The following is a 144179-nucleotide window of genomic DNA, read 5'->3' as shown; positions in this document are numbered from 1 at the left end:
AACAATCTTGTGCACATTTACACTTTTGAACATAAAAATAGCCCGCAGCTTGAAAATGCAATTAATGGTCAAAATTTAAATCACGTGTAAGCAAAGACATAATATTATTTTATTGTCTCACTAATATTTTTTTTACAAGTTCGACTAGTTACAATTTTTAAGAGACTATTGTATGGTAAAGCCAAGTGTGTCTCTAAATAATGTAGGTTTTTATTTATAATATTGTAAAATATATTTAATAATATATTTTTGTTTTTGGCAAGCTCATTTTTACGTGTAAACAATATTGCGATTAGACGTACGTTGCTAAATCTGTCAACTTAAAAAAGTTTTAAACAAGTGCAGTATTTATTTGTGCAATCAACGGACTGTATACTCTCTATACTTATTTAATGATAAAAGCTTTGATGAAAAAAAACTTAATAGGCCAAAATCGCCAAATTTTGATATTAATCTTTGTACACTACGTATCAGTTTTGATCGACTGGTCACTTTGTTTTTCGTACACAAACACCAATAAGAAATGTAAACATTTAATACACATCAAACGGAGCTTCTGTAAATAAATAAGTTGCGTACACGGGTACATAATTTCTCTTTCTCGAAGATTTGCAAACGGAAAACAATTCATAAACCAGCAGTAACTTTACCTTTCATGATTAATCTAATGCATTAAATGTATTAAAATGATGCTTAACTTCTTTTGAACTTGATTAATAAACGCCGGAATTGTATTTGCAGAACATGCGTGCATGAAGCTTAGACATTAACGAAAGCCTATACATAAATGGAAACAATGATCAGCTTCTCACAGTGAAACTTGTTTGCAGAGTCATTTCCCTTCTTGTTCCATACTCGTGCATTCAACCAGTAACATAGTAATTTGTAACTTTCATTCAGTTCTGTTGAAAATAATAATAATATAAGTGTATGCCGATAACATCACCCCGTGTTAAACACGTGTCCCACTAAATTCAAGTATAAAAGTAATACAATACTGTGCAATTTAAGTGTATGCCGAAAACATCACCCTGTGTCAAACACGTGTCCGACTTAATTCAAGTTAAAAAATAATACAATACTGTATATCTATGCAGCCGCTAACATATCAGTTTATAATTTATTCGAATTATTAACGGTTATTTAAATCTCGAATACATCCAGGGCCGGATTAAGCTGTTTTTGGGCCGAGGTCTGCACATGTTACGGGGACCCCCTTCCATCGGGTCCCCTTCTGTATATTGAAAATCATACTTGATACTTTAACTACAAAGATCAGAGAACGTGCATTTGTACACAGTTGACAGTTATATTATATATATAGCAAAACAAGTTAAACAATGTATAACTATTTTATTAACTGAACTTAATACATATGTATAATGTTACATGTGACAGATTCCAGTCTATAAGTCTCTTCTACGACACTTCAGCTGGCCAAAGTCATCATTCAGCTGTGTGACGTTCAGTTTTCGGAGGACTTGACATTCAATAGACAGTAGCCCCAATGCTGCCAAACTTACCTGACTCATGGTGCTCCATAGACAGTTTTTCACACATTGAAATGTTGACAAAGGCATCCTACCTTGACAGTTATTAACTGGAATATATTCGTACAGCGATGACAACGTTTGTAAAAGTTGTCTGTAGTTGACCTCCATCTAACTCCAGCAGTTCACTCATGTGGGTGATGGTTCAGTCTTGGTCCGCTTCTAAGATGGGTTTAAACTGAACAAACTCTTCAACAAAAGACGCCTCAATGTCATCTGGATAAGACTCAACTAGATGCGTTTCACATTTCCGTAGATCATCCAAGGTGAGAGACTAAATTCTGTCATGAAACCAAACAGTTTGTGAAGACCAAAATATGCGCTCAACCGCTTGAGAAGTTCAACAGTGAGACAATCAACTGTGCTGTAGATTGTGTGAATTCGAAAATTGTCGCGTGCACTGAGCTCCGAATTTGCATCTGATGTCGTACTCTCGTCACGAAATAGTTTCCGCCGTTTCTTACGCTTATTCGCATCCTTATAATCGTTGCTTTCAACAAACGCTTTGGCCTTCTCTTCAATGTCGTCAAACTTGTCCAGATGTCAGATGTTGAGAAACTAATGGTTCTGAATGGATATACAACACAGACAGAACATTGAATGCAAAGTAAATCAAAGCGAACTAAACGGTTACAAAAAGGAAAAAGAGTGGTCTCCCTTAATGTCGGAAGCACGAGAAAAGTGATGAGTGTTAAAATCAATTAAACAATAAAAATAAACTTCGGATAATATTGGAAAATGGATTTTTTATATCAGTAAGAAAACGGTAACAGTTTGTTAGCTATAAGAACACATAATAAAACTTAATACTAAGTAAATAAACATGATAAACTTTTCATAAACGTGTAATGGGTGCCGCCATTTTTTCCCGTGCATAATTGATGCCGCACGTAACAAACAATACCTAAGCTGTCCATGTGATGAAAATGTAAAAGTATACTGCGCAAAAAAGAAAAGACAGCAATAAGTAAATTATATAGAAGTTAAGAGAAAATACTTGCAGACATGAATCACAAAGCAAATTCAAAAAAGGGAGAACAATGTGATGTTGAACTTAACCCTAAGCCGTATCCAAAAGCAGGTGATAAACGCAGCCGACATGTAGGAAGTTTGAGTAGCGTTAGTGAAACAGATACAAGTTTGAACGATGAAACACAAGTGAAACAATCAAAGAAAAAGCAAAAATCAAAAGACCAGGAATTTAATCAAACGGAAAACATTGTGATGAAAGAACTAAAAGAAATAAACATTAAACTAAATAATGTTCTTACGAAAGATAGCACAGAACTAAAAACCATGATAAAAGATATCATTAGTCAATTGAAAGACGAGCTCTTAGGCTCAATAACCTTAAGAGTGGAAATTCTCGAAAGCGAAATTTTTGAGAAGGCGGAAACGAACAGCAAACTGTCGAAGCAGATAGAAGAAATGAGCCAAAGACTGAAAGATAAAGAGGATGAAAATGAAATGCTAAAACGGACCATCAAAGCTAAGGAAACTGCAAACGATTTCAGGTTCAACGATATTGAACAGTATAGCAAACGCAGCAATATTAAGATAGATGGAGTACAGGACAAGGAAAACGAAACTAGCCTGGAAACTGCAGACAAAGTAATAGAACTTCTCAATCGACACATCACAGACCTTAAACTAAATCGCGACGACATTGACATTGCTCATAGAGTTGGGCCGTTCAACTCTCGAAAAAGCCGACCAATAATCATGAAAATGATCTCGAGAATGACAAAAACCAAAATAATGAGAAACGCGAAAGCCTTGCGAACACTAAAAGACCCGGTGTATGTGAATGATCACCTTACAAAGCTCAAAACCACAATACTTGCTTGCGTTAGGAAAAAGCAGAGAGACATAGTCGTGTCGACCTGGTCACGCGAGGGAAATGTGTACTACCGCGACGTCAACGAGATAGTACACAAAGTCGTCCAAGACCAATACCAATACTAGCTGGATCTACCATGGCCTAGCACTTAAGCCAGTATTGAAAATGTGATCTCTTTTCTTTTATAAACACTGTGTCCATAAACCAGAAACGCTCCACGAGATTTTCACAGTTGAACATTGTATATGACGTGCAGACCGCGCAACGAGAGGGCGAGAAAAACGATTCTATTCGCAGGAACACTTATTTAATTGTCTCTTATCGATAAAATTATACTTTGCTTGATGTCGTGTTGAATAACCAGTACACATTTAGGTTTACAATTTATAAGTACGCAAACAACTAATACAATCAATACATACACTTTTTATATTAACAGAGTTATTAATAATTATTAACTATCATTGAAATTATATAGCCATGAGGCTTATCTAGTTTTTCATTTTCGCGCTAGACTTGCCAACTTGTGGGATTAAAAAAAAACTAATTGTTCATATAAAGGGGGCGTGAAAACCGCAAAACGTAAACGAACTTTAACGATGTTTTTATAACCGCACTTACTGTTGGGTTTTTCATTCGAAACAATCGCTGTTATTGATTGATTTTTTTAGTAGCTTTTTACACACCATTCTTTTCTGCATATTGTAACTTAAATCCCCGTTAATTATCTACTATAAAAATTACATCTAAAAGGAAGCATACACAATAGTCTAAGCTGTATTGTTTTTGAACCCAAAATACTGTTAACAAAATTAAATTGAACGATAATGGAGAGTAAGTTGGTTCCTTTTTCCTAGTTCGAATAAGGAATAAGGAACAGTTCCTTATTCCTTATTCACGATTCCTTATTCGAATAAGGAATAAATAACGGTTCCTTATTCCTTATTCACGCTTAACATATTTGACTAAGCTTTTTAAGAAAAATAATGCAAACAATTCTCAATTAAATCAAAGCTAAATAACAAGAATACATTTAATTTGTGTATAACGATACATATTCATGTTTCTTCTCAGCGTTTTAATAGGATTTTTTGAATAACCCGAGCCGGCATTATCTACTTCGAATTCTAACTTCAAATCAACCAAACCTTAAGCCTGTATACTTATTTAACATTTATGTGATATAAAAATGCAATCTAGTACATTTCCTAATTTTTGTTTTCATTTAAACTCAATTTCCTTTTTCGCGGCCGAATAAGGAAACGGGAACCAGTTCCTTATTCCGTATTCAAGCCGAATAAGGAACCTTCCTTTTTTTTACTTAAACATCAATGAAAATGATCAAAATTGTTCAACATATAAATGAACATCATTATATACATGTGTATACATAGGTTGGATATTTAAAATACGCATTGCAATACATTTCTACTAAGTTTTAAGTAATGATAAACCAGTTCCTTATTCAGTTTGAATAAGGAACTGGTTCCTTATTCCTTATTGAAATCGAATAAGGAACTGAAATGTACTTACTATAAATAATAAATCAAAATCGAATAAGGAACGGCATTTTCTTACTTAAACATCAATGAAAATGATCAAAATTGTTCAACATATAAATGAATATCATTATATACATGTGTATACATAGGTTGGATATTTAAAATACGCATTGCAATACATTTCTACTAAGTTTTAAGTAATGATAAACCAGTTCCTTATTCAGTTTGAATAAGGAATAAGGAACTGGTTCCTTATTCCTTATTGAAATCGAATAAGGAACTGGAATGTTCTTACTATAAATAATAAATCAAAATCGAATAAGGAACGGCATTTTCTTACTTAAACATCAATGAAAATGATCAAAATTGTTCAACATATAAATGAATATCATTATATACATGTGTATACATAGGTTGGATATTTAAAATACGCATTGCAATACATTTCTACTAAGTTTTAAGTAATGATAAACTAGTTCCTTATTCAGTTTGAATAAGGAATAAGGAACTGGTTCCTTATTCCTTATTGAAATCGAATAAGGAACTGGAATGTACTTACTATAAATAATAAATCAAAAACGAATAAGGAACGGCATTTTCTTACTTAAACATCAATGAAAATGATCAAAATTGTTCAACATATAAATGAATATCATTATATACATGTGTATACATAGGTTGGATATTTAAAATACGCATTGCAATACATTTCTACTAAGTTTTAAGTAATGATAAACCAGTTCCTTATTCAGTTTGAATAAGGAATAAGGAACTGGTTCCTTATTCCTTATTGAAATCGAATAAGGAACTGGAATGTACTTACTATAAATAATAATTCAAAATCGAATAAGGAACGGCATTTTCTTACTTAAACATCTATGAAAATGATCAAAATTGTTCAACATAAAAATGAATATCATTATATACATGTGTATACATAGGTTGGATATTTAAAGTACGCATTGCAATACATTTCTACTAAGTTTTAAGTAATGATAAACCAGTTCCTTATTCAGTATTGTTTAGTTTACTTTTTCGCGGCATTATAATTAATCACATGCATATTCAAACCGATCGGGGTATGCTTACTTTAACAGTAAACATATACCAAATCTGTTTTGGAATCATTTTATTTGCTTTCACCTTTTTAGTATGATTCTCTTTTTTTCACGTTAGTTCTTCCGTTAACTTCAGAGATTAAATAAACAACTCTTAATCAGTCATTTCTTAACATGAATAAGGGACAAAGTCCATGTCAATGACCGTAACCAGTTCGACTCTTTATTTATAGCTGGCTTAGGTATCGACCATCCGAATGTGTGTTTCTGGAATACAGAAGTGGTATCAAATACGCAAGTAGTTAATGAAGTTTAGTTCTCAGGTGTAAAAGCAAAGCAGAGACGAGCCAAATTCTAGGTTGTTCGAGGTGGTTAATAAGTTATTACCTAGTATCTGCCAATTACAGTTAGAATAGAAAACGAAACATATTTTAATAACGTCTATTGATTTGCTTATATAACCAACTAACAAAATGTCAATTTACTTTCACAACGATGTACTGTGTGATTGACACTGTGACGTACCCATTTTAAATTATATTTTCCAATAAACAACAGTAAAATATAAAGGAAAATGATTGGTCACAAACAAAAATGTTTAATTGTTTCGGATGAAGTGTGGATAGCAAAATAATGATTTTTTTTTCTTTAACTAATCAAAATTGTGTCGCATTTTATTACGTACTAAATATTCCCCAGATCAAGTGTTTAATTAAGTTTGTACGAACCTAGGCACACGATTATTAACCGAAGGATCTACAAAACGGAAATGGCCTCGATGGTGAACAGTTTTTCGCCGTTCTTAGCGTAACAGTTGCACTCTGTATTCGAACCGAGTAAGCAGATGGGTTATCATTAAATTAAACTTAGTAGAAATGTACTGCAATTAATGATTTTGATACCTAACCTACATTTTAAATGCTTTTCATTGATTTATTGGCTTCTTTGGTTCATTTATTTGTATTTTTTATTTAAAAAATGCCACTTCCTTTATTATTCGATTTGAATAAGGAAAAAGGAGCCATTTCCTTATTCATTATTCAAACTGAATAATAAACTAGGCTATCATTAAATAAAACTCAGTAGCAATGAATTGCAATAAATATATATTTTTTTATTTCCAACCTTCATCTTTATACATTGATTTTCTTTGACAAGTAGTATTCTTTGGTTTATTTTGATTTATGTTTGAGTAAGACGATGCCATTTCCTTATTATCGTCTTCATAATACTTGTTTTCAGTATCGTCAAATAGAATATAAAATAGAAATGTGACAGAATACATCCATATTACATAAGCAAGCTTAAATTTTACACACAGCATCTAAAAAAATAAATATCCGAAAGTGACCGTTCGGAATATAGGCTTCCGAATAAGGAACTAACTTATTACTCAATTCCTTATTCAGATGCTTTAACTTCGGATAATTACATTCGGATCATTCTTGCAGAGCGCAGCTTTATGTTCGTTATTATTGGCTATGTTTATTGTAAGATTTTTTCTTCTGTCTCTGATACAGTTCTTGAAGTTTTATGTGACCCCTTCCTTTTGCCAAGACTATACGGTATCTCATTACAAAGCATGTTTTAGACATCCCATTCCGTTCTCATACGTAAACGAATACGAAGGGATATTATTAAGGATGCAAAGAGATTTCAACACGTCACCATACAAGCAAGACTGCACCGGAAGCAGCGGTCCAGGTGTCTCTAGTAGACTGGAAAGTTCAATCGAGATGCCTCAACATTTTATTTTATTTAACATTCAAACACCTGCGCGCAAACTTGCTGTTATAGTGTTTTTTCTTCATAGATTTGTTTAAATGCGAATACGCGTTTTCTCGCTCGTGCAAACCAACGGTAAATACGGCGACCTTCAACCTCGGCACACGATTATTGACCGTGGTATCTAAAGAACGGCGATAGTCTCAATGGTTGAGAGTCCTTCGCCGTTTTTAGCTTAACAGTTGCGCTCTGTATTCGAACAGAATGCCAAAATTGCGAACAGCGTTGTCGTCAGTGCGACATCACTGACGTCACCATAAAAAATGTCTGCACCGGAAGGAGCGGCCCAGATGCCTCTTGTAGTCTGAAAAGTTTCGTAGGAATGCCTCCGTTTTTTTATTCAATTTAAAGACAAATGCGTTCTCAAGCTCTTATTGAGTGTTTTTCTAATTAAATAGATTTTCTATCACTGAAAAACGCGTTATCTCTATCTTGAAGCCAACGGTATATCCGGTGACCTTAAACATTGGCGCGGAAAATAAAGGTTGCGAGAACCAAAAAAAATGGCGCTCGTCTATTTGATAACCAGTCCTATTTTTCCGATGTTAGTCCAACTGGTTACTTTTCCTTACTCGGAAGCAAAAAAAGGAACTGGCTTATCATTTAACAAAAACCGAAGAAGAAATGTTCTGCAATACATATTTTGATACGCGACCTATATTTACAATGATTTTCATTGATTAATTGGTCTCTTTGGTTCATTTTAATTGGTTTGTTTAGAAAGGAAATGCCAGTTCCTTATTCGATTTGAATAAGGAATAAGGAACCAGTTCCTTATTCCCTATTCAAACCGAATAAGGAACTGGGATATCATTATATAAAACTAAGTACAGATGTTCTGCAATTCAAGTTTTTCATACCCAACCTAAATGTAAAATGCTTTTCATTGATTTATTGGTTTCTTTGGTTCATTTAAATTAAGTTGTTTAATAAGAAAATGCCAGTTCCTTATTCGATTTGAAAAAGAAACAAGGAACCAGTTTCTTATTCCTTATTCAAACCGAATAAGGAACTGGGTTTTCATTACATAAAACTCAGTAACGATGTATTGCAATAAATATGTTTAATTTCGAACCTACATATACCATGATTTTCATTGACATTTAGTATTCTTTGGTTAATTTTAATTTATCTTTGAGTAAGACAATTCTATTTCCTAATTATCGTGTTCATAATACATGTTTTCAGCGTGTATCGTCAAAAATAATAAACAATAGAAATGTGACAGATTACATCCATATAACATAATCAAGTTTAAATAACACACACAGCATCTATAAAATAAAATACCCGAAAGTGATTATCCGAATTCGCTCTTCTGAATAAGGAACTAACTTATTACTCAATTCCTTATTCAGACGCTATACTTTCGGATACTTACATTCGGATCATTCTCGCATAGCGCAGCTTTATTTTCGTTATTATTGGCTATGTTTAATGTAAGATTTTTTATTTATATCTCTGATACAGTTCTTTAAGTTTTGTCTGACCCTTACCTTTGGCCAAGACTACACGAAATCTCTTTTCTAAGCATGTTTTAGATATCTCATTTCGTTCTCATACGTTAACGGTTACGAAGGGATATGATTAAGGATGTTAAGAGATTTCAACACGTCACCATAAAAGCAAGACTGCACCAGAAGCATCGGTCTCTTGTAGACTGGAAAGTTCCATCGAGATGCCTCAACATTTTATTTATTATTCAATAACCTGCGCGCAAACTAGCTGTACAAGTTTTTTTCTTCAGAGATTTGTTTGAGTGCGAACACACGTTTTCTCGCTCATGCAGACCAACGGTACATACGAGGACCTCCAAACTCGGCACACGATTATTGACCAGGGTTCCTAAAAAAACGGCGATGGTCTCGATGGTTAATAGTCCTTCGCCGTTTTAAGCGTCATAATTGCGCTCTGTATTTGAACCGAATGCCAATAGGTTGTACAGCGTTGTCGTCAGTGCGACGTCACTGACGTCACCATAAAAGCGGGACTGCACCGGAAGCAGCGGCCCAGGTGACTCTAGATGTCTGTTTAGTTTCGTCGAGATGCCTCTGTATTTTGTTTTTCAAAAAAAAAAAGCGTACTCAAGCTGTTATTGAGTGTTTCTTTTTAAATAGACTAACTATCACTGAAAACGCGTTATCTCAATCTTGGATGCCAGCGGTATATCCGGTGACATTAAACATAAGCGCACGATTAAAGGTCGCGAGAACCAAAAGAATGGCGCTGGTCTTTTTGATAACCAGTCCTATTTTTGCGATGTAAGTCCAACTGGTTACTTTTTCCTTATTCGGTAGCAAAAAAAGATCTGGGTTATCATTTAACAAAAACCGAAGAAGAAATGTAATGCCTTACATATTTTGATACCCAACCTATATAAACAATGATTTTCATTGATAAATTGGTCTCTTTGGTTCGTTTTAATTGATTCAATAAGCAAGGAAATGCTAGTTCCTTATTCGATTTGAATAAGGAATAAGGGACCAGTTTCTTATTCCCTATTCAAACCGAATAAGGAACTGGGATATCATTATAAAAACGAAGAACAGATGTACTGCAATTACAGTTTTTGATACCCAACCTACATTTAAATACTTTTCATTGATTTATTAGTTTCTTTGGGTCATTTGAATTAAGTTGTTTAATAAGAAAATGCCAGTTCCTTATTCGATTTGAATAAGGAACAAGGAACCAGTTCTTTATTCCTTATTCAAACCGAATAAGGAACTGGGTTTTTATTAAATAAAACTTAGTGGCAATATATTGCAATAAATATTTTTATTTTCGAACCTACATATACCATGTTTTTTTATCACATTTAGTATTCTTGGTTAATTTCAATTTATGTTTGAGTAAGACAATTCCATTTCTTTATTACAGTCTTCATAATAATTGTTTTCAGCGTGTATCGTCAAATATAATATACAATAGAAATGTGACAGAATCCATCCATATAACATAATCAAGCTTATATAACACACACAACATCTAAAAAATAAAAAATCCGAAAGTGATCGTCTGAAATACAGGCTTCCGAATAAGGAACTAACTTATTACTCAATTCCTTATTCGGAGGCTATACTTTCGGATACTTACATTCGGATCATTCTCGCATACCGCATCCTTTATATTCGTTATTATTGTCTATGTTTAATGTAAGATTTTTATTTATATCTCTGATACAGTTCTTTAAGTTCTATCTGACCCTTACCTTGGGCCAAGACTATACGATATCTCATTACTATGCATGTTTTAGATAGCTCATTCCGTTCTCATACGTTAACGGTTACGAAGGGATATGATTAAGGATTTAAAGAGATTTCAACACGTCACCATTGAAGCAAGACTGCACCGAAAGCACTAGTCGACTGTAAAGTTTAATTGAGAGGCCTGAATATTTTATTTTATTTAATATTCAAACACCTGCGCGAATACTAGCTGTACTAGTGTTTTCTTCGTAGATTTGTTTTAGTGCGAATACGCGTTTTCTCGCTCATGCAGACCAACGATACATCCGGCGACTTTCAACCTCGTCACACGATTAATGGCCGTGGGATCTACAAAACGGCCGTGGGATCTACAAACGGCGATGGCCTCGATGGTAAACAGTCCCTCGCAGATCTTAGCGTCACAGTTGCGCTCTGTATTCGTACCGAATGCCAATATTTCGTACATCGTTGTCGTCTTTGCGACGTCTCTGACGTCAACATACAGGCGATAATGCACCGGAAGCAGCGGCCAGGTGCCTCTAGTAGTATGGAAAGTTTCATCGAGATGCCTACGTATTTTGTTTTTCCATAATAAAACAAATGCGTATACAAGGTTTTATTGAGTGTTTATATATTAAAATGCATTTTATATCTCCGAAAACGCGTCTTCCCGATCTTGGATGCATCCGTACATCCGGCGACCTTCAATAATGGCACACAATAAAAGATCGTGGGACGCGACAAAATGGCGCTGGTATCGGTGGTTACCAGTCCTATTTTTCCGAGTTAGTGCAGCTGGTTACTTTGTCATTTTTCACCCGCGAAAAAGGAACTGGTCATCATTACACATAAAAACTAGGTAGAAATGTACAAGAATACATATGTGCGATACTCAACCTACATTTACAATGATTTTTATTGATTTATTGTTGTTGTTTTTTGTAAGAAAATGGCAGTTCCTTATTCGATTTGAATAAGGAATAAGGAACCAGTTCCTTATTCCTTATTGAAATCGAATAAGGAACTGGGTTATAATTAAATAAATAAAAAGTAGAAATGTACTGCAGTTAATGTTTTGGATACACAACGTAAAAAACAATGATTGCCATTGATTTATTGGTCTCTTTGGTTCATTTTCATTTATTTTTTTATTAAGAAATCGCCAGTTCCTTATTTGATTTGAATAAGGAATAAGGAGCCAGTTCCTTATTCCTATTTCAAACCGAATAAGGAACTGGATTCTCATTAAATAAAACTAAGCAGCAATGTATTTCAATAAATATTTTTTTACATGTACCATCATTTCATTGACATTTAGTATTCTTTGGTAAATTTTAATTTATGTTTGAGTAGAACAATGCCATTTCCTTAATATCGTCTTAATAATATTTGTTTTCAGCGTATTTCGTCAAATAGAATATACAATAGAAATGTGACAGAATACATCCATATAACATAATCAAGCTTAAATAACACACACACACATCTAAAAAATAAAATATCTGAAAGTGATTGTCCGAAATACGGGCTTCCGAATAAGGAACTAACTTATTACTAATTCCTTATTCAGAGGCCATAATTTCGGATACTTTAATTCGGATCATTCTATCATAGCGCAGCTTTATATTCGTAATTATTGGCTATGTTAAATGTGAGTTTTTTTTAATTTATATCTCTGATACATTTTTTGAAGTTTTATCTGGACCTTACCTTTGGCCAAGACTATCCGATAGCTGAGTATCGAATAAGGAACTGGGTTATAATTAAATGAAACTAAGTAGAAATGTACTTCAATAGCTATTTTGTTATACCCAACCTACATAAACAGTGGTTTTCATGATTTATTGATCTCAGTGATTTATTTTCACTTATTTTTAATGAAGAAATCGCCAGTTCCTTATTCGATTTGAATAAGGAATAAGGAATCAGTTCCTTATTCCTTATTCAAACCGAATAAGGAACTAGGCTATAATTAAATAAAAAAAAAGAAGACATGTACTATAATACATATTTGTGATGCCCAATCTACATTAATAATGATTTTCATTGATGTATTGAGCTCTTTGGTTTACTTTAATTTATCTTTTTTGGCAAGAAAATGGCAGTTCCTTATTCGATTTGAATAAGGAATAAGGAATCAGTTCCTTATTCCTCATTGAAATCGAATAAGGAACTGGGTTATAAGTAAACTAAAATAAGTAGAAATGTACCTCAGTAAATATGTGTTATACCCAACCTATATTTACAGTGATTTTCATTGATTTATTGATCTCTTTGATTCCTATTTATGTTTTTGTTTAGTAAGAAAATGCCGTTCCTTATTCGATTTTGATTTATCATTTATAGTAAGAACATTCCAGTTCCTTATTCGATTTCAATAAGGAATAGGGAAGCAGTTCCTTATTCCTTATTCAAACTGAAAAAGAAACTGGTTTATCATTACTTAAAACTTAGTAGAAATGTATTGATATATGTATTTTAAATATCCAACCTATGTATATACATGTATATAATGATGTTCATGTATATGTTAAACAATTTTTATCAATGTCATTGATGTTTAAGTAAGAAAATGCAGGCTCCTTATAAGGAATGAATAAGGAATAAGGAACTGGTTCCCTTTTCCGTATTCGGCCGCGAAAAAGGAAATGGAGTTTAAATGAAAACAAATATTAGGAAATGTACTAGATTGCATTTTTATATCACATAAACGTTAAATAAGTATACAGGCTTAAGGTTTGGTTGATTTGAAGCTAGAATTCGAAGTAGATAATGCCGGCTCGGGTTATACAAGAAATCCTATTAAAACGCTAAGAAGAAACATGAATATGTATCGTTATACACAAATTAAATGTATTCTTGTTATTTAGTTTTGATTTAATTAAGAATTGATTGCATTAATTTTCTTAAAAAGCTTAGTCAAATATGTTAAGCGTGAATAAGGAATAAGGAACTGTTACTTATTCCTTATTCAAATAAGAAATCGTGAATAAGGAATAAGGAACTGTTCCTTATTCCTTATTCGAATAAGGAATAAGGAACTAGGAAAAAGGAACCAACTTACTCTCCATTGAACGATACACTATACAGTAGATTTTTCTAACAAAGATCGTCTTATATAATAAAAGTCCCCACGATATCTATGACATTACAAAACCAAATAGATGAATCTATTCTTTACATAAATAGATTCAATAATTGTTGGTTGTAAATAAGTTATATCTTTTATGTTAAAACAACAAAAACGGATTGTGCGTTTCTAATGCACGCCTGTACCGTGATTGTGTCTCTTGTTTATTCTTGCTATAGCTGGTAGAGGCAACTACGGCTTTTACATTATTAATCAGTTGTATAGTGATGGATGCATTACGCACGTACACACACAAAAGACAGACGAATGAACTCTTTTTGAAAAATTTATATAAGTCGTTTGATTGTATTACCCTCTGAAATGATTTGCGTTAATAATGAGTCTATGGCTGGTAGATAAAATAACTTTTGTCCAACAATTAGTGATAGTTGATAGTAAAACCAAATGGTTCTTTTACTTATTTATTGCTCAAACTTATTCTGTGTTACAATTGTGAAAATGCCAACAACGAACTTAACACGTTAATTTCACTTAAACTTAAAATTTTCCACTTGATCGGAAAAACTTATTCTTAAAAAAATGTGTTGTATATCATTCAAAACTATATGTCACGCTCGGTTTTGTTTTCTTGTACATTGCTGTTTTGTTGCTGTATTTCCTTTTTGTCCAACAATTAGTGATAGTTGATAGTAAAACCAAATGGTTCTTTTAATTATTTATTGCTCAAACTTATTCTGTGTTACAATTGTGAAAATGCCAACAACGAACGTAACACGTTAATTTCACTTAAACTTAAAATTTTCACTTGATCGGAATAACTTATTCTTAAAAAATATGTTGTATATCATTCAAAACAATATGTCACGCTCGGTTTTGTTTTCTTGTACATTGCTGTTTTGTTGCTGTATTTCCTTTTTGGTGTAAAATGAATCACTTTTACACACACAGTAAAACACACAAATGCATGCATACATGCAAGCAATCACGCTATCTCGAACACAAACGAATTACCTTTTTTTTTAAATAGCTTTCAACATGTTTGGTTGTTGTACCTTATGTTTTTTTCTACTATGTTTAATGTTGTTCTGTTTGTTAATATTTTATTTCTTTGTTTCTTTTTGTGTATTATATATTTCACAAGATACCGGGACATACACGCACGCTTACACGCGCACACAAAAAACACACGCGCACACACACACGCATACACACACACACACACACACACACGCACGCACGCACGCACGCACGCACGCACACACACTCATGCGCGAAAGTGAGCATATACTTGTTAACAATCTCATTTCATCAACAAGAAGGCGTACAAACTACACTTTTTTATTTTTTTGGTGAAAAATCAGTGTTACACACACACACACACAGTAAAACACACCAATTCATGGCTACATGCAAGCAACCACGCTCTCTCGAATACAAACGAATTACCAATTTTATTCTTTTTGTTCAAAAGAATTTTCAACATGTTTGGTTGTTGTATCTAATGTATGTTAATGTAGTTCTGTTGTTTTTTCTCTGTCCCTTTAGATGTTTTATATATTTTCACAAAACACCGGGACATATACGCGCACACTCACGCACACTCACGCACACACATACGCCCGCGCACACAAACACCCACACGCACACACACACGCACACACGCACACCCGCACACACACATACACACACGCATGAACGTACACACACACACACACGCGCGCATGAATGTACATACACACACACACACACACACATGCACGAACCTGCGCATATACTTATTAACAATCACATTATATCAACGAGCAGGCGTACAAACTTAACATATTTATTACTTGAGATTACGGCATAGGAAACAAAAACACGTACTGTTTAAATACGCAAACGCCACGCAAACATTGTTGTTGTTTTTGCATGCCAGTGTTTTTTGTGTTTGCGTTGTTCTGTGTGCTGTTTTTCTTTCTCTTAAGCATTTTTTTACTTGTGTAATGATAGTGTTTGTTACACAATATATATATATATTTTTTTTTGGCGGAACCCTTTCTTCCTATTTGTCATTGTAAACAGTTTTTTTTTTATCATGTGTACCCGTTGCTTTTCGGGGTGTAAACATAACTTTTTTTCTGCTCATTTTTGTTTCCATATTTTGTTTGTATGTAGAGACATATCTTATCTAACAATAGAAACTAACTGGAGATGTTTTAAATTTGAAACTAACTGGACAAGCACACACAAATCATCATTTACATCACCCTCCATTAAATGATTAAATTATGTACATTGAATGTAAAAGGGCTAAACAATAAAGACAAACGCATAAAAATCTTCAAATGGTTAGACAAAAAAAAATATAGTATATGCCTTTTACAAGAATGTCATTTGACACCTACTTTAGCACAAACCTTAAAAGATGAATGGGACGGAGAAATCTATCTCAATGGAAAACATACTAATAAACAAGGCATTGCCTTTCTTATAAAAAATAATATAGGGATCACAGTCAATAACTTTAACGAAATAATAATTGGCAGACAAGCAAGTATAGATATCAAAATACACGAAACAGAATTAACATTAATTAATGTTTACGGCCCTAACATAGATGATTCCACATTCTACGAAACATTACAATCCTTTATAATTAATAACCCAGATAAAAACATCATAGTCGGTGGTGATTTTAATACTGTTCTTAACCCATTATTAGACAAAAAGAGTGGAAACCTTTATACTCATCCTAAAAATAGAAACATTTTAAATAACATAATTGAAAACTACAATATGATAGACATCTGGCGTACTATAAATCCAAACGAAAGCAAATTCACCTGGCACTCAAACACAAAACCAACAATATTTTGTAGATTAGACTATTTTTTAATATCTGAATCTATTTGCAACATTATTGACACATGTAACATAAAACCAGGATTTATGACTGACCACTCTCTAGTTGAACTTAAACTGCACAATATACTTCCTGAAAGAGGCCCAGGATACTTTAAAATTAACAATAGCATCTTATTAGATACACAATATCAAACACAAATAAAACAGGAAATATTAAATACAGTTCAAAATAATAAAGATGCAAACCCAAACACCTTATGGGAAGTAATTAAAGGAAATATACGTAACACAACAATTAGATACACATCATTTAAACAAAAAGAAACACACAAACTTGAAACTGAAACCATCAAAACCATTGAAACACTTGAAAAACAATTGCATCAAACAAACACAAATGATACCACCGACATTGAAAATGAAATAACATTAAAAAAACAAATATTAGATGGAATCTATCATACACATCTCAATGGAATAATACTAAGAGCGCGTGCACAGCATGTTGAACACAATGAAAAAAAATACAAAATATTTCGCAAACATTGAAAAACGTAGAAGTGAACAAAAAACTGTACACAAATTAGTAGTCAATGGCAAAGATATAACAAACAGAACTGAAATACTAGAAGAACAACGTTTATTTTTCGAAACCCTCTATAAACGAAAAAATGTTGAAAATAACACCCTTTTTAAAAATACACATCACGCTTTAAACCAAGAGGAAAAACAACTGTGCGACGGATTGCTTAATGAATATGAATGTGGATTAGCCCTAAAAGAAATGCAAAATAACAAAAGCCCAGGATCTGATGGCATCACAATCGAGTTTTATAAAATATTCTGGAATGAGATAAAAACACATCTAATTAATTCACTTAACTATTCATTTAACAACGAAAACTTAACTACGCTACAAAAACAAGGTATTATATCGCTTATTCCAAAACCTGGAAAAAACTTAGAATCCTTATCAAACTGGCGCCCGATTAGTTTACTAAACAATGATTATAAAATTGCAACTAAAAGTATAGCAAACAGAATTAAAAAAATATTACCATCAATCATTTCAAAATCTCAATCTGGTTTTATAAAAGGACGTTACATTGGTGAAAACGTTCGTCTTATCCAAGAATGCATAAACTATTTCAACAATTCAAATAATCCTGGTCTAATATTCTTTGCAGACTTTGAAAAGGCATTCGATTCGCTTGATCATTCATTTATGTTCTCTTGCTTAGAAAATATGAACTTTGGTGAAAGTCTCATTCAATGGGTCAAACTATTCTATACCGATATTAACAGTATAATCATTAACAATGGCTTCTTTTCAAACAGTTTTAACATCGAACGAGGGGTTCGACAAGGATGTCCACTCTCATCATCGCTATTTATTATTTGCATCGAGTATCTATCACATCAAATCCAATCAAATAAACACATAAAAGGCATATCACTAGAACCTGACGAAGAAATCAAACAATCCCTATTTGCTGACGATGCAACTTATTTTTTAAACGACAATTACGATTCTTTCCATAACCTAATAGAGTCGCTAACCCTTTACGGAATGACATCGGGTCTTAAACTAAACAAAAGTAAATGTACTGTGCTACGAGTAGGTAAATTAAAACAAAGTACTGTTCAATATAAAAAAGAAATGAAATTTTATTGGACATCCGATGAAGCCACAACGTTAGGCATTACTTTCACAAATAATGAAAAGGATACAGTTCTTAAAAACATACTACCTAAATTACAGAATTTTAAAAACTGCTTAAAATCATGGCATCATCGTAAACTTACACTAATCGGAAAAAACACAGTATTGAAAACGTTTGCACTTCCTAAATTAATATATGTATTAACAGTTCTCCCAAATCCACCAAACGATGTAATTAACGATATAAAATCAGCAATATTTAATTTCATATGGGACGGTAAGCCTGATAAAATAAAAAGAACTCGGTTAATTCAATCTGTAGAAAATGGAGGTATCCAATTAACGAACATTGACTCATTCTTGAATGCAATCAAATGCAGCTGGGTTAAAAGATACCTAGATAATACCAATACGAGTAAATGGAAATTATTCTACCAAAAAATCCTTAAAAAATATGGTGACTCCTTACTCTTTGAATGTAACATCAGCAATACTATCTTACATGAAATTGCAAACGAAAACATATTTCTGTCTGATGTTCTATCAGCGTGGAGTGATGTCACTCATAACTTAGAAACCCAAACCAGCAGTAAAACAATTTTATGGAACAATAAAGACATAACTTCAAACAATAAGACGTTTTTCTATAAAGATTGGTTTGAACGAAGCATTAAATATGTCGACCAATTATATGACTACAGAATTAAGGATTTCTACTCTTTTGATAATATATGCTACATATACGGAATACCTTCAAATAATTTTCTGAAGTACTACACACTAATCAAAAGCATACCCATACATATTAAATCTGAAATCAATACAAATAATACACCATGTACTCAAACAACATTTGTAGAAAACATACTTGGAAGAAAAAACAAAACAAATAAAATATTTTACACACTACAAATTAAAAACCCTACAGAAAACTCCAAAATCCAAAATAAATGGCAAGACCTTTTTGTAGAAAATGAACTTAATTGGAAACACATATTTACCATGCCATATAAAGCAACCATTGAAAGCACACTGAGAAATTTTCAATATAAATACATCCATAGAATTATAGCTACAAATAAATATCTCTTTAAATGCAAATTAGCTAACTCAAATCTGTGTGACTTCTGCAGTGAAAACATTGAAACTATAGAACATCTTTTTTGGGAGTGCAAACACATCCAGCCTATTTGGAATCAATTAATATCATTTCTTGAACAACAGCAACTAAACGTTAAACTATCTTTCTTAAATGTAAGTTTCGGAATTAACTCATTGAAATCACTAGACGGTAATAATATTGTGAATTTTATGGTTATATTGATGAAATATTTTATCTTAAACATGAAGTACAAAAAACAAGTACCAAATTTTAATTGTTTTGTCCATAGTCTTAAACTAAAAATCCAGATTGAGAAAGAAATAGCCCTCAGTAATGACACATTACAAATCTTTGAACAAAAATGGAATCGGATTAAATTCTCATAATGTTTTGTCCACTTTTATACATTTCACTCTAATGTTAGTTTATCTTTCTAAAATAGTTTTGTTTATTTTTTTAAAACATGAAGCACAAAAAACAAGTACAAAATTTTTATTGTTTTGTCCATAGTCTTAAACTTAAAATCCAGATTGAAAAAGAAATAGCCCTCAGTAATGACACATTAAAAATCTTTGAACAAAAATGGAATCGGATTAAATTCTCATAATGTTTTGTCCACTTTTATACATTTCACTCTAATGTTAGTTTATCTTTCTAAAATAGTTTTGTTTATTTTTTTTCAATCTGACAAGATCATTGTGAATATAAAACAAAACACACAAGTCCAGTATGCTTTCTTCCGACTTTATACAACTCATCATTTTTCATAACTATTCCTCTGTTGTTCTTTTCTATTCTCTTTAAAAAAAATATATATATATTAGCATATCTTGTATTACATGTCTTAACTTTATTGCTTTGTACAATCACTATGTTGTATGATCATATACATGTTTACATTGTATGTATGATATTGAATAAAAAAAAAACGGTTACAATTCAATATACATCGGGAAACTGGTAAAATCAAACAAAAAATTCTACTGAAATCCCGATAGAGTCGTTAAACGGAGTAATAAAGAAAGTGATATATTTGGAAACTTACCTAGCCGTTTGGGGGCCCCTTAAAAATCGGGGTTCAAAGGCTGCAGCCTTGTTAGCCTAGTGCTTAATCCGGCACTGAATACATCAACACATAATCATACAAAGGGGACTTAAGAATCGCTCGAGATGATGTAAAGGTCGCTTGCGCTCTTAACAGCGTAACACACATTGTTTTTTTTTCGGCGTAAATTACTAAGGTAACGTAATAACTAAAGGTTACTTTTGATCTCGAATTATTGAGATAATTATGCAGTGGAATAATTCAATGCCAAATACAATTTTCAGCATTTCTTCTTTGATAGAATATAAACGTTCAACAATTGTCTGCCTGTCACTGTTGCATACATTTGGGGAATGCAAATAAAGTACATAACCGTAAGTTATTTTAACAAAGTTATGAACACAATGTCATTTACAAGTTGTTTCCGTTAATAAGTAATATATATTGAGTGGGGGTAGAACTGTTTTCTTAGGGTGTTCGACAAATCTAGAACCCGGGCGGTTTCAGCTATCGTTGCGACCCAACAATCTGGGGTCCAAGAGTTATATAAGATATAATTTGGCCACCATGAAGTATTGAATGGCAAAACCCTCAATATTTATTTCGACAACGTTTGTCTATTTTAAGACATTTGGGCTCAGATAAGTGTTTGAGTTCTCTTCTGTTCTGTTTTGTTATGTTCTGTTTTGTTGCGCTCGGTTCCGTTTTCGTGCCGCTCCGCACTGTCCCGTTCCATTATTTTCAATTCTATTCTACAATATCACACAATAAACTCGCGCGTTCAATCCACTACAGTCATTGTACATTTCCTATATGTTCTTATACAATCATAGTTTGTTTGGAATGTTATTTTTTGAAGCAGTGCTCTGTTGGCTCACTTCAATAAGTAACGTGCACCGTGCAAACAAAGACCTATAAATATACAGTGTATATTGATAGGTCTTTGGTGCAAATACATAAATAAGTAGTCGGTTAATAGGTGTCTGAAAAGATCAATATAACATTGTACATAAACAGGCCCGTAGCCAGGGTTTTGAAAAGGGGGTGCGAATTTGTGCCATCGACGATTGTTATTGAGCAACGAAGTGGCGAAGGGGGTATGTGCGAGAGGGGATGTCACCCTCCTGCAATCGGGAGCTTTGGAGGTCCACCCCCCCCCCCTAGAAAATTTTGAAAATGAAACGTAAACTACTGCATTCCGGTCACTTTTTAATTGTATTTAGAGACTGAAGTTATAGAGCATTTTTATATGAAATTTCACTTTCATTGACCATACTCAGTGACTGATCGACATGAATATGATATAACATACATGTATTCCTCACCACGTTTTTCAATAACCACCTTTTTGATCAGTCACGGGTATACATCATTTTATACGATGTTTAACCGGACACTAGTATGCGCGCACACACTTTGTTTACATATGCAACAACAAACTGATAGAATGTTAAATAAAACAGTAAGAACGGTATAAAATATCATTATATATTGGAATATTGGAATCTTGGAAATATTTAACTTTTTTCAAAACAATTGTTTGTTTGCTACTATGGATAGTACCAGAGGGTTAGCATTGCTCTAAACGTGCTAATAGTGAATTGTACAACAAACACTGATCAACAAAACTGGGTCTTCTCTAACCTGCATCAATACTAAAAAGAAATCACAATGTATGACTGGTAACTTTAATTGTTTTTAAACTATTTTTAACAAATAAGTTATCTCTTTCTAAACGAATTTCAGAAAAATATAACACTTAAGGCTTCATTAAGACCCTATAACCACAAACCATTGGCCCTATGGTCTCAAAGTCTTTAACAATATATACCAGGACTTCGAAGAAAAAAGATGTACTTATTTGCTCATTATATGCTCAAGATCCGTCACAGTTGATGAACATTAAACGTTAACGTCCACCTGATCATATGTTATAACGCTTTAAATTCATTATAACAACTGTTTGAGAGTAGGAAATTCCTAGTGTCAAGTTTGACATAATTAAAACATTGTAGAAAGTTATGTATGTGCAGCAGAACAGATGCAATTAAGTGTTGGTAAACAACAAAAAAGCCACATTGCTGTGTAGAAGTGATTTGTTTTCGTGTCATTCAACAACAAAATTAGCCTGTCTTGAGCATAGCTGACATTTTTGTTGCTGGAAAACCAATTAGGGGATCCGAAAACAAAAAGACAACGCAGTCTGTCGAAAATGCTGTGCACAATGTGTTTTTGTTATAAGTCGTAGCTTCATCATTTTGTTATGATATATATTAAAGTTAGGGCTTTAACAGACATTCATATCGATGACAAAAGTTACAAAACAATCATTTAGTATCAATTATCTATAAATAAACTTCGATTTTGTACGGATTAGAGTGCCAGGTTAATAATTATGCATTATACAGAAAACGAATATCCATTTAAAACAAAGAGTCCAATTCCATTTTGCAGGCACCGGCTGCCTAGATCTTCTCAAATTTTGCAGTCAAAACTTTTGTTGATTTCAACAATTCTACGGTTAAAAATTGTAAATAAAAATCACGCGCTATCTTGGAATGGTTACCTGTCGGTTGCAAATTGAATAAAACATTATTTTAACGCTTAAATACGAAGACTCACTGGGTTCCTGGAAAAAATAAATAACCGTTTTTGCGTCAAATAAAGTTGATTGCAACTTAAAGTACAATTTTTTTACTCGTCAAAAAAGATTGGATGCGAACGCATCCAACTCACCCCCCCCCCCCCCCCTGGTTACGGGTATGATAAAAAATACTAGTTTTAACAAAAACAGTTTTTCGCATAAAAAAGTATGTTAAACATTATTCGACATTTAAACAAAAAGTCCAAACATTGTCAATTAATTTGAAAAAAAAACAAAAACGAAAAGTGTATCCGAATATAGTGTCATGTAGCCTATATTTTCTCAGGGCAGTTTTAGAACTTTCGCTTTTTCAGTTGACATTCGCTCTTCACTAAGTATCATCCGGAAAAACCCACCGGCTGCAGAAATATTCTAATTGAGAATTATAATAAAAGGCAGTAAAGTTTATAAGCAATGGAATTGAACAAATTAGCAATCGATGATCTGGACTTGAAGGGAAAACGTGTGCTGATCAGGTAACTGCTATTGTCATGAAATATTTGGAAATGTCTAAAATAAAAAGTGACCTTCGCGCTACAATGGCCTTCACCTTCATTTCGGCCAAGGTAAAATGATTAATAAGCCAATACATGTAAATATATTTACATTTTGTGTAAAAATGGCAAAAAATGAGACCCACTCGTGCAATTATAGCTTCAGATCTGTAAATACCATGTCTTTAAATATGGCAAACCAGTGTCTATCAGAACTCAGTCATGTAGGTAAGTTGCAAAAAATAGTTTCAATGCACCGTCTTTTGTCCAAAGGCGCAAAATATGATCACTACTGAAAATTCTAAGGAACCCTGATACTGCAAAAACTTTTCAACGTTTACCCAGTGTTTTTTTCATTCAAACTTTGGTCCAGTAACTGGACCCATTTTCAACGGAAAAAAAGTACCGTAATTACTCTATATTTGCTGACACTTAAAAATAATTATTTTTGTTCGTGTCTGAAAACTAAGATACGAAAAATATTCACAAAATACAGGTGTCCGAAAACTTAGTCGAAAATTGAAGTGTCCAAAAATAGCGTCAATTGTATTAACGACTACCAATAATAGCACGCGCCTGTAAAATACCATGCTGTATAGTATAAATTACAGTTATATATGTTTGCGTCTGCATTTTAAATAATTTGAGATGCTTAATTTATTTGACAGAAAGTTACTACAAGGTTATACTTTGACCAGCGATTTCAAAGATGAGCATGTGTTGTACCGATACTCCCTAGTATGAACCTGTAATTAACGCAATTAAAAAAAGAAAACTATGAATTCTTTGTTTGTTAATTTCCGATAGTTGTTGCCTAACACCTTCCATTGTTCGTAAAACTGGCAATCTGGTGCATCACACTTTGAAACGTTTAGTATTTGCAGTTTTCGAAATTAGCTTTGAAAAGTTACATGCCAGTCGGGCCAGTTACTTAAGAATTTTTACATGCCCAACATATTTTTCACATGCCCAAACTTTTTTAACCAAAATTATAACAAATCACAACATTTTAACACTTACATGCTTCACATAGTAAAGCAGAACATTTGTTTCAATAGTAGTGAATACAACTACATCTAATCAGTCACTAGAATTAAGACGGTCGATCGTTACACCAGTGCTCTTGAAAAGAGCCTTATCTGGTGTCCTCATACCATTTCTTGGCTTCCTTTTTCTCTAAATCATTGTCAATTTTCTATACTGCATAGCCTCTATGTCGACAATGACATTTATTTACATTGACAAAAACGGAAGCGTATTACTTGATTGAAATGATCGATTCAAAAAGCATCTTCTCGATTAATGTCTAGAGAAACCGTCGATAAGAACCGAATGTGACCGAACTGCATCGGTCAAAAACAATAACGATGAAGTGTGCAAGCAGGTGTGTGTTGTTAAACCAATAGAATTTCATTGTTTTACAACTTGCGGCAAGGTGTTTGTTCGCAAAATTGAAAAATAGATCTGCAAATATCAAGAATCGCTTACAATTTTTTTTTATAAACTGTCAATTGGCTTCAATAATTTACATGCCCGGCGGGCCACAAACGTGAATTTTTGTATGTGCCTGGCAGTAATTTTACTCGCCGCGGGCGATCGGGCGTGTGCTAATTTCGAAGACTGTATTTGTCACAGTTATTTTACTGAAAAGGGGTAGTGCCATTGCGGAATATAATTGAACTTTTAATTGGCTCTACCCCTGGTAATTGTCATAACGTTTATGCTATCGGGTGAAATCATTGTTAAATACCGGTTTACAAGGTTATTTACCCAATAACGCAAATGTAATGGTCCGTATCTTTCAGGCATGCACCTGCCATGTTTTATGATGATAATCCGGTTGTTAAACCCCATAATCGAAGTTTCATTAGATATCGAAAACAGGACCGAAATTTGGTAAAATAGAGCTGTAAAATATACTGTCCGAAAACTAAGTACATTTATTATGGAAGAAAACTCGTGTGTCCGAAAATTAAGAGTCACAAAAAATAATTATTTTTGCTAAAAAAGGGGTGTCCGAAAACTTAGAGTGTCCGATAACATAGAGTAATTACGGTATATATTTTTCCCTAATGGGAGCTAACAATTCCCAATAATAGGTTTCCCAATAAAAATTTTTAGATCTCAATATTTTGGTCATCTTCCATCCATATAAGATCAACGTTAGTAAATATAATCCTGGACACTTGTATTCTCAATTTTGAAGCATTTGTTAGCAAAACAACAACAACATTAATTTCCCAATTTTAGTCAAATCACCGCGATTTTTCCCAATCGAAAGGGACCCGGCCCCATTCCCAAAATTGTGAAAAAAAACACTGTTACCTGTCTAAAGCACAAACTCATGCAAATGGTACCATTAATACGGTGGCATAGAGGTGACATTCACTCCTTTTTTTAAATTGCACTCTTTTTTTTGTATCTGGTGGCCTGGACTTAGCAACTCAAGGCCACGACCTACTAACTCGTGTTAGCTCTGTCTTGGCCACGAGCTAGAAAAAGAGAAGTACAAAACTAAATAAAAGAGGAGTGCAATTAAAAAAAGAGCTGTGCAGTAAATAAAGGAAGGGTGCATTAAACAAAAGATGAGAGAATTTCAGCTATCTCGCGATCCTGACTTAGCTAACTCGTGGCCACCAGTTAGTCAGACAATCAAATTGTTCCATAATGATATGGTCGGCATGGTGATCTTTATACAAAGGGAAGTAATCATCACAGTAAAAGCCCACTTGGACTGTATATATGCGTACATAATATTTGCACATATTACGCAAAATTTGATTGGCTGACTAACTCGTGGCCAGGAGATAGCTAATATTCTCTCCTCTTTTGTTTAATGCACCCTTGTTTTATTACTGCACCGCTCGTTTTTTAATTGCACTCCTTTTTTATTTAGTTTTGCACTCCTCTTTTTTGTATCTTGTGGCCTCGACTTAGTAACTCGAGCCAGGACATAGCTTACTGGTGGCCATGAGATAGAAAGTTGTGGCCACAATTAGAAAAAAGAGGAGTGCAGTTTAAAAAAAATAAAGTGAATGGCAAGAAATAATTGCTTTTTATTTACTTGGTTATTCTTTCGTAACAAAATTTTCTGTTTATGACATTGAAAGATATGGTATTGTTATTTTGTCTTCAATAAAATTACGTTCATTTGTGTTAAATTCTTTAAACACTTCAATCTTTATGTTGGTAGACAATATCAATAGGGATATTGACTTTCATTTTGTAGTTGTTTGTCAGAAGGGGCAACCATCTTTATATCTTTGGCAGCCCAGCCAAATGGTTAGTAACCCAGAACCAAGTACTGCATATGTCATGTGTATCTAGACTTATACTTACAATAAATAAAATAAAATCAGTTCAACATTGCTGACATGAACACTTTTAATGCCTTATAAACACTTTATGCTTTTTTTTAATCTAATAAGTGTCAACAATTTGTTTCAACCCTCTTAAAAATAACCTAGGTGCCTAGCAAGACTACCAAATTGTGAAATATATTTTCATGTGGTTAAATCGCTTGCCCCATGTAAACCCAAAACCACTTATTTCTAGTCCTTGTCAATTGTTTCATTTTTTTCAGAGTTGACTTCAATGTTCCATTAAAAGGTGACAAGATTACCAACACTCAGAGGTACATTCATATTATTATTTTGAAAACATAGATGTCACTATTTATAGGGCATTAATTATGATTAAAACATTTTGAAAGTATACTGGAGTCACCATGTTGATTGGTTAAAATGGATGGTAGGCTGGTCTGATTACATAAAAATGTTTTGCTTCATATTTTGTACTTCATAACAAGTTGAACATGTACTGTGCAGAATTGATTATTCAGATAAAAAATTGTAATTGCTGTATGGCAGAAGTTTTGGTACATTGTTAATCAATTTTTATTTGATTTACATGAAACTTCTGATGTTTTGTATTCAAAAGGAGAAGTAGTTTGTGACATGGATTTTTTGTAGATCATATATTAAATGGCCAATTAACAGTTTATTATTTTAGATTTGGTAAATTAAAAAAAAAATATATTGCAAACCATTTTCATTCTATATCGTTTTCCAGTTAGTTTCTTTATATTAGAATTGTGTGCACATCTTCCATATGACAATGATTATGAATACTTATAACCTTACAAATATTCAAATTGTACTACTGGTGGCCATCGTTGATGAAAGTATATAATAAATTAATTAAATGCCACAGGTCAACTAATGTTTGTCCTAAAAGCAAATTTATTAGGTCTGTAGGGATTAGAATTCTTCCTATTTTTTTCAATATCTAATGACACAACGGTTGTGTTTTTACAACTTGGTTACGGTCATAAAACCTGGAAGATTAATGAAAGTGGACTCTGCATTTGATTTATTCCTGGACATTGACATGTTACAGGTGATGGTTTCAATCCCTAGCTACACATGGTTTGGGGAATATTTAGTGTATCAACCTTTTTGGAAAAAAATGGCTTATTTACGGTTGATGTTTAAAATAATGTCAAGCTACTCTAGGGAAAAACTTATTTGAGAACAGGATCCTTGATGATGATGCTGTGCCCCTTGTAATTTCTAATTTCAATTAAAAATATTCCATCATTAACATTTGATTTTCTTTGTTTAAATAGAATTGATGCTGCTTTACCCACTGTAAAGTATGCCTTGGATAATGGAGCAAAGTCTGTGGTTTTGATGAGCCACTTGGGCAGACCAGATGGCAGAAAACAGGACAAATACTCCATGAAACCAGTGGTTGCAGTTCTGGAGGAGAGACTGGGAATAAAGTGAGTATAATTGTAATGCCTCCACTGAGTAGGAGGCATTAAGCATGGCACTTATCTGTCCATAGGTTCAGCCTTACGCTTGTGTTTTCAGCACCTCCATAGGTACAGCCTTATGCTTGTGTTTTCAGCACCTCCATAGGTACAGCCTTACTCTTGTGTTTTCAACACCTCCATATGTACAGCCTTATACTTGTGTTGTCAACACCTCCAGAGGTACAACCATGTATTTTTGTTTTTAACATCTCCATAGGTAGGACCATAAGCTTGTCTTTTCAACGCCTTTATAGGTACGACCCTATCAGGGCCAAAACACCAACATTGGGTAAAGGGCCACAGCTTTTATTTCGGGGAAAAAAAGACACAATTTTCTCGCTTTGGGGAAAGAAAAAACCTGAGATTAGAGATTGGAAATTTAGAGAAAAATGCATGATTTTACAGAAATTTCTGTAGTGGAAAGGGCCTTTTTGGTTAAAGGGAAGAAAAAGAGGCCCCTTGCGAAGAAGGATTTTTTGGCCCTGCTCAAGCTTGTGTTTTCAACACTTCCATATGTACAACCTTATGCTTGTGTTTTTAACACCTCCATAGGTATGACCTCATGCTTGTGTTTTCAACACCTCAATAGGTATGACCTTATGCTTGTGTTTTCAACACCTCCATGGGTACAACTTTATACTTGTGTTTTCAATACCTCCATAGGTACGACCTTATGCTTGTGTTTTCAACACAGGCCTTTTCCACTCCATTTTGGGAAAACGCCACACTGATATTTTGGGAATTTCATGTCGTAAAAAACCCCATTTTGGGAAAAATATTAATCGCAAAACTGGTTCAATTGGGAAAAATAATCGCATGTAAATAGTGTTTCTTACATTTCAAAGAAGCCGTTAACTGGTAAATAACGACTATTTTGATAACATTTTATTGAAATTTCACAAAATATTATGAACATGTATGATAAGTGCAGGCTTTTTATATCTGATTTTGGGGAAAGGGCCTGGCCATTTTGGAGGTGAAAAAAAAAATCAGGAAAATAAGGAAAGTCTCAAATAATCAATTTAACATATTTTACTGTTTTTGAAACATATTCAAAGCAACAGATAATTTAATTATGCAATATTTTTTCCATTTTCTGCACTGGATCAGGTTAACTTATATATTTAAAGGTTTAAAAAAAAAAAAAAAAAAAATTGTATTTGTAATAGGGATTTTTTTTCCATTTGGGAAAAAAACAAACCAGATTTGCATTGGGAATGGGGACGAATTTCGGACCAGTGGCATAGGGCGGAAAAGGCATGCAACACCTATATATGTACAACCTTATCCTTATACATTTAAATAATAATTGCATCTTTCTTCAGATAATAACACGCCTTACCTTTTAATAATATAACATGTTTCGAAAGACATGAACATGCCTGATTTCAGAATCAAATTCCTGGATGACTGTGTGGGGGATGCTGTGGAGGCAGCCTGCGCAGACCCTGCCCCTGGCACGGTGTTCCTGCTGGAGAACCTGCGCTTCCACCTCGAGGAGGAGGGCTCGGGGCTTGATGAAGCGGGGAAAAAGGTGCGCTTAATATCAGAGGATGTTTTTGTACACAGGGATTTAAATCCATTTTAAAACCAGAAGTTAATTGACTGCTTGTTATCCCCTGCCATGGTTGGTGGTTTGGTTTTAGTGTTGTCTGTCCGTCTGACCTTCTGTTCATTATGAACACTCTTTGTCTGGAGTTATTAGCGAGGCTGTTTTCGGAGAAAACCCGAGGTATTGTCATAGCCTGCATGTGGTCCGTCGTCAAATGTCCGCCGGCGTCGTGATAAAACCTTTACATTGGCTCTAAAATCAAAGTGTTTCCACCTACAACTTTGAAACTTCATATGAAGATGCACCTTGATGAGTTCTACACGCCACACCCATTTTTGGTCACTAGGTCAAAGGTCTAGGTCATTGTGACCTCTAAAAAAATAAAATAATAATAATTTCTAGCAAGCTTTAGCAGCCGAGTGTGGCACCCGTTATGCGGTGCTCTTGTTTTGGTTGTCAGCTTCCAAGCTAGGTTTATGTTTTTCTACCAGCTAGTTTGGCAGAAAATTCTTGAGGGAGTTTATTCAAACTTATAAAATGTATTCTTTGTTTATAATGACACTTTGGGCTGAGTTTGGTAACATTGGTTTCAGATAAAGGCATCTGCTGCAGATGTTGATAAATTCCGAGCATCCCTTTCTAAACTGGGCGATGTGTACGTCAATGATGCTTTTGGAACTGCTCACAGAGCCCATAGGTACATGTACCATGTTTGTTTCTTGTGTTTTTAATGAAACCATCATGCATACAAGTAGTTTCATTGTGATAATTGTATTATGAATAGATTCAATTATTGAATATTGTTTACAGATGTGGTTTGTTTCCTCAAGAATGGAAATAAATTAAGATTAAATATAGTGTTTTGTTTATGAAATAAATGATTGTTATTATAGATGAATACAAATTTTTATCAAAGTGTGTTTAACCATAAATCATCAATGAATATTTCAATCCATGCAACAAGTGAATAAACCTGTATCATGATTACACTAGCATTCACACTTATATTAGTTGACCAGTCTATTGAAAATGGGACACTGCAATGCCGATATATCACAGACTAGTATATCGCGCTGTCCAATATATCGCGCTTTGGCTATGGCTCCCAAAAATCCAACGAGCATGATCACTAAATGACATGTTTTAATCTGAGCATTCGCTAACTTAAGCAAAAAACCGGTTCTTGCTAGTATTAGCACCATATGTTTCGCGGCTTACTATGGCACGCAGTGAAGCGTGAAAAACAGTCGATTAGCAACAGCGTTGTTAACACACGGCTGGCGTTGTTTTTAACACTTAAGAAGTGTCATTGCAAAGGTCATAATGGCAATTTACTGGTATATAATTCGTTAAATTTCGGTAACGGTCATGAATTTCTTTGTCCTGATAAAAGCGCGCGAAAATTGGCGTGGGTGTATTTATTTGTAAATAAAAATTATGTAGCGGTACAACATTGAGATAATTTAATTTCCATTAAAAGTTTCGTTGTAAATTTCAACTAAAGTACCGCGGTATCTCCCGAATTATGTGGCATTGACATTTCCTCTTAATAAAATATAATTCAAACACGTTGTATCGTTACCTTTACGCTTTTTCAGTTCCTTCATTAGGACTATTTATAAGGGTGAATTCGAATCTAAGCACAATTATATTTTATACGTTTTTTACGGCAAGAAATCAATGGGGAAATTTGACAAATTAACTGCAATGCAATTAATTTAGACATTTCTCGCGCTGGATATATCGCTGCCATCTTTGGACCCCACCAACCGCGATATATCGGCGTTGCAGTGTATATAGGGTTGAAATCAATATCAACAGCTATGGAATCACTTAGCATTAGGTACCTTCAGGTTTTAAGCAGCAACTACAATCAAAACCAATAGCAATTAGTTCCTTCGGATTTTCAGCAGCAACTGCCATCAAAATCAATAGCAATTTGTACCTTCAAATGTCCAATAGCAACATCAATCAAAATCAATAGAAACTGGTATCTTCAGATTTTCAGCATCAGCTGCCATCAAAATCAATAACAATTTGTACCTTCAGATTTTCAACAACAACACTGTCAAAATCAATAGAAATTGGTACATTCAGACTTCATACAGCAACAGCCAAAGGGATCATTTTCAGAATTAAACGTCCCTATTCCTGTTTCAGCTCGATGGTAGGCTGCCAGCTGCCTCAGAAGGCCTCCGGGTTCCTTCTCAAGAAGGAGCTGGCCTACTTCTCCAAGGCCCTTGACAACCCTGTCAGGCCATTCCTTGCTATTCTTGGAGGGTAGGTGTTGCCAATTTTAAAACAAGGAAATACTTAAAACCCAATTTTCTAGCTTCACTATACAGTCTAGTTTGTTATGCCCCCGGATCAAAAGATCGGGGATATATTGTTTTTGGCCTGTCTGTCATTCATTGTGTGTGTCCTAAAACTTTAACGATGGTTAAAGTTTTGCGATAACTTTTGCAATATTGAAGATAGCAACTTGATATTTGGCATGCATGTGTATCTCATGGAGCTGCACATTTTGAGTGGTGAAAGGTCAAGGTCATCCTTCAAGGTCAAAGGTCTAAAAAACAAATCCAAGGGAAGTAATAAGCTTTAAAATGGAGATAATTTCTAAATTGAAATTTTATTTCAAAGCGGCACAATAGGGGGCATTGTATTTCTGAAAAACACATCTCTTGGTTTCTGGCTGCAATTTGCCAAATGAGACATTGGCGATCATTTATAAACATTTGGCTGATGCAAGCTTTTTATACATGGTGCATGTTAGAACCAAGTTTTGACTACATGTATCTTTATTTATATTATTGAAACAATACTTTCAAATGTGTAACAGAAAAAAATACCAAAAATTTGTTATGCATGTATTTTTGTTATATCTATCACATTTTTTTTTATACCAACTTTTAATTTTTATAGTAAAACATATTATTGTGTATTTACCAAACCAGTTATACCAACTGAAGTTAAAAAAAAATGAATGTATAAACTCCACCCTACTTTTGCACTTTTTTTCATTGTTTTTTTTGCTGTATATGCTAGTCAATAGCTTTATTTGTGTCTGTTCTAGTGCTTTGCTGTTTTGAATGCTATTCTATACTGTGCTAGGAGCTGTGTTCTGAGAAAACTGGGCAGTCAGCACAGGCTTATCAGGGATGACACTTTCCAGCTTAACTGGATTTTGTCTAAGAAAAGACATCCCTGGCTTTTAACAAAAAATTCCATAAAAGTGGAAAGCGTTGTCCCTGATTTGCCTGTGCTGACAGGGAAGACACTTCACCCACAAGCATTATGACCAGTTTTCAAGCATTGTCCCTGATTTGCCTGTGCCGACTGGGAAGACACTTTACCCACAAGCATTATGCCCAGTTTTCAAGCGTCGTCCCTGATTTGCCTGTGCTGACAGGGATGACACTTTACCCACAAGCATTATGCCCAGTTTTCAAGCGTCGTCCCTGATTTGCCTGTGCTGACAGGGATGACACTTTACCCACAAGCATTATGCCCAGTTTTCAAGCGTCGTCCCTGATTTGCCTGTGCTGACAGGGATGACACTTTACCCTCAAGCATTATGCCCAATTTTCACAGAACAAGGCTCTTTTATTTTAGTGCCAAGGTGGCTGACAAGATCCAGTTGATAGAGAACATGCTTGACAAGGTGAACGAGATGATAATTGGTGGTGGGATGGCCTTCACCTTCCTCAAAGTGCTGAATGGAATGGAGGTAGGCCTGGGTTTGTTGTCCCTAGTCCTTCTACTACTAAGGTTGCCTTTGGAATATTATTGTAACGGTTTCGTGCCGTCAGTAAATACTGTGTCCTGTCTATCAACCAGGTAGTTATTAGTTTATTAAAATGTTATTAGTCTGTGAATAGATGTCTTCAAGAATAAAGAAATGAAAACAGTGAGACTTAATTTATTTATACTTCTCAAAATATACCAACATGAAACAACAAATGTATAAGAATATAATATAGTTACATTTTGTCCGACATCCCAGTTCTTTCTTGTTATTATTATTATTAAAGGTTTTAAAAGTTTAAATAATTTTAGATCTTGTGTGGCCAAAAAGTTGAATGTCCTAAGTCGTCTGCGGCGCGTCTTTTATATGGATGCCCCTTGATACCATACCTCAGACTCCGTAAACGGTTATGCGACAGCTCCGACCAATCAGAATGCTTGAATCGCCGATTTGAACCACTGTCATCCAATCAAATATGCGCGCCAAATGAACTCTTCAAAACGCTTCCGCACATCAGGAAATAGTTCCAAATGTTATATCTATGCTTATCAATCAAATGACAATAACTTGATATAAAACAGTAGCAAATCGTTAACATTTATACAATAAGACATACTTTACTGTAACCATTAACTATATGGCGCAGTCTTTTGCTAAAATCACAAATATCTTTTTATGACGTCACAAGCATGGTCGACACTGTTTATGAATGACAAGGAAGTGTTATTCTTTATGGAATTACAATCATAGGAACGAGGATTAATAACTAAAGTTGTGAGTAACATTTAAGGATTATAAGGATTAAGATGTAGATAAAATGATATATGCATGAAACCTCAGTAAACTGTTCAACATGCATATGTCATGTAATTCAACGAACTGTCAGAATCTGTCAACATTCGGTGAGTAGGTCTTTGCCCATATCCTAGATAATGAAACATGTTATGAAACCTTATTATTAGTTTTGCTTAGGATTACTTGTAGTCCATTATATTACATTATTTTATTCCTTTACCATTCAGCTACACACTTTGATGTGTTCGTGATTTCTTAGAAAATCAAATTAAATTTAAGACCTATCTTATTAAACGTATTTATGTTTTAAAGGCTTTATTTCCAACCCTTAGACATTGAAAAGCAGATAATGATTGTTTTCTCTTTGCTTTTTAGTGGGAAAGGGTTGAATTTTAAAGTGTGTGTGTCAATCAGGGACCAAAACCTGTTCATTGTTGGGAGAATTTTGCTTCATCATATGCAGAATGACATACTGTAGGAGACATTTCACAAACTATTACAGAAAACAGATTTAATGTAAATAAGTTATTTTGATTCATACACATATAAGTCACTTGTTTGTTTTCTTAAAAAATATAGCTTTATTCTTTAAAATGCTGTAAACAAATCATTATAAAAAAAGGACAATATAAAATATTGAAGACAAAAATCATTAGACTGGAATTGTCTTCCCAGAGATGACTGGAAAAGACATAACACTAATGACAAAGTAAAGCCCCAGATTAGAGTGTCAATACTTTCAATAGCCATGCGCTTAGAAAACAGTCTGCACTGGCTAATCAGGGTCGACATTTTTCAATGTTATTGTATTTGTTTGTTCAAACAAAGTCTCATCTGGGACAACACTATACGCACAATCATTAAGCTCGGGTTTTCTCAGGGGGAGGATACTTTTTTCAGATTGGGAACTCTCTGTACGACGAAGAAGGCTCCAAGATCGTGACCCGTCTGATGGAAAAGGCAGCCAAGAACAATGTACAGATCCACCTGCCCACGGACTTTGTCACCGGGGACAAGTTTGCTGAGGACGCCACTGTCGGCCATGCTGATGTGTCCTCGGGCATTCCTAGCGGATGGATGGTGGGTCAGCAGTGACTGTTGTATGGCCCTTTCCCTCTCAGAAGCGCATTTTGACCTATTTGAAGTCTCTTTAAATATCCAATTAAAATTGAGACCATTCTTAATAGATTTAAATTTTAAAGGCTTGATTTCCAACCTTTAGATACTGATGAGCAGCAAACAGGATATAACCTGAACAGCCTGCAAGTTACTCACAGACTGTTCTGGTTTTATGCTGGTTGCATATAGCCCTTTTCACTTTGCTTCTGAGTGGGAAAGGTTTAACACTTTCAAGAAGAAGGAATGCAAGATATGAACTAAGAGTTTTTGTGTTTGTGATTGTTTTTCAATAATGACGTTTTTTCGCTTTTAAGTAAGCCTCCATAAGAAAGCTATTTGTCTTTATCTCCACAGAAAAAAATAGTTTATATCTCGCAGTTTTTCCTAAAACTGATATTTTCCAGTTTGTTTATGTCCCCCACCACTATTGCCCTGTCTGTTGGCCTGTCTGTTGGTCTGTTTGTGCCAACTTTAACATTTTGCAATAACCTTTGCTATATTGAAGATAGCTACTTCATATTTGGCATGCATGTGTATCTCATGGAGCTGCACAATTTGAGTGGTAAAAGGTCAAGGTCACCCTTCAAGGTCTAAGGTCAAAAGATACTGATGAGCAGCAAACAGGATATAACCTGAACAGCCTGCGAGTTACTCACAGACTGTTCTGGTTTTATGCTGGTTGCATATAGCCCTTTTCACTTTGCTTCTGAGTGGGAAAGGTTTAACACTTTCAAGAAGAAGGAATGCAAGATATGAACTAAGAGTTTTTGTGTTTGTGATTGTTTTTCAATAATGACGTTTTTTCGCTTTTAAGTAAGCCTCCATAAGAAAGCTATTTGTCTTTATCTCCACAGAAAAAAATAGTTTAAGTCTCGCAGTTTTTCCTAAAACTGATATTTTCCAGTTTGTTTATGTCCCCCACCACTATTGCCCTGTCTGTTGGCCTGTCTGTTGGTCTGTTTGTGCCAACTTTAACATTTTGCAATAACCTTTGCTATATTAAAGATAGCTACTTCATATTTGGCATGTATGTGTATCTCATGGAGCTGCACAATTTGAGTGGTAAAAGGTCAAGGTCACCCTTCAAGGTCTAAGGTCAAAATTACTAAGTCAAAGTGGCACAGAAGGGGACATAGTGTTTCTGACAAACACATTTCTTGTTTTTAAGTCAAATTTATACTTAAATGTCATTTATTATATGTTTTCTGTAAAAGAGGACAAAAAGGCCCCATGTTCAAGTGATGAAAATAAAACTTGAAAGCCATTTTTCTTTGAAAAGGTTTTGTGAAAAGTTTCATTCAAAAGCCTCAAAGAAAGAAAAAAAGAGCAAATGTTTGATAAGTTTATTGAATAAGACATTATGTGAACATTTTAATAATTTTACAGGGACTTGATGTCGGACCAGAATCAATCAAACTGTTTGCTGCGGCAGTGTCTAGAGCAAAAACTATTGTTTGGAACGGGTAAGAGAATTTTTTATTAACCTTTATGTGAAGTAAATTGTCAACATTTAGTTGCCATTTTCAATACTACATGTCTAAAGTATTTACAAAAATGTATTGATATTGTTGATTGTGCGTACCATGTTGTTTAGCATATTTTGTTATTGAACATAAAAGAAAACAAATATAAGTAAATATCTGCATAATATATACTTTTTAAAATGCCAAGTGATGCAATATTAAATTTATTAGGGAAATATTTTCCTTTATTTTTCTCAATATCTTTACTTGCAATTACTTTTTTAACATGTCAACTTCATTGGAAATATAGTTTTAATGGATGTTATGTCATTGTAAGTCATAATAAACCATAAAAAATAACTAGCAGTAAATGTTAAAAATACAGTTATAAGCCACACTTACTAAAAAAATCTTAATAGAGTAACTCGCACAAGCCAAATTTGCCCTTGAGTAGGACATTTTTGTCCCCTACCGGTGAAACCGGAGGGGACTTATGGTTTGCACTCCGTCTGTCTGTCAAACGCGCTATCAATTTCTGTAATTACCAATCAAACTTCTATTTTAAAAAATATCTGCATAAACATGTTTTTTGAGTATGAGTTTCGATAATAAAGAGGCAATTTAACAGACAATTGACATAAATATGAGCATAATTAATTTTAAGAATATAGTCCACAACAACCGATTTAGCGTTAAAATTCCCAGGTATGTCTTAGTATATTTACCGTAACCGGGGTACCTGTAAGTATACTTAAATGTACCCGGGAGACATGTTAGTAGTACCTGAGCCGACAATGACCAATCGAGCCTCAATCAGCCCTTGAGACAAACATGAGTTTACGTACTGGACTTGATGTGTAAAGAATTCCTTAGCTCACAAACAAAAGAAACCCATAATGTTTTCTCTTAGTATATTTACCGTAACCGGGGTACCTGTAAGTATACTTAAATGTACCCGGGAGACATGTTAGTAGTACCTGAGCCGACAATGACCAATCGAGCCTCAATCAGCCCTTGAGACAAACATGAGTTTACCTACTGGACTTGATGTGTAAAGAATTCCTTAGCTCACAAACAAAAGAAACACATAATGTTTTCTCTTTGTATATGCACACTTTTCTGTGTCACCCCCACTGTGCTGCAAATGGTTGTAGAGTTTAAATATACACAAGAAGTGACTATGTATTTAGTTTTTCTTTAAAAAAAATATTTATCAACATGTTGACAAACTAATAAACTTATAAATTCTATACAGGACTGTAACTGCCTATACTGGTATTTGAATTATAAATCTAGGGAATGGATAATCTAATGTGTTCAACTCATAGGCCAATTCAGTGGGTATTGAAAATCCAATATTTTTCTATCAAAAAACATATCTGAAAACCAAATAGATATTTTAAAAATAGATTAATTAGGTATGATTCTTAAAGCCTGCATCAGCTGAGTCCCTGCCTGTTATTATGTTAACAAATCTGACTCAAGGACAAGTTACATTATTGAATTAGAAAATAATGATATCATAAAACTACTTAAATGTTTGTGATTGCTGCTGTGGGTTTCCTCTGTTGTTGGAAGGTATGTTGGAGCTGGTCATCTTGGCACGACAGTAAGTGTACGGTATTTTGAATCCAACTCCGTGCTCACCATACAATTATCAGCCATTATGTTTTAAAGTACACCTTTCCAGATCAATTAAGTTGATTATTGTTATGAAAGGGATAACTCATAGGTAGTATTTGTGTATGAAAGGGATAACTCATAGGTAGTATTTGTTGTCTTCTCTTTTTGCTTCCACTCATTCATCATATATCTTCAATTATTTTTGAGAGCATAAATCTATTTGTTAATTGTAATCACATCAGCGTTCCCACTGTATGTGACTGTGACTGTTTGTGTTGTATAGCTTAATTTATACCTTGTATCTGCTTGGGCAAAGCTGACTGAAACCAAGACAGTCAAAGTGAATTAGCCTGTTAGTAGGGCTAGTAGCAGCTCCAACGAATTGCATTTTAAATCGAAGAAAAATATTCATTGAAAACCATCAGTGCGCTAGAATGTTGATTTCTACGCATCAAAGAGAAATGTCATTATCATAGAAAACCTTAAAGGTTACTAATATGAAAAAAATAAAGGTATTAAAGAAAAAAATGTGTTTGCTTTTGGGATAATACAGTTAAATAATTTCTCAGTAAAGTGAATAAATTTACCTATTTTCACATGTGGAAATTGCTTTTAAAAACATTTATTTTCTTACTTTACTGAGATAAATATAATATCTTGAAAAGAAACAAATATCCTCTATATGTTTATAAAGTATACTAAATAAAAAAGAATTAAGGTAAACATGATTGAATAAATGTGTTTCTTCTGTTCAGACCCCCAGGAGTATTTGAATTTGCCAACTTTGCGGCGGGCACCAAGGCTGTCATGGATGCCGTGGTCATGGCGACAGAAAATGGCTCAACCACCATCATTGGTAGGGACCAGTGGTCAGGATTGATAACATGAGCCTTACTCACTGAAAAGTGGGTTTAATGCATGTGCGTTACCTGTCTTGCAAGATAAGCCTGTGCAGTCCACACAGGCTTATTAGGGTCGAAACTTTCCGCTTGTATTGTCTTTTTGTCTAAAAGAAGACTGTTCTTGAAGAAAATCAGATTTAGACGCAAATATACACACATGCATTAAACCCCTTTAACACAGAGAGAGGTTAAGAGTTTCAAACTTGTCACAGAACAAACTTAATTGGTTGTGAGTGTTTTGAGGGAAACAAAGTGAAAACTATTAGAAATTCATCAATGTTAAATGTATTCACAGATATCTTAGTTTCATTACTTATTGAAATATCTTTCTATTTAAATACTTTTCCGCCCTAATGATAGGTGTCCAAGTATAAATATGAAACATACACACTTATTTGCCATTTCCCAAATTGTTTCAATTTTTTAACGAACATATTAGACATTGAAATATTATTGTGCAACATAAAGCAATGAACAAATTCATCTTCGATACTTAACTAAATATTTAAGTTCAGACAATGTATAAACACTTCTTTGTTGACTCTTGACCAGGTATCAGGTACTGTTGCTAAACTTAACTAAAGAATTCAAGTGTTTACGATATAAGCCGGGTTCTGGTAAAACATGGCTTATTGCAAGTGCTTGAAGCGTCATCCACGATCCCAGATTACCCTGTGCAGTCCTCACAGGCACATCAGGATCGACACTTTCCGCCTTTATGGAATTTTTCGTTTAAAGAAATTTATTCTTTAAAAAATCCAGTGCAGGTGGAATGTGCCTTCCCTGATTAGCCTGTGCGGCTGACACTTTAAGCACATGCATTAAGCCCAGTTTTCCCAGAGCTAGGCTGCTGAGTGTTCTAAATGCATGTATGTAAAGTGTCATCCAAAATAAGCCCATGCAGTCCTCACAGGATAATCAGGGTGGACACTTTCCACAAAAACTGGATTTTTGCTAAGAGACTTTTTAAAAATGAAAAACCATTAAAGCAGAAGGTGTCGTCCCTGATTAGCCTGTGGGGATTGCACAAGTTAATCTGGGACAACCCTTTAAGCACATACATAAAGCCCAGATTTCTGAATACTTTCCAGGTGGAGGAGACACGGCCACATGTGCAGCCAAGTATGGCACGGAGGATAAAGTGAGCATGGTCAGCACAGGAGGAGGGGCCAGTCTGGAGCTGCTTGAAGGTGGGAACTCATAGCATTTCTGTCAATGACCTAAACACATTAGTTTAACCACTTAGATACGTATGTTTACGCATTTTTAGTGCCTTAGAAAGTTATATATATATATCTAATTAAAGACCTTTCTTACTAGATTCAAGTTTTCAAGGCTTCATTTCCTACCCGTAGATACTTATGAGCAGTAAACAGCATAAAACCTGAACAGACTGTGAGTTACTCTGCTTATGCTGTTTGCACATAGCCATTTTCACTTTGCCTTTGAGTGTTAAAGGTTTAAACCTATTTATTTTATATTGCTTGTATCAAAAGCCTTAGGCTAATTGAAATGCTCTCAAGTCTGTGTTCTCGTTAGAACCAGTTATTAGTGCCTTTGGTGGAGATCACAAGAACACCCCCTCAGTAGGGATGGAAGCCATGACTCCCAGGTCGCAAGCACAAAATTTCGTCATTTTTATAAAAATGATGTTTTCGTCAGCACTTAAATTCGCCAATTCCTGACTTTGAAAAATAAAAATAAAAATGCTTCAGTTAATATCCCATTTGTTTGATGTTTGTAAAACATGTACGAAATATATCGCGGTTGCGATAAATCATAGTGGAAAAAGAGGGAGGACACTTGAGTCACTGGCAGGAGGTGGGGCCTGTTTGTCACATGTCAATTTACTAGTCTTTTGTTACAGGTGATCAGTAATGGGCCCCCATTAGTGTATCATTATTATGATTAGCGGATTAGTGGGACCAAATAACCGTTAACGAGTGTTTGAAACAGTGAAGCCAATAGCCAATTGGTCTTATTCAATTACTATTATGGCCAAACTGATAACAATCTTACCTTTATCGGCGCAAATAAGAGAAGGTTCGGACATTATTGGTTACAAATAGTGTTAGCAAAATATTTGGTCAGTTTTCAATAAAGTTTCAAGAGTTTTGCATCGTTAATATTTGAAATACTTTTAGTACAGTAATTTGTCTGAAACGTCACTTTTAATTATATCAATGAATTTAGCAAAGTTAAATTAATACACTAACTCCAATATAACTCGTATGACGGGGTCCAAGTCTCGATAAATGTTGAAAAAAAATTCATAAACACAAACAATCGTGATTTTTCGGACGTGTAAAAATAACAGTGCATTATACGATAGCGGTTTCATAGGGCAAAGTTCAGTTTCAATTGTAACAATCAATGGACGAGTGAGTTTAAATTAGATTGAATGCAATAGGATACAAAACAATGTTTTATTGCGTCATACTCAGTCATTCGAAAATGTGATTCCCGGGGATTTTCTGAATATCTCGCGAAAATAAAAGTGAATTTCGGTAATCAATTAGCCTACGTTTGGATGGAACCAATTGTCATGATTGCTAATTTTTCTTAACCTGTTACGTTTTAAATTGCTACAAAAAAACAATGATTTAAAACATGTGTTGTAAAACTTGTCAAAGCTGTCAATGATTAAAAAGATCAATAGCCCATAAACGAACCACAAGCTATTTTCACACCTGTATTGTAATCAATATGTTCAGTATTAATTTGTAATCAATGCGGAGAATGTATATAAGTCAGGGGTTGATCACACATCATCATATTTTAATTTCGTGTCTTTGATCCGGATCTGCTGAATGGAGGCTGTATAATCTGCAACACCACTGAAAAACACAAGACACAACGGGTATTAAATTGATCTTGAATTCGTCAATCGGTCGACTGACGATATACATGAAAATTAATGCCTGACCATTAATGGTATCACAGTTTATAAGAATTGGCTGTTAAAATGGAGACCTTATTTTCTCTCAATGTATGCATCTTTTACCTGCTAAGAAGCCAATTAAAAATGGCTAAATGCTATATACCTCGCACCCTGTTCAGTTGTTATGCTGTTTGCTGCTCATCAGTGTCTTAGGTAAATTTCAGATGCATCAAAGTGCATATCCGAGTGGTAAAGCATCAATGTCGCCCACATTAGGAATGGTCTTATATTCCCTAGTTTAACCTTTCCCGGGGTTTTATACCTGCCCAACTTTGGCATTGATACGAGTACACAAATATCGTATTTATTTTGTGTGTTGGTGAAATGGAAAAAACTAGCTATTTACTTTTAAATTACTTAATTATGTTTAAGTATCAAAAGCAAAATTACGGTAAAACATTTAGCTTGAAACTGTTGGGCATTATAAAGAATGGAGAGGATATACAGTTTAGATTGCCCACTGTACAAACCAGGCTTCTTGACCCAGGCTGTGATTCATATCATGTACATACCCCGGCAATATCTCTCAATATGCAACATTCCAAGGAAAAAGTCTCTTGATATTTAACATTTAAATACTAGTAAAAGGTTTATCTCTTAATATGCTATAGTGCTATTAAAATCTTTCTATATGCAACATTACAAGAAAAAGTTAATCTCTCAATACACAACATTTCAAGAAAAAGGTTTATCTCAATATGCAACATTTGGGAAAAAACATCTCTTGATATGTTAATTCCTAGAAAACAGATGTTGCTGAATTAAAAAAAAAGTCTGCAAGTAAAATAATAATCTCCATTCAAGCATGTTTCCTCATATAAATACTGACTATAGATATTTTGACAGAATGGATTTTTTATTCATGGTATGTTCATTATAAACACTTATTCTATTTCCCGTATATATCAGGTGGATGTTCTGTTTGCAGGCAAAGTGCTGCCTGGTGTAGCCGCGCTGTCACCGGCCTGATCCACCCAGCCTTTGTGGCTCATCAGCATGTAGGAACAGCCTACCTGGACACACAATATGTCTACTTCTGGAAAAACTGGGCCTTATGCATGTGCATTAAGTGTCATCCCTGATTAGCCTGTTCAGACTAAACACTTTCTTCATGTAAAGTATTTTGCTTTTAAAGAATCTCTTCTTAGCGAAAATACAGTAAAGATAGAGTGCACAGGCTAATCTGGGATGACTCTTAAACCCTGCTTTTCCAAAACAAGGCTACGATGCAGAACTGTCAACTTTGAGGCATTCTTGTGGTGTTTAGTTATACAACAACAGTGTTGTCTGTAAACAATTGTGTGCATTAACCCTTTGCATGCTGGGAAATTTGTCGTCTGCTAAAATGTAGTCTGCTGAATTTCTAAAATTAGTATTTTCTTCGATTTTTTTTTCAAAGAATACTATCAGAATAGCAAACAGTTTGGATCCTGATGAGACGCCACGTTCTGTGGCGTCTCATCTGGATCCAAACTGTTTGCAAAGGCCTTTAAAATTCGGTTCCCGCACTGAAAGGGTTAAGAATCTCGCAATACTTTATTTGGTGAAGTGTGCTATTCTAGGAGGTCAATCAGTATTTTGTTTTCTTAAGTTTATGTTTTTGAAAACCTGTACTATTTATGTAAGTACTTTTTTTGTAATTCTTATAATAAACTGTGGTACATTGTGTTTCAAAGTAGAATATTTATTAACATAATGTGCTTTGAAATCATTATTGTTATTGCTGTTGAAAAAGAACAAGTTACAGAATTATGTTTTTAAAATTTAAACATATGCATAATCAACATAATACAAGGAGCAATAATTTTATCTTAATGTGCCCTTGCAGACAATAGATCCTATAAATGGAAACTCGCAATGTCTTTACTACATAATTAATAAAGACTTTTAACATATCAATCATGTGTCTTTTATACTTCTTTTTTTTTTGTCATTAGTTTGAGAATAACGTCTTGTTGTCTTTGGTCCATTGAATTACATAAATTCAGTGTCACCTAATAGTATTTTAGGGACAGTAATGCATTTGAGAGATAATTTTCTATAAAAGAGTTGGTGATCATTAAATCAATGAATATTTAAAAGTACTGAAGCTATAAATATAAACAAGTGGTCAGCATGGTTTATCACCCAGCATCGGAAAAACTAATTGTTCAATTTGTTGTTTATAAGCTAATAAAGAACAAGGGACAAAATTGTCACAAAACCAGGTTTTCAACTCCAATTGCGACCTTGACCTTGGAGATATTGACGTCATTCTTTCGCGCGACACATCGTCCAATGATGGTGAACAAAACGTGCCAAATGATTATAAAATCTCACAATGATTGACATAGTTATGGCCCAGACAAGCTCATTTATGGCCATTTTTGACCTTTGAAATCAAAGTGTGACCTTGACCTTAGAGATATAGACGTAATTCTTTTGCGCAACACACCGTCCAATGATGATGAAAAAATGTGCCAAATGATTTTAAAATCTTACAATGAACGACAAAGTTATGGCCCAGACAAGCTTGTTCCGCCCGCCAGCCGACATTCGCCAATCTATTAACCAGTTTTTTCCTTAGGAAAACCTGTTTAAAAATAGACAAGAATATCTTTAAAGTTAGATAACAATCTACCAGATAACTACACAATACTATATTCTGCTGAAAAATACAGGTAAAATACACCATATGATTGTATCCTTTATTTCTTCAAACCATTCTATGTACAATTATTTTACCATGTATAACAATTCAATAAATATGTCACTGGTCACATGATTGCAGTGACATGACTGTTGTCAAAACACAAAAACAACATCAATACAATATAAACTGGTAATATCGAGTATTTGAAGCAAAGAAATACTTTTTGAAGACATTTAGGTTAAACAAGAGATGTGTTTGTCAAAAACACCATGCCCTCTACTGCGCCGCTTTGAATTAAAAAAAAAATAATTATTATATCCCTTTAAAAAATATTACTTTCCTTGTGAAATGATCTGTACCTGCCAAATGATATAAAATATAAATAAAATGTACATGTATCTCTTTTTGTTTTTTTACCTTTGACCTTGAAGGATGACCTTGACCTTTCACCACTTAAAATGTGCAGCTCCATTAGATACACATGCCGAATATCAAGTTGCTATCTTCAATATTGCAAAAGTTATGGCCATTGTTAAAGTTTTCAGACGGACACACAGACTGACAGACAGACAGACAGATGGACTGACAGTTCAACTGCTATATGCCACCCTACCGGGGGCATAAAAAGAAAGTTTTATACACATCTACTTTTTTATTTAAAGTAAATTCTCTATATGACATGTACCAGTATTAATAATCATTTTAAGATGAGAAATATATTCCAAACATTCAAACAGGATAAAAATCTACATCAACAGTTAAACAAGTGGTCATACTTATCAAATTAAGTAGGTGAATACAAACAAGAGTCATCGTTTCCGGCACTTTCTAGATCAATTATCTTAAATAATTTAATTTCTTTATATTTCTTGTTGTTATACTAAAATCAAAGAAAACAAACACATTCCATCAATGGAAAACATAAAACATCCGACACATAAAAGATTGGAATAATTTAAATCCCACCAAAACGTTCTAAATAGTGAGACAGCTTAGTCAGATGTATTAATGTTGTAAATATACAGTGAACAAAAAGTAAATTTATTTTATGCTTTATGGTGGTTTATAGAGAAATATCAGTGAATTAAAATTGATAATTTCACTGTTTCAAGCAGTGAAAGTTAACAGTGAAAATTATCGATAATTTTCACTGTTTACTGTGAAATGACGTCATTTTTTTGACGAAATGACGTCATTATCCCAGCGAAATTCTTTAGTTAATTTCTTTAACAATGTTTACGAACTGTGAAAAAAAGCATAAAATAAAAGAAAATTGTTGGATTCGGTGGAATATCGATTTATATTAACTCGTGATCATAGAAAATATATATTTAAATAAATAAATATTATTTTCTATGATCACTCGTGAATTAAAATCGATAATTCACCAAATCCAACAAATATCCTCTATTTATTTGTACAATTACATTCTGCAGAATCACAGTATTTAAGTAATTCACCAATAATGACTTACTTCCTTTACATGAATAGAATGAACAAAAGACATGCATAAAATGAACAATAATAGCAGAAAAATATATCTGTTGAAAAACTGTTATACAAAGGAAAGAAAACCTCTTCACCACATGGCTATTCTTCTCCATAACTCCTCCATTAAGCAATTTAGTTGATCAGTAAACCCTTTCCCACTTAGAAGCAAAAGGAAAATGGCTATGTGTAAACAGCATAAAACCAGAACAGCCTGCGAGTAACTCGCAGTCTGTTCAGGTTTAATGCTGTAAATCTTAAAAACCAAAATACACATTATTTTATCAAACACTCCACTGTGAAACCATATGAGAGACATCATACAAAAACAAACATACACTTAAGTACAGCTGTTATTTGCAAAATAGTTGTTTTTACAAAATAACAACCCTGTTTAGTTTCCAGCACCATGCGTAGTCACAGTCACTGTAAAATGATGTTCTAAAGAGATCACATGAAAATGATGTAAAAGCAAACATGGTACACCAATTTTCTCGAATTACCTATAATGAAACATGGTACACCAATTACCTTGAATCACCAAAAGTATAGAAGTTTTCAAACAATTTTACAGGGAAACGTTTATAACATATCGTCGCTGTCGTTCTCAAACCTCGTAGCTCCAAAATTTTCAAAATATTTTTTTCGTCTTTTCCGAATATATTAAGTCTGGCGCGTGTTTTGTGCTATATCTCGTAGCTCTACGCTAATCAGAGCCCTTGAAAAAGCTACGTGACGAAATGTTGTAGAATGATTGTTGGCTTTTTTCCCGGCGAAAAGTTGTAGCGACGCCATTTCACCTATGAGGTACGTCGTTTCGTTTGGACAAATTTGACAAAAACGTTTTTATAAAAAAAAATAATTTGCAACTACGAGGTTTCCTATTAGGACGAATTGTCGTACCTCATAAAAATGACAAAACTGTGGTGACAAAATATCGTAGCTACCATGTCTGACTGTCAGTATGACTTATCATTATGACTTACCCGTCTACGGCTTATACTGTATTTTGCAGCTTCATTTGTTTGGTATTTTTACAGAATTTCAATTTCTAAAACATCGTTACAAAAAAATGAGACGGTTTTTCTCTCTCCTGAAAAGTTGGCGTTTTGTAGCTACGAGGTTTGAGAACGGCAGCGACGATATATGCATATGCACTGTTTTTTAGGTTTGTATAAAATATTCCTAATAACATCCCTGTACCCCTCATCACCCCTTACCCAGTAACAGTACATTGATTCAACTTTATTAAAATAGCTGTCATTTAGATACAAAAATAGGTACCTACAGTAACACTATACCTCGGCCAAAAGCATCAATATCTGTGACAGAGACATAACGAATTGTAAGCAGTGTGGAATGCTTGGGACCATTATCTAGCAATATTATACAAACACCAACCTAATACATGTAACAATTGTTTAAACAGTAGATATGTATGTTGCAAAAGCATCTAATGGATATTCACTTATAAAAGTTTTACTAGCAGTTTAAAACAAGGCAAAAGAAAATCTATGTTCATAATGTTGTTTTTTTTCGTACTTAAAATCTAATTGTCCTGTCTAAAAGTGATCAATAAAAACGATAAAGAAATTTTGATAAATTATCCCCACGCTTTTTGAAAAAAAGGTGGGGATATTGTGGTTATCTCCGCCGTCCGTCCGTCTGTCTGTCCGTCCGTCCTGGCCACTATCTCCTCCTACACTAAAAGCACTAGAACCTTGAAACTTACACACATGGTAGCTATGAGCATATGTGCGACCCTGCACTATTTGGAATTTTGATCTGACCCCTGGGTCAAAAGTTATAGCGGTTGGGGTGGGGCCGCGTCAGAAATTATCACTCATTTTTTTAGGTTATTTTACATTTACTTCTTTATTTCTACACCGATTCACTTCAAATTGATACTGGACCTCTCTTATGACAATACGGTCAATCTCAACCATGCATGGCCCCATTCCCAACCCTGGGGCGCCCCGCCCACATAGGCCACACCCACCAAAAATTTCCATTTACTATAATTTTTTCATTTCTACACGGATTCACTTCAAATTGATACTGAACTTTTGTTATGACATTAGGGTCAATCTCAACTATGCATGGCCCCAATCCCAACCCTGGGGCGCCCGCCCACATAGGCCACACCCACCAAAAAATTCCATTTACTATATTTTTTTCATTTCTACACGGATTCACTTCAAATTGATACTGAACTTCTCTTATGACATTAGGGTCAATCTCAACTATGCATGGCCCCATAACCAACCCTGGGGCCCCGCCCACATAGACCACACCCACCCAAAATTGCCTTTACTATAATTTCTTCATTTCTACACCGATTCACTTCAAATTGATATTGAACTTCTCTTATGACAATACAGTCAATCTCAACTATGCATGGCCCCATTACTAACCCTGGGGCGCCCCGCCCACATAGACCACACCCACCCAAAATTGTCTTTTACTATAATTTCTTCATTTCTACACCGATTCACTTCAAATTGATACTGAACCTCTCTTATGACAATACGGTCAATCTCAACTATGCATGGCCCCATTACCAACCCTGGGGCCCCGCCCACATAGACCACACCCACCCAAAATTGCCTTTTACTATAACTTCTTCATTTCTACACCAATTCACTTCTAATTGATACTGAACTTCTCTTATGACAATACGGTCAATCTCAGCTATGCATGGCCCCATTGCCAACCCTGGGGCACACCTAGGTCAAACATTCGGCGTGGGGATACGCGTCGGCCTCTGCCGCGCCATTTCTAGTTGTACATTGGAATCAGGAAAGGAATAAATGTTGTTTTTCGCTATATAATGATATTGTATTAAGCAACTTTTGTCTTACACGACCAGCGACCGCTGATTTTTGTGTATTTCGATGTCCGAATCTTGAATTAAGCGACCACTAGGAGGTAAAAGTGGTTAATCTATTGGTCTTTCAGGGACAAATCCGTGTCACGGTAATTGTTTATTTAAGCCGATAAGATGTACTGTTACACCTCTGTAGTAAAAATGCCATGAAAATCCTAAACATGGAAAAAGAATTTAACATATCACCAATCTGTTACACCGTGTATATTTCAACACATGAATACTGGGTAAAAATTACTACTAAAGCAACAAAACTGGTGTTAAAGTTCGATTTCAAAGGATCTAAAGGAATACAAAACATGTTCAGAAATAAATCTATAAGATACAGTCTTCGAATTAGCCTATAAGCCCGAAGCCCGAGTATCAATAACCTGATTTATACGCGTTTTTAAGAAGCACGTTTAAATTTGCTATTTAAATGCCTAAAATGACGTTTTAAAGCATGCGGCCGCCATTTTTCTAAACTGTCGTGTAAGCATCCGGGTATGTTGCTATTTAAAGTAATGATGCAATTGACGCCCAACCAAGATGAGGTTATTCAAACTGAACATGTGTAGATCACGTTCCGGGATGTTCGCGCATCGGGCACTTCGTAATGTTTTAAAATAATGACCAATCTAGAAGCGTATTTAATTTGAGAAGCGTTTTCCGAAAATGTATTTATAATTCATGAAAAATGGACAAGTAATTTTTTCAATAAAAATTAAAGAGTCTGTAAGGGATATTGTACGCATTGGGTTAAAACAAATTGATACTTATTACAGGTAGGTTTCCATGTGTTTTAATCAATTATTTTTGCGCATTAGAATAAGTTTTTTTAATGTATTATTAATAATTGTAGTACTTTCGTTTATTCTGTAATCTCGTTCTGCTACGTGACCTATTTTGCTACTTATAATCTGTTTACGAATATACAATACTTTTCACGGTTGACACATGCTTATCAAAACATCGGGAGTAAATTAAAGAAGCAGACATTGTCACTTGTAGATTGGGCAATTAACACACCCAGTGGCCTTTTGTTCTGAAGTCACATGCCGACAATTCAGAAATTCACCGGCGATTGTCCTAGTAATAATACGATAATAATCTGTTATTTTAATAGGCTGATGTATTTTTGAAGTTTTTCGGATATTTTTTAAACATGATAATAATTCGCTTTAAAATAAAACAAAACACCGGTCAAACTGATTAATGGAATCATTGAATGAGAACATGTGTAATAATAAAGTTACAATAAACAACATAATTATCTGGTGCATTTTGTATAAAATGCATTTCAAAAGGAAACATTATACCCTTTATTACTGTAATCACATGCATCTGTTTTTACTAATGGAAGTAGATTTTCTGATTGTTAATAACTATTTTGGTGTTCCTGGCCAAAAAAGTCATAAAATTTAAATTGACCTCCTCGGGCTATTGAACATGTCTTCGGGCCATTCAAAATTCCATCATATTAGCCCGAAGGGCTATTTGGCTAAAATATTTAGCGTGAAGACTGAAGATATATGGACAGTTTGATCAAATTAGGAAACTGATGTCCATCTTACCTCCTATAAAAATGACCTACCGGGGATTGGCTTAGAGTGGTCACGTGCCCATGGCGTATTTTTCATACACCCCAAGTAATCGAGTAGTTGGTTGAGATATAATCGTTACACAGTTAGTAACTGAATGTGTATGGGATATACACCCTCAGTACTTTCATACTCAAGCTTCGCTCTCGTATGGTATGAAATTACTGAGGGTGGATATCCCATACACCATCAGTTATTAACAGTGTAACTAATAATACCTTGTTATTACAAAGAGTAGTAGAACATTAAGTATTCTATAAGTAGGTTCAGATTTATTTATACAGCGCTGAGAATAAAATTAAGTTTCGGAAAGTCAGGCTAAAGTTTGGCAAATAAAAGTACAGAATAAGTCAATAAACAAAAGCTATTGGAGGACAGCGCGCTCTACTTATTCTGTTCTTGTCCAAGTTTATGGCTTTTTTTAACTAAACTGTTTGTCTCCCAGGTACTTTATTCTATCATGTTAATATAGTGTTTTTGTTTTTTCAAATTTCAAGAATATCATACAAGGTCTAAATGAAGCCTGTATTTTGATCAGTAATTATTCTAATATTTACTAACAGTGCAATTGATTGATTGTGCATCATATGCAAACTAAAATGAAGTTGTCATATAATGTATATATGCTCCTATTACAATTCCTCCATTCGTTCTCAAGATTTTATGCATTACCATTTTTCTATACATGTTTTCAGTTTGAATCAAAACCATTCTGAAATTCCTGAGAAACTATCTTACCAAACAACCTAGAAACCGATTATTTCATACGATTTTTATTCATCTTTAAAGGATTGTAAGAACAGATGCTTCTTTTGATTATGTGATTCCATATCTACATCACTTCATCATAAAGCAACAGCTGCTGCACAGAAAGACACACTTGGAAAACATTTTCTACCTATGAAAATGAACTGTAAAAATACAATAGAACAAACAACAAAAGTACGTGTGTACTGTGAAGTAATATCTTTTTTGATCATGAGAAATATGTATTCATGCAATAAATTAAATTCCCCAGTAAGACTTCATATAAAATATCTTATGGTTAAAAAGCAAAATAACATTTAAAAAAAGAAGAAAAAAAGATGTTGTGAACCTCATGTAAAAAAAATTAAGAGTATTTCAAATTTAAAAATTGGCATCTATGCTAAATCACTATTTTACATTAAAAAATCTGGTAGTAAGTCCATAAATTGAAAATAATTCCAAGCATACCAAGGTTTACTGAAGCTGTGCTAGGTTATGTATTTAATGTTATGTATTTAATTCAAAATGAGATTCGTATTCACTTTTCATTAAATTAGAACAAACTTAAGAAAATCTCAATAAGATGGCTTAATCAAAGTAATCACCTTAAAATTAAAGAAAAAAAATCTGTTTAATTAACATTTTTTTAAGCAGCCTATTACACTAAATCATAAAATGGTATCAAGTGATGAAAAGTTCAAAGTATAATTTTCAGATTGTCTTAGTTTAATTCTTAACGGACAGATTACTTAAAAGATATTTTGGACATCATAATGGTGTCATATATCAGTTCACTTCAAGTTGAATTTCCAGAAAGTGATAACAGCTGACCTGCGCTGAGATCTCTTTATACTTAATACTAGGAATGTGAAGGTGGTTCTTCAAATTTCATTGTGAATATTCACATGTCACATTTGTTTTTTCAGATTATGATATCCAAGGTATTCATTCACATTTGAAAACTTCCCTTCCCATTACAAATTGTTTCGACTTATTTCTACCCAATAATTATAATGGAGCTTGCGTGGAACATGATAGGGAGATGCCAGTCTAGCGCACCCTATTCAGGACCCAGCATGACCGCTGTTAGAGCAAATAACAGGAACACCACTCCGCCTGACAATGTCACTGAAAAAAAGATACATATTCATCAGAGTAGGTGGATGATTTTTAAAAGAAGCAGGGAATTTAAATATATTTTTTATTGTAGCTTCAAAAAGAAGTTGGATGTTGTCAGAACAGCATCTGCCATCATGGTAGCATAACAACACAAGTTTGATAAAATTCTTGCTGATAGGGCAAAACATGTGATTTCAATATTGTTGACAAGGTTTATAACTGCAACACCTTCTGTGTTATTCAAGAACCTGAAAACTCGACATGTTTATTATAAGAATAAATGTCACATGAAGATTGGACAGAAAAAGTGGCTTCTTAAGAGGTCAAAAGTATTCACTACAGCCATTTAAGGAAAACTATCCCGCCCCCTGGTGGCAATACTTTTCAATATTCTGAAAAAAATCATCAAAACTCTGCTGTGTTATCATTACAACAAAGATTTTGAGCAAGTTCCTGGAATATTGGACAAACATGAGACAAGGTCAAATATTCACTTTTTCCATATTAAAATCTACTAAGCCCCATGTGGCCATATTTTTCAATGAGAAGCACAATTTTTAACTCAACTGAGATATCAGAAGTTTCATAACAATTGAACAAAAAAAGTTACTTCTGAAGTGTTCACAAAGTTTCAATATTCATATATGTGTAAAACTGCTCTGCTCTCTGGCAGTCATTTTTTTTGAAAGGACCATTTTTTAAATCAGCTGCTATATCACTACAACAAAGGTTCTGGGTAGGTTTCATAAAGATTAGACCAAGTTTTTGACCCTACATTACCCAAGATATTATTGGGACAAATGATCTGACCACGTTTCATGAACATTAAATGTGGACTCTAAGTGTACATGTATTCACAAGTTTGATGTTGACAACAGATAACAAACAACAGACATATAGTCATCACAAAATATAACCATGAGAATTTTGTGCTCATGCAAGCTAAAAACAGAATTCTGAGACCTCTGGAACAATTGAGTTTCCAAAGCAAATATTATCTCTGATTCAAAGTGATACTTCACACAATCAGAATGTGACTGTGCAGTCATTACTCACAACAAATGTTTTTTGTTTGTGATCCCGTGGAAATGGTGTAATAAAAAGCAATGAACAACAACTCAGCTTATTATAGTTATTCTTGCAAACTATTTGCCTTGCTGCGTACCTGTTCTGGCTGATATTTTTGCTGCCACGATACGTCCAGCTAGCACGGCCAGGCCGGTACACATGGCGTGTCCGAGGAATCCTCCCAGCATCACACCATACACATCCTGAAAGGAAGCTATAACTGTCGACATCCACTCATATAAATGGGCTGTGCTCTGTGAAAAGGGGGTTTCATGCTTGTGCATAAACTGTCGTCTCATATTAGCCTGTGCAGTGTGCACAGGCTAATCAGGGACGACACTTTCTGCTTTTATGATTTTTTTCATTTAAAGAAAGTCTCTTCTGAGCAAAAAACCAGTTTCGGTGAAAAAGTCGTCCCTAATTAGCGTGTGCTGACTCCCCCTTTTCACAGAGCACGGCCCATATTGTTTATTCTGAAGTTCATTATCTCTACAAGTAAATCAGTCATATCATGCACGGCCCATATTGTTTATTCTGAAGTTCATTATCTCTACAAGTATATCAGTCATATCAAGCACGGCCCATATTGTTTATTCTGAAGTTCATTATCTCTACAAGTATATCAGTCATATCAAGCACGGCCCATATTGTTTATTCTGAAGTTCATTATCTCTACAAGTATATCAGTCATATCAAGCACGGCCCATATTGTTTATTCTGAAGTTCATTATCTCTACAAGTATATCAGTCATATCAAGCACGGCCCATATTGTTTATTCTGAAGTTCATTATCTCTACAAGTATATCAGTCATATCAAGCACGGCCCATATTGTTTATTCTGAAGTTCATTATCTCTACAAGTATATCAGTCATATCAAGCACGGCCCATATTGTTTATTCTGAAGTTCATTATCTCTACAAGTATATCAGTCATATCATGCACGGCCCATATTGTTTATTCTGAAGTTCATTATCTCTACAAGTATATCAGTCATATCATGCACGGCCCATATTGTTTATTCTGAAGTTCATTATCTCTACAAGTATATCAGTCATATCAAGCACGGCCCATATTGTTTATTCTGAAGTTCATTATCTCTACAAGTATATCAGTCATATCATGCACGGCCCATATTGTTTATTCTGAAGTTCATTATCTCTACAAGTATATCAGTCATATCAAGCACGGCCCATATTGTTTATTCTGAAGTTCATTATCTCTACAAGTATATCAGTCATATCATGCACGGCCCATATTGTTTATTCTGAAGTTCATTATCTCTACAAGTATATCAGTCATATCATGCACGGCCCATATTGTTTATTCTGAAGTTCATTATCTCTACAAGTATATCAGTCATATCAAGCACGGCCCATATTGTTTATTCTGAAGTTCATTATCTCTACAAGTATATCAGTCATATCATGCACGGCCCATATTGTTTATTCTGAAGTTCATTATCTCTACAAGTATATCAGTCATATCAAGCACGGCCCATATTGTTTATTCTGAAGTTCATTATCTCTACAAGTATATCAGTCATATCATGCACGGCCCATATTGTTTATTCTGAAGTTCATTATCTCTACAAGTATATCAGTCATATCAAGCACGGCCCATATTGTTTATTCTGAAGTTCATTATCTCTACAAGTATATCAGTCATATCATGCACGGCCCATATTGTTTATTCTGAAGTTCATTATCTCTACAAGTATATCAGTCATATCATGCACGGCCCATATTGTTTATTCTGAAGTTCATTATCTCTACAAGTATATCAGTCATATCATGCACGGCCCATATTGTTTATTCTGAAGTTCATTATCTCTACAAGTATATCAGTCATATCATGCACGGCCCATATTGTTTATTCTGAAGTTCATTATCTCTACAAGTATATCAGTCATATCATGCACGGCCCATATTGTTTATTCTGAAGTTCATTATCTCTACAAGTATATCAGTCATATCAAGCACGGCCCATATTGTTTATTCTGAAGTTCATTATCTCTACAAGTATATCAGTCATATCAAGCACGGCCCATATTGTTTATTCTGAAGTTCATTATCTCTACAAGTATATCAGTCATATCATGCACGGCCCATATTGTTTATTCTGAAGTTCATTATCTCTACAAGTATATCAGTCATATCAAGCACGGCCCATATTGTTTATTCTGAAGTTCATTATCTCTACAAGTATATCAGTCATATCATGCACGGCCCATATTGTTTATTCTGAAGTTCATTATCTCTACAAGTATATCAGTCATATCATGCACGGCCCATATTGTTTATTCTGAAGTTCATTATCTCTACAAGTATATCAGTCATATCATGCACGGCCCATATTGTTTATTCTGAAGTTCATTATCTCTACAAGTATATCAGTCATATCATGCACGGCCCATATTGTTTATTCTGAAGTTCATTATCTCTACAAGTATATCAGTCATATCATGCACGGCCCATATTGTTTATTCTGAAGTTCATTATCTCTACAAGTATATCAGTCATATCAAGCACGGCCCATATTGTTTATTCTGAAGTTCATTATCTCTACAAGTATATCAGTCATATCAAGCACGGCCCATATTGTTTATTCTGAAGTTCATTATCTCTACAAGTATATCAGTCATATCAAGCACGGCCCATATTGTTTATTCTGAAGTTCATTATCTCTACAAGTATATCAGTCATATCAAGCACGGCCCATATTGTTTATTCTGAAGTTCATTATCTCTACAAGTATATCAGTCATATCATGATGGCCAGTAAGTTTTCCAGTGTAAGCTGATTTACACATACTACGTAAACATTCTAACACCATTGACAACATCCACGCAAGGTATCCAGGTCTCATGAGCGGCAAGGGTAGCTCCAGTCCAGTGTTCAATCAACAAAACTAGCCAGCCAGGTTAACCATAAAAGAAGTCAAACAATTTCTCACTGTCTACTTCAAACAGTTCTATAAATGTAACAACACTGCGGGGATTTTGTAACTGACATTAAAAACCAGGAAAATAGTCATGACCATCATGAAAGTAAATTTGTTTTGGTAACATTTATACAACACAAAAGGGATTTTCTTACTGAGTTTGAGCAACTTCAATACATAGTAATTAATAAATATATTAATTATTATATGTTACATATCTTTTTTTAATGCATAAGTTTGTGTGATTCTATTTTTATTAACAGTCAGCAAGATTTCACAAATGCAGCAATGAAGGGTCATGATCCTCTCATCACTTTAAATATGTATACATATAAATATGTATAATTTTCATGATCATAGCATAGCAATAACAATTTTACTGTCTGAAAAGATTTAAAATGAGGAAAAAGAAAGACAACTCTTATTACAGTAACAATTGAAATTACCTCCCTTTGAATTTTAGCAGCCAATGTTTTGCATCAATTACTTAAAAAAGTGTTAATAATACAAATGAATACAATAATTAATTGTTAAATATGGAATTAAAAAAGCACAAGTTGAATATATTAATGCATGACATATGATATTTTATATTGATAAATTTATTATGTACAGAAATGTCCATAACATTGTAAATATACAATGCCAGTTTGGTTGAATTAAAGCTACAACCAGCATATAAAAGCAAAAAAATCACATATTAGAGTGTGTCATAAGAAAGGAGAGAAGGTTAGCACTCCCCTTGATAAGGACGGAAGAGGTCTTCATGACCTTTATGACACATATCAGGCATGTCCCTCTTACTTTGAGGGCACCTCATATTTTTCAGGTACTATTACCTCAGCAACATGCACCCAAATACTAAGCTGAGAATGATCATACATGAAGTCATATGCATGTTTAATTAACACATTGGATGCTCTGTGTTGGTAAAGATTATTAGGTTTACAATAGTATATTAAATTCTTAAAACAGAACTGGGCGAGTTTAATTTTGTAAATAGTAAGTGTAATTTTGTAAATAGTAAGTGTAATTTTTTAAATAGAAAGTTAAGTTTTTTAAATAGTAAGTTTACATTTTTAAATTGTTCAATGTTTCAATATTAAAAAAAGTAAGTTTAATAATGATAATTATGATAAATGAATACAATTTTATTTTTTCCAATTTTTTTTTCCGAATGTCAGTAGCAAGCAGCCATTTTGATAGAGGTTATATAGTTACATTACTTACACTTCAATAAGCAAATTATATATACAATTTAATCACACATTAACAGCAAGTCACTGTGATTTGTTTTTTAAAAAACAACAACACCAGAAACTGCCCTTTTACCGCGGATATTTTCAACCCACCTCTAAGCGCTGGTTATCACACGGACCCTCTGACTAACATTGTGGATGGTCTTTATTTCAGACACATACAACAGCGAGGTGACATACTGGTCTTACTGACAACATCCTCTAAGTACTTATATTAATCTTAACCTCTTGTTAATCACAACTTGTCCCAAGATTTATAGATACTGGAAATATAAGTGGATTTACATACAGAAGTACTTCTATAGTTTAAAAACATTAAAGAAAATTACTTCAGTGTTTATTATTTCTAGATTTGATTATCAAACAAGAGCTGTGTTTGTGAAACACAGTGCCCCCTACTGCGCTTTGAAGCCATATATTTCACCTTTGACCTTGAAGGATTATCTTGATCTTGAGCTTTTACCACTCAAATTTCAAAATGTGCAGCTCCTTGAGATACACATGCATGCAAAATATCAAGTTGCTATCTTCAATATTGCAAAAGTTATGACCAAGGTTAAAGTTTTGGGACAGACACACACATACAATGACAGACAGACAGACAGGCCAAAAACAATATACCCTTGATCATTCGATCCGGGGGCATAAAAAGTAAATCAATATATATATAACAATTGTCATATCTACTTTCCTGCTGAGCTGTGTTTGGCAATAAAACAAATACGGTTTTGTGGATAGTAAGTTATTATTATTATTATTTATTATCAAACTTATACAAATTGTTTTATTTCGAGTCTGTATATCTCTATATTACTTATCGGTATACTTCAAACAATAACAAAATACACCAGGGAATACAATAACTGTAATATATTAAATACATAAGGATAGTGATCTACCTTTTATAAACAAGTTTAAACCTGGGGGATTTAATTTAATTCATATTGAATGAATAGCAAAAAATATAATGTGTGCAACATGCTTAAAATATTGAATGTTTGAACTGATATTTCATGGTTGGCAAAAATGTCAAGTGTATGTCGTGGTTTGGAAAAATGTCAAACTAAATCTTTAAGTTGCGTAAGACCCTGTTCATTCACCATACACAGCTATCAGTATCTTGACATGAATGTAGTTATCATTTGAAGTCCCCAATAATGAATGCTTATTGGCATGAACCTTAAAAACTTTCAGCTATCTAAAAATAAACTGCAGTTTATTTGATGTACATAGCAAGTGCTTTCGTTCCAAACAGTGATTTTAAGTGACTTTTAAAGATTTCATTAAAGATTTCGTATAAAGACTCTAGCTTATAAAAAGCAGTGTTGCAAAACATGCTCTTTTATTGATTAAAACACCTGAGACCCTCTGTAATAATTTCATGCATGATGCATTCAAAATACATGAACTTTTGAAGGTGGAATCAAGAATTATTATTACAATTTAAAATGCTATATAGAAAACAATTTCATTTTTCTGTTTGGTTTATTAGTATATAAGTTTTGGCTATTTGGCAATGGGAATACAAACTTATATGTGTTTTTTGTATTTTTTATGTAAACGATGTTATATATATTTACCAAGACTGGCTAAATCGAGTCATTTTCCTTTAAATGCAAAATACGAACATACACACAAGTTCATGCCATATCAGCCTGGCTTTTGCCACCAGGTCCAGACTGCCCAAGCAATGATGTGGTTTGAGTTTATAAAGATTTTCTTTCATGAAGTCCTTAATAACGTTCACCTCTTGCTCACTAAAGATTTTCGCCCGTTTTTCACTTTTTTTCCTTTGTGACAGAGACAGAGCCCACATTTGACTATTTTTGTTTGATATATTGAGCAAAAATGACTCATTTTCAGTTTTGCATTGTTGGCAATTTTACTATGATAAGTTAAAAATTTCTATGGTTAGTTATGGCGCAGTAATTTACCATTCTTTATACAAAGAAACAAATAAAGCGGTAACATAACCATTTAAATAACTTCGGTAAGTTACTACAGTTTATATTAACCACTTTTACTACAATCCCCTGCAGTAAGTGAAAGCCATAACATTACTTATAAACTCTCTTTCAATCTTAAAATACCAGGTATTGCAATCAATTGTCACACCCATCATCACTTGATCTGCCTGGTTTGACAAATAATAACAATAAGTAATTTAGTCAAATGCCTTTCTTAAAAAAACAAACAAAATATACTATTTGTTAGGCATGTCCAGTAATCAAACTTGTACAAGCAAGTTTGTTTGGTTTATACATGGTAAATATGAGCCTTGTTCTGAGAAAACTGAGCTTAATGCATGTGCGTAAAGTGTCAACCCAGATTAGGGACGACACTTTCTGCCTAAACACGATTTTTGGTAAAGAGGGACTTCCTTGAAACTAAAAATACGAAAAAATGCGGAAAGTGTCGTCCCTGATTAGCCTGTACGGACTGCACAGGCTAATCTGGGACGACACTTTACGCACATGCACTAAGCCCAGTTTTTGCAGAACTGATATAGATAGCATACCTCTCTGGCTGCCAGTATGATGGTGGCTATCTGAGATCTGTCTCCCCACTCTGCCAGGAAGGTTAGCACAAAGGCCTCTATGAATATTGCACTGAATATCAGGTTCAGGATGTTCCTTTTGGGGCCTCGTATAATGCCCGTCTCTATATCCTGAGTGCCTGTTAATCTCTAGAAACAAAAAAATAAATTTACATACTTCAATTAACACTTAATATTGATTTCATGATATATTTGTTCAAATGTTGGTAACATCAAAGTGATTCAAATTGCTCTATATTAAGGAATCATGACATATAATTCCATTGCTTAAGATCATAATGAAACAACCACGGGTTTAGGCAATGAGGTGGCAGGGGAGGCTGCTACCGCCCTAAAATGTCTGCAAATAATAGACTTTTTCTTATCCACTGTCCCTTATCTGAAATTGGATTATGTTGTATACCCTGTTGTTGAAAATTGATCTTTTTTTGTTTGAAATTTGGGTCTGGTAGGAGGACCCATTCCCAATGATAAAAAGTATATATTTTCCAAAATGGGACCTAAAAATTCCCAAAATGAACAATTACAAACAACAACAACACAAAGAAATCTCAACATGGAGTTCTCTCCCATTCAGCTCTTATGTTAAACCTTAGTCAATTTTAAAGTATTTGTTAGAAACAATAATTTCCTTCATCAAATCCTATCCATGGTAGACTCAAGGAGTAAACAAGAGATGTGTTTGTCAGAAACACAATGCCCCCTACTGCCCCGCTTTGAAATTTCTATTTATCATTTGGCAGGTATAGATATCATCTCCCTTTAAAGCTTATTACTTCCCTTGGATTTTGTCCAATCCAACCGGCAACCAGTGGGGGGGGCAAAAATGACCAAGTCAGACATCATCACAACCAAGGCCTGTGGTTTATCAAAGAGATCATAGCGGGAGTTCATCATGTATCTATGGACATAAGTGCACGGGTATGTAATGAACCCTACCATTCACAAATTAGTACAGGAAAGAAATGATAATTATACCATTAAAAAAAAAATTGACAAATCAATCATTTCAGTTTAAATAATAATCAAAATAAAAAATCTGTACAGTAACTGTGAAAAGAACTAAAATTCTTGGTAAGGAAATATATAACCTGAGATTTATAATTATGTAAATTACTTCCCTTGAAAATAATTGTCTTTAACAAATCTCTATTTTTAGAAGTAAATAATTAAAAACCACTACCGTGACTGTAGATTCACCATTCAAAATGTGCAGCTCCATGAGATACACATGCATGCCAAATATAAAGTTGCCAGGGGTGGCGAAATCTCAAAAAACTATACTTGTCCATGGACAACCATTTAGGAAATTTAACTTGTTCGTTGCTGAACTACACTTGTCCGTTAATGTTTATATAAATTGTAAACTCATTTATTGATTAATGTAAAAAAATGTGGAATATATCAAAATGAGTATGATGTGCTGGTTTTGTTTATAGTTGTATTTCAATGGTGCATTCATTATAGCAGTATGTTATAAACAATATAAAGACTTTTTCAAACTTTTAATCTTGCAAAGCTAGTGTTATTAAAACATGTGTTGAACATAAGTACATCGTAATCTTAACAAATTAAACCAGTCCAATATATTGACCTCATCAGACTGAGGCTCTGCACCGCTACTGGTAGCAATTTGATTTTCATCAACTGGTAACCATTGAAAATCTGTTAGCCAAGTTTTTTTAAAGTTCTGGTGCGTTTACTTAGATCATATTTTTTATCATAATCTTTCTTAGTATTTTTGGGAGGTGGACTGCTCAAAGCTTCGTGTTTCTGCTCTGTTGTTGAAGATTTAAAAAAACAAAATGTTCCATCTTTACCATTAAAGTCGTCTCAAATAACAAGGTAGACCGTGTTTTGATTATCTTAGTTTGATACTTTTTATTTCCGTCTGATTGTAAATATAAAGAAACCAGTCTGTACACCGTCTAACAGTCGAGCCGAATGTTGAAAATGCGGCATGCTCCTGGTCTCTTATAGAATAAGGGAGATCACTGCGCAGGAGAGTGCCCGTATTTTAGGTTGATTGCTCCGCAAATAGCACTGACAATGTAATCGCGTGTCAACATCCGGTTTTGTAAAACTTAATTACTGCTTTAATACAATGTTTTTTTTGTATACCTGGACCCGACTTTAAAACAACTTGTTGTCCACGGACAACTTAATTGAAAAAAATCAGTTGCCCAGACAAGCAAATGTACGACTCGGGCAACTCAGACATTTGATTTCGCCACCCCTGGTTGCTATGTTCAATATTGAATAATTATCTCCCTTTAAAGCTTATTACTACCCTTGGATTTGTATTTTTGACCTTAGACCTTGAAGGATGACCTTGACCTTTTACCATGATGTGTTTGTCAGAAACACAATGCCACCTACTGCGCCGCTTTGATTTATTTAACAAAAATATATAATTTGGCAGGTCAGATAATTATGTCCATTTAAAGCTTATTACTTCCCTTGGATTTGTTTTTTCGACCCCGTGACCTAGTTTTTGACCCGGCATGACCCATATTGGAACTTGATCTAGATATTGTCTAGATACAACTTCTGACCAAGTTTCGTAAAGATCGGATGAAAACAATTTGAATTAGAGAGTGGACACGAAAAGTGTGACAGACAGACTAGACTGACACTCAGTGCGAAAACTATATACCCCCTTTTCTTCGAAAGGGGGCATGAAAAAACATAATAGCGCCTTTTATCTGGTACATTGCGCAACAGGAGTTAACATACCAGAGATAGCTAAGATAAATTTCACACAGCTTTTAGACTGCATGGGCGATGGCATTGTGGAAAATAAACATATTAGACGAAAAAAAATCATCATAATGTTGTCGGCTTTTTATTAAAATAACTCTGAACTACATTTACTAAAGTAGAAGAATTGTTTAGGAACGCAAAGAAATGTCATAATCTGAAAATTAAAGGCTAAACAAATAAAAAAGTTTTTGCCAACCTTGTCGCAAAAAAATTACATTCAATACATTTATATTGACCTTTTAATCCTTGTAAATTCAGTGATAAGTAACTTCATTATAATAATAGTGTAAAAAGGATATTTAGAAACGTAACAAAATTTGTTGTACTCATAACATGAGTTTTTACTAATATTGCACTTCAAAATTGATGATCATATGAAAATGGTAAGCTGTTAACCCTTTGCATGCTGAGAAATTTGTCGTCTGCTAAAATGTCGTCTGCTGAATTTCTAAAATTAGCATTTTCTTCGATTTTTTTCAAAGAATATTATCAGAATAGCAAACAGTTTGGATCCTGATGAGACGCCAGGTTCTGTGGCGTCTCATCTGGATCCAAACTGTTTGCAAAGGCCTTCACAATTCGGTTCCAGCACTGAAAGAGTTAATCGGGATAACTGTTTATGCTCGTATGCTCGTTGAAAATGAATGGTGCTCGTATGAAAATGATAAGCTGTTAATCGGAATAACTGTTTATCAAATACACATTGTTGATTTACCTCGTCCTCCTTTTTCTTCAGTTCTTCTTGGACTTCCTTATATTCCTCTTGGGCTTCATCAGGGGACATATACCAGCCTGCAAGCAAATCATCCTCTCTCTGGAAAAATGAGGCTTAATGCATGTGCATAAAGTGTTGTCCCAGGTCAGCCTGAGCAGTTCACACAGACTTATCAGGGACAACATTTTCCACTTTTATTGTATTTTTCAAGGAAGTCTCTTCTTAGCCAAAATCCGGCTTAGGCAGAAAGATTCGTTGCTGATGAGTCTGCGCTGACTTCACAGGCTAATCAAGGACAGCACTTTATCAACATGCATTAAACCACATTTTCCAGAGCGAGACAGAAATCTATGCATAACAGAGGGGGTCTGTTAAACAGACAAATTCCCAAAATGCACTGGACCCTTCCCATTAAAAAACAATAATTAAAACACACTGCATAGTTTAATAAACAAAACTTGTGTGGGCAAAATGGGTTCTTGTTTGAAAATTGCTTTAACTGCAATTACCAACTTATGTAGAAAACACCTTCAAGTAGGCCTATACTTACTATTAGGGGGAAGTAATAACACAAATTAAATGAGGAGCACTGTCCTTAATGCCTTACCATCCTTAAGCATTTTCAGTCCAAACACAGCAAATAATATGGATGATGCATAATGGGTCACTTTTCGTGGAATTATAGTAGTCGCAAAGCCCAGCATAGCTGAAATTTGAGAGCAGAAAACGTTTAAATCGATCAATACTTAAAATAAATACAACAAATTTAATTGATATTATAGATTTCCAATAAATTGTATCAAAAGATATGCACAAGTACCAGGTTTATAAACAAGAAATGTGTTTGTCAGAAACACTATGTCCCCTTCTGCGCCACTTGGATTTAGTTTTTTTGACCTTTGACCTTGAAGGATGACCTTGACCTTTTACCACTCAAAATGTGCAGCTCTATGAGATACACATGCATGCCAAATATGAAGTTGCTATCTTCAATATAGCAAAAGTTATTGCAAAATGTTAAAGTTGGCACAAACCAACAGACAGACCAACAGACAGGGCAAAAACAATATGTCCCCCACTATAGTGGTGGGGGACATAAAAAATAATTGTGGAATAACAGTGACTGCTGTTGTACCGGTACATAGTTTTATTTGCAAGTAGCGAAACTAAAAACTATTGTGAAAATATTTGTTTTGTTTTGGAAAAACTGGGCTAAATACATCTGCTTAAAAGTGTCATCTTTTATAGTTTTTGTTGTTGAAAGTAAGTCCCTTCTAAACAACAAGCCAGTAAACCGGTAAGCTGAAAGTGTTGTCCCTGATTAGGGTGTGCCAACTGCTTAGGATAATCTGGAATAACACATTATGCAAATGCATACATGTAGAGCCAAGTTTTCCCAGACCAAGGTTCATAGCATCAAATCTGCTTATTATGACACTATACCTGATAAGAATGTCATGACAACCAGAGCTCCCAGTGCGCCAGCGAGGACCGTGGCACGAGAGTGACGCATCGCCATAATGGCTGCTATGAAGAAAGTTTTGTCTCCCAGCTCCGACACTATGATCATGGACAGGGAGGCAATGAATCCGTGCAGGAACTCCGAGTGCGCCACTTTGTATTTAACATATGATATGTAAGTGTCTTCTTTAGATGATTCCTCATGTTTATGAATTCTTACTGCCTGAAATGAAATATTGCAGGTGTATTTTACTTATGTTTGTAAGGCTTTTTTACCTTCACGGAGTGAATCGTATTAGAATGGGATGGATCATTATACCAGTTGGGCAGTCATACATACGTCTTCAGTTTGACAGGACATTCCTGCTTTTGAAATGCTTGTCCCACCGCCTATACATGAGACAGCATTCATTAAACATGGTGCTTGTTCTATAAGTTAACTGTACAAGTTGTAACTCTAAGCAATGACTAATAATGTTATTGCCCTCTAAAATCAACACTTGTTAACTAAGTGTTGCTGTTCACACCTGATCAGCTATTATTTTGACTTATTAATTGATTTTGTTACACTTGCCCCTAGTTTGGCTTGATTGGTCGTTGCTGTCTGAAGTACAACTTAAAAGAACCCTCTGGTAAGGAAAATATACTTAACAGTATCCCAAAGAATGGCTGGGTGCCATTAAGTTTATTTTCCATACCAATGTTATATTGTATAATTTGAGTACATCGTATCGTTGGGTACGACGTATCAATGTAATCTGAAACCTGCCAAATATATGCCCCATAACTTCTTATTTCAACGTGGTTAAGGGTTATGCAGTACCTGAGCCGACAACAAATAATGGTAAACTAACTCATGGTAAAAAACCTAATCAACTTAAGCGAAAGGTCAATGGTAAGACTACGACCATTAAAAAAAAAAGACCAACTGAGGAGTTAACATAATGCTTGTTTTTGCTTGACAAGTACGCCGCATATCTCTTGTTTAGTGCCGCGTGGTGGTAACTTTTCAAGTAAAAACTGTTATTCAATATGTGGTGGTAACTTTTCAAGTAAAAACTGTTATTCAATACGTTACAGGTGGTTAGATAACATTTTACAATGTATTCTTATTTCTTTTAGAATTTACTATGTATAATTTCAGAAAATTATACAATGGATTTATGCTTTTTACATATTTCACGCTATTTTAATCTTGAAGGCAATGTACACTTGTTACATACATTGTCAAACTATTTAAACCATTTACATGTAGATCTACATCTTACATGTTATGTTAACCTTTGAAAGTGCTGTGAAATTTAACAGCTGTTTCCATAGTATTACATAGACCAGATAAGTTATGGAATGTGTAATTCTGTAATATTATCTATATTCACTTTTTAAATTAATTCCGGCATGTTTAACCATTGAAATCATTGCGATAAAAGGATAACTTATTTCATTAAAGTACAATAAATATTTGTGTGTACGTGTTCATTTACATTTCTCTCTTTTATTTCACATAATTTGTATTATTTTGTTTTAATATTTTGATGTTTATTTCATTTATAATAAAACATTATTAATATTCTTTGATTTATAATATTATTTTGTTTAGTGTCTCCATTTATAATCTTCAACTACCTGAATAACGTCGTCAAATCGCATATGTTAAGCCTTTTTAATCATTGGAATAAAAGGATAAATTTAATATTTTAAGTAGAATTAGGTTCTGAGATATGCAACACATTTCACATTTTCCAACTGTTGTCTTTAAAGATGAAAAGCTGAAACATAACACAATTAACAATACCATGACACAACCCTGAACAAAATGTAGTTTACTATAAAGTTAAATAAAAAACATGTCAGTTAATTTTTCTTGAAGTAAAGTGTAATTCCGTAAAGATATTCGGTACTCGGTTGTAATTCGGTGAAAAGTGGAATTAAGTTGTAATTGGGTGAAAAGTGGAATTCGGTGATTCCAGGCACCCTCTTTACTTGGCAAAAGTAGGAATCAAAAGCAACTAGAAATGGCGCGGCAGAGGCCGACGCGTATCCCCACGCCGAATGTTTGACCTAGGTGTGCCCCAGGGTTGGTAATGGGGCCATGCATAGCTGAGATTGACCGTATTGTCATAAGAGAAGTTCATCATCAATTAGAAGTGAATTGGTGTAGAAATGAAGAAGTTATAGTAAAAGGCAATTTTGGGTGGGTGTGACATATGTGGGCAGGGCGCCCCAGGGTTGGTAATGGGGCCATGCATAGTTGAGATTGACCGTATTGTCATAAGAGAGGTTCAGTATCAATTTGAAGTGAATCGGTGTAGAAATGAAGAAATTATAGTAAAAGGCAATTTTGGGTGGGTGTGGTCTATGTGGGCGGGGCGCCCCAGGGTTGGTAATGGGGCCATGCATAGTTGAGATTGACTGTATTGTCATAAGAGAAGTTCAATATCAATTTGAAGTGAATCGGTGTAGAAATGAAGAAATTATAGTAAAGGCAATTTTGGGTGGGTGTGGTCTATGTGGGCAGGGCCCCAGGGTTGGTTATGGGGCCATGCATAGTTGAGATTGACCCTAATGTCATAAGAGAAGTTCAGTATCAATTTGAAGTGAATCCGTGTAGAAATGAAAAAATTATAGTAAATGGAATTTTTTGGTGGGTGTGGCCTATGTGGGCGGGCGCCCCAGGGTTGGGATTGGGGCCATGCATAGTTGAGATTGACCCTAATGTCATAACAAAAGTTCAGTATCAATTTGAAGTGAATCCGTGTAGAAATGAAAAAATTATAGTAAATGGAAATTTTTGGTGGGTGTGGCCTATGTGGGCGGGGCGCCCCAGGGTTGGGAATGGGGCCATGCATGGTTGAGATTGACCGTATTGTCATAGGTGAGGTCCAGTATTAATTTGAAGTGAATCGGTGTAGAAATAAAGAAGTAAATGTAAAATAACCTAAAAAAATGAGTGATAATTTCTGACGCGGCCCCACCCCAACCCCTATAACTTTTGACCCAGGGGTCAGATCAAAATTCCAAATAGTGCAGGGTCGCACATATGCTCATAGCTACCATGTGTGTAAATTTCAAGGTTCTAGTGCTTTTAGTGTAGGAGGAGATAGTGGCCAGGACGGACGGACAGACGGACGGACGGCGGAGATCACCACAATATCCCCACCTTTTTTTCAAAAAGCGTGGGGATAAAAAGTAGGAATCAGTAAAGGGAGTCCTGCTCAATGTTATACCCTTCATCTATTTGTAATTCATTTTCAAATTAATCAAAAGGAAAAGTCATAAATTATATGAATTTCCAAACATTACCTCCTTTTCTGAGTCTTCTGAGTGTTCCTTCTTATCTTCAGCGAACGCCAACCCAAAAAACATCAGAAAAACTGCAAGCTGACAAACTGTCAAAACAACATTTCTCCTCCAATTCATGTTCTTGTTTAAAATTAAACTGATTTGAATTCAATTAGGGAAATAAAAGGGTTTAAATACAAAGATAAACAAAATTAGTTTATTTGTTCACACAACGTTTTATCTTTTGCCATATAAATATTTCTAAACGTGTATACGATTGGCTTTTTATTGACATCAACCGTCAACGTGGAAGAGTTACCGCCCATAACCGGTACTTCCGGACGGGATCAGTTATAAGCTAGATATATTTGTGCAATAGTTTGTATTAAACAAATGACTTTCATTTATTCATTTATATGTAAACTATTTATGTCAGTTTCATATTTCTATTTATATGTGTTATTTCATATGCAGCTTTTCCTAATGAAAAGGCTGCGTTCCACTATCACGATTGCGTTCCACTAAATTGTTGTTGTAGTTATTTTCCATACGGAATTTTGTTTTTCCTTTAGCATACATTCGGGCTCTGTAAGCATTTCGAAATAGTGATGTCGCGAGATAATGGATGGCCAGAACTAGTTGGAATGGTATCAAGTCATCAAATTCTACGTTTAATTGTATTTATCATTTGTAATGTATTGCGAAATAATGCCGAGTAATGGGTGTGTCATGATTGTTAGAACTTATAAATATTGCAACACTTAGATATAATATTCACCAAATTTATTTATAATGACATTACTTCTGAATTCATAGACTTTTGGCAATATACTGAACACATTTTCAGGGCTATAGATATCTTTTGGGGTATATTGGGTAATCAACCCCTGTTTTTGACAACAATAGTTTTTTTTGTAAATTCAATAGTTTTAGCAAAAAATTTCGCCCTCTACTTTTCAGCTTAATTGGGTTTTTCACCCTCATTTTTTTTTTAACTCAATTGGGTAATTTAGGGAATGACATATATACTACAATAAAAATCTACTAAGGGGACTATATTATATATACAAATGGAATTCAAAAAGGTACCTGTACATAACAACAAACAATTACTTAATTTTTTATCAAAGTTCATTCATTTTTGCGTTGAATAAGACAGAGTTCATGCAAATTGCTGCACAATTGATGAAGTTATGGCTATTCGGGTCCTTTTGAGTTGAATACCTTGACGGCATATAAACTATGCGGAACATTTTCTGGAAAATAACTAGTCTAAAAAATACGCCCGGTGTTCGTAAGAATTGCGTTTCGTGACGCAAGTTGTTTTTACGGGAATTATGTTATTAAACTTGTATTTGCGTTTTTGTACGCTTTATTTTGAATTTAATTACATTTTTGGTTATTTTAATTGCGTAATAACGCATAAACGCTTGTTATCTATAGCCCTGCATTTTATAATGAGGTTTAAAAGAAGTAATTACTAGTGAGGGCAGGGCCCTCGTTTCGGCCGTTTTGTTTATTGTTTTTTTACTTATATACCTTTGTTGCCAGCTGGTAACGTGCTATTGGCCTTTGATTAAATGCATATTTATGTAAATAACATTAAAATATAGCAATTTTAAGTGTTGAATGGTTGGTGAAAAGATCTTCTAAAAATCCCCTTTTCGCCGAAAACGACTCGAAATTAACCCCTCTAAGGGCCCCGGACCCAATTCCCCAAAGTACAGCAAGGGCGGTGGAGGGTGTATTTGTTGGACGGTAGTATTTACTGGACGTTGCATTGTTGACAAACTTGGTCACAATGACATGTGACCTCCATGCAGGGGGATATTAATAGCACTCGCATACTCAAAAGAAATCCCTTAGTGAAACCCAACCTGTAACCATGAGATTTTTGTTTGTCAACTACAATAGAGTAAGTCTCAATTATTTTCTTACAATTTATTATTTAAAAAAAACTGATGTGGTCAACCCACACACATTATTTGAATGATTAATTTTTTACATTAAAAATTGACACACTTTGTTTTATACAGATATCTGAATTCCTCGCAAAATGAACTAAGCAAACAATTTAATGAAATAGAAACAAATCTCATTGAACATTATAAATTCACAGTTAGGATTTTCTCCCTTGAAAAACAATATTCTTGTTTGCGCAAAAGATCTACAAGTAAACATGTAGATCTTCGTTTGCACTGATATTGGAAACAAATTATACCTATTAACTTATGCAGAAGACAACATTTTGCACCATCAAATTAATGTATTTACACCATTTAAATGTTTCTGTTAAAAAAATAAATAATTCAAACTCTTATTTGTTTCAAATAACTCAAATAATATAAATGTCTTAACAATACTCCTATACAGTGGAAAATTACCTCCCTTTAATGACTTCATATATGGTACATGTACATACGCATGCAAACATCGAACATATGTTAGTTTACATTTGCTTGTAGATGACGAACCCATGATGTATTTGTACATTTTTCATGAGATATTTCTTATTCTGAATTTGAGGATGTTATTCAAGAAAACCCCTATATTTTGTCAAATAAATACTGGCTAACCAGTACAGATTAATGTTTTCCATGCCACAATCTTTTATCTTATCATGTTAGAATTGAAACAATTTTCAATTGCTGAATCTGAATATGTTGAAGTTACCAAAATTGGCTTCTATTCAACAGGAAGTGTGCATGAAGTTAAAATTAGCTAGGCAAATGCCCCACTTTTTATGCCCCCCTTCGAAGAAGAGGGGGTATATTGTTTTGCACGTGTCGGTTGGTAAGGCGGTCAGTCCGTTCACCGAATGGTTTCCGGATGATAACTCAAGAACGCTTAGGCCTAGGATAATGAAACTTCATAGGTACATTGATCATGACTCGCAGATTACCCCTATTGATTTTCAGGTCACTAGGTCAAAGGTCAAGGTCACGGTTGCTAGAACCAGTAAAATGGTTTCCGGATGATAACTCAAGAACGCTAACACCTAGGATCATGAAACGTCACAGGTACATAGATCATGACTTGCAGATGACCCCTATTGATTTTCAGGTCACTAGGTAAAAGGTCAAGGTCATGGTGACTCGACACAGAAAAATGGTTTCCGGATGATAACTCAAGAACGCTTACGCCAAGGATCATGAAACTTAATAGGTACATGGATCATGACTCACAGATGACCCCTATTGATTTTCAGGTCACTAGGTCAAAGGTCAAGGTCACGGTGACTCGAACCAGTAAAATGGTTTCGGGATGATAACTCAAGAACGCTAACGCCTAGGATCATGAAACGTCACAGGTACATAGATCATGACTTGCAGATGACCCCTATTGATTTTCAGGTCACTAGGTAAAAGGTCAAGGTCACGGTGACTCGACACAGAAAAATGGTTTCCCGATGATAACTCAAGAACGCTTACGCCTAGGATCATGAAACTTAATAGGTACATGGATCATGACTCACAGATGACCCGTATTGTTTTTTAGGTCACTAGGTCAAAGGTCAAGGTCAGGGTGACTCGAACCAGTAAAATGGTTTCCGGATGATAACTCAAGAACGCTTACGCCTAGGATCATGAAACTTCATAGGTTCATTGATCATGACTCACAGATGACCCCTATTGATTTTCAGGTCACTAGGTCAAAGGTCAAGGTCACGTTGACTCGAACCAGTAAAATGGTTTCTGGATGATAACTCAAGAAGGCTTACGCCTAGGATCATGAAACTTCATAGGTACATTGATCATGACTCGCAGATGACCCCTATTGATTTTCAGGTCACTAGGTAAAAGGTCAAGGTCACGGTGACTCGAACCAGTAAAATTGTTTCCAGATGATAACTCAAGAACGCCTACGCCTAGGATCATGAAACTTCATAGGTACATTTATCATGACTCGCAGATGACCCCTATAGATTTTCAGGTCACTAGGTCAATGGTAAAGGTCACGGTGACTTGACACAGTAAAATGGTTTCCGGATGATAACTCGAGAAAGCTTACGCCTAGGATCATGAAACTTCTTAGGTACATGGATCATGACTCGCAGATGACCCCTATTGATTTTCAGGTCACTAGGTCAAAGGTCAAGGTCACGGTGACTCGAACCAGTAAAATGGTTTCCGGATGATAAATCAAGAAAGCTTACGCCTAGGATCATGACACTTCATAGGTACATTGATCATGACTAGCAGATGACCCCTATAGATTTTCAGGTCACAAGGTCAAAGGTCAAGGTCACGGTGACTAGAACCAGTAAAATTGTTTCCGGATGATAACTCAAGAACGCTTACGCCTAGGATCATGAAACTTCATAGGTACATTGATCATGACTCGCAGATGACCCCTATAGATTTTCAGGTCACTAGGTCAAAGGTCAAGGTCACGGTGACTTGACACAGTAAAATGGTTTCCAGATAATAACTCGAGAAAGCTTACGCCTAGGATCATGAAACTTATTAGGTACATGGATCATGACTCGCAGATGACCCCTATTGATTTTCAGGTCACTATCTCAAAGGTCAAGGTCACGGTGACTCGACACAGTAAAATGGTTTCCGGATGATAACTCAAGAAAGCTTACGCCTAGGATCATCAAACTTCATAGGTACATTGATCATGACTAGCAGATGACCCCTATAGATTTTCAGGTCACAAGGTCAAAGGTCAAGGTCACAGTGACAAAAAACGTATTCACACAATGGCTGCCACTACAATCAGATGATCAGATGATACGGAGATCAGTGAAGCTGTCCACCTCCACCAGCGTCTGGCCTTGGACTGTGTTAGGTGTGTTGTTGGATGCGTTGGTCCTGAACACCTTGCTCTTCCCTCTGTTGATGGTGAGGCCCAGTCTAGCTGAGTTGTCCGCTACCATGCTTTTCCTACATCTGTTGCTGGGTGTGGGAGAGAAGAGTCAAATCATTTGCAAAGGTGAGGTCTTCCAATTGTTTCCAGAGTGTCCACTGAATTCCATTCTGCTTCTGCTCCGTCGATATCTTCATTACCCAGTCTATGGCCAGCAGGAACAAGGAAAGTGAGAGTAAGCAGCCTTGCCTCACACCCATTTTCACTTCAAAGGCATCCGTGAGCTGTCTGCCATGAACGAATCTGCAGGTCATTCCTTCATAAGACTACCTGATGATGTTGTTGATCTTTCCTGGCACTCCGTAGTGTCTCAGAAGTCTCCAGAGGCACTCTTAGTCAACGTTGAATGCCTTTTCATAGTCAATGAAATTGACATACAGCGACGAATTCCACTCCAGGGATTGTTCCAGAATGATGCGCAGGGTTGCGATCTGATCAGTGCACGATCTCTCCTTTCGAAAGCCTGCTTATTGGTCACGGAAATGCGGGTCTACTGCGTCTTTTATTCGGTTCAGCAGGATGCGATAAAACACCTTTCCTGGGATGGACAACAGTGTGATTCCTCGGTAGTTGGAGCAGGAACAGAGGTCGCCTTTCTTTGAAAGCTTCATGAGGTAACCCTCTTTCCACTCTGTTGGAATTTCTTCTTCTTTCCATATCTTGCTGAAGAGTGGGTGTAGTAGCTCCACACTGGTCTCTACGTCAGCCTTAAGCGCTTCTGCCAGTATGCTGTTTGGTCCTGCAGCTTTGCTGTTCGTCAATTGCTTGATGGCGCTGCTGATCTCTTCCTTTGTGGGAGTGTAGCACTTGATTGGCAGTTCGCTTGTAGCTGGCAGAATCTCCGGTGGGTTCACAGGGGCAGGCCTGTTGAGTAGCTCCTGGAAGTGCTCAATCCACCTCTTCTTCTGCCCTTCGTAATCTGTTATTACTCCTCCATTTTTGTCCCTTACTGGCCTCTCTGGCTTTGCAAAGTTTCCGGCTAATCTCTTGGTGATGCAGTACAGATCTTAAGTTCTGTTCTAATAGGCTGCCTCTTCCGCCTCTGTTGCAAGCATCTCTACGGTGTTCAGCTTGTCTCCTCTAATACTTCGCTTGACGCTCCTATTTGATTTGGTGTCCTCTTATTGTGCTTTCACTTTTGCGGCTCGTGTTCTTCTGTTGTTTACACTTGCCTTCTTTTCTCATCTTTCTGCAATTTTCTGAAGCGTCACTGCTGATATCCACTCCTTGTGGGTGTAAGACTTGGAGCCCAGTACTTCTTGGCATGTTGAAGTCACTTATTCTTTCACGTTCTAACACTTCTGCTCTATCGTCTCTTCTTCAAGCAGCTCCTCTAGAACCTGGAACTTGTTGGAGAGTAACCTTGAACTTTTCTTGCTTCTAGGTGTCTTTCAGTGTGCCTGTGTTGCAATGTTTGGGTTGGCTGGGCCCCCCTGTCCAACTCTTCTTCAGCTTAAGTTTCAATCTGGCGACAAGGAGATGATGGTTGGAAGCCACTTCTGCTCTTAGCTTGACACGTACATCCTGAAGAGAGCGACAAAACTTTCTTGCAATGTGCAAGTGGTCAATCTGGTTCTCCGTTGACTGGTCTGGTGAAACCCAAGTTGCGTTGTGTATCCTTCTGTGATGGAAAACACTTCCTCTGATGACCAGTTGTCCTTCTCATCCTCTTTACTGTCAATCGTGGGGGTGTAGCACTGGATTATGTCCAAGTTGATCCTCTTCTTTTATGTAAGGAAAGAGGCCATCATGATCTGTGGTCTGTGTGCCTCCCACCTGATGAGTGCTCTCTGTGCAGACTTGGAAAGCATCAGGGCTACTCCCTGGGTGTGTGCTGCATCCTCCTGCTCATGCCCGGAGAACAACAGTAACTCGCCGGAAGTCAGTCGCTTCTGCCCAGAGCCAGTCCATCTTGATTCACGGATCCCTAGGATGGTGAGGTTGAACTTCCTCATCTCTTTGGCCACTTGTGCTGTCTCTCTGGTCTGGTAAATGGTTCGGACATTCCATGTAATGATTGTGTTCCTGATGGAGATGATGGTCTTCAGCCTGATGGCTTTTTACGTCCTCCAGCTCGAGGTCCACCTTCTCCCAGGTCCGTGATGTCTGTTGTTATTCTGTTTGGCGTTTCTGTAGCAATAAGGTTTCAACAGGGTAGGGTAGCTAGCACTACGCCCAACCCTTCTTCTTTTTCAGCACAGGCTTGTGACCGTCCTTGGCAGAGTTAATTTTCAAAATGCTTAGCCCTAATAGTTTGTTTCGGTCTTAGACGATGCAATTAGTGATCAATATTGATATCCGGTACGTGCGCTTCCCCTACCTTGTACAATAATGTCAATCTCTGGTGGTGTCGTATCTCATGTAGTGTGGGGAGGTTTAGATTGTCCAGCATGTTTGATAGGCATCCATCTTGTCTGGATTTGTAATCCCTGGTGATGAAGCATGTCGCAAATTGTTGGACTCGCTCTAACTTGTCTATGACTCCTTGCTGGTACAGGTCCCACAGTACACTCCTGTACTCCAGTTGAGATGGAATGAGCGCTTGGTATGCAATTTCCGGCAACTTTGGGTGAAGTATTTGAGGTTGCATGTCAGGAAGGCTAGTGTAGAGTTTGCTGAGTTTTCCATGTCAAGTCATTGGAGAAAGAGAGCCTAAGCATGGGTTCTCTTGGGCGTTTTTTGAGAATAGTGTTGTCATTGGATTCGAAGAATGAAGATTTTGATTTGTAACTGAGGAGATAACATTTCTTGGAGTAAAAACCTTAGTTCCCAATCCTGGGCCCATTTTTGTAGGTTGTCAAGGTCTTCTTGTAGAATTTGGTGGTCTTTAATTGATTTTATTGCTCTATACAGTAGGTAGTTGTCTGCGAATAGCCGGATGTGGTTTTTTTACTATTTCTGGTAGGTCGCTAATATGACAGAGAAAGAGCAGGGGCCCTAACACTGTGCCTTGTGGTACACCAGATCCTACAGCAACGTTACAGGACTTCCCTGCTTAACCCACCCCGCACATTTCACGTTGTGTGAGGAAGTGTGATATCCAGTTGAGTAATGAACCGCGGATGCCGGCGTTTGCAAGCTTCAGCAGTAGGTGTAGGTTGGGCATGGTGTCAAAGGCCATAATGAAATCAAGGATTATGGTGTCAAACTGTTTGTTCTGGTCATGGTGTCCCAGCAGGTCATGGGCTGTGACAAGTTAACAAGTTGGGGTTTCACAAGAGTATCCTGAGCGGAAGCCATGATTAAGGTGTGTCAATACTTTGTGCTTGTCCAGGTGGTTTAATATATGGCAACAGATAAGTCACAGATTACCCATTAGGTAGATTAGGCAACTGCCCATTGGCCCCATGATAATGTGACGACAAAAAAAAAGAATTATACTTTCGAAGCAAGTTCGCTTTGGCATAATGGTTTTATAACAACATTTTATAGCTATAAGTGGACATTGTCACATTCTATGTTTTGCCAGAAGTTGCACTGGTAGGTTAATTCAAACGATTGAAATCACCTTGGCACTGGGGTTCTAGTAGGCTCTATGTGCCTGAACGTTGCTAATGCGGCACTGCCAAAGATGATATGTTCTACAGCTTGGGGAGCACACAGGTGAGTGATCCTTGTCTGTAGTTCTCTGGTGAGTGGCGATCTCCATTCTTTAAGACTGGGGAAATTTTTGCATCTCTCCAGTCTTTTGGAAGCTTGCCTGTGTCTACTCACCGCTGAAAGATTGCAGCAATGGCTGGTGTTTCCTCTTCAGCCCAGGCTTGCAGTACTCTGTTTGGGAGTTTATTTGGACCATCGGCTTTCCAGACGTTGATGTGTTGATGTTATTCAGCAGCTTGAGTACATCGTCTTCACTCATGTGTAGTGAAAGGATGTTGTCACTAACCCAGCTTGTGAGTCGCGGAGCTGGCTGATATGTGTTGTCTATGGTGAAAACAGACTAAACTGATTTACCATTATTTCTGCCTTGCCTTTGCTGTGATGAGGTGTCCATGCTCTCGTAGAGGAGCTGTTCCTATGTTATCTTCTTTCCTAGACTGGATGTAATTCCAGAATTATGCTGTATTAATCAAAAGATAAAAAAAACTCAATTGAAAATTACCAGGGTATGTCTAAAGTATAAGAATAGTTCTTTTATATTTGATTTTTCCTTAATAATGAACATCTGCCTATAGCATTCATTAGTACTTGTATATACATTGATTACAAATGCTTCACACACAAAAGATAAAATGTGTTGTTATCAACATGGTGTGTTACCATTCTGGTTGCTTGCTTGAGCTACAAATGGCTTGCTTAAGAAGGTAGCAGATTTATTTTGTTTGTCCATTCCCTGAACAGTTTTTTTACTCAAATTTTTGGCCAAAATTCTGCCCCATTCACAATCGCAAAAAGTATATATTTTCAAAAATGACTGCCTAAATTCTGAATGGAAAGTTTTTTTAAAGTTTTTTTTGTCATTTGGCAAATATATTGACAATTTTGCATTTACATAAGTCACACTCGGTCTAAGTTTGATCTGCAGAAACAATAACATATGTTCAGTCTGATTTAATCCACTGTTGGGCCTCATTCAAACAGCACAGTTATAACAGGCCCACATCAGTTATAACACTCACTCACTCCCGGTTGTACTTTGTCCAGGGTTTTCCATGGAAATCCATGGAAAATATGAGGCTGGAGTATTCGGACTAAGTTTCCCGCCTTTTCCAGCGTCAATATTTAAACAAGAGCACCGCCTTGCGGGTGCAGACCGCTCATCTATTTTCTTTTTAAAGGTGAAGGGACTCTCATTTTCAATCACAAAGGAGGGAGGCGTGGAGTGAAGAGGGGTGTATAGTGTGGGGTTGTGGACATTTATTACATTATCTTCCAAAAAGCGAAAAAAAAAAAAAAAAAAAAAAAAAATCGGGGGGGGGGGGGGGGGGTGGGGTATAGTGTGAGGGTGTGGTGATAATTTGTGAGATGATCTTAAAAAAAAAAAAAAAAAAAAAAAAAAAAAAAATCAAAAAAAAAAATTTGGGGGGGGGGGGTGGGGTGGGGGGTGGGGTGGGGGTATAGTGTGAGGGTGTGGTGGTCATTTGTGAGACAATCTTAAAAAAAAAAAAAAAAAAAAAAAAATTAGGGGGGGGGGGAGGGGGGGAGGGGGGGGAGGGCACGGGGGATGGTTTGGGTGAAGTCTATTGTGGTATGTCAGGTAAGAGTAGTTTCATCAAAGTATCAATCAAATCTAATCATAAATAAAGAAGTTATGGCAATTTTAGCAAAATTTAATAATTTGACCTTGAGAGTCAAGGTCATTCAAAGGTCAAAGTAAAATTCAAGTTGCCAGGTACAGTAACCTCATGATAGCATGTAAGTATTTGAAGTTTGAAAGCAATAGCCTTGATACTTCGAGTGGATCGAAACACAAAATTTAACCATATATTAAAAGTTACTAAGTCAAAAAAGGGCCATAATTCCGTAACAATGACAACCAGAGTTATGCAACTTGTCCTTTTACTGTACCCTTATGATAGTTTGTGAGTGTTCCAAGTATGAAAGCAATATCTATGATACTTTAGGGGTAAAGTGACCAAAACATAAATCTTAACCAAATTTTCAATTTTCTATGTATAAAGGGCCCATAATTCCGTCCAAATGCCAGTCAGAGTTACATAACTTTGCCTGCACCGTCCCCTTATGATAGTTCATAAATCTTGCAAGTATGAAAGCAATAGCTTTGATACTGTAGGAATAAAGTGGACCTAAACACAAAACTTAATCAAATTTTCAATTTTCTAAGTATAAAAAGGGCACATAATTCTGTCAAAATGCCAGTCAGAGTTACATTACTTTGCCTGCACAGTCCCCTTATGATAGTTAGTAAGTGTTGCAAGTATGAAAGCAATAGCTTTGATGCTTAAGGAATAAAATGGACCTTAACACAAAACTTAACCAAAATTGTCAATTTTCTAAGTATAAAAAGGGCACATAATTCTGTCAAAATGCATGCCAGAGTTATCTAACTTTGCCTGCCCAGTCCCCTCATGATAGTAAGTAAGTGTACCAAGTTTGAATGCAATAGCATTGATACTTACTGAGAAAAGTGGAACTAAACGCAAAACTTAACCAAAATTTTCAATTTTTTAAGTATAAAAAGGGCACATAATTCTGTCAAAATGCACGCCAGAGTTATCTAACTTTGCCTGCCTAGTCCCCTCATGATAGTAAGTAAGTGTACCAAGTTTGAATGCAATAGCATTGATACTTTCTGAGAAAAGTGGACCTAAACGCAAAACTTAACCGGACGCCGACGCCAACGCCAACGCCGACGCCGACGCCAAGGTGATGACAATAGCTCATAATTTTTTTTCAAAAAATAGATGAGCTAAAAAAAGGGTGGAAAATTGTCCATGGTATGTGGAAATAGCCTGGAATAGTTTCCAGGGTTTTCCAGCCAGCATGGAATAAATACCGTCCAAATACTCCATGTAATCTGGAAAACCATGGAAAACCATGGATTTATTTCCAGGGTTTTCCAGATTACATGGAGTATTCGGATGGTATTTTTTCCATGCTGGCTGGAAAACCCTGGAAAATGTTCCAGGGTTTTTCCATGTTTAATATTCCATGGATGCCTGGTATAACATGGAAAATTGTCCAGCGTTTACCATGGTCACTGTCTGAATAGAAAAAGAAATTTCTGGTCTAAAAACAATATTCATGTATTAAATGAATACAATACTCACAGCTTAAGTAAATCATAATTTAAGGTTAGATTTAAACAAAACAAAAAATCAACATAATGCCTTAGTTTCTTCGATGTATTATTTTGTTCACAATTCATCAAAATATAACATCAGATTACAAATTGTGTGACATTTATTTAACAAATTAATTAGATCAATTAAGTGTTGTTTAATACATGCTTACAAAGCCCCTAGGTCCATTATCATAAATCAGGCCCTTACATAACAGAACAGGCGCTACTTTAAAAGTTAAAAAGTATAATGCAACCTTCACAACATGTATTCAAAGTAACAACATACAAGCAAGTCAAGTAATATACAGTTACAATTCACGAACCCTGTACAAACGATATACAAGAAACAAAATGAAAAATTTAAGTTATTTTAGCTGCTTCATGTATGTCACAATATATGTAGCTGCCCATGAGCACAAGGATACTATTTTTATGTCCCCCACTATAGTAGTGGGGGACATATTGTTTTTGCCCTGTCTGTTGGTTGGTCTGTTGGTTGGTTGGTCTGTTGGTTGGTTGGTTGGTTTGCGCCAACTTTAACATTTTGCAATAACTTTTGCTATATTGAATATAGCAACTTGATATTTGGCATGCATGTGTATCTCATGGAGCTGCACATTTTGAGTGGTGAAAGGTAAAGGTCAAGGTCATCCTTCAAGGTCAGAGGTCAAATATATGTGGCCAAAATCGCCCATTTTATGATACTTTTGCAATATTGAAGATAGCAACTTGATATTTGGCATGCATGTGTATCTCATGGAGCTGCACATTTTGAGTGGTGAAAGGTCAAGGTCATCCTTCAAGGTCAGAGGTCAAATATATGTGGCCCAAATCGCTTATTTTATGAATACTTTTGCAATATTGAAGATAGCAACTTGATATTTGGCATGCATGTGTAACTTATGGAGCTGCACATTTTGAGTGGTGAAAGGTCAAGGTCATCCTTCAAGGTCAGAGGTCAAATATATTTGGCCCAAATCGCTTATTTTATGAAAACTTTTGCAATATTGAAGATAGCAACTTGATATTTGGCATGCATGTGTAACTTATGGAGCTGCACATTTTGAGTGGTGAAAGGTCAAGGTCATCCTTCTAGGTCAAATATATGGGTCAAAATTGCTCATGTAATGTAACTTCTGCAATATTGAAGCTAGCAATTTTATATTTGACATGCATGTGTATCTCATGGAGCTGCACATTTTGAGTTATGAAGGGTCAAGGTCATCCTTCAAGGTCAAACGTCATATAGGGGGACATTGTGTTTCACAAACACATTCTGTTCTCAGCTACTTTCACTTTAATGCAATTTAGGTGCTTAATTTCATTAAAATACTTTTATATAATTTTATTGTTAAAAGAAATTCAGAACATAATGCATGTACATGTATTACTTTCCAAGTGACAATTTAAAATATAATTGCAAGTCTAAAACTTGTGTAGGCAGCTTAGTAAATTATAAGTACCCAGGTGGGATAAAATTACAGTTTTTTAAAACTTTTTTGTTAATTAGCTGGGCTTCAGTAGGTCGTGGATCTTTTATAGAACTTGTACTGCTGTTATACTGTACGGCTCCTGCATGATCTCTGAAAGAAAAACAAAGCAAACAATATTACAAGAAAGTCATAAGTTTTTTACATTCACCTGTAAAAGTAAATGTGCAGCAATCATATGATTGAATATCTATACTTCAATGCTCATTCATATTTTAATCTATTTTAGATATTTCATATCACTGCTCAAATCGGTACATCTGGCTTTTTTGTATTTGAGCGAACATTTACGATCCTAAGTAGTTAGCAATTATTTCTTTTCCATTTACTGAAATTTATTCTCTTAAAGTTTGCAAGCGGGCTTTAATCTTCTTGCAAACAGGCAACCACACAGGAAAACTGAGACTTTAAAGTGAATAAATTGGTGATTTAACTTATATTTTTATATGACTCTCTTTTATTTCGAAATTTATATTGTTGTTTTCTTAAATGCCCCAAAACGGGGTACACTAGCATGTATCTGGAAACTCAAACATATATAGGAATTTTATATTCAGATATTGCTATATGAAAGTTATGCTAATTTGCTAATTCATATAAAAATAACCTGTAATTGAAACTAGACCAAAATATTGGATACCAAAATGACAAAATACTTTCAGGTGGTTAACACTAAATTACTTATATGAGCATGACAATATTTACCATGAATTTGTGGCCATGTTAGTCCTCTTGGTAAATGCGCCAAAAGAGCCGCTTTGCTGTCTTGGGTTATTTCCCTGCCAAACTCTGCAGTATCTTCCATCAACTGGTCAGCTACAGTTAAAGCACATAATGAAAATGTATATAGAAAATAATTCAAGTATTTTTTAAATATTTAGTAAAATGGTCTTTAAATAATAACTTACAATGAAGTTAATACATCACAAAGCATAGCATAACAAAATTTGTTGGTATAATTAGTACAAATTTATTATTGCTATAATTAGAATGATGTGTAATTCTATTTGTATGAAAATGCACAGTGAAACCTAAAAAACAATGCTATTGGTTTAATAAATTTATTTATAAACATTAACAGCATTAATGAGCATTGAGTTCTCATCATGCACAGCACATAACTCCCTTAGCCTCAGTTCCCTAGCCATGCATTATGAACTTCCGATACTACATTCAAGCTTATTAATATCTCCACATAGGACTTCTTTTATCAAGCTGCAAACTGCACTTAGTGAAAATGTGTGTGACAGCTGCTTTTAAACTTCTATATTTGCCATACTTTTACCTAAAATGTCACATAAAAAAGGTCTACAATGATGACATAAGAAGAATAAATTTAAAGGAATATTTAGAAATAATGAAAAGCACAAACCTTCAGTTGTTGTTCTATTCCTAGACAGACTTCTGAAACACTTGTATGCATCACTTTTAACAACATTTCATGTCACTTTCCAAATGATATCCATACATTATTATTTTAAGAAATTCTTGTTAATGGAAAAACTCATTAACTCTACTGTTTGTGAAATTACATTAACTTCATTTTAACAACAAGTTTAACCTGCATATTTTCTTCAAAACGCCTACTCCAGAATTTCAATCTATCAGGTAAACTTTCTGTATTTGAACTCAGCCAATCAGAAAAGGCTGTGATATTTTATAACCAATAGATTAGCCGCAGACATATCTGACTCACACACAGGCTTCGCAGATAGTTTGTTAATTGCAAACCTGGACTGTAGTTAAATATTGAGTGTGTATACACCTTGAACAGGGTTAAGGAATTTAAACTTGTAGACATTGCTTTGAAAGTTACTACTATTACTTCTACTACTAGTACTACTACTACTACTACTACTACTACTACTTCTGCAAAACTACTACTACTATAACAACAGCCACAACATCAACAACAACAACTACTACTACTACTACTACTACTGCTACTACTACTACTACTACTACTGCTACTTCTACTTCTACTACTACTACTACTACTACTACTACTACTACTACTACTACTACTTCTACTACTACTACTACTACTACTACTACTGCTGCTACTACTGCTACTACTACTACTACTGCTTCAACTACTACTACTGCTTCAACTACTACTACTACTACTGCTGCTACTGCTGCTGCTGCTACTACTCCTGCTGCTGCTACTACTGCTACTGCTGCTGCTGCTGCTACTACTACAACTCCTGCTGCAGCGACTACTACTACTACTGCTGCTGCTGTTACTACTACTACTACTACTACCACTACTACTACCACTACTACTACTACTACTACTACTACTACTACTACTACTACTACTACTACTACTACTACTACTACTACTACTACTACTACTACTACTACTAGTACTTCAACTACTACTACTACTACTACTACTGCTACTACTGCTGCTACTGATGCTGCTGATGCTGCTACTACTGCTGCTGCTGCTACTACTACTACTTCTACTACTACTACTGCTGCTGCTGCTAATGCTACTTCCTTAACTACTACTACTACTGCTGCTACTAGTATTCTTATTATTATTTATACTACTATTGCTACCATTACAGCTACTATTCCTGTAAATGCTAAAACAACAACACAATAATAACTGCTACTACTGCTACTGTCACTTAAATTTGCACCAATAGTATAATTATCAGTAGTTTAACTGCTTGTACAACTTATACAACAACCACTTTTACTTCTACTCCTACAACATATTCTACTGCCAGCACCAGCATTACTACTTCTACTACAACTACTACTACTACTACTACTATAACTACTACTATTTCTGCCCAAACTATGCACATTGTTTTGTGTTTTATTCATATGTTGTGTAAATTGTTGAACTCTGATTTACTTTGAAAAAATGTGTTGCATTTTTATAAGTTATTTTCTCCTCTTATAAAGTCTTAAGTTTTTTCCAGGGTCAGCTGAAAATGTTAGAGTCTTTTCCATGCTTAAAAAATTCTATGTTCCACTTTCCATGCTATCTGGAAATATTTTCCATGGTTATCCAGCCTAAATCCAGCGTTTTCCATTCCTTTTCCATGCTTTTCCATCCAAGGCTGGAAAATGCTTGGAAAAAAAGTCCACGTTTCATGGACATGGAATAAAACCCTGGAAAACCCTGGAAACTGTTTCAAATTCCAGGGATTTCCATGGAATTCCATGTAATACCATGGATTTCCAGCCTAAGTTCCATGATTACCCTGGACGATGTACACCCAGGAGGCCCACATCAGTTATAACAGTCCCACATCAGTTATAACAGTCCCACATCAGTTATAACAGTCCCACATCAGTTATAACAGTCCCACATCAGTTATAACAGTCCCACATCAGTTATAACAGATCAGTTATAACAGTCCCACATCAGTTATAACAGTCCCACATCAGTTATAACAGTCCCACATCAGTTATAACAGTCCCACATCAGTTATAACAGTCCCACATCAGTTATAACAGTCCCACATCAGTTATAACAGTCCCACATCAGTACAGTCCCACATCAGTTATAACAGTCCCACATCAGTTATAACAGATCAGTTATAACAGTCCCACATCAGTTATAACAGTCCCACATCAGTTATAACAGTCCCACATCAGTTATAACAGTCCCACATCAGTTATAAGAGTCCCACATCAGTTATAACAATCCCACATCCTCAAGCAGATCCTTCTTTAATCTTACAGGTTAAACAAGAATCCATTGGCATGGATGTTCACAATTAAGACTATGGCACTAACAATGATAGAAGGAACATCGCATTAAGTGATGATGAAGCAGAAATATTATTGTTTGTTTTTCAGAACTGGGAGGAAGCTGCAGATAAGATTCGACAAGAATTTCCAAACATGATGGTAAAAAGAGTTGTTTGTTATTTGAAAACAAACATACTTAAAACTAGTCTCATTTTAATTTTCCAAATTTAGTATTACCTTTTTTTCTTGGGCTATGTTTGCTCAATATTAGAGGCATGTTTCAGGTTATGCTCACAAACAAAATTTGTACTGAATTGTCTTTAGTTCAAATATATCTGTTTGTTTACTGTGAAATATGCCTTTCGAAGTCAATTGCATGTATTGTGGTTTGTTTTATGGTCTGTTCAAGTCATTATAGCTTGCACCGGAACATTAAGCTATAACTGTAAATCCTCATTTCATAAAAACTATATTTCTGAGATAGAATCAGGGAATAAACATGCAAATTGCAATATCTGCTAGTAATATAAGCAATTAAATAGCACTTGGCTTTCAGCCTAAGTAGATTGATAAAACTGACGTCACATGTGATCAAATCAGGAGAAATCACAGGATAAATTTAGCTGACTCACACACTCTGTGATTTCACATGCTTGATTCAAGGGACTAATTCACAGTGTGGTAAAATGACAATTTTCAAAAAAATTGATAAAGTGTTGCACCTGATTGAACTCCTTTCCAGAGGTATTTGTCATCTTTTATGACTGTTAAACATGGAATTATTTCATATATTGCCCCAATGTCATATGAACGCATTCTCTAGTATACCGGTACTCACCTTATCCTGGTTGACATTTAATTGTTCATTCAAAGCAAACAAAATACAACTTTGTTCATTGAATATTTTTTGAAATTTATTATAGCCTCGTTTTTTTGAAAATGGGGCTGAATGCATTCCTAAAGTGTCATCCCAGATAACTGTAATTACTCCAAGTTTTCAGACATCCCTGTTTTGAGCTAAAATCATTATTTTTGTGATTCTTAAATTTCGGACTTACAGGTCATCGTCTACAATTAGTGACTCTAAAATGTCAGACATTTTTTTTAATGCTATTTTACCAGAAATTTGCCTTGTTGCGCTTATATGGTGTCACTTCGATCATGCGTTTTACCACCAGATTAAGGTCATAAAACCTAGCAGACGAATGCCTTCAGGCTATGGACCATTACATTAGTGCTACATGTATTTGGTAAATAACTACATGTATGTATACCCTTTATAGACAATGATATCATCCAACATCTTAAAAGTGAAGCATATTTAGAAGTAAATTATACTTTATGGCATGGTATTTTACAAGCACAAGCTAATATTCGTAGAATCTATTGACGCTATATGAATTGCATACCCATATCCGATTGTCAATGATTTTTTTTATAGTGTCTCTACATTTTCGACATCTGTGTGTTTTGTCTTTAAATTTTCGGACACCTATATTTTTATTTTTTTTCTGTATTGAAAACTTAAAGAGTAATGACTGTAGCTTGTGCAGTCTTCATGGGCTTATCAGGGATGACACTTTTCGTTATTATGGTATTTTTTTCGTTTAAGGCATTGTCTTCTTATAAGCAAAGATCCAGTCTAGGTGGAAAGTGGTGTCCCTGATAAGCCAGGGCAGACTGCACATGCTAATCTGAGACCACACTTAATGATTCATTAAAGTTTAATATAACCTTGTTACCCAGAGCAATCCTCATTCCAACTGCATTCATTGCAGATTCAGGCTGTCCCAGAGGGATCCATGGTTACCTTCGACTATAATGAAAACTGAGTCCGCTTGTTTATCGATGAAGAAAGCAAAGTTGTGACAACACCTATTATTGGATAGCACACCTTGACAATGTGTTTATGACTTAGTTTTATGTTTGGAAATAATTGTTCTCAACTATATGATTTTTAGTGAAATCATTTTTAGAGTCATGAATCAGTTATACAATTGCCCACTGTACTACTACTGTAGAAAACGCTAAGACAGATTGTACAACATTTTTAAGATCATGAAGAAATAGTTTGATAACCACATGCACTCCATTGTCTCGATAAGATATGGACATGTTAAAATCTATGTAAAGGCAAGCTTTAGTTGTTATTACTGAAAAAAGACACAATATATATTTCTTTCTTTCTGAAGAAGATAATGTTTTGCACAAGCACTTTTATTGATTAATTTTGAGATCTTTTTATCACACTTTTATGGCATCAGTGTTATTTCATGGATCAGAACGGTTAGTTGTGCAACATATGTTTAAGACACATGTGGTTAGCGTGTGGCTATGATATTAATTAGTGAAAACATCATTTTGAATGATAAAAAATCATATTGTAATGAAAAATCAACTTTTCTGAAAAAAAAAATTCACTATCAAATATATATATATTTGATAGTGATTTTTTTTCCAGAAAAGTTGATTTTTCGTTATAATATGATTATTTATCATTCAAAATGATGTTTTCACTAATTGGTTTAAGGAAGGCTCCTGTTCACATCTTTGTAAGAAACATCACTAGATTTTCATGAAATGTTTTTTTTACATTTACTGTACTTGTATGAAGTGAATTGTTCTTGTTATTTTGTATTTTTACTTTTCTTTATTAGCATGTACCAGACATATCAGTTAGCAACCTTTTTAATTTTTGGCTGTTCAATTTTTGAAATAATTATGAAATTTGTGTTGTATTAATATTAGATTTACATAAATACATGTATTGAAATCCAAACATATGCTTTTTGTTATTAATTAACAGTGCTATGCATGCGATTGCAAGATAAGAAAACACACTTTGTCCTTGCTTGCCAGCAATCTTACAATACCAAGGATAGAAACTAGCTGTTTACTACTTTCGTTAACCTGTCAAAGTTTTAGCTGCAAACCAAGTGCATAAAACATGTATCTGATAATTGCACTTTAATAATTGTAACAAAAATTGTAACAAAATAAAATCATACAACAGTGCAGCATTCATAAACACATTGTCTGTAACAAAATGTTTTTAATGAAATATTGCTGCAAATTGTAAATTTGTAAGCATTTTACAAAGCACAACTGCACAGCTGGACTACCAACTTTTAAAATGTACAAGCCCTGGTATAACAATTTGCTAGCCCAGTTCCCACAAATAACTACTTATGTCAATCTCTGAATCTCAGATTGAAAATCTAGTTACTAATTGGACAGTTATACCCAGAAATTTGTAATACGTCTGCAAACAAAGTTTTATAGTGGGTATATTAGAGACACTCTATCGGTCTGTCTGAATAAATTGATACAAGTTTGTGGAGCCAATTACTTACACATTTCTCAAGCAATTGATTTGAAAATTGACATGTTGTCATAATGAAATTGAGATTTAAAAGACTCAATGTTTATATGCTGTATTCCTGAGTTATGTGCCCTTTATTATGGCCCTGTTCAAGGCTGTGATGCCTTTGATAGTGCATGGTGATGAGATAATTTCAGTCACATTTGTTATAAAAACTCTTCTTCATATTGTCATTTCATAAGTCCATAGGCAGTTAACCCAGCGAAGGGTCTTAGAGGGGGAGCCATTTATTTCTGCCTTTTCAATTGAATGCAAATAACCTGTATATACTATGGAATAAGAAATGAAATTAAAGTCTCCAAAAGTTTAAGAACTATATTTATCTGTATTTTGTGGAGGTTGACAAATTAGATGGAACAAATGCCAACAAACTGTGTAAAATAGACTTTAGTGCACAATTTTTTTTAAACATTTAAGACATAAAAAGTTAAAAACTCATTGTATGCTAGAAGTTTATGGTCCAATTTAAAACACAATAATAGCATCAATTTATAACGCACAAATGTTATACTGAAACATTCAACATTGGTTAAAAATATATTGTTGATGTATTGAAACAGCTTAAATGAATCCATATGCTGGGGAACAAATACCTACAGTAATTTATCCCTCCATCAATTAAATCAAAGTTCACAAAATGTATTAAACAAAGATTGTGTTTTATGTTAAGGTGCCTGGTAAACAAAATTACCAACAAATATGAAATTGAACACCAGCATACTATTTGAATTATGGTACTCTCAACAACTTAATACTATTTGTACAATACAAAAAAATTACTTTATAAATTTGCATTGAGAAATTACAATAAGATCTGTGTGTACTTTTTCATTGATAAAAAACCACATGTCATTCACATAATCAGAATTAAAAATCATATTTATGTAACAATACACACAATTTTGGAGACAAAAAAATGGTTTCACTTACTCCTGATCTTACAAAGATTGCCCTGATTATTCTCCAATCCTTGTTACTATGCCTTGCATAGGCTGAATTAAAGATTCAATCAATTTGCATTGTCATTTCTTTTGAGTTTCATAAATTTGACACTAATATAGTACAATCAGGAGTCAGACTTGTCTTGGAAGCGGCAGGTGTCGCGCGCTATCTTCCAGAAATTGTTTCCAGATATTGTCTCGGGTGTGAGCAGAAAACTCTGGTGGAAGGATTTCAGTGCATTGTTAGGAAACTTCACAGTGCCAAATGTCTTAACAATGATGTAGAGTTGTCCCGCAGAAATTGGTCCTGAAATATAGATGGAAATGAACCTGGCTCTGGGGAAACATGGTTAACCCTTTGCATGCTGGGAAATTTGTCGTCTGCTAAAATGTTGTCTGCTGAATTTCTAAAATTAGCATTTTCTTCGATTTTTTTCAAAGAATACTATCAGAATAGCAAACAGTTTGGATCCTGATGAGACGCCTTGTTCTGTGGCGTCTCATCTGGATCCAAACTTTTTGCACAGGCCTTCAAAATTCGGTTCCCGCACTGAAAGGGTTAAATGCATGTGTGTCAAGTGTCCCACCAGACTAGCCTGTGCATCCACCACAGGCTAATCAGGGACAACATTGGATTTTGACTAAGAGACTTCATTTAAATGAAAAAATGTCATAAAAGTGGAAAGTGACATTGAAGATGATCCCTGATTAGCCTGTGCAGACTTCACAGACTTCACAGTCAAAACTTTATGCACATGCTGATCTCTAAAAGTGCTAAGCTTGACTCGCCTACATTTACCAAAATACAAGTGCCATACCACACAGTGGTTTAGATGAGTAAGAAAAGTTCAGAAGCGTCGAACATCCAATGTTCACACCTAACAAAACCTTGATTTCTATCTAACGGTAATGCAATTTCATAATTCAACTTAAGCAATCATCAGACTTAGTAGGTTGTATTTTTATACGCCCGTCTATGACGGGACGTATTATGGTATACCCCGCGTCTGTCCGTCCGTCCGTCCGTCCGTCCGTCTGTTAATGTCGTACGTAGGAGTGAGTGCTTGTATTTGACAGGACTTTCAACATATAAATGCAAAAAACAATTCTTCTGACGCCCGTATGGGTTGTATGTTCAATGGATATAGACCTCGACGGCACCGCTCAATTGATGAGCCTCGAGACGACTGGAAACGGTGAAACATCTTTGTTCATGTGTATAAAGAACTGAAACGATACTTTTTAAATGCTGTAGGGCATGTAGTTATGAATTCTTCACATGCACATGTGTGTCATGTGAAAAAATGCAAATTTATTCATAACAATAAGACGTCATGTATATATCTCAAATAAAGAGTTACTGTTTGAATAAACTGATCCCGGCCGATGCCCAAAGTGCACACAGGACGCCCCCAATACCCATCAATCACGCTAACTTAAATATTATCAATTAACAATTGTGAACAATAGAAACCTTGATTTCTATCTAACGGTAATGCAATTTCATAATTCAACTTAAGCAATCATCAGACTTAGTAGGTTGTATTTTTATACGCCCGTCTATGACGGGACGTATTATGGTATACCCCGGGTCTGTCCGTCCGTCCGTCTGTTAATGTCGTACGCTACGTCAAATATCCTTTGACAGATTTTCTTCAAATTTTAACACAATCTTAATATTGATAAACCCTGATCCCCTTTCGTTTTTGACGGAATTCTGAATTGTCGTTCCAGAGTTATGGGACTTTGTTCGTCAAAATTTCGTGATTTCATTGAATGTCCTACCGTAGCTCAAATATCCTTCGATGGATTTTTTTCAAATTTCAACACAATCTTAATATTGATAAACCCTGATCCCCTTTCGTTTTTGACGGAATTCTGAATTGTCGTTCCAGAGTTATGGGACTTTGTTCGTCAAAATTTCGTGATTTCATTGAATGTCCTACCGTAGCTCAAATATCCTTCGATGGATTTTTTTCAAATTTCAACACAATCTTAATATTGATAAACCCTGATCCCCTTTCGTTTTTGACGGAATTCTGAATTGTTGTTCCAGAGTTATGGGACTTTGTTCGTCAAAATTTCGTGATTTCATTGAATGTCCTACCGTAGCTCAAATATCCTTCGATGGATTTTTTTCAAATTTTAACACAATCTTAATATTCATAAACCCTGATCCCCTTTCATTTTTGACGGAATTCTGAATTGTCGTTCCAGAGTTATGCGACTTTGTTCGTCAAAATTTCGTGATTTCATTGACTGTCCTACCGTATCGGATTTACCATGTTACAATGTTAAATTATCAAGTATTTACATATTCAACTGGATGAGATTTGACTGGAACATTGGAATTCCATACACACATACTCAAATGGGTGAGTTGAACATATTTTTTTGACAAATATTCCAGCTGTCTTCTGCCAACTGAAGTAAAAAAATGATTCAAAGGGTTATTTATTACCTTACTACTTCATTGGCGAACGACGGGCGTATCATGCGCTCATGGCGCAGCTCCTCAGTTATAAATTGTTGCAATGAACTATTCTGTAAGGTTACAATATATATTCTATTAAAAAAAGATATTCTATTTTCTAAAAAATCAGTTTTACTTCCAATGTTGCTATAGACACTGCTAATGATCAGAACATGTTGTTCAGCACATTCTTAAAAAACTTATCATCTGGTATACCTTTAAAGTAAAATTAAAATGTTAGATACAGATGATATATATATATAGCATGTCTATCCGTAGAATTGGCCCTCTTTATGGATACATACACGTTTTCGAAGTGAACAAAAACAAACACACGCATGTGTTTTATGTCAATCTACAGTTAAATGTGAATTCTTGGACATAGCAACGAAAACTGCATTTAAATCGGCAATGGTTTAACAAAATACTGGCTAGACTTAGCTCCCTGTATTAATCTGTTTCATGTACAGTTGTCTCAAAGTATTAACCCTTCTGATTGGTTGCTAAGATTTGTTACTGTGCGCATGTGCTTGTCTAAAAATAGTAACTAATTGGAAAAACTAAACTCTAGGAAAAAACAAACTCTTGCTCATTTTGTTCTTTAAATATTTTTACATTTTATTCTAAAATAAGCGGCATATAAAACATTTGATAAAGCTACTAATAATCCATAAACAAACGAACATAATTGTGTGTTACGTAATTAAAAATCATAGCATCACCCTGGAATAAACATGACCTACTTTCCAATGAACACCGGAAATCATGAGAATGATCATGGTAATTGTCATGGATAACCATCAAATAAATTACATCTAAACATTGAAAAAACATAAACTTTCCAGCACTTCATGAAAGTTTTTTGTTAAAGGGACAATACTATGAGGAGGACCGATACTATGAAAGTAAGGGATATACAGAAATGGGACGCTGTAGTACCTGACATAGGCTGACAGTCCAGTGATTCAATTTTGTGTTCTGAGGAAGGCAAATCATCGTAGAATTTCAGGATTGCTTCTTTCCCTTTAAGAATGTTCCCATTCCATCCAGCCTCGGCATTGTCCTGATACAGCTTCGTCAGGAGCTGAAAAACATAACCAGGTTACACCGCCATTAATCATGGGTGACACCTCTTTTTTTGAGATGCCATGATGCCTCCAAGATGGCACGAAGCAACTGAAGTCTAAACAAGAGTTCCACATTCTGAGACATATGCCCCCCCAAACAAGGTTTGAACAATTGACTCCAATTTCAATAGGGGTCATCTACTAACCAATGCCAATGCACATGTAGAGTATCAAGCCAATCAGCCAATTTGTTGATGAGTTATTGATCGGAAACAATTTTCACACTAATTGTATTGGTGACCTTGACCTTTGACTTATTGACCAAGATTTTTCATAGGGGTCATCTACTGTCCAAGGCCAATGCACATGGGAAGTACATGATTGTATCAAGCCAATCAATGAATCAGTTGAAAAGTTATTGATCGGAAATGATTTTACTCTTAATGTGTGACAGTGACCTTCACCTAGTCACTGCAATTTCAATAGGGGTCATTGAATGTCCGTTGCCAATGCACATGGGAAGTATTAAGCATGTCGGTTAATCAGTTGAAGAGTTATTGATCGGAAACTAATTCACTCATAATGTGTGACAGTGACCTTGACCTTTGACATAGTCACCCCAATTTCAATAGGGGTCATCTAGTGTCCAAGGCCACCAATGCACATGGGAAGTATCAAGCCAATTGGTACCTCCGTTCACAAGTTATTGTTCGGAAACGAACTGGTCTAGGAGCCAGGAAAAACAAGTACAAATTTACCAACAGCTGGCAAAACAAGACTAAGCTTAACTGATGGATGCTTCCCATTGAACTGCTTCATTAATGTATGGGTTAAATGTATCCGTTGCCATGGTGTAGTGGATATGGTGTCTGCCAAGCAACAGGGAGGTCAAGGGTTCAATCCCCACTGTTGGAGTGTTCTTTCGATCTCCCCCATAGACACTAAGTACTGGTTCTAGACCCAGGAAACAGACTCGAGATCGTTTCAAATAAGCCTTAGGCTCTCTATGCAATCCAGCCAAACTTAATAAGTTTAAAACTAAAAGTATTGAAATAAAGTTGTTTTCAAGAGGAATTCCCTTTATACTCAGTGGAGCAGAAGGACATGACAACATGCCTCTCCCAGCCAGTACTGATACTTCATATACAATTTTATTGCATTTGGATCATTAGTGATATAACACGGAAGTGTAAAATTCATTAGACAAGCTGGACATTTTGAACCTTACAAGCCCATAAACCCTCAAAATCAATGAAAATTTTGTACAATATTTCGGAACAAATAAAGTTAACACATAACAAAAGCGCCAAACTGTCAAAAGATACGCTCGTTTGAAGATTTTGCACAACTTGATAACTTTACCATGACCCATATTTGAACTTGACCTATACATCATCTAGACACAACTTCTGACCAAATTTGGTGAAGATTATAGAGCGGACACCATGCTAAATGCTTGAAATGCACTAAGTGAGCTCGTGATCTAGTTTTTGACCCGGCATGACCCATATTTGAACTTGACCTAGATATCATTCATCAGATAGACACAACTTTTGACCAAATTTCGTGAAGATCGGATGAAAACTACTTCAATTAGAGACAAACAATATGTTAAATCCTTGAAATTCACTAAGTGACCCCGCGACCTAGTTTTTGACCAGGCATGACCCATATGCAAACTTGACCTAGATATTGTCTAGATACAACTTCTGACCAAGTTTGGCTAAGATCGGATGAAAACTACGTCAATTAGAGAGAGGACACCATGCTCAATCCTTGAAAAACACTTAAGTGACCACGTGACCTAGTTTTTGACAAAGCATGACCCATATTCGAACTTGACCTAGATAACTTCTGACCAAGTTTGGTGAAGATCAGATGAAAACTACTTCAATTAGAGAGCGGACATCATGCTAAATCCTTGAAATGCACTAAGTGAACCCTTGACCTAGTTTTTGACCCGGCATGACCATATTCAAACTTTACCTAGATATTGTCTGGATACAACTTCTGACAAAGTTTGGTGAAGATCGGATGAAAACTACTTCAATTAGAGAGCGGACACTTGATGCTTAATCCTTGAAATGCACTAAGTGACACCATGACCTAGTTTTTGACCTGGCATGACCCATAATCGAACTTGACCTAGATATTGTCTTGATACAACTTCTGACCAAGTTTGGTGAAGATCAGATGAAAACTACTTCAATTAGAGAGCGGACACCATGCTAAATCCTTGAAATGCACTAAGTGACCCCGTGGCCCAGTTTTTTTACCCTGCATGACCCATATTTGAACTTGACCTAGATAACTTCTGACCAAGTATTGCAAAGATCTGATGAAAACTACTTCAATAAGACAGCGGACACCATGCTAAATTCTTGAAATGCACTAAGTGACCCCGTGACCTAGTTTTTGACCCGGCATTACCCGTATTCGAACTTGACCTAGATATTGTCTAGATACAACTTATGACCACGTTTGGTAAAGATCAGATGAAAACTACTTCAATAAGAGAGCAGACACTGCTGTGGAAGCTGCCCGTCGCCCCGCCCGCCAAGGGTGAAACTACAATATGTCCCATTTTCAACAGGCGTATAAAAAATCAATTATCCTTGTAGCAATAGCCAAAATTTTAATGCTAGATGTGGTCTGGTAACATAGATTTAACAAGATACATAAAGCTCTTTTTGTTTTTTGCAGTACAATATATTCAACACATGTTCATGTACCAAGTGAGTGTTCAGGTGTCGTATAAATAGATATTTTTGCGGGAAATTAAAATGGAATATATTGAGCCACAAAAAATAACAAGGGACAAAATTGTCACAAAACCAGGTTTTCATTGTGAAAAAAAAATCTGATAAAGGGAGAAAACTCAAACTGAACTTTTGAAATGACCAAAAAAAATTAACCCCTTTGGAATTATTTTTTTTTTTAATCTATTTTTAGTCGTGGCGGCCTTGACATTGGAGATATTGACGTGATTCTTTCGTGGGACACACCGTCCCATGATGGTGAACAAATGTGCCAAATGATTTTAAAATCTCACAATGAATGACATAGTTATGGCCAGGACAAGCTCATTTATGGCCATTTTTGACCTTTGAACTCAAAGTGTGACCTTGACCTTGGAGATATCGACGTAATTATTTCGCGCGACACACCGTCCAATGATGGTGAACAAATGTGCCAAATGATTTTAAAATCTGACAATGAACGACATAGTTATGGCCCGGACAAGCTTATTCCGCCAGCCCGCCAGCCAGCCAGCCAGCCCGCCAGCCAGCCAGCCAGCCAGCCAGCCAAGCCAGCCAGCCCGCCCGCATTCGCCAATCTAATAACCAGTTTTTTCCTTCGGAAAACCTGGTTAAAAAGAGCATTTTGTATCTTGTTAAATCTATGTTACCAAACCACATCTAGCGTTCAAATTATGGCTATTGCTATAAGGAAAACTTAATTTTGTATGGGTTAACTTTATTTTACGAAATATATTGCAAAATATTCTTTGATTTTGAGTATTTATGTTACTTTAAGCACTTACCTGTTTTCATGGACACCAATTATTGAAGACCTCACCTGAGGATCTAGTTTTTTTACCCAACATGATCCAAATGAAAACATGTTCTTAATATTGTCAAGATAAGCCAAGTTTCATCAAGACCGAGTCATAAATGTGTCCTTTAAGAGTGGTTACAAGATTTTCCTAAGATTTGACGTGGTTACCTAGTATTGGACGCACATGACCCACATTGAACTCAGCCTCAATACATGTAATTTCAAGGCAAGCATTCTGTTGGGTTTCATCAAGATTGGAAAAAATGTCGCCTCTAGGGTGATAAAAAGCTAAAACTTGATGGCACACCGCACAACACCGAACAAGGGGTGATCACAATAACTCACCTCTTACCTCAAAACAAAAGTAAGTAGCTGCAGTTCATGTCTTTTTGGTTCTTGGCAACCATAAGTAGCTTGCTTATTTAGTTCTTGGCATTTATAAGTACTTGTAGTCAATACTTGCTTAGTTGGTTCTTGGCATCAATTAGAAGCTGTAGTACATGCTTAGTTGGTTGTTTACATTCTTAAGTAGCTTTAGTAATTGCTTACTTGGTTCTTGGCATTCATAAGTAGCTGTAGTACTTTCTTTGTTGGTTCTTGGCATTAATTAGAAGCTGTATTACTTGCTTTATTGGTTCATGGCACTCATAATAGCTGTAGTACTTGCTTAGTTGGTTCTTGACTTTAATTAGTAGCTGTAGTACTCACTTTGTTTGTTCTTGGTATTTTTTAGAAGCTGTAGTACTTGCTTTATTGGTTCTTGGCATTAATATTAGTGATAGTGCTGCCATAGTTGGTTCTTGGCATCCATAACTTTCTGTAAAGCATGTTAGCTAGGTGGTTTATGGTTTTCATAAGAAGCTGCAGTTCTTGTTTGCTAAGTTGCATGCCGGCATCCAAAACAAGCTGTAGTGCATGTCAAGGTAGTTATTAGTATTCATAATTAGCTGAAATGCTTGCTTTGTGCGGTCATGGCATTCATTAGTAATAGAGGATGAAGTGCTAGCTTACTCAATTCATTTTGGTAACAGTGGTTATGCTTAGTTAGTTCCAATTGGTTACAAGTAGCTGTAGTATATGTACATGTATTGCTTCTTATTGCTTGTGATTAGCAAAAGTTTTTTCTTACTTGTTGCCATTGTTTTAGTGCTAGATGTAGTGCTTGTTTGATTGGTTCTTACTTACAACTAGCACTTGCGAACTTGCTAAAATGGGTTTTTTATGGCTTGTTTTTGTAAGTTTAATTGAAAAATTGGTCACCAGTAAAGTGATCATTATTAGTTTAGTGCTTGCTTAAGTTGATTCATATAAGTATGCTTACCCGGTATTATTAGTTTGTTCCAAGTGGTATTTTAATTAGTAGTTCAAAGCTTGCTTAGCTGGTTCCAAGTGGAATGTTTATCATTATTTCAGCGTTTGCTTAGTTGCTTTCTAGAAGTATAAAGTATTGATTAATTGCTTGCTTAGTTGGTTCCAAAGTGGTATGTTTAGTTTTAGTAATGTACTTGATGAGTTGGTTTTTAGTTGTTTGGTTATTGTTAGTTCAGTGTTTACTTAGTTGGTTCATAGTAGTTTGTTTATTTTAAGTTCAGTGCTAAGTTAGTTGGTTCCTTATTGTATGTTGGTTCTGTGATTGCTTAAGTAAATTTGTTCCCAACACTTGGTCAATTATTAGTTCAGTGCTTTTTTAGTTGGTAAATAGTTGCAACTAGTATCTGAAGCTGGGTTTTGATGGCTGATGGCAACTAGCACGATCATTGTCCCAGAAAACTTCCACATGAGGACAAATGGCTAAGAAATATCTCATATTAATTCTAATAATAATTCCGCTGAAGAGCATAAGATTTGTAATGTACAATACGTATGCTCGTAGGTGAAAGGTCAAGTGTAATATGCAGTGCAACCTTCCTGCTCTTCCCCCCATCCTCCTCACAAGCACTTTACTTGGTTAAATATGTCTATGTTCCAAAATTAATCAATAAAGAATAACAAAAGATCCCTTACAAAACATTCTTTTCAAGTTTAATTTTGATTGAGTCACACATGTGGCTTTTTTGAGTGGTAATAAGATATTCCTATGACTTGTACTCATGACCTAGTTTTTGGACACATGTGACCAAGATTCACGCTTTGCCTAGATATTAAGATTGTATTTCTGACAACATTTCATCAAGATAGAGCAATTAAGGTTATACCTATGGTGGTAACAAGTTGCTTCTTTAAGAGTTGACATTCTGACCTAGTTTTTGGATGCACATGACCCAGATTCATACTCACAATGAACCAATTAAATATTCTGACATACATTCATTATGATTGAGTCATAAATGTGGCATCCAGAGCAGATTAACAAGGTTTTATTAAGATTTAACCCAATCACCTATTTCTTGGACACGCATGACCAAGAATGAAGTTAAGATATTGTCGAGTTTAACATTCTGACCAAGTTAAGAGTTTTGCCCAACGTAACCAAGATTACAACCAGGTCTAGATATTGCCAAGGTCAACATTCTGAAACGAGTGTTCACAAAATTTGATGAAACATATGGACCCCAGAGTGGTACCAAGCTTTAAGTTGACAGCACAGATGCCTTCTATAAACTGACCACTAAAGATTAGCAATGGGCGCTTTGAGCTCAGGCGAGCCAAAAATTAATTAAAGGTTTATGAAATTAATATAACATACTACTATGTAAATGCACTCTACTAATAAAAGTTCTGTTGTAAAATTGTGATTGAAGGGAGAAACTGTGTAGGGGTGAGTTGGAACCATCTGATCAAGAAATAGATAAATACATAATAGAAGATGACACTATTAAAGCTAGATAAAGGTTGTTTAAACCTATTTATTTTAGCCCGATTGCATAAAATTTGAAACACTCTTGAGTCCATTTCCTGGGACTTGAACCAGTACTTGGTGTCTTTGATGTAGGTGTAGGAGGACACCATATCCACTTTGCCACGCCTATAGGTTCGAAAACACATAAATGTTATACACATAATCAGTAATAATTATGATTATTTCCTGAAAATATCTCTAATATACTCTTCAATTGCCTTCAATGTATCTACATTTAATAAAATTTTCCCTAAAATATTGACCTTTTCATTGTTAACCCTGGCAAAAGTTTTTTGATCTGGTATTATGCTGTTCTTGCTGAAATAAAGGTTTACATTCAAGCGCAGCTGTTTTTTCATGTTTATATCATACAAATATTTGTTATTAAATTTCTTTTAAATCTAAAACATGCAGGTATTTGTAACTTAAAAGGATTGCAAAATGTTTGCAATGATGCTCAGTCATGAAAACCTAGTTTTAAATGCTAGAAAGGCCTTATTATTTATAGTGATCTATATTTAATAAATTTGCAGACATCAACTTGATTTATGCGGTCGTCGTGGTGTAGTGGATATGGTGTCCGCCTAGTGACCGGGAGGTCACGGGTTCGATCCCCACGATGGGAGTGTTCTTTAAATCTCCCCCAGAGACACTAAGTACTTGTTCTAGGCACAGGAAACGGACTCGAGAGCGTTTCGATAAAGCCATAGGCTTTCTATGCAATCGAGCTTAAATAAATAGGTTTAAACTAACTTGATTTAGTGTACCAGTACTTTTAGTGTACCAGTGCCTTTAATGCATATCACATTTACAGTCAGCAGCATGGTTTAGTGATCTACATTATACAATCATGACAAAGATTTTTCATGTAAGTACGAGTTATTCAATAAATGAAGGTCAAATGTTCATCATGGGATTTGACAGCTTTAATAGTCAGGGACGACACTTTCCGACTAGACTGGATTTTTGTAAGAAGAGACTTCCTTCAAACAAAAAATACCCTGATTACCGGCAGTCTGTGGCAGGTGTTCCCAGAGCGAGGCTCAACAAGGGCTGTTTGTAAAACATGCATGCCCCCCATATGGGCTCTCCGTTGTAGTGACAGCCATTGTGTGAATATGTTTTTTGTCACCATGACCTTGACCTTTGACCTAGTGACCTGAAAATCAATAGGGGTCATCTGCCAGTCATGATCAATGTACCTATGAAGTTTCATGATCCTAGCCATAAGCATTCTTGAGTTATCATCCGGAAACCATTTTACTATTTCGGGTCACCGTGACCTTGACCTTTGACCTAGTGACCTGAAAATCAATGGGGGTCATCTGTGAGTCATGATCAATGTACCTATCAAGTTTCATGATCCTAGGAATAAGCGTTCTTCAGTTATCATCCGGAAACCATTTTATTATTTCGGGTCACCGTGAACTTGACCTTTAACCTAGTGACCTGAAAATCGATAGGGGTCATCTGCGAGTCATGATCAATGTACCTATGAAAATTCATGATCCTAGGCATAAGCATTCTTGAGTTATCATCCGGAAACCATTTTACTATTTTGGGTCACCTTCACCTTTGACCTAGTGACCTCAAAATCAATAGGGGTTATCTGCGAGTCATGATCAATGTACATATGAAGTTTCATGATCGTAGCCATTAGCGTTCTTGAGTTATCATCCGGAAACCATTTTACTATTTCAGGTCACCGTGACCTTGACCTTTGATATAGTGACCTGAAAATCAATAGGGGTCAACTGCGAGTCATGATCAATGTACCTATGAAGTTTCATGATCCTAGGCATAAGCGTTCTTGAGTTATCATCCGGAAACCATTTTACTATTTCAGGTCACCGTGACCTTGACCTTTGACCTAGTGACCTGAAAATCGATAGGGGTCATCTGCGAGTCATGATCAATGTACCTATGAAAATTCATGATCCTAGGCATAAGCATTCTTGAGTTATCATCCGGAAACCATTTTACTATTTCGGGTCACCTTCACCTTTGACCTAGTGACCTCAAAATCAATAGGGGTTATCTGCGAGTCATGATCAATGTACATATGAAGTTTCATGATCGTAGCCATTAGCGTTCTTGAGTTATCATCCGGAAACCATTTTACTATTTCAGGTCACTGTGACCTTGACCTTTGATATAGTGACCTGAAAATCAATAGGGGTCAACTGCGAGTCATGATCAATGTACCTATGAAGTTTCATGATCCTAGGCATAAGCGTTCTTGAGTTATCATCCGGAAACCATTTTACTATTTCAGGTCACCGTGACCTTGACCTTTGATATAGTGACCTGAAAATCAATAGGGGTCAACTGCGAGTCATGATCAATGTACCTATCAAGTTTCATGATCCTAGGCATAAGCGTTCTTGAGTTATCATCCGGAAACCATTTTACTATTTCGGGTCACCGTGACCTTGACCTTTGACCTAGTGACCTGAAAATCAATAGGGGTCATCTGCCAGCCATTATCAATCTACCTCCGAAGTTTCATGATCCTAGGCATAAGCGTTCTGGAGTTATCATCCGGAAACCATTTTACTATTTCGGGTCACTGTGACATTGACCTTTGACCTAGTGACCTGAAAATCAATAGGGGTCATCTGCGAGTCATGATCAATCTACCTATCAAGTTTCATGATCCTAGGCCTAAGCGTTCTTGAGTTATCATCCGGAAACCATTTTACTATTTCGGGTCACCATGACCTTGACCTTTGACCTAGTGACCTCAAAATCAACAGGGGTCACCTGTGAGTCATGATCAATGTACATATGAAGTTTCATGATCCTAGGCCCAAGCGTTCTTGAGTTATCATCCGGAAACCACCTGGTGGACGGACCTACCGACAGACCGACCGACATGAGCAAAGCAATATACCCCCTCTTCTTCGAAAGGGGGCATAATATTAACAGCAGACTGTCTTAAATCTAGTCCAGATACACTTGCAGTATGACTAAGATTATTTGATTTATCAAATAAAGGGATGGTGTAAGTGTAATAAATACTTCCATTTTTATTATGTGACCAAGAAAATAGTGTATCTTTACTAAATGAATATTTGAATAGATGTAGCAAAGTCTTCAACCGCACATCAACAGTTTACACTGAATGTTAGCACCACTCTTGGAAAATGGGGCTTAATGATTGTGCTTCAAGTGTTGTCAAAGATCTGGGACAAGACTTTCTGCTTTTATTATATTTTTCGTTTAAAGGAAGTCTCTTCTTAGCAAAATTCCAGTTAAGGCAGAAAGTGCTAGGGCCTATGGTACAACACATTAAACCCTGTCCTCCAAGAAGGAGGCTTATAATCTACTATATTCTTTAATTAATAAACAGTCAACAAATATCTAAATCTGACTACATGGGACGTTTTATTTATCAATTATGTACAAAAGGAGACATATAAAAATTGATAATGGAATAAATACAAAACATGAAAAAACTTACATTAACAGAGACAAACTTTTAAAATGAAACAAATAGCTCAGAAAATCTTGAGCTATACCTTGTTTTCTATATAATACAACAATTACTTTGACTCTTATTGAAAACATGGTTAACATGCCATTATATATTTTTTAGCATTTTCATTGCTTATTTTTCTTTGACTATCCACTTGCATGACAATATTTTGGCAAAATGATGTTGTCAATGTGACATTTTGTCAAATGAGTTAACGTCAATAAACAACATATAGAACTAATCAGATGTTTTCGTAAAATTACAATTGTGTAGCTGTGAAAAAAGCATCGTGATAAAAACGCATCCAAAAAAAGTTTAAATAAGCACTCCAAAGGCTTTCTTTCCAATAAAATTCCCCCACATGTTTGTAAGTTGGAATACTAATAAACTCTATGACATACCATTCTGTAATTACTGTTCTTAGTTCATAAAGTAGCATGTTGCTTATAAAGATCTGCAACATTTCAGCTTTATATGCCGACATGTAGCATTTACATGGATGAAAATTGACATAATAATGCATTTAACAAATATAATAATTATTAGACTTGATAACTTAACAATCAATGTATTAAAAGGGAAATAGTTGTTTACGCTATCTATCAAATGTTTGTACAAAGTTTAAATGGAGGTAGAATCAGAATGACAAACAAGAGGGCCATGTGCCCTAAGACGATCACCTGAGACCCAAAGAAACTAGACTATTCTGGAAAAGTGTGAGCTGATTTATGAAGATTTAACCAAATAAGAGGGTCTGAAAGGCCCAAAGTCGCTCACCTGAGATAACAAGATATTATTGGGACAAATCTTCTGACAACGTTTCATGAAGATCGGAAAAAAAATGTGGCCTTTAGAGTGTTAACAAGGTTTTACTATAGCCATATAAGGAAAAATGCCCCGCCCCCTAGCAACCATGTTTTTCAACCAACCGGCATCATTTTTAACTGTTCCAAGATATTACCAGGATGATTCTTCTGACCAAGTTTCATGAAGATCAGAAAATAAATGTGGCCTCTAGAGTGTTAACAAGGTTTTACTATAGCCATATAAGGAAAAATGCCCCGCCCCCTAGCGGCCATTTTTTTCAACCAACTGGCATCATTTTTTAACTCGTCCAAGATGTTATTGGGATAAATCTTATGACCAAGTTTTATGAAGATCAGGCAGTAACTGTGACCTCTAGAGTGTTAACAAGATTTTACTATAGCCATATATAGCCATATAAGGAAAAATGAGGCAAATGTTGACGCCGCACAACGCACAACGGACGACGGACAAAAAGCGATCACAAAAGCTCACCATGAGCACGTGTGCTCAGGTGAGCTTAAAAGTGACTACTTGAGTATTTACTTAGTGACCTAGTTTTTGAGCTCACATGACCCAGTTTCAATCTCAGCAAATATGGAACAAATATTCTGATACAGTTTTATGAACATTAGCCAATATATGTGGCTACCATAGCATCAACAAGTTTTCACTATAGCCATGTTAGGAAATCTGCCAACCCCGGAATCCATATTTTTCATCAAACAGGACGAATTTTCATACTTGATTGAGTCATTAGAACAAGTGTTCTTACTACATGTAATTTTAACTAATATTGCACGAAAAATTGGACTTCTAGAGAGTTAACAAGGTTTCACTATAGCCATCTACGGAAAAATGTCCCGCACCCTGGCGGCCATGTTTTGCGATGAACCATAACCATTTTGGAAGTCAGCTGAGCTTTCATTAGAAAAAAGGTTTTGACCAAGCTTCATAAAGATTGGGCAATAAAGGTCACTTTCATGAAGATTTTGACATTAAATGTAATTTCTAGAGTTTTACTATAGTCATTTAAAGAAAACTGCCTCACCCCAAGGCGGCAATGTTTTTCAATCTACTGGAACAATTTGTTTAACTGTCTAACATATAACTGAGAAACATGTTCTGCCCAAGTTTCATGAAAATTGGACTAAACATGTGAATGAGTGTTAAAAAGGTTTAACTATAGTCTTATAAGGAAAATGCCTCGCCCCCTAGCTGGCAGCCATGTTTTTCAAGGTTTCGTTAGAACTTATGTTTTCACAAAGTTTCATGAGATAAGGAAAACTGCCACGCAACCTTGTAGCCATGTTTTTCAACCAACCGGAACCATTTTCGAACTCGTCCAAAATATCTATTGGAAATGTGTTTAAAAAGTTTTATGAAGATTGGACAATCAATGTGGCCTCTAGAGTGTAAACAAGGTCAATGTTGACGCCATACAACGCACAAAGGCAATCACAAAAGCTCACCATGGGCATGTTGTGCTCAGGGGAGCTAAAATTAGACGAGTTATTTTCAAAACCCGTTCTTTCTTTTCTGTCACTATAGTTTAGATAACTTTATATTGATATTGCAATGTCAAAATAAATAAAATAAATATGGATTGACTTTACAAAGAATGTGCACTCATGTATATCCAATAGCAGATAATAAGATATCTTTAACCAACCAATGCGAAAGACATCGGACCTCGGACAAATCCGATAAAATTCGACGAGGTCCGATAATATTTCCCAAATTGTCGGACCTCGTGTCCGACAAGAAAAAAAAAAAACAATATGTAAAACTTTGATTAAAAATGAACACGAAACTAGGAATATTAAAAAAAGGTCTAATTCATGTTTATTTTACTTCGATAGATTATTTAACTTTAAAATCAATTTTCCAACCAGTCGAACTGGCTGTCTTTGCTGGTGACGTAACAAACTCCAAGCGCGATTCTTAGAACCAGTTAAATATTGCACATTGTTTCGTGACGTAGGCGACGCATCAATGACATCATGGTTGAATTAAATTTTACTGGTTTCGAGCATTGTGATGATCGTAAATAGAAAGCGGGGAACCACACGACCGTTGCCTGTCCCGTGTCAAGATTTGATGAAGAAGTAGAAGTGGCTGTGTCAACGATCGCGAAAACGTGGATAACTTTTTGATCAGGTGATTCCGTTTTCATATTGTTAAACGTTCTTGTAGTACCTTTATTTTTTGTAAATTTGTAATCGCTTCATTTTTGATTAAAGTTGTTAAACAAAACACCTCAAGCTGTTAAGTGTGTACTGTTAGGCCTACTGTCACACTCATTCTTAGGATGTCATTTTCACTTCTACGTTATTTTGACGGGGCTAAGCCTGGCGATAAAAGACAGAGTCATGTTGTTTTGTTCATTGCCAATAGACTCAATAAACAGTTTTTACATTCTCAATTTATATTTTTATCTTGTGTGAACAGTATAAGTCAAAGGAAGTCAAGATGGCGACGTCCGTGCCGAGACAAGCAATTTTTGCCGTGTTATACCCTTTATTACTTTTTGTAATTTGTGTATGCCGCTCACTTCTCAGCCATATCAGCAAGAAAGTGATTAGCGTTTAATTCGTACTAATATTCGCTCTATATATCGACTTTACTTGCTACGGAATTTCTTAGCTGGATCACAAAATTACAGCTCCCGCGAATAAAATTCGTAGCGAGTCAAGTCGAGATATGAAACTAATATTAATACAAAATAAACGCTAATCACTTTCTTACTGATATCATGATATGGCTGGAAAGTGAGCGGCATTTAAAATTTAACAACTTTTAATAAAACGGCGAAACATACTTGTCTCGGCACGGACGAAAAACGAGGTCCGATAAAATCTGGCGAGGTCCGACAAATTTTAAAAGTTATCGGACCTCGTGTCCGACAAGATTTTTGCGTCTTTCGCATTGGTTGCTTTAACCATAAATGATTTTGTTGCAGGAAAAAAATGTTCCTATATCTTTGAATAAGAGTAAGTTATTTACTGTAAAACAATATTTTTAGGAAATAATCATGCAAATATCCTTTCATATGACTTATAATTGATTATTCATGTGTATATAAATTATTGCCTTCATTAACTTTTTTAACATCACAAACTATATCACAATATCCAATTCATGGAATTTCATGATCATAAATGACACACTGAGCTCTACTTACAATTATGCTTTCTTCTTCTATTTTTAACATAACAACAACCAGAATTTCACAGTATAATAAATCTTCCTACAGTATTTTGATTCTGATTACATATACACTAACCAAATACTAAATAATTCAATTAAGTTGTTAACATTTTATGAAAATTGTGCATGCTAAATAATTCATACTGTAATTGAACAAAAAAAATAAATAAATACACAACAGAAAAACACATTGTTAAAGCAAAACAAGAGGGGCCTAAGGCTCACCTGAGACCCAAAGGAACTTGACTACTCTGAAAAATGCGAGCCAATTCATGAAAATTGCAAACAAAGTAATTTATTGAGTATTAAAATGTTTGCTTTTTATTTTAACTAGCAACCTAGTTTGTGAGTTCACATGACCCCAGTTTCAATCTCGGCTGTGATTTCATTAGAATGTTTTAAACAAGTTTCATAAAGATTGGACTATATACTTAACTTAACTGGTCGGATAAAAAGGTTTTATTATAGCCATGTAATGAAAATCCCCGCCCCCATTTTTTTCAACAGAACAGAATGATTTTTGAACTCAGCCTAGATAACATTTAAACAAATGTTCTGACCAAGTTTCAAGAAGATTGGACTAAAAATGTGACTTTTAGAGTGTTAGCAAGGTTTAACATCAGCCATATTAGGAAAAATGCCCTGCCCCCTGGGGGCAATGTTTTTAACAGACCTGAACTATTTTTAAACTAATCCAAGATATCATTAGAACGTATGTTCTTACTAAGTTTCATGAAGATTGGACAATAAATGTGACCTCTATAGTGTCAATAAAGTTTACCATAGCCATACATGTATAAGGAAAACTGCCCCGCCCCCTGGTGCCCATGTTTTTCAACCAATCGGAACCATTTTCGAACTCATCAAAGATATCACTTGGACAGTGGACACATGTTCTGACCAAGTTTCAAGAAGATTGGATTTAAAATGTGACTTCTAGAGTGTTAATAAGGTTTTACTATAGCCATACAAGTAAGAATATTCTGCCCCCTGGTGGCCATGTTTTTTAACAGACCATTTTCTATCTCATCCAAGATATCATAAGAACTAATGTTCTGACTAAGTTTCATGAAGATTGGACAGTAAATGTTACTTCTAGAGTGTTAACAAGGTTTTACTCTAGCCATATAAGGAAAAACACTCCGAACTCTGGCAGCCATGTTTTTCTACCTGCCATAACCATTTTTGAACTCTTCCAAGGTATCATTAGGCAAACAAGGTTCATGAAGATTTGGCAATAAATACGGCCTTCAGAGTTTAAAGAAGGAAAATGTTGACGACAGACGACGAACAATGGAAAAAAGGCGATCACAAAAGCTCACCATGAGCACGTTGTGCTCAGGGAAGCTAACAATAACAGCAATATTAAAAGTCTTGGAATTAATCTTCTTCATCAAGGACGTCTTTTAAGAGGATTTTTTCCGCCAATGTTCTAGGTGTATAACCCGCCTGCACAAGCTTATCATTTATCTTATCAAGGTCGCTACCACACATCCGTCGCAGCTTCATTCGACTCAGATGCAGCAATGACTGAGGATTGTGAATGAAGTCCATAAGCCATTCCATTGTGTCAGCATCTTTTTGCACTGCAGCCACCAAGTCCTCTAAATTAACATGCCCACCATCTAGAGGGAACCCCGCTCGTAACAACAGTTTTATCATTTTTGCATTCCCTTTAAACATCGCAACTTGAAGAACATTTTTTTGATTTCGAAAACACGAATCAGAGAACTTATCATATATAAAATTACAGTTTTTTCGCAGCAGCATTTTCGTGAACTCCATATCACCGTAGAGTACGGCAAAGTGAAGCGTAGACGGTGTGTTCGTTTTAGGAAACGTGAAATTAACATCAGCATTGTGTTCAAGAAGCAGCTTAGCCATTGGCTTGTGTGTCATAAATGTAGCTTGAAACAGATAAGACCACTGAGATTTACGATCAGTGTAATTCACATTTGCTCCATGGGCCAACAGCAGTGGTGCGATCTTTATAATGTTCTCATCAACAGCTATACACAAAGGGCTATTGCCATCGCAGTCCAATATGTTGACATCTGCCCCCGCTTTAAGCAAATGCTGAACACAGATGTCTTCACTTTTCGCAACTGCCACATGAAGAACAGATTTACCGCTACGATTTTTATAATTCACATTTGCTCCAGCTTCAATAAGCACAGCCACAGTAGCTGAATCTATTTTCTCACGACAGAGAGCAGACATCAGTGGACTACTTTCTTCAGTTTCAGCATTTACATCAGCTCCAGCAGTAATCAACTTCTTAATGACCTTCACACTGCTCCATTTCTTGGCCACCAGGTGCAACGGGGTCATGTTGGTTGCTGCGCACAAGTTCACATCACAACCGGCATCTATGAGCAAGTCAATAGTTTTATAGTAATCCTTCTCCCGAAATGCCGTCTCTAATCGAAACAAAGCTTTACACAACGGCGTCAGTCCCTGCTTATTCTGCTTGTCTTTCAACATTACGTTTTCCGCAAGAAGGATTTTTACGCACTTATCATGGCCGTATTTGCATGCAACATGCAAAGAATTCTCCCCCTTTTTATCCTCAAACGAAGGATTGGCGCCCAGTGACAACAGAGCGCTGACAAGGGCGCTGTTGCCCTTCCTGCTAGCGATGTGCAGGGCAGTCCAAGAATGGTACTCCTGTTTCTCATGCAGAATGAATGGATCCACAAACCTCATGTTCTCATCAACAAGACAGTTCTGGATCATCGATATTACGCTGTCTATGCTTCCTTCACACACACTTTCAAAAACTTTTGCAGAACATTTTTGGGTTCGCCAATTGTTACACAATTTTTTTCAGTTTCAACCTTGGCCATAGAGTGGTTAAAATTCTGCAGATTAGAAGCCATTTTTATTGTAGAACAATCAAAATCCCACAAACGCAGCTTGTACCTTTCAATTTTCCACATTGAAGCACAATTGCAATTAATATTGTTTGTTGTCTTAGTTTGCTGTACACCCCTCAAAAGCTGATACCAATTTTTAACACAAACTGAAAGAAAAAACATTGAATAAAAAGTTCTACAGATTCAAAACAAAGAATCATTGCTTTTTATAAAAGTATGTCTATTGAAAGTTCTTTTTAAAAACAAAAATATTTAAATAAATGTAAAAAACAAGAGGGCCATGATGGCCCTGTATCGCTCCACTGTTTTTTCTTTGCGAAAAAAATGTGTAATGCACATGGGTTGAAATGAACTCAAGCACGTGACTTTCTCTTTCTATCCCTCGTCCCACTGGGCGCTTAAAGTTGCAAGGGTGAGCATTTTTATATATGGAAAAAGTTACAACCGTGTTAACTAAACAGACTAAAAAGCCCGGGAATTGTTGCACAGGTCCTTTGCTTATAACGTAGGTACATTTATCTCTCCAAAAGATATTGTCGTTCTTTCTATTTCACATATTTTTAGATGCTGAAGATTAAATCTACGCATTTGATTTGAAACAGATTCACAAGACTCATAGGAATCAAAATGCCTTAACCCTTTACCAAACAACACATTTCGGACTTTCCCAATATGAAAGAGGTTGCAGACATCAATTGAATTAAAATGGAATATGAAGAAAATGATCAGGTAGGGTAGAAATAATTGTGATAAAAGGAGAAATTGCTCATCAACCCACACATCCCTAAGACCAACAGGCCTGAGAATATTATGATAATCTAAAGATTATTTCTTTATAATTATAAATGTATTTAATTAAGTAATACATTTGACTTCTAAGAGCAATTCATAACTTATATTAAGAAAATTATAAAATGGTCAGAAATATATATGGATTGTTGAGCAATTGACAATCATTTCAACAATTCATGAGTCACAATTCACAAATGGAACAATGAATCATTAGTTATTAAAAAACAGCATATACGATAGTTAAGAACATTGCACTTCATTCATTTCAACACCTTCTCTTGGATACAAAGTTTGTTTGAGTTTACCGTGCAGTATCATATATTGACTTTCCTTGAAATAATTATGTTCATGAAAGTTGTGTTTTTAAAATCAATCATATATTATCAAACTGGTTTTAACACTACAAAAAAGACATGAAATTAACATGTCATCCAAAATATTTTCATCCGCATATATATGGTCACTTTCGACACATTTAAATAAAACCCGACTTTTTTCAGTTTATAAGAAAAACATTCATAACACATGTTCTTACTTCAATGCCTTTGTAAGCAGTCACCATCTGACCTAATATGGCACTAAATGACAGGGTTTTATCTCATGTTTACAAGATGTTGATGCTGTTGTTGGTCACAGCCAAACGGCCGCAGTAATCTCCACTGGTAAACGTCATATGTTCAGTTTTGTGACCCCCGAGGCCGGGTCAAATTTGAGCCCAGGGGAATAATTTGAACAAATTTGGTAGAGGACTATTAGATATCACTACATACCAAATTTAGAAGCCCTAGGGTCTATAATTTAGAACAAGAAGATTTTTAAAGTTTGCACAAAATAGGCCTTATTTAAGCATATGTTCATTTTTGTGACCCCTGGGGCAAGGTCAAATTTGTTCCTAGGGGCATAATTTGAACAAACTTAGTAGAGAACTATTTGATGTCACTACCTACCGAATTTGGTAGCCCTAGGCCCAATGGTTATGGACAAGAAGATTTTTATAGTTTGCACAAAATGGGCCCAATAAAAGCATATGTTCAATTTTGTGACCCCTGGGGAACGGTCAAATTTGATCCCAGGGGCATAATTTGATCAAACTTGGTAGAGGACTATAAGATGTCATTACATACCAAATTTGGTAGCCCTATGTCATAAGGTTATGGACTAGAAGATTTTTAAAGTTTTCACAAAATAGGCCTTATATAAGCAAATGTTCAATTTTATGACCCCTCGGGGCAGGGTCAAATTTGACCCCAGGGGCATAATTTGAACACACTTGATAGAGGACTATAAGATGTCACTACATACAAAATTTGGTAGCCCTAGGCCCAATGGTTATGGACAAGAGGATTTTAAAAGTTTGCACAAAATAGGCCTTATATAAGCAAATTTTCAATTTTTTAACCCCCCGGGGCAGGGTCAAATTTGACCCCAGGCGCATAATTTGAACAAACTTGGTAGAGGACTATAAGATGTCACTACATAGCAAATTTGGTAGCCCTAGGCCCAATGGTTATGGACAAGAAGATTTTTAAAGTTTGCACAAATAGGCCTTATATAAGCAAATTTTCAATGTTTTGACCCCCCGGGGCAGGGTAAAATTTAACCCCAGGGGCATAATTTGAACAAACTTGGTTATGGACAAGAAGATTTTTAAAGTTTGCACAAAATAGGCCTTATATAAGCACATTTTAAATTTTTAACCCCCTGGGCAGGATTTTCCCCAGGCCATTTTAGCGCCCCTTGCTGGGGCGCTTGATTTTCGAAATCAGAGTCCCCGGGGCGCTTGAAATTTTCCGATCAGTGTATTTTTCAGTAAAAGGAAGTGGAGATTGTCCAAAAAAATCAAGGTTTCTCTATCAGTGTATCAATATTCCCTGTTTTAAAAGAGCACTCGGTACCCACTTTCACAAGTAATCGCCACAAACACCACATGGGGTAATGGATAATCCACTGATAAAGAGAATAGCATGACGCGCGTATCGATTATTCTAGCCGTAATGTGTGTGTTGTTCTGAGTTTATTTACAGGTCCCACGCCCCTTCACGGAGTCATTTTAGCTGGACCTGACCAAATGATTATTCTAGCCACATCACACTTGTATAAGTGGCTTGTATAAGTATACAATTAAAGGGATAACTACATGTATGTAGCTCAGGGTCTTCCCCAGGTCATTAATCTGAAACCCATTACCGTAAGTCGATGTTAACGCGTTTTTAATCCGAAACACACTTCCGAATGTAAATGCTACCGCAACGTTAAATATTTTTGCTTCAAATTAGCAGTTCAAATTTATTTTGTGTTGAATCTTTTTCTCAATTAAAAAGAGCGCGAAAATTATGCAGCACGTACAACGTCGCGTCATTTGCATACAAACGTGCGTGTATTGAGCGTTTTAACAAGCACACAACAGGTCAGTGGATTGACGCATATTCAGAGGCAATATTTCATCAAATCTATAAATAGTCACTTAAAAAATGGCAAGGTTTGTGTTAAAGAAATAATTGAGAGCTTTTATCGTTAATATTTACCAGAAAGAGATTGATAAAAACGGAATAAATGGGATTATCGGGTAATGTATAGAAACTTGAAAAGTAGTAAGTATACAGTAATAGAGTCGGGTTGAAAAGGATGTATTGGGGAATCATTCGAGTCGGGATTTTACTATCTGTGCGGGGAAGTTTTAAAACAATTAAACAAAATATATTTTTTAATGACTGGGGGATTTTTTTTGAAGAGTCATAGCGCACCAAATGACGTCTTTTGACGCTGTTTTTCTTTGAGTTATAACGCACCACAGAACGTGAATTGACACGTTAAATTAAAAAAAAATCAACGTCTGGAGGGGACACCCCTCCCGAGCCACCCCTAGCAGCCCCGGGCGCCTGGCAAAAATCCTGTGGAATGCACTGCCCCCGGGGCAGGGTAAAATTTGACCCCAGGGGCATAATTTGAACAAACTTGGTAGAGGACTATAAGATGTCACTACATGGCAAATTTGGTAGCCCTAGGCCAAATGGTTATGGACAAGAAGATTTTTAAAGTTTGCACAAAATAGGCCTTATATAAGCAAATTTTCAATTTTTTAACCCCCCGGGGCAGGGTCAAATTTGACCCCAGGGGCATAATTTGAACAAAGTTGGAAGAGGACAATAAGATGTCACTACATGCCAAATTTGGTAGCCCTACGCCATATGGTTATAGACAAGAAGATTTTTAAAGTTTGCACAAAAAGGCCTTATATAAGCAAATTTTCAATGTTTTGACCCCCCGGGGCAGGGTAAAATTTAACCCCAGGGGCATAATTTGAACAAACTTGGTAGAGGACTATAAGATGTCACTACATAGCAAATTTGGTAGCCCTAGGCCCAATTGTTACGGACAAGAAGATTTTTTTAAGTTTGCACAAAATAGGCCTTATATAAGCAAATGTTCAATTTTTTGACCCCCCGGGGCAGGGTAAAATTTGACCCAGGGCCATAATTTGAACAAATTTGAAAGAGGTTCACCACAGGAACATTCCTGAGAAATTTCATCAGATTTGGACCAGTAGTTTAGGAGAAGAAGATGTTTAAAGACAAAGTTAACGCACGGATGAACGGACGCACCCACGACGGACACAGGACCATGACATAAGCCCGGCTGGCCTTTGCCCAGTGGAGCTAAAAATCAGTTACATACAATATACCTTAAGTTATTTTATAACATATTTTACCCAATTTTAAAACAGCTTATCGTGAATATGTACACTCTATACTAGTTCTGACCTGATTTAAGCTACATCAGTGCCTTCCCCAGGAATTTGTTCAGGCGCCCCGGGGGTGGGTTCGGGAGGGGTTCCCCTCCCGACGTTGATTTTTTTTAATTTTACGTGTCAATTCACGTTCTGTGGTGCGTTATAACTCAAAGAAAAACAGCGTCAAAAGACGTCATTTGATGCGCAATGACTCTTCAAAAAAATCCCCCAGTCATTTAAAAATATATTTTTTTATATTGTTTAATTGTTATAAAACTTTTCCGCACAGATAGTAAAATCCCGACTCGAACGATTCCCCAATACATACGTTTCAACCCGACTCTATTACTGTATACTTACTATTTTTCAAGTTTCTATTTATTACCCGATAATCCCGTTTATTCCGTTTTTATCAATCTCTTTCTGGTAAATATTTACGATAAAAGCTTTCAGTTATTTCTTTTACACAAACCTTGCCATTTTTTAGTGACTATTTATAGATTTGATGAAATATTGCCTCTGAATATGCGTCAGTCCCCTGACCTGTTGTGTGCTTGTTAAAACGCTCAATACACGCCATTTGTATGCAATAGACGCGACGTTGTTTATGCTGCATAATTTTCGCGCTCTTTTTAATTGAGAAAAAGATTCGACACAACATAAATTTGCACTGCTAATTTGAAGCAAAAATATTTAACGTTGCGGTAGCATTTACATTCGGAAGTGTGTTTCGGATTAAAAACGCGTTAACATCGACTTACGGTAATGGGTTTCGGATTACAAATTTAATTATTCCCATTTGAGATTTCAACAAATATTAACCGTTGCGTTATAAATTCAACGATAATTTGTTTACACACTTTACGAGTCGAATAAATGTTTTGACGGAATTATGCATGAAATTCACGTTGTCCACGAGGATCACGGCCGGTTGCCATCATCAGTCTTCTAGCTATCGATTATCGGACGAAACATTTACAAGTGTGCGTAATTAATTCAACGAAAATTTGTTTAAGCGCATTACGTGTCGAATAAATGTCAGAAAAACGAGGTGAATCAGTTCTATAAATGGACATGTTGAAATATACATGTACTGGAATTAAATAAATTGTTATCACATAATTGTAACCGGGAGTCATTTGCACAACTTACTCGCTATAATAATTAATTGTTTACCACTTGAAATTAATTTCTCGTATTAATTATGAGTCATAGGTAACACTTGTTTACAGTAAAAAGGTGTGATGATGATGCCCGAAACCGTCTTTAATGTTCTGTACTGTACTAATTACCGGTTTTATATTACTCAAATGGTACAACTTCTTGCTAATCAAGCTGCGATAAACTCTTAATTCATGCCCGACGTCAATCAAAAATCATGGTCGATAGTTAACCCCGCCCTCATAAGCATTCGCGTAACCGATTGGACGATGAACTTCACAGTTTGACGACTGGAAAGTTACCAGATATATCCTTGTCAGCATTTAAATGACCGTGTAATGTGGCTAGAATAATCGATACGCGCGTCATGCTATTCTCTTATCAGTGGATTATCCATTACCCCATGTGGTGTTTATGGCGATTACTTGTGAAAGTAGGTACCGAGTGCTCTTTTAAAACAGGGAATATTGATACACCGATAGGGAAACCTTGATTTTTTTTGGACAATCTCTACTTTCTTTTACTGAAGAATACACTGATCGGAAAATTTGAAGCGCCCCGTGGACTCTGATTTCGAAATTCAAGCGCCCCGACAAGGGGCGCTTAAATGACCTGGGGAAGACCCTGAGCTACATACATGTAGTTATCCCTTTAATTGTATACTTATACAAGCCACAACTGTCAATGAATCTGTCAAACTAGCAAAAGTTTAATGAGTGTGCGTGAAAGAAATTTTATTTCATGTGATGCAATGAAAAACCATTGTATTAAGCCTTCTGATAAAATATGACCCACTGACCAATGAATGACTTTGTAAACATTTGACTAAATATAAAGTCACTGACCAAAGGTATTGATACAGAGTATTCCTGACCTATTTTAAAAACAAATATATTTCATACACTGTTATTATGTATTCTTTATACATATAATTTTACTTTTGTAAACATTCTATATTTATTGGTAATAACTATCAGTGTTTAAGAGACAATTTAAGTCCAAAACTTTTGGCCCATCCTATCCATAAACAGGGTTTTTTTTGGGTTGTGGGGGAAAGGGCCTTTAGCCCTTATGTGGGGGAAATTTTACGCGGGATTTTGCACTTTGGGGAAAAATTGTGCGCGTGGGAATTTTTGGGTTTTCCTGTATTTATCCTAAAATTACCATCAAAATGAAACCTTTATTTTGAAGAAGAACAATTACCTACATATAAAGTAAGTGTATTAAAATACTGCATAATTCCACAACAAATCAATCCATTTGGTAACGAAATTTGTCTACAAGACAAAGGAGGGAACAAGTGAAATAAAAAATAAAGATTCTGCATTTAATAAACACATACTACCCAGGGGTAGCCTTGATTCATGAGCCCATTAAAGGGACTGGCAACCGCGATTGACGAAAAAAGAAAAGTTTTAAAATACCGTATTTTTTTACAATTATTAGTTTATACTGATTTAAATATCACGACTGGTATATTACATTACTTGAAAACAGGGTTGGCATATTGACCGGTCAATTGAGTATTGACCGGGCCGGCGGTCAATACCCGGTTAAAACCGGTCATTACTGGTCAATACCGGTCATTACTGGTCAATACTGGTCGATTGAAAATTGTAGCATGTAAACATCACAAAGGAGCTATTTTATATTAAATAAATAATTATTCTGTAATTGATAAACTTTGTTTGAGTCATTTATTGTAAAAAAAATCTTTAAAGTTGTAAAAAATTAAATCTTTATTATTTATGGAAATGGCCTTAAATATATAAGGACTCAGGCAATATCTTTATCTCGGTGTATCACATCTGTTACTAAAGTATTATTACTATTGTAGTTACCATAGTATTTCACTTTTCTATTGATATATCTATTTGATAAGCAGATGGACAAACAGAACTCTTGTGTTTTCTAGGGTCATAAATCTGGCCCCTAAGCCTTAATTGGTAATAAAATCCATGCAGTTTTATGTCTCTGCTATTGACAATGAAGCAAATCTGCCCTTAGGCTATTTCAGATCACTCACACAAAAGAAGATTACTTGCTATTAATTCATATTTAAAAGTTCAATTGGTATTCAAATGATTAAGCAATCAAAGTTCTTGATTTTGACAACAAAAATGTTTTCCAATTGTGGGTCTACTCTAGACTCTTCTTTTCAATTATTGTTTTCTTTTATTAATTATTTCTTATTATGTTGTTTTTTTTTATATCAATGGAAAATATAAGAATTTTTCACTATTTTGTTTAAAAATTATTTAAAGAAATCTAGGCAAGAAAACATGATAAGTAAGGGTCGTGTCAAAAAGGTGCCATTTAAGGCCCTATTATCAGTTTTGGGTGCCCCATCCTGTATAGGTGTCACTGAGAAGACTGTGGGGACAGTGGTGCATGAGGAACAACTCATACACAGTAATTGACAGGTTCTTGTTGAATCAAGCATAGAATTATCTGAGCATTCATAATTCATTAGAATTGAAAAAAAGTTTAATCGACCAGAAAAATCCAATGGACCAACTAGGACTAATTTTCAAAATTTCGAGAGATTGGCCAACAAATTGCATGAACAGGTATAAAATAGTGGGTATTAATAGCTTAAGACATTATTGGCAACATGTCTGTTTAATTTATATTATCAATATAGTTTAATTAGGCATGGATAATTAATTAAAATTGGGGGTAAAGTTCAATCGACCAGTATTGACCAGTAATGACCACTTCAGGAGTATTGACCAGGGCGGTTTTAACCGGTAAAAACCACTGGTTAAAACCGGGGGTGGTCGATTGGTGCCAACCCTGCTTGAAAAAGTTAATATTTTCAGTATATTTGGTAATAAAATTTCGCTATGTTAAATCTAAAGTACATCGCGAAAATAGGTGACCTAACAATATACACACTAAAAATAACGCAAGTAGATTGATAATTTTATATATAAAATATATACAATTCACTACGCATGCAAAATTTGCATTCCTGGGTTTACCACGTGACGATGATGATCAATCTACTTGCATTATTTATAGTTAACTGGTAGTTACCTGGTAGACATACCCAGTAAAATTTATTATCGAATATACTGAAAATATGAAAACTTAACAACTTTTTTCAAGAAATGTAATATACCAGTCGTGATATTTTAATAAATATAAAACTAATAATTGTAAAAAATACGGTATTTTAGAACTTTTCTTTTTTCGTCAATTGCGGTTGACAGTCCCTTTAACCCTTTCAGTGCGGGAACCGAATTTTGAAGGCCTTTGCAAACAGTTTGGATCCAGATGAGAAGCCACAGTTTGCTATTCTGATAGTATTCTTTGAAAAAAAAGTCGAAGAAAATGCTAATTTTAGAAATTCAGCAGAAGACATTTTAGCAGACGACAAATTTCCCAGCATGCAAAGGGTTAAATAAGTCCAAAAGTAGGTCAATATGAAGGTTAACATGAAGTCAGGTAATGTGGTGAGTTTAGAGATAACATCCATACATGTACAAGGTTTGAAGTAAGCTGTATTGATGTTAGACAAATGGGTCATTTGGGTTTAACCATTTGTAGATGCTAGGGGCATAAAAAAAGTTGTATCCATTTCTGAGGCGAGCACAAAGCGCAGATGAAAAACTAGTGAGTGCATAAGTGTTGAATATTTGTGTGAAATGCATTCAGCTAATTTAATTTCTCCATTTTGTACTTAAAACCGTTCAATAAAAACTATCTATTTTTATATCAAAGTGTATTCACTGAGTAACTGTTGCATGTTGCAAGAGTGTATCTTTTACGCGTAATACCTAACAAGGGGGCATAATTATAAGATTCTTTTTATCATAGAAAACCAAGTTTAGCACGCTGTTTTTATTCCTCAAAGTTTAAATAGTTTGTGTGCTTTGTGCGCGTTATACATTGATACAACCATATCATGGCAGCTACATGTAACTAGCAAAAATATTCAATGTAATAGTAAATGATCAAAATTGACGCCATTTTTTCATTCCAGAATACTACACCCTGTTATCTTACAGTCAGTAAGGGCTGTTGTAGGCACAACTAAAAGCAGGGAACGGTAGGTATAAACAGGGAAGCAACAGTTTTTTACACAAATTGAAATGTTTTAATAAAATATGCAACAAGATATGTGTTTGTCAGAAACACAATGCATCTAATGCGCGGCTTTGAAGCCATGTATTTGACCTTGAAGGCTGACCTTGACCTTTCACCACTCAAAATGTGCAGCTCCATGAGATACACATGCATGCCAAATATCAAGTTATCTTCAATATTGCAAAAGTTATGACCAAGATTAAAGTTTTCGGACAGAATAAAAGATTGACAGACAGGCCAAAAACAATATACCCCCTATCATTCGATCCGGGGGCATAAAAATGTCTTTGTCTTTACCCCGGTATTTGTCCACATCTACATGTTCATTGACAGCTTTCATAGAGACTGTTGTCGACATGAAGGATTGCTGATAAAGGTAGATATGAATGAGGTCTTTGTCGCAAGTAACGGTAGGTGTGAAATGGCAATTTGAGGTGTTTAACAGTTCTGTACAATTTGAAAAAAAAATGCACTACCATTTTTTGTAACAAAAAGTATATATCTCAGAGTTCCCTGGCCTACGATACTTTTATTCAGCAATCAAATATTCAAGCCCACACTTTCCCTGAGAAAATTGATCTGATGTACATGTACATGAAATCTAATGTTCTCATGCTTTTAATCAGTACTAAGGATTTACACAAAATACATGATATAGAGGATATTTGTTGGATTCGGAGGAATATCGATTTTAATTCACGAGTGATCATAAAAAATAATATTTTCACGAGGGGCGCAGCCACGAGTGAGAATATATATTTTCTGTGATCACAAGTGAATTAAAATCAATATTCCACCAAATCCAACTTTTTTTTGTTTGCTTTTTTGTACCGTTTATAACGAATTTAACTGGAGAATTTCGCTAAAATAATGACGTCATTTCGTCACAAAAATGACGTAATTTCACAGTAAAACAGTGAAAACTATCGATAATTTTCACTTTTATTTTTCATTGATTGAAACAGTGAATTATCAGTTTTAATTCACTGATATTTCTCTATAAGCCACCGGAAAGCATAAAATAAAAATATTTATTTGTGGCTAGAAAATAACAAAATGGATGAAATTAACACAAACAAAATATGCTTCTGTCTGTTGTTGGGTTATAACCAATACTTTGTGTGTAGAAAAATCTTAAGATTGCTCCCTGAGTGTAAAAAAAAACCTGGAACCAGGATCTAAGTCACAATCAGAACAAACTGAATAAAACCTCAAGTCAACTCCTTGCATGGTGATTATTACTCCACACAATCGCACAGCATAACAGAAGAATACCAATAACTACGCTTTCTGCATTTTGTGTGTGCTTGTTGTTCACTTACACAATGATCGGTTGCCATTATTGGCTAGGATGATCTACTTACATGTCTTTTCTTGTCTATCGTCTCATAGTAAAGTCGAGAGAACTCTTGTGCGGCCTGGCATGCTTCTTCAATCTGTAAGTGTAGCCCCTGAAAAATAGTAGCCAAGCATAAAATTATTTGTTGAGATAAACCAGGTTTAAAGACTATGAAATAGCATTGAATTGAGCCTCGCTCCGGAAAACTGGCTTAACCCTTTGCATGCTGGTAAATTTGTCGTCTGCTAAAATGTCGTCTGCTGAATTTCTAAAATTAGTATTTTCATCGATTTTTTTCAAAGAATACTATCAAAATAGCAAACAGTTTGGATCCTGATGAGACGCCACGTTTTGTGGCGTCTCATCTGGATCCAAACTGTTTGCAAAGGCCTTAAAAATTCGGTTCCCACATTGAAAGGCTTAATGCATGTGCGTGAAGTGGTGCCCAAGATAAGCTACCCAAGACGCCACTTTCAGCTTTAATGGTATTTTTCATTTACATGTAAAGGTGACTCTTCTCTTCTAACTAAACAATTATCCACATTGGGTTTTTTCGTTCTAAAGTAGATAGAAATGGCACTAAGTATATAATTGGTTTTATTTTTTATTTTTTAAATCTCAACATTTAGTTTATCTCCCATCCAGCTATTCAAGTTACACCTTGGTAAATATAATATTTAAACAAGAGGGCCAAGATGACCCTAGTTCGCTCACCTGAGAGGTGTCTGTTCATTCAATCTTTACAAAATTCAAACTTGACCTAGATATTGTCCAGACAAACATCCTGGTCAAGTTTCATCATTATTTCATCTGGGAGTCATGATCAATGTACCTATGAAGTTTCATGATCCTAGGCGTAAGCATTCTTGAGTTATCATCCGGAAACCATTTTTCTAAGTTGAGTCACCGTGACCTTGACAGCCATTGTGTGAATGTTTTTTGGCACTGTGACCTTGACCTTTGACCTAGTGACCTGATAATCAATAGGGGTAATCTGCGAGTCATGATCAATATACCTATGAAGTTTCATGAATCTAGGCATAAGCGTTCTTGAGTTATCATCCAGAAACCATTTTACTATTTCAGGTCACCGTGACCTTGACCTTTGACCTAGTGACCTGAAAATCAATAGGGACCATCTTTGAGTCATGATCAATGTACCTATGAAGTTTCATGATCCTAGGCCTAAGCATTCTTGAGTTATCATCCGGAAACCATTTTACTATTTTGGGTCAGCATGGCCTTGACCTTTGACCTAGTGACCTGAAAATCAATAGGGGTCATCTACGAGTTATGATCAATGAACCTATGAAGTTTCATGATCCTAGGCCTAAGCGTTCTTGAGTTATCATCCTGAAACCATTTTAGTATTTCGGGTGATCTTGACCTTGACCTTTGACCTAGTGACCTGAAATTCAATAGGGGTTATCTGCGAGTCATGATCAATGTATCTATAAAGTTTCATGATCCTAGGCATAAGCGTTCTTGAGTTATCATCCGGAAACCATTTTACTGCTTTGGGTCACCGTGACCTTGACCTTTGACCTAGTGACCTGAAAATCAATAGGGGTCATCAGCGAGTCACAGTGATTTTTTTTGCTGTTTTTTGTTACAGCCTGTGCCATTTGGATTGGGAAAATTAGCACGATAAACCATGAAATTTGGAAAAATAGCGCGATAAACCAAATCTAATTATTCTTTTATGAACACAGAGGATAAATACATAACATATTTTGATATAATTATCATTTTGAAAACTATAGAAGCGATTAAAAAGGTTTAAATAACAAGAGCTGTCAGAGGACAGCGCGCTGGACTATTCGAGTGCTTGACAGTATAACGTAAGCCATCATGGGGAAATTGTTCATATTCAATAATTTATTAGATGATCTTTCAAAAATAAAAAAAAATTATAAAAATATAAAAAAAATAGGAGGGTGGTGGGGGGGATTGAGAGGGGGGGTATAATGTGGGGTGTGGTAATTTATTAGATGATGTTTACAAACAAAACCTGTTTCTTAAAAGCAGAAAACCTTTGATGGTATGTTTGGTTCCAAAAATCCCTTTAATTCCACCTGATCCATTTGCATCACTAATACTATTGGAAAATATTTAATTTATCGACATGCATCCAGTGTCTGTTGTCAAAGGAACAGGGTTCAAGATGATTATGACTTTGGACCCTCGGTACACAATCCTAGGCAGTTCATACTTCTCTCAAACACTGCATGATTCCCAATATTTATCAAGAAACAGCAGTCCCAGCTAAGCCTTGTCTGTCCAATGCCAAGACAGTTGCATTAACCACAGTTGGATGGACCAGCCGAGCATAAATGTCATACATCACAGTCAATTCTACCGGCATTACACCTGAGTTATACTTTAATATAGTAAGAAAATGATTGTTCTAATTCATTACGGTTTCTAGTCATAACATGATAAGTGATTTTTTTTGCTTTTATTTGTTACAGCCTGTGCCATTTGAATTGGGAAAATTAGCGCGACAAATCGTGAAATTTGGGAAAAACGCGATAAAACATGAAATTGGGAAAAATTAAGCATTATAAATATGATTATAAGTAACAGAATTAATATTGTTTTTAAGTGCATGTTCAGGGTTTTTTCTAGCCATTTTTGGAAAAGGAGTCTGGTCTAATTGGGATTCTTTTTCATCAATAAAAGTGGCGAATTTGGGAATTATTTATCATCAAAAATGACTAAATTAAAGATATTTATTTTGTAGGATGTTTAAAAAATAAAGTTGAGATCTAGAGTTAAGAAATCATTATTAAGTCATAAGAGATTTCTTTCCAAAAAAAACAAAACATTTTTTAAATGGGGCTTATTTTGGGGACATTTTGGTCAGATTTTTGGGAAAAAATGTGGAATTTTGCGATTGGGAAGCAGCCAAAAATCGGCGGTAATTTTGGGCAAAAAAATCACTGACAAATCACAAACATGATACCATTGTTTTCAGATTATTGAGTTGTAAAACCTGTTATTCTGCTGTTTTCTACACACATATACATTCTGTAAAATATCGCGATACGCAACAAGTCTTTTCCTGGTCATTTTGGATAAAAATCATATAAATAATGCTTATACATTTTGTAGGTCGTTTAAAAATTAAAATTGACATAAAAAGTCTAATAATCGTATGTCATAAATAAGACACTTCTTTCTAAAAAATTAGTAATTAATCGCTCACCATTTTCATTTAACTTCTCATAAGGAACAATTGTTGTTTTAGTAATTGTTTATGGTAAAAAGGTGTGATGATGATACCCGACACCTTCTTTCATGTTCTTTTTAACTAATTGGATATTAAGTTAATTTAGGGCTGAATTAGCCTGGTCAATATTCATTATTGGGCCAAATAAGCTTGGTTCCGAATCGACCTGAATGTTGGGACTGCGCGGAAAGGCCTGTTACCCCTTGAAAAGAGGTTCATTTCAAAGGAATATGGAAATTTCAACTAGAATAACAGTTTCCAGGTGTGCACACCTGTGTTCAAGTAAGGATTTTTGAGCTTTTTGAATGAAGATTTCGTTAAAAGTTAATGAATGATTGTAGTTGATTATTTTCTTAAAGATTTATGTCTTGGCTGTTGGAATCTGTTAACATTGCCTCAAAATAGAGCACCCTAAAAGATGTGCTCTGACTTGTCGTTCATATTCGCGGATATGAATTTGGAGTTACTGAAATAAAAAATGACAATGAAAAACACATTCGATCGTAACATTACACATGATGATGAACAGAGTGTATTTTTGTTCATAGTACGATTTTCATATAAAAAAATAAAGGAAAATACATTTAAAAAGCTGTTATCCGTTCATATCCGCACTTTTCAGTTATATCCGCAGTTTAGATCATACAAACGAACTTCCAGAGCCTTTGATAATTTTTGCTATGGCGGCTCTGGCAGTCCATATGCACCCCTTCATAAACATGGGTGCAGTTCAGCGCAGTGAATCCGTGCGCTTCACTAAACAGACGTCATTCAAGACAAATTGAGGAAAATAATTAATAAACTTCATAAACATGTTAAATTTACCTGAATGGCAACCTACGGATGTTATCCTTTGCATGCATCCTATAAAAACAGGACAATGTTTCAACACACTTTTCTCGCTGACATGTTTATGTTTAAATTTGAAACAGTGTATTCTGTATCGAATACCATATCGTTATCGACTTTATAGGCTGGAGCACATAACCCGACATGCAAAATATTGGTGTACTGCGACCTAACCAATATTGGGTCAATTTTCCAATATGGCGGATACAGCGTACAAGGTTACAATACACTAAATGATCGCTTCATGTAGGGCTGTACTCTCTAAAAAAATATCATAGTTGACAGGAAGGCATGTTTGACACTTTTTACCATTATTCGGGTGTTATCTTGCGGAGATAATGGTAGGGCATGAATAGGTGTGCACAACTGAATCCCTGAAATATGATACGCTTGAAGACTAAAGTAAACCATTGCAGTAGAAAAGGTTACATTTCACAAAGAAACGGCCGAAAAAAAAAGTTGCAAAAACAGTCGATTTTGATTTGTGTCAAGTTCTTTCTTGCTTTGTACATGACATATCTTTTTTATTGCATAAATCGATTTCGCTTAGAATGGCCTTTAAGAAAAGGTATGGTTATGGGGGTCTCTATGTGCAAAATGTTGCATTTATTTTCGCTCAAAGTTGTCGCTTTTACATTGAATTATATAGGGAAACTATTTGGTGTATTATGACCTAAACGCAAAACCAGGCCTAGTCACAAAGGAGCAGTATTTACAGAAAATCATCATTTTTTTAGTGGGATATGACGCGTTTTGGCAAATTTCACGGAATAAATGCGTTTGTTTCGCGAATTTAAGGAGCATCGTGAGTTTTTAAGAAAAAAATACGTTTTCAGAGGAAAATAAGAAAAAAAACGTACAAAAACTCGTCTTGAGCATCTCAAATCGCAACAATTTGTGCTGAAAGAGCTCATGAACACGTTTTAATAGTTGTTTACTTCTTTTTCTACATAGCTTGTAACAATATTCCAGTATTTTGACCGATTGTAATTATTTAGGGTTATCGTTTTGCGCCTGAACGCCCGTTATAAATCAAAGCTCCGAACGCGAAAGCCACATGGCTTATCAGGCGTTATAATAAAATGCATTTTCAAGCATTTCTACGTGAAAGATCGGTCTGAAAATTGGCATGCACATAGAAAATAGGTTTATAAGTATCGAGAAGTGCTTATTTTTCGCGATGTTAACAGTCAACGTTGTCTTATAGGTTACAATACACTAAATGATCGCTTCATGTAGGGCTGTACTCTCTAAAAAAATATCATAGTTGACAGGAAGGCATGTTTGACACTTTTTACCATTATTCGGGTGTTATCTTGCGGAGATAATGGTAGGGCATGAATAGGTGTTCACAACTGAATCCCTGAAATATGATACACTTGAAGACTAAAGTAAACCATTGCTGTAGAAAAGGTTACATTTCACTAAGAAACGGCCGAAAAAAAAAGTTGCAAAAACAGTCGATTTTGATTTGTGTCAAGTTCTTTCTTGCTTTGTACATGGCATATCTTTTTTATTGCATAAATCGATTCCGCTTAGAATGGAATTTAAGAAAAGGTATGGTTATGGGTGTCTCTATGTGCAAAATGTTGCATTTATTTTCGCTCAAAGTTGTCGCTTTTACATTGAATTATATAGGGAAACTATTTGGTGTATTATGACCACAAAACCAAACCCAAGTCAATAAAATCAATTATTTCTTGCTTTAATGGTACCATTCAGATAAGTTTGTGGTTTAGATAGGTAATCTTTAATAAGTTCTTGCAGTTTCAGTGTTCCTTAACCCTTGCATTGTTGATAACATTTTGCACCCATGGACAAGAGAGAGCGCATTGCAACTCTCAGCCAAAGCGGAGAGTTAAATTATTGCAATTAATCCGCGGATATGAGTCATATACGCAATTTAGTCGTACCCGTTCTGGTCCACTATTTTAATTAAAAGGAGATGCAAATGACATAAAGCTAATGGCTGATGGGGCACTGTATCACTATATCATAATAATATGTACCGGGGAAAAAACAACAACATTTCAAACGTAAATTACCTCTTGCTCTCTCTTGAAAATTACCTCTCCCATACTGATATGAGCGGTTTCAAAACACAGTGTAAGAATGCGCTTGTCTTTTCCAATGCCTAACCGATTAATTTAAATTTGACAAATATTTTATGACACAAAAGATATCAATGTATAGCCATTTTGAAATATGATAGCTTCATCATATTGTGTGCACAAAAACGTAGCACTGTTTGCACTTAACAGAAAGTTATCACAAATAAAATGTGCATGAACAACCGGTTTAACGATTGTTCAGCTGTCTACACTCGGGTATGACTAGATACCGAAAACAGTACTGTTTTCGCAAAAAACAGTAACATGTACCAAAAACAGTTAGATTTTCCACCTTTACATCGTGATAGTGGCGTTAAAGGGGCCTTTTCACAGATTTTGGCATATTTTGAAGTTTGTCATTAAATGCTTTATATTGATAAATATAAACATTGGATCTTAAAAGCTCCAGTAAAAAATCAAGAATAAAATTAAAAAAAGGAAAAAAAAGTAGCCGGTACCAGGGCTCGAACCAGTGACCCCCGGAGTCCTGGAATTAGTCTGAAGTAAAAACGTATTAGCCCTCTCGGCTTTTCCGCCGGGTATACACAGTTTAAGTATTTTATACCTTATATAAGCTATCTTCGTAGGTTCGTAAATTTAAACGACAACAACAGAACTCTCCAAATTATTCAATCGTTTCGCGTTGCAACGCTTTATAATTTTTAGGTTTTCAAATCGTCAAAAGAAACATATAATGGCTATATTGGACTATGGCAAATGTTCAGTAATACTGTTTCCTCACAAATATCATAACTAAAACGAAAATTTGCGAATCCCTAACAACTTTTTTCAATTTTGTAAATTTACCAAACCGTGAAAAGATCTCTTTAAACTATGATTTTAATGAATGTTTACTCCGAGTGTAGGACATTAGCCCCTAGGACAAAAGCCCCTAGGACATTAGCCCCTTTGGATATTAGCCCGCTAGGACATTTGCCCCTTAGGACATTAGTCTCTACCTATGTTTACATTCAATTTTTAGGTATTTATTTTTCATCTTTTTTTAAATTAATGGAATTAATGGGTTATTTTTTTTAAACAGCAACAACAACACAATATGTTACTTATGTATCTAATTGTAAGGTAATTTTATACTTCTGGATGGTGTCAGATAGCAAAATGTTTGCAAAATAAGTCCAAATATAAAAATAGTAAAGAAATTGTAAAAAACACTAAAATTTACGTGTGTGGTACAAGCTATATATATTGTTTCTATATACATATGAAATTATTGAAATTTAAAAAATGGAATAAAAATGCTTACCTGTAAAAAAAGTTTTGAACGTTTTAAAACACCTGGGGGCTAATGTCCTAGCATGCAATTTTTATAGGGGCTTTTGTCCTAGGGGCTTTTGTCCTAGGGGCTAATGTCCTAGGGGCTAATGTCCTAGAGGGCTTATGTCCGTACCCCGTTTACTCCAGTACGCATTTAAATGATGCTTAATATTAATTATTTACTTTTTACGAAAAGCATTTTATTGCTGTTTTTAAATGGAAGCATTTTTTATCAATACGAGGACATATACCGTAAACAGTACATTTACCGAAAACAGTTAGATTTCCCACCTTTACATCCGGATATTTCCGTTAAATCACGATTTTAATATATGATTACTTCACTAAACATTTAAGCAAAGATTCAAATATATGTTTAAGACGTACGGTACATGTAATAAAGTCAATGGTAATATAAAAGAATACATCATCAAAATATATATTTTATTATTTAACACATTTTAACTATTGGTATTTCTGGTAGACAAAATTAAATTAAAAACGAACCTAAATGTTTAACATAAAGACAATCTGGAAATAAATAACATTTCATAATAAGATGCATAATATGACGTTCGGTATAGGACCGTGTTTTAAAGTTTAAAACATGTGCTGATCGCAAACGACAATTTAGACAACAGCTTTGAAGTCACAAGCCTATAAATAATTACAGCATAAGGGAATAATAATACCGCTAAGTATTCGGTTAATACTTTTTTGTGATTTTTACTTTTCGGACAGTACATTTTAAAGCGCTATTTTACCAGATTTCTTCCCTATTTTCACTTATCTGGTGTCACTTCGATCAATCATTTTTATGACCGGATAAAGGTAATAAAACTTTGCAGATAAATCCCTTAGGGCAATGGCCCATTACATTTGCGTAATTGGATTAAAAACCAAGTATACCGGTATTAAACAATGGTTTCACACCTGACAGATAACTGTGACAAATACTTTACACTCCCAAAACGTAATGCACCCCTATATTTATACAAACAGTTGAAGGCGTTTGAAAACGACAGACGAATAAACAAAGAAATCATAGGTTGCATATTTTGTTTATTTTAAAGTAACTTTCTGTACTGTACAAGAATAAATGATGTGAAATTATTTCGACTGAAATGCAAATAAATTAAAAAGTAAATATAAAATGTGAAAGTCTCAGAATAGTGTTCTCAACTATTCATTACATGATGCTAGTTTTAGAAAATTTGTTTAAAAAAAAATTGGCTAAAAAATAAACACGTTAAGTTTTGTTCAATGCTTTTTCAGTTGTTTTTTATACATCCTGCATTGACCGTTCATTTTCTTGTAATAATTATTTTAAAGCAATCTCATTATAAATTATAATTTATTAATGATTTTGCTTTAAAATAATTATTACAAGAAAATGAACGGTCAATGCAGGATGTATACAAAACAACTGAAAAAGCATGGAACAATTCATTGTTCAATGCTTTTTCAGTTGTTTTTTATACATCCTGCATTGACCGTTCATTTTCTTGTAATAATTATTTTAAAGCAATATCATTATAAATTATAATTTATTAATGATTTTAGTTATAATTATATACACATAAACATGCATATTTTTGCCCATATTGCTGATCTATACGGTCATCTGGAGTATACGGCGTGGTATTTAACATGCACATGATATTGGTCGTTAATACAATGAACGTTCGAATCCGATCGTCACCCATTGGCTATGCTGGTTTTGGTTTCTTGAAATAATAAACTTCATTACAAATGAATAAAATAGTATTGGTTATGTATAATCGATATGTATTTCTTACTAACATGTTGAATACATACTGTTTTCGTATATTTGTTCAATGTTTTCGGGCGTACATTTTACTGTTTTCGTATATAAAAAAAACTGAACGTGGAGTTTTTTCAATTAAAATAAATGTTATTAAAAAGTTTTAACATATATGTTGACATAGCTTTAAACTACTATTCTTTTTTAAACCAGGCATAGGAAAAAGCGCTGTTTTCGTCTTAATATTCACTGTTTTCATATAATAAAACACTGTTTTCGGTACATGTTACTGTTTTCGCGAAAACAGTACTGTTTTCGGTATCTAATCGTACCGTCTACACTCGGTTTAATCTCATCGCAGAGTTTACAGTGGGCATACAACCCAGCAACAACAAAAATAAATAAAAAAAACACATACACAACTTAAAGTTAAATGCAGAAACAATATTTATTTACTTTTAAACTTTCATATAAAAAAATTTAATTTGTGCTGCCAAACAATACACCTCTTGTGTTTTCATAAGAATTATAAAAAAAATTATCAAAATGTATATTTTGATAAAAAAGTTTTCTATGCTTTTTACATATATTATGGGGTTGTTTACCCTCGGGACTTCGGTTAGAAACCATTGCCCGAGCACACTGCTTAACATAAAACTCTACGTTTAAGAAGCCGAAAACGGCTCATGTTTCAGATGGACCATTCCAATCCGGACAAAGTCACATAATTCGAATGCCGTTATTGTGACAATTGGGGTCAGGTAAATAAGTCACCGCGCAAGCATGAAATAAATTACACAGGGGCAATGATGAGGTAAATTTGAAGTCACATAGGCTTGAAAATACATTATAATTAGCCGATTTAGTATATTTAGCAGCCTTTTCAGAATATTTTAAGAGGTTTGGTACATATTTTGAAAAAAAAATCCTAAAAGCATATGTACCAGTATTTTCCGCCCATTAAGCGAATTTAGCATGTTTAGTACATGTCTATTATAAAATGTATCCTATTTAGCATATCGAGCTTATTAAGCAGCCTTCCAACAGTGTATTAAATAGGTTGAAACAAACATCCTATTTAGGCTATTTAGAAACCTATTTAGCCTATGCAGTCTATTTAGCTTTTCAGCAATCTTATTGAATATGTTGAACCATTCATCATGTTATTAAGTTTTAGCCTATTTAGCAAGTCATTTGCATTATTTACACAACGAGTTTGTATGCACCGTTAAGTCCCCCTTTCGAACAAACAAGAGTTATCCCAAGGAAGTGACATAGCGCACGCTGATCTACCGTCGGCTGCCTGTCGGGCTGACCTAGTTTCGGCCCAGGGTTTCAGTTAGGGTTGGCGTCAGAAGGACGTTCATCAAGCCTACTAAGCGTAGTATTAATACGATATACAACTTTAAGGGCCCATTTAAGAAAACAAGAGGAAGCTACCTAGTGGACGCTGATTTCCCGGCGGCTGCCTGTCGTGATTACCTACTTTCGGCTCGGGGTTTTAATTATGGTCGGCATCAGAGGGACGTACATGAAGCCTTTTTAGCGTATCTTGCGATATATCGGCGACGAGTGGGTATGCACCTTTAAGGACCCTCTTCGAAAAAACAAGAGTAATCCCCCGGCAGCAACCTATTGCAAGCATATCTCCCGTCGGCTGCGTGTCGGGCTGACATAGTTTCGGCCCGGGGTTTTAATTAGGGTCGGCGTCAGGGACATGTTGATACAGCCTATTTAGTGTAGTATGCGATATATTGACGACGAGTGGGTATGCACCTTTATGGACCCCTTTCGGACAAACAATAGTTATCCCGCGGAATCGACTTAGTGCGCGCTGATCTCCCGTCGGTTGCCTGTCGGACTGACCTACTTTCGGCTCGGTAGTTTAATTAGGGTCGGAGTCAGAGGGACGTTTATGCAGCCTATTTATTGCATTATGCGCTTTATTCAAGGCGAGTGGGTATGCACTTTTAAGGGCCCCCTTCGAACACACAAGAGTTATCCCCCGGCAGAGACCTATTGCAAGCATACCCCCCGTCGGCTGGATGTCGGGCTGACCTAGTTTCGGCTCGGGTTTTTAAAAGTTCGGCGTCAGGGGAACGTACGTACAGCCTATTTAGCGTACTATGCGATATATCGACGACGAGTATGTATCTTTAAGTGTCCTTTGCGGACAAACAAGAGTTTTCCCCCGGTAGCGACCTAGTGTAGGCAGATCTTTGGTCAGCTGCCTGTCGGGCTGATCTTATTTCGACCCGGGTTTTAATTAGGGTCGGTGTCAGGGGGACGTTTACACAGCCTATTTAGCATATTATGCGCTATATCTACGGCGAGTGGGTATGCACCTTTAAAGGACCCTTTCGGACAAATAAGAGTTATCCCCTGGAAGCGACCTAGTGCACGCTGATCTCCCGTCGGCTGCTTGTATGGCTGACATAGTTTATTCCCTGGATTTTAATGAGGGTCGGCGCAACGGGAGTGGGGCGTACGTACAGCCTATTAAGCATATTGTGCGCTTTATCCACGGCGAGGTGGTATGAACTTTTAAGAAACCCTCTCGGATAATAAAAAGTTTTCCCCCGGAAGCGACCTATTGCAGGCTGATCTCCAGTTGATCAATACAAACACCATCATCACCACCACAACCATCACTTTCACCACCACCTTCACCACCAACATTATCACCAACACCATAACCACCAACACCAGCAACATCATCATTTCCACAACCACTGCCACCATCGCCACCACCATCAGCATCATTATGACTAACACCACCACCATCAGCATCACCATCACAACCACGGTCACCAAACCACCACAATCACCACCACCATCACCACCACCATCATCACCACCACCATCACAACCCAAACCACCACCACCATCACCACCATCACCACCAGCACCACCAGCACCACCACCACCGGCTAAATTGAAGAATCTTCGTGGCATCCGTAAACGTTACGCCATCCTTCTCCAGCAGTTGAACCGGATCGTGATAGAGTCCCATCTGACACGAACTAGTAACTGAAATGAAAATAAATTTAACACTTCTTTATTGAAAATATACACTTTATTATCATTTTAACCAACGAAAATATTAAATGGCGATAACAGATCAACAAAATAAACACGTATTAGCATAGATACGGGTAGGTAAATTAGAATACCGGCACGTCCATTTGCAAGAAAATGTCGGAGTTAACGTTAAACAGCTGCACTGAAAAAAGGGAAAAGATGATGTAAGATCTTAGTTACTGCCTTTAGTTAACCGTTTTGCTGTTGGAAAACAGAACGAAAACGCTATCGAGTAAACTTGATTTTAAGAGCTAATGCGTTTTAACACTGCTTACGCTAACTCGGACGACTCGGACTCGCTGTACCAGCACCGTCGACCCGCGTCAGTGTTTACGCTAGCGGGCAAAAAAGGTGTGTCCCTCGCAGTAAAACTGAGGAGCCTTGCCAGAGTTTGAGCAGACAGACACACAGACAAAGCGTCAACAACATTAAAACGTCTTAGCTCTAGAAATCAAGTCGAATGGACAGTGTTGTCTGTCTGCGTACCAACAGCAGTACTGCTTACCATAGGAACTCAACGAAAATCGCACATAAAAATTATCTCTTTAATCATACCTGTCTAACGTCAATTTCAAAAGATATATTATCACATGTATCACTTATCTTTGTATTAACTGCAGTGGCAGGAATGACATTTCAACGATCCATACTTCGGTCTTTTTACTGTGACCTCCAGCAGTTGGTCATGGTGTATCCGATCCCGTCGCGAGTTACCGTATGTATCAAAATAAACTGACAGCTGTTCGAAAAAAAGATATGTTAGAGATGACACCCACTACGTATATCAAATACAGACAAAGGACATGTCGCCAATGTGTTTTGCTGATATCTATTGATTTAAGTTTTAAAGTTTTCCAAATCACAATGTGATTTAATTTTTTCAAATTAGTTGCAGCGCGACAACCTTTTATTTACTATAAAAATTGTCAGTTTTGAAAGTTCAAAAGGAGTGGATTCCGTAAAAGTACATTTTTTTAAATGGCTATCGCTTTCATGTTAAAAACAACAAACATATAAATGTGTGTTTATGTTCTGCTTGATTCGGTAATATACTCGTTGTTTTCAATAGTTTTAGCGGTATTTAAGTCAAAAAAATGTTTTTTCGTTCTTTTTCGTTTTACGTGATACATTTGCATTTATTTTGTTCATTTTCCTCAACCAAACTTATAAACACTAATAACACTTTGAAGCACTGTCTCAATTGCAAAGCATACGCAAATAAGTAATAAGTAATAAACATTTATATTTACCTAATCAGTTGAACTGCAGATCCATTTATTTCAATATCCCAACGACCAATGATCAACCCGATCAAGTTTCACACCTTGATAAACCACCTGATCACATCTCAGAAAGGTGTAACGTGCCACTAGCTCAAAAAAGTGGTGCAAAGATGGGCACTGTCAACTGTATTTAATAAAGCAATTATCAGCTTATTCACACAACTGGAGCATTGTGTCTAACTGATAATGAATAATTAAAAACAGAATAGTTTACACATTTTGTGATTTTAAGTCTGCATTAACTGTAGTCCTTTGAGCTTACACTAGGCTTGAAAGCGTATGTAACGTATAATTATTATATATAAAAAATCGCTGAATGATATTTGGATGGCACCAGTCGAAGTTTACTGAATCCTTTAAGCGTTAACACACACCTAGTGATAAATGTTTTTTAGTTTGGCCCCACACTATCAAATCGTCGATGGTATTTTGTGTTACTTGATCGGACGTAGGTTTTATGCTGTTAAAACATCGTCCAATTTTGATTAAGATCGTGGCGACAAATTATGCAACGAAAGGCGCCGAGCAATGTTCAATAAAATGATACCTGAAAAGCAAGAGTTAAAAAAAAACACTAATCACCCCGGTTCAAACAACGCTGGTCCATTACATCAACCAATTAAACGAAGAAAACTTACTTTAAATACTGTAACAACGATTTATACGGTGTGTGACTTAGAAAGGATTATAAATGGTTCATCTTTATTTGTAACTGCAGATCAGTGGGTTTTTCCAAAAAGTTCCTTTTCCGGGACACATATATTATTGTCAAGGTATCGGACGGCAACCGGTACAGTCATCAAAAGGTTATTATTTTAAGGGCGGCGGCCTAAACTCGATTCATCTTTTAGTAAATTTCCTTTGCAATAATCCTGCATGCGCGACGACCCTCACAATCACATCGGTACATTTATACTGTTATAAAGATTGAACGGCATGCCCCATCAGTAGTTCATTACAGGCATACATGTAAGCGTAAACTATATATAAATATACAAGTAAACGTGACATTGACATACCGGTCGCGATCCATTTTGGCACAACCCACTTATCAGACCCGCAGACTAGACGCACACAAGAACGCAGGACAAAAACATACGAGTCGCGTTCTGAGAAAACTGGGCTTAATGCATGTACGTAAAGTGTCGTCCCAGATTAGCCTGTGCAGTCCGCACAGGCTAATCAGGGACGACACTTTCCGCTTTAATGGTAATTTTAGTTTCAAAAAAATATCTGCTTTCCGAAAATCAAGTTTAGGCGGAAAAAGTCTTCCCTGATTAGCCTGTGCCGCACAGGCTAATCTGGGATGACACTTTACGCTCATTCATTAAGCCCATTTTTCTCAGAACACGACTCATACATTTGATGAACCTTTGTGAAGTCAGCTCGGACATCGTTAGGCTGACGCAAGGTTACCTCACTATTAACGTACGTTTATTAATTTAAATAACGACTGTAGTGGATCTGCAAATGATGCGGTTGGCATGCTGCACCGTACGTCAGTCGGTTGTTGTGAATGATGTAGTTTACTGTAAACAAACCCGAATATACTACCAAAAAAGAAAACAAAAAATATCTTTAAAAAAGATATTTGGTGTATATCCTGACTTTAAAATAAAGGTAGAAAATTGACGTTTCTAAGTATTAAATTAAAAACAAAGGTTTTAGTATTGCTGTGCTCTTTTTTCACTGAATAGTCGCATATCCACCGCATGAAATGTATGTTATGAAGTGCACGGATATTAAACCACAGATACAAACATATTTTACTACGTGAGATCACATCGCATGGTTTATTATGAATTTATTTCTTTGTCATCGAACCACGTGGTATGTTGATATTGAAGTAAGACGCGGTTTTCTTTCCACATATTCAAATAACACGGTTACATCCGCGTCATGTGAAAATGGGTCTTATGACATATTCGGAAAGCGTAGCTTAAGCCAAGCCTGCGCACTTACGCAGTCTGGTCAGGGGCTATGCTTTCCAATATAAAACGCACGCAATGTATCTCGGTATCTCCATAGTAGCCTATGCAGTATGCATATTCTGACAAGACAACGCGGATGCACAGGCTGTGCTGGAGCCATGCTTGCAGCATATTGCATAAGACTCATTTTCGCATGACGCGGTTCTTAAAAAAATCATTGCGTCTTGTAAAAGGAACATCAAACCACGATACATTCCGATAAATAATTGAAGTCACGCTGGTGTGGCTATATAATAAAACGATTTCCCTTTTATCATGGACTCTAATAGTTCGGTTGTTTTGTCTCACAATACAAGACACATGCCATTAATCGATAGGTTTTCACAATATAAAAGAACATGATACTACTTTTCATAATTAAATACTATTTAAACAAAAACATAAAATAAAATCCTTTCAGATCAGGAAGGATTTTCTTGTGATGGCAGATATTGTATGTGAGAGCATGGAACGACAACTTCGTGGGGATTGTGCGGGGATTGTGCGCCAGCATAAAGTAAACTGTAACGGGGCAACGATGAGGTACACGTGCAGTCACAACAATCGTGTTACATCGACTTTTCCGGAAACTTACCAATACATGTATATGCAATAAATCGTTCGCTGATCCGGAGTCAATCGTGATACATCGATTATCTCCGGAAACTCCGCAATATATGCAATTAATCGTTCGCTGATCGGAGTCAATCGTGATACATCGACAATCTCCGGAATCCTTTGCTGATCCAGAGTGATCCAGAGTGGCAGTCACATCAGGGCAAATCAAATACAGATAGGTTAAGGTACCCTAATCCTGAAAATGTTAAGTCGACAACTTTCGCAAAAAAAAGAATCGTAATATATCCTGAATAGTCTGTATCAAATGCCGTTTTTATTTAAATGATGAAATGATTATTTGTACGGTGATGCACATGACAAAACAACCGATATGCTTCTGCAATCTTAAAACTAAAATGATATTTTGCGACGTTGATGTAACCCTACTAAAAAATTTCTTAATAAAAAGATATAAAAAACAATTTTCAACACGCATCTGTAAACGTTTACGTGCAGTTTCATGTAATATCCATGAACAGAACGCATTCAACGAAAGTTTTTTTTTGCAAACGCGACGAAAATTCTCTGGAGAAAATGTTTGAAAGAAAAATTATTTTCTCTAGCTTGTCTCTGTAGAACCAAACAATTGCTATACAGAGCCATTCGCGCGTTTTTTTTTCTGCCTTCCATTCAGATATTCTGTGCTTTATTTTTGTAACCTGTACCGCTTAAAATTGGAATCTTATATTTAGTTTTTAGTTTTATTAAATAGGATTAAGCTATTCACCAGAATAAATATACTCCGTCAGTTTTTAAGAACCCACCAACTTACCTCTTACTTGAATATTTATAAGTAGTACAGGTAAGTTTAAACATATTAAGTGGTACAAAGTTTAATACACTACATTTATGTGAATATCAAAAAAGAAAAACCTTTCATAGATGAGAAGACAAGCATCTACGATGCTTATTTGGGTTATGTCCCATGCTGGAGTTACTAGAGAAGAAAATGTAATAAGGATCAGATAGTTAAGGATACTATTGGGATATCGTCATTTTTTTGATGTCGTTCTTATACGGTTTAAATATCTTTATAGAATTCCTTGTATGACATTTTGTTGTTATAACAAAGTAGAATGATCTCGATGAATTCTCACTACGTTTACAGTAATTCTAAACCATTAATATATGAAATGTTGCAGGTAACATTTGTAATAGTATTTCATTATCATCATAAGTAATAATAATCGTTATTGTTATTATTGGACAACTATCTTACATAACCGATTCAGCTACCAAATGTGCTTCATTTTGCTACAGCATTATCATATACATATAGATTTCATTTACTAGCAGACTAAGTACGTTTGAGATGAAACTAGAATGAGTGTTCTGATCTTTTGTTACCCTAACATAAATTTTAATAAACAAAGATACAATTTTAAATGCATTTGAAACAATTAAAGGACATTACATGATAAACATAAATATGTATACATTGTAAAGTATTATGATTTCTATGTGTCCAAAAAGCAAACCACGCACATTGTTTAACTCGAACGCTTTTTTCAGTATTGAATTTACGTATTTAAAACATATAATGCTGTACATGTATAGTGTCTTTTTAATACTGTAAAATACACACAAAACAATGAAGACTTAAAAACAGTGCACTGACACATATTCGGAAGATAGGCGGCCATTTAATTTTAATCCATCAAATGCGCATGCGTCGAGTCTGTTTTCACTTCTGGTGCACGTGACGTTGGTCATCAAACAAGAGTCCATCAACGTTTCGTCCTTTTCAGAACTCGCAGCGCCCTCTCGGAAACCGAGCTGCTTGCAAACGGCTTCCGTTTCTACGCGACCCAATTTTTGAAGCAGACTGGTAGCCAGTTGTTTTTTCGATAGATTTTCAGACTACCAGACTGCCGGGACAGTTCCGTTTCGTCCTCTTCAATGCTTTTCGTAAGCCGAATCATGTGATCTGTAAGAGGAAACATTCATATTATGTGTTAACATTTTTTGCGAATAGTTTTTGTTAAACATGAAAAAACATTATAAAATTATTGTCATGGTATCGTACATAACTTAGTTCTTACCACACATAGCTCACACCGAAATATCCCAATTTCCGGAAGATGTACGATGCTTCGATATGGTCAATATTCCGAGGAATGGTCCCCCATTCGCCTTTGTGGTAGATTTCGACGCGTCCCCCTTTGTTCGTGTTTTCGTCCACTAGGGCAATGTACGACTTTAAAAAGGGCAACGCATACGGTGTAACGGTCAAAACGGTCAAAGCAATTGGCTTAATATATCAAACATGCGAAATACTATTTGACCCTACACAATTAAACAAAATCATTCCAAAATGAAAGTTATGTATGACGTATCACATTAAACTAGGACATTAGCGAAGTAATACAAGTATGTTTTTTTATCACACTTAACAGCGTATAGCGGACCAGACACGTCTATGGCACGTAATTGCTGGTGCTTTTGTTCTGATTTACAAAGAATCAGAGACGGGAACATTGGATTACGCGAATGTTTTGATCGGCTTTTAATTGGGTAGAAGCTTCTGCGCATCTGACATTTCTTAAACGTGTCCGTGTTATGCCGCGTTGCGGCCTTTCTTACTTGTTGCATGTTAAGCTCTGTACAAGAGACGCGCTGTGTGAAAACGGGTTTAATGTATGTGCGTAAACTATCGTCCCAGATTTGCCTGTGCAGTCCGCACAGACTGATATTGGACGACACTTTCCGCCTGAATTTGATTTTCGCTAAGAAGAGACTTCCTTTAAACGGAAAATACCATAACAGCGGAAAGTGTCGTCCCTGATTTGCCTGATTTTATCTGGGACGACACATTGCGCACATTCATTAAGCCTCGTTTTCACATAGCGCGGCTCAAATGTTTTGTATTTAGTCTGTGAGAACGGGTTATTCTGGAGGCTGATATTCTGTTGGTGGCGGGTTTGAAGTGCGCCACCACGACAACAAATAACGCGCAATACCGTTAGTGGGATCGTGTTTACACATTAAACTCCAGAGGGCGACAATGCGATAGTGCGATACTACGATGGCGACAATGCGATAGTACGATGGCGACAATGCGATAGTACGATGGCGATAATGGGACAACGCGATAGTTCGATGGCGACAATGCGATCGTACGATGGCGACAATGCGATAGTACGATGGCGATAATGGGACAACGCGATAGTTCGATGGCGACAATGCGATCGTACGATGGCGACAATGCGACAACGCGATAGTACAATGGCGACAATGTGACAACGCGATAGTACAATGGCGACAATGCGATAGTCATATCTTACTCTCGCCAGCGTATCACCGCATTGTCGCCATCGTACTATCGCGTTATCGTACTGTCGTCATCGTATTATCGCATTGTCGCCATCGTACTATAACACTGTCGCAATCGTATTGTCGCACTGCTGTCATTGTATTATCGCACTATCGCATTGTCGCATTGTCGCCATCGTACTATTGCACTGTCGCCATCGTATTTTCGCACTGTCGTCATCGTATTATCGCCCTATCGCACTATATAACTGCGCAAAATTTTCATGTAAGACTTAGAGTGTTTCAATATAAAATATAAACATTATTTTACTAATTGCATTAGAAGATGGTTAATTAAAACTTATATGTTATGCTACATTTGTGTATTCCAGACATCAAAATACTATCAGTGTTCCGATTCCGAGTGTAGCCATATTACACTGTGTTAATTGAAAGTTGCATAGTGGTACGTCATTGTTCGATTATAAATAACTTGTTTCTCTATACATATGATTGGATTTCGACGAAATAAATATACCAGGAATATCTTATCGATTTACGATTAAACTTTTGATGTTGCCATTTGTATTTATTAATATAATTAAATATGTTATGCTTACTGTTTCATTTCAGAAAGAATTACATTGTGTAGCCATTTTTTGCTAACTGATTTTAGCAAAAGATTTGAACCTGCATATATATAAATACAGTATATTTCCGTTCTAAGTAATTCTATAATTAAGAGTAACAAACAAATACACTGTGTGTTATGTTAATATCTAGTTTCAAAATCTACGAAAGTGATATTCTGACATAATTCTCACACTTTTAAAGGGTAATCGTGGTCATTTGTGCCTAACTAATGATAATTTATTGTTTTAGCAAAGATTAAAAAAGGAAAACTGAAATATAATTTGAAATCAATTTGCTACAGGAAAACGACGTTCACTGTTTTTAATTATTTGGACTATATCCCTATGTTGCCATGGAACTTGTCGCATGTCGACCTCAATTGTCGTGTGTCGACCTTCGAGCGTGACACTCGACAATTGAAGTCGACATGCGACAATTGAAGTCGACATGCAAAGTGACACGCTACATTCATCGCGACGCACGATATGACAGTCGACAATTCAGTCGACAGTCAAAATCTTCAGCAATTTTTTTTTTCTAAAACCCAGCGCGATATGCGACACTCAAATCTTGATTGTCGCATGTCGACTTCAAATGTCGAGTGTCATGTCGTGCGTGGACCTCGAAGGTCGACAAGCGACAATCAACTTGGCCCTATCCGGACTCCGTACAGAAATGTGTCAGTAGAAAGTGTATATACTTCATTTCTAGATGATATTTACTAGCATATATAGATAAAAGGGTAATCTGTGAAAAAATCCCTTTAAGTACAAGCTAAGATTCTTTAGTTTTGGACTGAATTTAATTTACCCTTGAAGTAGTGTATTATGTGATTATAATGCTATTTTACATTTACATATGTTAAGTCTCATAGTTCACGTGCGCGCGCAATGCCATGTAAGTGACGGTTTATTTGTTAGGAAACTACAGGCTCCAAAACTTTGTATGCCATTAACTGTTGATGTGTCAAGTACAACAGACATAATTAAGATATGCTTACATCCGCTAAAATGATCACGAACTAGAGCACATGCCTTTAACACCGTTCGCCAAAAAGTCAACATCTGTGAATGTGACGAGTGCGCCCATGATATGTGTCGCGTTCTGAGAAAACTGGGCATAATGCATGTGCGTAAAGTGTCGTCCCACAGGCTAATCAGGGACGACACTTTCCGCTTTTATGGTATTTTTCGTTTAAAGGAAGTCCCTTCTACACAAAAATCCAGTTAAAGCATAGCTTCAGAAACTCATTGGTGTGACGATAAAATACATTTCATGTGTGTTTTAGCATTTCAATGGCATTCACCCAGACTCGAACAGCGCAAAATAGGTCATGTTTGTATAAAGTTTGTGAACTCATATATGAGACGCGTTCTGAGAAAAATGGGCATAATGCATGTGCGTAAAGTATCGTCCCAGATTAGCCTGTACGGTTCGCACAGGTTTATCAGGGACGACACTTTCCGCTTTTCTGACATTTTTCGTTTAAATGAAGTATATTCTTAGCAAAAATCCAGTTAAGGCGGAAAGTGTCGACCCTAATTAGCCTGTGCGGACGGCACAGGCTAATCTGGGCCGACACTATACGCACATGCATTATGCCCAGTTTTCTCAGAACGCGACTCATATGTTTAGTGTGAGTTTATGGGATTGCTTTGTGACGTTTTCAACAGCATTTCAGTAATTTAATCGCTTCTTGAATAAGTATAGATATTTTTAAACCAATAGATTTTGATTATAGCACCGCACAACACTGCAAAGTTTTCTATTTATATTAATGGTACAGCCCAGTAAAATCGGGCTGTCCATTTTATGGCCGTTTTCGACCTTTTTATGCAGAGTTTTATGTTCAGCAGTGTGCTCGGGCAATGGTTTATTAACCGAAGTCCCGAGGGTAAACAACCCCATAAGTCAGACCTGGACCTGGCGTCTGCTCTTGCACGGACGTGACAGAGATAACCAATCATAATGTAAGCGTCTGCTCTTTTGCACTTTTAAAATGTAAACAAAGCAGAATTTCATTAGGAAATGTATGAAACAAGAAGGAATAATTACATCCATGAATACTACTATGTTGATGTTGATTTATTGTTATTATTATTAATATTATTATTATGGTATTGCTGTTGTATGCTTTAAAAGCCGGATCTTAATTGCTTGATTTTGCGGTGGTAAATTGTTAACCTGCATTAACTAGTGGGCTGGGTTTATCTGCCTGTGATTTGCTGCTAATATTCAAGTGTTTATAAATAGAA

At 35.5% G+C, this 144179-nt stretch overlaps 4 protein-coding genes, 2 long non-coding RNA genes and 1 other non-coding gene across 7 annotated transcripts; 3 read left to right on the top strand and 4 right to left on the bottom strand.

Moving 5' to 3' along the window:
* Positions 1–23645: 23645 nt before the first annotated feature.
* Positions 23646–44685, top strand: LOC127877964 (probable phosphoglycerate kinase). The gene is made up of 12 exons (XM_052424298.1): positions 23646–23812; positions 27414–27464; positions 28458–28613; positions 30039–30180; positions 30792–30895; positions 32359–32478; positions 33811–33925; positions 35639–35818; positions 37244–37320; positions 39699–39799; positions 40937–41035; positions 43715–44685. Exons 1-12 carry the CDS (start codon positions 23751–23753, stop codon positions 43753–43755), a joined length of 1248 nt encoding a protein of 415 aa, XP_052280258.1. The 5' UTR covers positions 23646–23750; the 3' UTR covers positions 43756–44685.
* Positions 44686–45459: 774 nt separating this feature from the next.
* On the bottom strand, positions 45460–69637 carry LOC127877966 (transmembrane protein 165-like). Its single transcript, XM_052424299.1, has 7 exons — positions 69308–69637; positions 65987–66227; positions 65151–65249; positions 64544–64620; positions 61027–61194; positions 54405–54510; positions 45460–53248 (listed from the first exon to the last, which is right to left on the bottom strand). Exons 1-7 carry the CDS (start codon positions 69422–69424, stop codon positions 53181–53183), a joined length of 876 nt encoding a protein of 291 aa, XP_052280259.1. The 5' UTR covers positions 69425–69637; the 3' UTR covers positions 45460–53180.
* Positions 57957–58075, top strand: LOC127880349 (U6atac minor spliceosomal RNA). Its single transcript, XR_008049539.1, has one exon. It is a non-coding gene; the product is annotated as a U6atac minor spliceosomal RNA (small nuclear RNA).
* A 198-nt stretch (positions 69638–69835) lies between the features above and the next one.
* On the top strand, positions 69836–89128 carry LOC127877969 (uncharacterized). The gene is made up of 3 exons (XR_008048685.1): positions 69836–69933; positions 86222–86272; positions 87898–89128. It is a non-coding gene; the product is annotated as an uncharacterized LOC127877969 (long non-coding RNA).
* Positions 82266–83218, bottom strand: LOC127877970 (uncharacterized). The gene is made up of 2 exons (XR_008048686.1): positions 83102–83218; positions 82266–82489 (listed from the first exon to the last, which is right to left on the bottom strand). It is a non-coding gene; the product is annotated as an uncharacterized LOC127877970 (long non-coding RNA).
* A 668-nt stretch (positions 89129–89796) lies between the features above and the next one.
* LOC127877967 (NTF2-related export protein 2-like) lies at positions 89797–128258 on the bottom strand. The gene is made up of 4 exons (XM_052424300.1): positions 127982–128258; positions 121881–121967; positions 93849–93993; positions 89797–90743 (listed from the first exon to the last, which is right to left on the bottom strand). Exons 1-4 carry the CDS (start codon positions 128012–128014, stop codon positions 90562–90564), a joined length of 447 nt encoding a protein of 148 aa, XP_052280260.1. The 5' UTR covers positions 128015–128258; the 3' UTR covers positions 89797–90561.
* Positions 107597–110847, bottom strand: LOC127877963 (ankyrin-3-like). Its single transcript, XM_052424297.1, has one exon. It carries the CDS (start codon positions 110599–110601, stop codon positions 109246–109248), a length of 1356 nt encoding a protein of 451 aa, XP_052280257.1. The 5' UTR covers positions 110602–110847; the 3' UTR covers positions 107597–109245.
* Positions 128259–144179: the final 15921 nt, after the last annotated feature.

The sequence above is a fragment of the Dreissena polymorpha genome, chromosome 4 (assembly GCF_020536995.1).
Source record: "Dreissena polymorpha isolate Duluth1 chromosome 4, UMN_Dpol_1.0, whole genome shotgun sequence".
In the NCBI taxonomy this organism is placed as follows: domain Eukaryota; kingdom Metazoa; phylum Mollusca; class Bivalvia; order Myida; family Dreissenidae; genus Dreissena; species Dreissena polymorpha.
Note: the sequence above shows the minus strand (reverse complement) of the source record. Positions and strands in the feature narration are given on the sequence as shown.

Bases quoted from the DNA above. Each gene is read 5' to 3' on its own strand.
- LOC127877964 (XM_052424298.1), top strand. From the start codon at position 23,751: ATGGAATTGAACAAATTAGCAATCGATGATCTGGACTTGAAGGGAAAA. The intron at 30,181-30,791 runs GTGCGCTTAATA...CATTGGTTTCAG, and splicing joins TTGATGAAGCGGGGAAAAAG to ATAAAGGCATCTGCTGCAGA. The intron at 30,896-32,358 runs GTACATGTACCA...TTCCTGTTTCAG, and splicing joins ACTGCTCACAGAGCCCATAG to CTCGATGGTAGGCTGCCAGC.
- LOC127877966 (XM_052424299.1), bottom strand. From the start codon at position 69,424: ATGAATTGGAGGAGAAATGTTGTTTTGACAGTTTGTCAGCTTGCAGTT. The intron at 65,250-65,986 runs GTATAGTGTCAT...CTCAAATTTCAG, and splicing joins TGTCATGACATTCTTATCAG to CTATGCTGGGCTTTGCGACT. The intron at 53,249-54,404 runs GTACGCAGCAAG...TCTTTTTTTCAG, and splicing joins AAAAATATCAGCCAGAACAG to TGACATTGTCAGGCGGAGTG.
- LOC127877963 (XM_052424297.1), bottom strand. From the start codon at position 110,601: ATGATCCAGAACTGTCTTGTTGATGAGAACATGAGGTTTGTGGATCCA.
- LOC127877967 (XM_052424300.1), bottom strand. From the start codon at position 128,014: ATGGGAGAGGTAATTTTCAAGAGAGAGCAAGAG. The intron at 93,994-121,880 runs GTAAGTAGATCA...TATGTTTTTCAG, and splicing joins CGATAGACAAGAAAAGACAT to CTCCTGACGAAGCTGTATCA. The intron at 90,744-93,848 runs GTACTACAGCGT...TCTATATTTCAG, and splicing joins GGACTGTCAGCCTATGTCAG to GACCAATTTCTGCGGGACAA.